The sequence below is a fragment of the Synchiropus splendidus genome, chromosome 11 (genome assembly GCF_027744825.2).
Source record: "Synchiropus splendidus isolate RoL2022-P1 chromosome 11, RoL_Sspl_1.0, whole genome shotgun sequence".
NCBI lineage: Eukaryota > Metazoa > Chordata > Actinopteri > Syngnathiformes > Callionymidae > Synchiropus > Synchiropus splendidus.
Window position 1 is genome coordinate 9868339 of NC_071344.1, and position 121896 is coordinate 9990234.

General features: G+C 41.1%; 2 protein-coding genes across 5 annotated transcripts; both read right to left on the reverse strand.

Annotated features, from left to right (window-relative positions):
- Positions 1–15030: 15030 nt before the first annotated feature.
- On the reverse strand, positions 15031–34416 carry LOC128767231 (solute carrier family 4 member 11-like). Of its 4 annotated transcripts, none has more exons than XM_053879134.1 (20): positions 34226–34416; positions 29219–29269; positions 27984–28070; positions 27489–27535; positions 27182–27401; positions 27031–27112; positions 26839–26962; positions 26506–26715; positions 24674–24758; positions 24455–24580; positions 24248–24361; positions 24039–24171; positions 21957–22030; positions 20629–20872; positions 20319–20425; positions 19680–19845; positions 19408–19581; positions 17841–18036; positions 17584–17753; positions 15031–16155 (listed from the first exon to the last, which is right to left on the reverse strand). In XM_053879134.1, exons 1-20 carry the CDS (start codon positions 34260–34262, stop codon positions 16089–16091), a joined length of 2514 nt encoding a protein of 837 aa, XP_053735109.1. In that variant the 5' UTR covers positions 34263–34416; the 3' UTR covers positions 15031–16088. The 4 variants fall into 4 exon arrangements, with proteins under 4 accessions (XP_053735109.1, XP_053735108.1, XP_053735107.1 ...); XM_053879133.1 differs by lacking the exon at positions 34226–34416 and adding an exon at positions 33237–33360; XM_053879132.1 differs by having other exon boundaries at positions 27031–27401.
- Positions 34417–58136: 23720 nt separating this feature from the next.
- On the reverse strand, positions 58137–117104 carry gfra4b (GDNF family receptor alpha 4b). Its single transcript, XM_053880056.1, has 8 exons — positions 116760–117104; positions 68978–69253; positions 68640–68720; positions 65646–65991; positions 63748–63857; positions 63300–63434; positions 61151–61317; positions 58137–59061 (listed from the first exon to the last, which is right to left on the reverse strand). Exons 1-8 carry the CDS (start codon positions 116800–116802, stop codon positions 58918–58920), a joined length of 1302 nt encoding a protein of 433 aa, XP_053736031.1. The 5' UTR covers positions 116803–117104; the 3' UTR covers positions 58137–58917.
- Between the last annotated feature and the right edge of the window lie 4792 nt (positions 117105–121896).

The following is a 121896-nucleotide window of genomic DNA, read 5'->3' on the forward strand; positions in this document are numbered from 1 at the left end:
GTCTTGCCCTGACTTGACGTTTCCCCTCATTTTTCTAATTAACTCCAGCAGGAGACGTTGAAACAAGGTGACAGCAGGGTGAAGCGGGCGCTTATCAAGTCTGTATATGAGAAGAAAAGAATGTTAGGCCTCCAAGTCCAGACGCTTAATGTTCATCGACGTGCCCTCTCACATATTTGACAGTCAGCTCTTCTGCTGACGTGACGTGTATTTACAGCGACTTGTCAATTAGCAAGCATTACGCAAAGTTCACGGCTACGCACTTGAGGACTCGGGGCTGTTGAACTCAAACCTTGCTGTCATTTCAGCCCTCCGTCAAATGCTTCGAAAGTAAAGAATCGATTACTTGTAGTTTTACTGCTTATTAAGTCAGCGTAGTTTCTCTCATCCATCGGTTGTCGGCTATTTGTTGATAACAAATTCAGATTCTTAAAATGTGTAATATTGTTGTTGCTATAAAATCATTATTATTATTATATTGTTATTATTTTTATTATCAGTAGTAGTAGAATTGTTACCAAATGTACTCAATACACAAATTTGTGTATTATAATCTTGAAAGCATTTCATTCCACAAAAAAAAAAAAAAAATCATAGGCTTATATGGGATGGCAAATAGCTTATTTTATTTTTATTTCTTTTTATTATTATTATTGTTATTATATTTCTAGAATGCATTTAGACTAATAGCATTAACTTCTGTCTCCTTACTTTACACTACATACAGTGATACTTTGCTTCAAGGTTGCCGCGCTAAAATAAAAAGCCGCATCAGGTGAATGAATCATGTCCTGTTTGTTTCCGAGCATATGCCCACAACATTTATCATGAGAAATAGTTTCCACAGCTCCCATACACAGATTGATCGCTGGCATTGTTAGTAGCATTCTCACACACTTGATTTGTTTGTTTGAAATATAGCTGCAGGCGTTGTCATTCGCCCCCATTTGCTGTTGTACTTTCCTCTGCTTTGCTTGGGAAATGTATGATGTTGACGTTGTTTTGCATTTATTAATAGTTAAGATGCAGGTTGTTGTATATCGAGTGCCTTAATTATATTTGGTTGCATCATTGCTCTAAAACTGAACATGATATTTACGAGTCTCCACAACAGCATGTAGCACAAGTGATAGTTCAGAAGCCATAATGACCATGTGACTCATGATGGCACACCACAGACTCGCCAGTGCTAGTAAGCTATTGTCTCTGTCAGAGTTCTCCATTTGTTTACTGACTAGCCCCATTGCGTTTTTTTTTCTTCAGTAATTGAATCTCAAATGTTTGTTTCAAGTTATATCCGGTTATGACGAGTCACCTCCCTCAATACATGCTGTTTTACATGGACTACAAAGTGGGGGCGACTACAAAAATGGCTGATGTGATATATCAATGGAGGTGTGTCACATCTATTGTATGAGCCTTTGCAGGTTCCATGAACGCACTCAGTCCCAATTACGTATGAAAATATCTAACCTGATCAAATCCGGTAAAAGGAGAGAATTGTGTCGGGTTATATTTTAAACTACTGCAAGTTACTCCGCGATGGTTGAACATCATTCCACCACCACCTTCAGTCTGTGGTCAGGTGACCTTTCATCTTGCTGTAGGTAACTCTTAGAATTTACTGTAAACTTTAAGGACCAACATAACAACTGAGATATACATATATATATATATTTAGATTATCATTATTTAGAACATTTTTTTCTACAAAGTTTAACAGCTCTGTATAGGTTTACTTTCCTCTGGACACCCTTGTGGCATGACCTCAGATAAGCGCAGGAAAATGATAGATGTTTACTCAAAGTCACATTCAAACTTTCATTATAGAAACAAACTAAATGATCAATGATTATGATCAAATTTCCTGGATGCTATATGTTTGCCATGCGCCATCCGGAGCTTATCTCTAGAGCTGATGCATCTGCGAGGGCTATAAGCTGTCAGCTTATCATTCAGGATGCAAACCTTGTGACGGACACACAAACTCTGCAGTCAAGCCTTTGTCGGAACACAATCTGCAGGATGTGGAGACTCTTGTCTTCGCATTTGTGAACACAAGCTGTGTGCTGTTCGTATCAGCACATCTTTTTTTTAATCTGAAAAATGATGTATTACTCAACATTTTCAGGAAACACTTTGATTCGCTTTCTCGCGGCATGTCAGATGAGGAGATAAATTTCACTCTCATGTCTGCCTCCTGCGCTCTTTCATATCCAAATGCAAATCCTCCACATTGTTAGATGACCAGATAGTCAGTGTGATCTCACGGGGGCAGGAAAATATTACATCTTGGTGGAGGAAATCCGTTGAAATTCCTGATTCTATCTCGAACTTTGACATTGGCTATGCTGTTATAAAACAGGAAAAGTCATGTCTTTATGCTCCAGTCAGTTTGTGGTAACCAACAGTCCTAAATGTCTATCTGTTTTTCCACATTATCTTGCGTTAACTATGAAGAACTTCCCCACAGCACTGTAGATACATTTCATTCTGGTTTATTCCAATTTGTTTCCTGCCAACCTTCAGAAGAAAATGAAAACAAAGGCTTGATTCCCTGCGTGAATAATCAGCCAATTTAGTTGAACTTTTGGTGCCAAGGTTGACAGCTGCTGCATCTCTAAGCCAACTAATATTGATCAATAGCAAAACTCCAGCTCTAAAAAGAGGGGGAAAGGCTTGCTTACTGTAGAGTTTAGGGAGTCACAGATGGCTTCTGTTCCAGTGTGGGAACTATAATCCGCACAAATGATGTCAAATCCCTGTGACTTTACTGTGACTTTCAAGGGTTCTTAGGCTTTCACTGGTCCACTGGTGTTGCTGTATTCTTGTAAGACTTTGATGCCAAGACGCAAATCTCCATTACATCCATTCCGTCGGGACAAATTTCTGAACAATCCAATGCTGTTAGTCAAAGCAAGGCATGTTTTAGTCCCATTATATCAGGTTTCACTGGACCAACCAACGTCAGTCACCCCAGTGGAACTCACACATTTCTCTCTTGTTCATGAGTGGAACATAAGAAACCATGATGCTACAAGGACGTTACAATTTCTATAAGGGCTGAAAGGAGGATTTTGGAAGGGGACATCAGTATGTTATAGTTTGTTTGTGCATGTGTCAGCGGTGTTCCAGTTGTCCTCCCACGCATACAGTGTCAGAGCGGTCACAGTCACGTCAGCAGCGCTGCTTCGTATGAAGCTAATGTTCCTCTAACTCGACCCTCTGAATACACTGTTGGTGAATTGGGAATAGTTTCAGGTGAGTGCGACCAGGGCAACACCTCGCTCTGCTTTGTGTCTTTGTTTTTTAATGAAAAAAAAAAAAATTCCATATTACATGGAGGAGGACGTTTTTGGCCACTAACTCAGTTGAACGTACAGACTCCGCACCAACAGTACTCTCCGCTCTGTATGTGTGAGTGTCTGTCTCACTCACCGGGCTCGATCCCAACTGGTTGTCACTGCCTTATTTCAGCTGTCAGTCAACTGCAAACTTTAAAGGAGGTTTGTGGTTGGCTGGTCGTAAACGCACATTGAAGGGTGGCGGAGTGGTGACTTTCATGGCTGCCTTGGCGTAACATTGCAGGAGAACCCGGGGAAGATATGATTCGATAACAATATATGGTTCAGCCCTACTCATGTGGAACCGGTGGGGAGTCTCTGTCCATAAACTCTTCTGCTGTAAAGTGCTACCAGGTCATCAGGTTCTAGGGTGCGGATTGGATCAATGCCTGGTGTCATGTGACTCATTAGCTGTGCTGTTCTGCTGAAGAGGCACTTTTGCCATTGCCCCACCAGCAGTTTGTATAGGAAGCCATTTCCTCCAAAATACAGTGGTGCCTCGGTTTTCGAACGTCTCGGAATTCGAACAAAAATTTCTACATTTTTTTGCTTCGGATTTTGAACGAAAATCCAGAACTCAACGCCCCCGAAAAAACCTGGAAAAAACATAACGTGCGCGGACCGATCAGCTGACCCACGACACGCTTTGTTATTGTGTATAACGCAGCCTCTGTATACAGACGTGTCCTGTTAGCTACATTTACTGACTGTTTTTTCTTCATATTGAGGTGTAAAACCTTTCCTGTCTCCACACTGGACCGTGGTAGAGTGTCACAGGGGAGGTGCTCGCTCTCCACACCTCCGAGGCTGGAGCGCTCACTCCAGGGTTTGATGTCCTGTTGTGGGCTGGAGCTGGGACAGGGATGAGGCGAGTCTGGGACAGAGCGTGACTTGGTTTATGACTTTGTCACAGCCAAACTGCACAGAAGCGCACATTCAGAGCTGGACACGCACCGGGCACCTCTTCACTTCTGGAGAGACGTCACTCACTCGGCAACCCCTCCCACATGCAGCGGCCACACACATAGAGGAACAGCGCACCTGCAGCACACACTCTACATTCACTCCTACAAAAGCCTGTTTTGATGCTTGGAACGCATTATTTCTTTTTCCATTCATTGTAATGGGAAAAATCGATTCAGATTTCGAACAATTCACTTCTCGAACGGCCGTCTGGAGCGGACTGTGGTCGAGAACCGAGGTTCCACTGTATACCATGATATTGAGCACACCTGAATATCAGTCACTCCTACTACATTTAAGAAGAAAAACGATTTGTACACATTCAAGCCGCAATCCTATGCCTTTGAAAAGTCAGAGATTACTATGTGCCGGCTGAAGGAGAATACATGACATCCCTTCTGAACAAGTTTATATCATGCATATGGTTAATACAGCTGTAACTTGGTCTTTGGTCTGATGCTTGCACGTTTGCCCATAAAAATCCATATATTAGCCAAAACTTTGTATGATTATTACGTGACGTAGCATACTCTGAAACAGTAATTAATAATGAGAGATGCACCAAAATGTTTGATCTGGTTGTTGTGCTTGGAGGGAGAAAGATTGTGAGGAGATCTGCAATTTGGTGTTTTTGTGGATTTGGACGGGTGAATAATAATAAAGCTATTTGCATGGAGCCCTTAGTAACTCTGCCAGCTCCCCTGTTTCCTCCACAATCTCTCTCTCCCTCTGTTAACCACGTACCACATACGCAGTATTAGCTCTTTATTGTGGAATGGAAGATGGATTTATTGATGGATTATTTGAAGACAGACAACCACTCACAAACCTTTGTGTCTGCAGAACTAGAGATATTGCACATTGCAAAGAAAACCATAAAGGTCTATGACTCTAGAAATAGTAATTACATGTCATTTAGCAAATTGTGTTGTAAAGATGGCATGTATGTTCTTCATGGATTTCTCAAAACCTCTGGAGAGATAGTCGGCGACTTAAATACATGTTTATAACATGCAGTAGCCTACATACCATTTGTCAAAGCGCAAGGTCAGAGTGGCAGTCTGCGAGGGTTCATGTGGACAGAGTGGGACTGTCACGACCCCCTACATCAGTCTTTTATTTTGTGCAGTCTTTTCGATTTCCTATTTGTTCTTCCTCTCTTGGCAGTGTCAGGTGTGATTGGCAGCTGCGCCTCATCCCCTTGACTGGGCCTCCGCAAACTTAAGGGGTGTTCAGTAATTGTGTTCATCCCAAGCTAAGTGTATGCTGATCATTCCCCGACAAATTGTGGCTTATTTTGTATGTGTTTTTCTAATTGTTGGTCCCAGTTCCTGTTCCTGACCTGTTGAGTGGTTTTCTTTTTGGACTTCTTGAACATTTATGACCTTATGTTTTCTCCATTGGTTCTTGTTTTGGACATTGGGCCGCATCCCATTTGTGTTGGCTTTGCCTTCTTTGATTAAATTGTGTATATTTGGACTTTGATCGTGCCAGTTCCTACTTCCTGCTCCGGGTCTCCAGCCTCCTCTGAGCCGCTATGCCTTCAGAAAAATGATCTCTTTGTAAGGATGAAATCTCGCATGATCAAATTAAAATGAAGTGGAAACGGAAATGAATGCACGTAACACATCATGGAGGTGGACATGAACACAACAATTTCCACTGTGTTTTTCACCAAAAGATCCCAAAACAAACATCATAATGACTGAAGTCAAGTCGTACATTCTGGTTGGACATTTGAAGAGACGAACCGCTGCAGATTGGAGAGCGATTTATTTGTCATAATTAAAAACTAGTGTATATAGTGTCACCAATTCAGTAACTGTTGAAACGTTCCCCTCTAGTTTAATGTTTCTCTATCGCTTCTTGTTTTGCTGCTTTCCGTTCCATTTTTTTGTTTGTTTGTTTTAGGGGGGTGAGGCTCTGCAACAGCTTCAAAAAATCCTGGCGGAAACCCTGCTTTATATCCCTTTTTCCATCCTGCTGCTCCTATTATGCCTTCCAATTCCCATTACTCAAAAGCCACATTTAAAAACAACTGAATAATCACTGCTGTAGCTGTTTGTTAAAATGATTCCTCAGTCTTGAGAACGACAATCCGCACCGCGGTGTCACGCTTGGATGCAAAGCTGCGCGGCGCTGAAGGTCACAAGCCTTCAGCAGATTCTGAACAAATACAATAAATGCATCATTCCAGAGCCAGACTCACACACGTGTTGTCGACTTCAGCGGGCGTAATTGTCTCACAGGTAGTTAAGTATTCAATGGCGCTTGTCCTCTGATCACGCCGGGCTGGCTGCCTGACTCTCTCGTGCTAGAAACAAATTTCTTGATGTCTTGTTTGAAACAAGAATTGAATACATGAATATATAAGGTTTAATCTTTCTGCCTCGACTCATACTTTACATGCTGGTGTTGCTTACTGAGGCTGCTTGTGTCAGATTGGTTTTATCCGTGCCCATTGAAAGTGTATGAAGAAAACCATCTGAGACACAAGGGCTGCTTACGGTGAAGCATTGTGATTCTGCATCTGTGCCTGATAATTTAATCTTTTATCTCCAGGCTATATTTTTTGCCTCAAATCCAGATTCAGACGACCTGCCATGGGTGTGGAGGTGTTGGCTTCATCTCTTTATCCCCGGAGCACCCAGAATAAGTGGACAGAAGCTGGATTTGTTTTACCAATAATGGTTAATAAAGCTTTTTATCCCCTAAAATCCCCTCACCTATCCAAATCCGGCCACCCATCCGTAACCGTTCACGTCTGCCCATTTCCTCTTAGCCGAGCTGCTTTCATTCACATAGCATAGACCTCCTCACGCTGGTCCCCCATGCCAGCGCTGTCCTTGTCCAGGGCCTCGTCCTTTCCTACCTCGATGACTGTAATTCATTTCAAAAGCCTTCAACCCAAGACGGGCAGCCAACTCCCAACCCGACCATTCTCAACCGTCACATTCTCACTTGTCCAATAGCAACGGTGGACTTTTCAGTTCCAGAGTGATGGACTTGACACAACGCAATGGTGTTTGGACTCAGGGTTAAGACATGGGGTGTCGCTCTTTTCACTCCCAACATCTGCCTGTTTCACTTCGTGTATATAGGACCTCAAATAATGATCCGTTTGTACCATGAGTAAAGCACAGTGCCATTTAAGAGGTGCTAAATCATGACCCGTCTCCTTCCTTCTGGAGCATCATACTCGAGAGGAATACTAGTTCCTACACCAGCTCCACCTTCACATACCCCTCGTCCGTCCATGTGTTTAAGCACCAAGGGACATTAACTCGATAATACTTCATGTGTTTTATTTTTTTTTAATGTGAATGTCAATTTGCCCAACCTTCAGATGCAGCCAAATCTAAACTTCTTATTCGCTCTTTTGTTCCTGTGAAAACTTTCGACACACAGCCGAGTCACGCTGACAGCATTTGATCCTCGCTCTGCACCTTTTGACTAACCTTTTAACGCTAAATGTCAAAACTAAAAAAACCTTATGCCTCCGAGTTGTGAAAGTTATTTGACATGTTTAGATCACATCACCCTCAAAGTTTCCTTTTGTCTCTTTCATCCCAGAGTTTTGGCTTCTGCCTGTGTCTTAGTCGGAAACAGGGAAAGTTTTGGTGCAGTTGCAAGTTGCTTTGATTACTGACTCAACATCAGAGGCTTTGTTAAACACTTGCTCTGCTCTGAATAATAGATGAACTATATACAAGAGCCTTTTAATCACACATGGAAATTGAAAGATGCCACTTGATTCCCTTTGCTGCAGTTGCTTTACCGCACTCTGTCACAGATGTTTGTATTCAACTCTTTTAGCAGTGAAATCTCAGCCAACATTTCATCCCTGCGGTGTTCTCACCTCTTTGTATGTTGCCTTTGTGTCCTGATGGCACTTTTTTCAAACCGGCGATGGCTCATGAATGCCAAACATGGTGCGCAGCTTGGGCCGGCTGTAGAGGATCTGGACATGACGTCACCTTTTAGTGTCCTTTATCAAAAGGTATCATTCCCTGATGGAATGTCAAAATAGTTTTGATGCAGCTTCACCGAAATCACATTATTTGGAGTCGACCCTACTGACCAATCATGGACGTGGTCTTGGACACTGAAGCAAAAAAAAAAAAGAATGTGCTTGATGCCCATTTTGGAATGTTATTTACGTCACACATGAAAGATAAAGGGAGCTCTGACAGAAGCATGAATTATCATATATCTTCTTTTCCTTTCGGCTTCTCCCTTCAGGGGTGGCCACAGCGGATCATCTTCCTCCATCTCCCCCTGTCCTCTGCTTCCTCTACAAACCTCATATGCACCTCCATCAATCTCCTCTCTGGCCTTCCTCTCCACCTTCTGCCTGGCAGTTCCAACCTCAACATCTTCCTACTAATGTACTGGCTCTCTCTCCTCTGTACATGTCCAAACCATCTCCGTCTAGCCTCTCTGACTTGGTCTCCTAAACACCTGACATGTGCTCTCTGATCTATTGCTTCCTGATCCTATCCATCCTGCTCACTCCCAGAGAGAAGCTCAGCATCTTCATCTCTGCTACCTCCAGCTCTGCCTCCTGTCTTTTCCTCAGTGCCACTGTTTCCAAACCATAGAACATTGCTGGTCTCACCACCCTTTTGGACACTTTCCCTTTCATCCTTGCCGACAGCCTTTTGTCAAACATGACACCTGACACTTCTCTTTGGTTTCATTACTGTTAATGGAACACACCTGGAGCCAAATCACGACAAATTCATATGGTGTTAAATGAAAAGACAAGCTGTCAAAAAGTTACAGACACTGGCTAAACAGACTGGGGACTAGGAGCCAACTCTGGATTCAACTGACTGGTCTGAACGCTGGTGTAAACAAACCCCAAAAAGCAGCAGTGTTGAAGCCATGTCATTGTCCATACACGCCTTTTCTTTTGTGTCTGCACATATCTTTCATGCTTTCTGTTTTTGCTCCTGATCTCATCGTTCTCAAGATTCAATAACTGAGAGAGACCTGGGCATCATAGGCACAGTGAGTTGGCACACACCCTCGAGAACACACAAACCTTTCGTTAATTCATGTATAAACATGGATCACAGTGCAGCGGATTCGGTTTCGGTTTCTGCTGGTTTGGTGATCTTATTTTCGGATTAAAGAGATGTACATCCATCCATCTCCCCCATGGCCAGTTCCTCACACCTCAATACTGCCAGCAAGTCTGTCAAGTCTGGCACATTTATTTCACAACTTCCTCTTTCACTGTGTTAAACTGGAGAGTGTGTATATCACACAACAAGTCACACACTCACACAATCGGCACAATAGGGCTCCTTTGTTGCATTTGATTTATTCAATAATGTGGTGGCTTTTGTTGTTCCCTCACTGTTGCGTTCCTAAGTGTGATAAAGCAAAACAGTCGCACAGTAAGCATCGCATAAAGAAGAGTTCCAGGACAAAGCAAAGTATTATGAGCAGATATGATCTCTTTGTCTTTCTATAGTTCGATCACATACAGTACTAATATAAGGTTAGTACTTATATTACTGTCTTACTGTCTTTTCTGTTTGGAATGGAGGAAGGTTCGAACGGTCCTCCTTGAATTTGTGTCATTGTTTACCATTTAAAACATATAATTGATAAGATTTTAAATACAGCACCTATAGCATCTTCATTCTTTATCATCTGAAAAACAAATTCATGTAAAAAAAAAAAAAAAACAGTCAAAGGACTCTTGAGTTACAAGTAGTTGAAGCACTTCACTGGGGCGAGAGCGCCTCTGGTGGTAGAACAGGCTGTCCAATTATCGGAGAATGGGCGATTCTAGACCTGTTCCACCCTGTTGCTGGCGCAGTGTCCTTGGGCAAGACACCCCCATGGTGGTGGACATTTCAGCTATGCTTCATTCAGTCTTTCAGTTGTTGAGGAAGAAGTACCTCGCCAGTGTGACTGTGGTATGATGGAAAAATATCTTCTCTAAAGAACTCTCGGTGCCATTTAAAGAACTTTATAAATGTTATTTTCATCAGGAAGACGGTCTGCCATGTTCACCGCTTTGTCTTGGAGCCACCACTCTCTTGTCCAGCTCATTTGGTACAACGTTCAGTTGGAGCAAATCAATCCATTTTCAGAGTCGATCTACAAAATAATTTGATAACATCTAACTTATTTCACGTTTTAAGCTTTTACTTCTTTACTAACGTTAGTTTGTTTTGTTCATTTGGGCTTTTCTGTCTGTTTTGTTATTGAAGTAAAACAGCAGTTTTCCGACTGCTTTTGCTGTCTGTGAAGGTAGCGTGAGTCCTACCTTGTAAAAGTGGACTTAAAGAAGCTCATGCCACGTTTTGTATTTATTACAGCTAAGACGCAATCTGTGAGTCCCGTCGTTCTGAGTGTGTATGTTTTGTGACGAGCGGAATGTAGAGTTTGAAGGGTGTGTTTTTTGTGTGTCTGTTTGAGTGGATAGAAAAACATTTTCCCCATGAAAGTGATGGAGCGATGGCATTGTTGAGCATAGATGTGGCTGATGTTAGCCGTGTCTGCAACTGCATGCCACTAGGGGGAGCAGACTTGTTGCTATGGTAACAATATTTATTGCGCTTTGGCAGTAAATGTTTCTTTGCGACTGAATATGTCGAGGTAATGTATTTTTAAAGAGATCATTTATTTTCCTGGATTCAAGGGCAAAGTATACCCCATATTTTATTTTGATGGATGCATAGCACTTGACTTTGAACTCGACTGAGCTCACATTGACTCTTCAACATACAGTAAGTGTATGGTATGCAATTTTTTTGTCCCATTCTTTCCATTTTTGAGAGCTCTTGAAATGGACCAGACTGGTTATGTACAGCGACCATGTCTTCTTCGCACCACGTTCGCTGCATCCATGTTCAACATACTGCTGTCTATGTAACTAACCAATACTTGTGTACACCCTTCATAAATCACTTGCACGTTGAGGTTACACACACTTTAAAACACTTAAACCTGCTAATGATTTGGGATTCTAAAGATTAAAAATGTCAGCTCGTGTTAGGTGTTTACACACATTTGCCTCTTTCACGACCACTTCTTTGCACCTTGTCTGTCAAGTCTGTCGAGCACATTTCTTTCACAACTTCATTGATTGTGTTGAACCGGTGAGTTGCGTGTGAAATCAGCACAATAGGACTCCTCTGTTGGATTCTGTTTATTCAGTAATGTGAGGTCATTCGTTGTGTTCCAAAGTGCGATTAAAACAGCGCCGCACCAAGAAGAGTTTGCCTGCCAGTTTAAGCTATTAAGAGCAGACCTCATGAAGCGCTGTCTCCGGTGAAGCATTATTTGAATCAATGTTTGTTAATATAAATGTGAAATGCGTTTACTACTTCACACCTGCAACCTTGTGTTCATAAATCTGGCCTTGAACCGGAAAACAATCTCACGTGGGACCGCTGGTGTCAGAGATTAAACTCATCTGCAGTGCAGACATATGGACCTGCCCCAACCCCCCTGCACACTGCCAAAGAGGAGTCATTTTTTTCTTTTGATTCATGAAAACAAACAGTGGCTTCACAAACATGTTGATATAAAGCAGCGCCTGTGTACCAAGTTGTTTGTCTCATTAACCCCATCAGAGGATTTTGTCTGTGTAAATAGGCATTTGTCACTAAAGCAGTGGAGCAGTCAGATAAGTCCCCCGGGTTCCAGCAGGTCTGCTGACCTTCCCTCAGGCTACCTCCTACTTTGTCTTCACCTTATAGGTGCCAGATTTTTCATAGTGACAGGGCTTTTTTTCCTGCAGCTTTGCAGCATTTGTTTTCTGTCTGCTACTGTCACTTAAAGCAACACTGTGTTACCAAAAAGCTCATGGTCTCCAGTGGAACTGCAGCTTAAAGTGCAACAGTGAGTCAAATCTCAGTGAATGTGTTTGATTCTGGACTAATACAGGACTGATTCGCTGCAATGTTATTATAGGTACATCAATATTCCTCAATATTTGTGATCATTTTTTATATGTAAAAGAATCACTTAATACAGAAAACATCCGTCCAAGTTTCACAGTCCAACAGAGGAGCATTTCCTTTAGTGTGAAATTACATACAAGAACTTGTGACGTGATATGTTCTATCATATATGTGCGGCACCAGAATTAAAGGTACATGACCAGTGGATCTTTCAATGGTGGATCGCAATATTTGAGCGTATTGATATTGTCTTACAATAACTGACGCTTCCATTCATTTGTGGGGAACATTTCTGCTTAGAGCGCTGTAGAACCTAAGCACAAGCTAGAAAATGTATTAGCGTCCTTTTCATTTCCAATAAGGATTGACTTTGTTGCATATAAAAACTATAAGGAAATTGTGTTGTTTATTCAAAAATTGATTATTTTTATATTAATTCAGAATGTTAAAAAGTAATTGCCAAAAGTCATTTTGTCATTTTATTTTATTTTATTTTATTTTATTTTATTTTATTTTATTTTATTTTATTTTATTTTATTTTCCAAGCGGTTGTCTGTTTAGTCAGTGTCTCCAACAGCAAGCATGGTTTCTTTCTACCCTCCTTCCCCACACAATCGGAGCCGTTTTGTTCAACAACACACCAGCACGTTGTCTTCGGGGCTTGAACGCATCCTGACACCAACACAGTGTTGGAGCAACCTTGTTATGAGTGTGAGGAGCTGTCAAGGTGTCTGCAGCAGCTCTCACGCTGGGTTCGCGTCTCTGCTGTTGCTTTTTTTGGGTCTCCAAATCCTCCCGACCACCCCAGGAGGGAGAAGGAACCCCACTGGGTTTCTGATGTTGTCTTTTGTGTGGAAGTGGATTGTTTGTGTAAGGAAAATGAGAGGAAGGAAGTTAAAGGAGAAGGTGAACATGTCTGAGATTGTGGAAATATTTGTTTGCTACAAGCGTAACTCTGATGCTGACCAGTTTTTTTTAGATAGCCATAGTAAAGAAAGTGTCATGCATGAAGTGTTTTTAAATATATTTCACCACCTCACAAGTATATAAAATACAACCTTAAACAAAAAATACTTTTAGCTTCTGCTTCATGTAAACCAGGGGTCTCAAACTGACCCACAAAGTGGGAGCATGACCCGTTCAGTCAGTTGGAATCTAAAATAAATGTGACTTAAATGCTTTTATCTGAAACTCTGGAGGACATTTGTCCCCTGACGTCTCTGAATGTGACGATTTTGGAGTATTACTTCCACTTTCAGAATCCAACACCAAAATTGTTCTCACTGAGGATTGAGAAAGGAAGATGTGGCTGATGTGCAGTGTCTGATAACAATGGACTCATGTGTAAATACATGTGATGTGAAATAAAACATCAGTTCTGTACAAAGAGACACTGTCACTGCAAACCATGTCTAAACGTATATCGTGATGGGTAGATGAGGTTTCACGACTCAGTATTGAAGGGTTGATGAGGTTTCATGAAACAGTGTCCTGATTTCCATAGGCCACCAGATGGCTCTGTCTGCAGACATGGAATTAATTCTTTCCGAAGCCAAATATTATGCAGCAGAAAGTGCAAAATCAGGACGCTGTTTCATGAAGCTTTGTTAGTTAACTCGGTTCTCGACCACAATCCGTTCCAGGCGGCCGTTCGAGAAGCGACTTGTTCGAAATCTGAATCGATTTTTCCCACTACAATGAATGGAAAAAGAAATAATGCGTTCCAAGCCTTAAAATAGTCTTTTGTAGGAGTGAATGTAGAGTGTGAGCGCCGTTCCTCTATGTGTGTGGCCGCTGCATGTGGGAGGGGTTGCCGAGTGAGTGACGTCTCTCCAGAAGTGAAGAGGTGCCCGGTGCGTGTCCAGCTCTGAATGTGCGCTTCTGTGCAGTTTGGCTGTGACAAAGTCATAAACCAAGTCACGCTCTGTCCCAGACTCGCCTCATCCCTCTCCTCAAGGCTTCATGAAATAGTCTTAATTTTCAGAGTCCACTAGATGGCACTCTCTCCTCTAAAATCTTTGGATTTTAACCATGTCAATGAAACCTCAGATCTGAATCCCAGGACAAAATGTCATGAAGACGTAAGATCACCTAAAGTGGTCAATCTGAAAACTGCTGTTGTACAGTCAAAGCCATATTTGTCCAGAAAACTGCTTAACAGTTCCGCTGTCAAACTTGTGGCAGATACTGGACTGGCTTAGTCGCTCAGTCATGCCCTTGCAGTCACACTGCGGCCAGCAAATACAGCTGTTGTCTGTCTGTCAATGTTAAAAGGCAGCATTCTGGACCAACAACATCCTTGTCTCATGTCAATATGATCTGTTGAACTGACTGATGGAGCAACTTCTTCCGAATGTTCGTGTCAAAGAACCCGACTCCTGGATCTGCCCGAACAGCGTTATGTGCAGTAGAGTATGTCACATTTCTGCGATCCCCATAGTTTTATTGGGGGATGAATTAAAAATGAAAGATCACTTATTTTGAAAATGAATGAACAGAGAGTTATTGCACTTCTGGTCGTAGAAGACGTTTAAAAACCACCATGGCGGTTTCTTCTGCTTACAAATAATGGCAGGGTAAAGTGAAGAAGGAACAGAGTATAAATTGTGGGAGACACGCTTAAAAGTCTATTCATCACTGTTCAAACTGCAGTTTGAAAAGCTTTACTGCTTCACGTCATGATTTAAACGTATGTAGCTGGTGAGCTTTTACAGCCATCTACTGGAGGAGTAGAACACTGCGAACTGCAGTGTGTTCAATAACAGCTTCATCGTCCATGTCATGTTGTGTTTCAATACTTTATTTATTTAACATCAGATTTAAGGACACACTTTCAACATACTCAAATGATTCTCTGCGCCATGTTTGATGCGACTTCTTTGTCTTGAGGACAGGAAAACTTATTTTTGATGGTGCAAAGGATTAAAATTGCACCATAAATGTACATATCATCGCAGCAGCTTGAGATCAAACTTTACAGTTAAACACAGGCAGGAGCAGTTTAAAAACAATGCTGGGACATGATGAAAAGAGTGATTCTAATTATGGATATTACAAACCATTGATCCACACACAACATGAAACATATTGCACACATTATTTTTTCTTTATAACAGCATTGCTTTTTATGTTGAGAATCCTCTACCTAAGTAGAGGAATTCTTTATTTGTCTATTAAGTTTCCCCTGGAAAGTTCCTGACATTCATTTGGAATGAAAACAGTTTCATTCAAATCCAAATATACATAATGAATTTAAATATATATGTTTTAATTCATTATAAATAAAGCATGTCATCTATTGACTAAATTGTTGACCCTTTTTCAAACAGTAAATAATATGCTTTAGGCGAATTGTTCACTTATCCACAGACATTTCTTCTGATGTTTTTTATGGCAAAAAAAATTAAAAAATGACAGAATTAGGAACAAACACAACTTTCTAAACAGAATGTTGGGTTTAAAAAAAAGAATACATTTTATACATTTTTCTTTTTATGATGATACTCCATTTGTCAAACAATATAGCTGAACTTTTGTTTGTTTTTTAAACGGAGACACTTGAACTACACATCTGCCAGCGGAGCTTACGATAAACAGCAAATGGAACACGCAGGAGACGAATCCTCCCCGCTGAAGAAAACATATGACATTGAAATGAAAATGAACCTGGCTAATGATAAACAAGGAAAATGCAAATAACGTGATGTGAATGGCATCACTTGGGCTGCCAGCTCCCGCTGAAATCGTTGGGTCCACGTGGCCTTCCCAACAGTCATTAGCCGTAATTGCATCGTGCATCTGTTCCCTCTGCACTCAGGATCATTATTTCTTCTTCTGATGCTTCTCCATTGTTCTACATGTGCTGGGCGTCCATGATGTCCAGATACTTGGCTTCAATTAGCCGAGGAAGTAGGCTGGTTCTGAGGAGCAGGAGAGGAAAAACAAACATGATTCAGACGGAACTTATTCCAAGCATGTAGAGCTTTGGCATGAGCAGGCTATTTTTGGATACTTGTCCCAGGTAGGCAGGGTCATGGGGTCATTATATTTGAACTACAAAAACCTACAAAGCTGAATTTGAATGAAAGCTTTTTACATTTTTATTTTATTTTATTTTATTTTATTTTATTTTATTTTATTTTATTTTATTTTATTTTATTTTATTATTCCGAAGCACCTTCCTATTTGGTGGGATCCCCACTGAACATGGCAATAAATGTGATTCTGATTCAGTATCTCATGGACGAAGCGCTATAAAGTAGAATCTTTCCTGTGAGAAATTTAAAGTGAGATTTCATCAGTTGTCCAGATGAGTTTTAGATTTATGCAGTCTGCAGAAAATATACACTGCTGGACGAAGCTGAGGCGTTTGATACGCACTATAAGGGATGAATGTGACCTGAGGTTTATCTGAGAGCCACGAGGCAGGGATCCTTTGTTGTTGACATGAAACAGCGCCCTCACTCGTGACCCCGAGTTCAGTCACATGACCACTCAGCCATAAGATTAAAACAGCAGCTGCAAAAAAGTGTCATCAGGAATGCAACTCAGTTTCAGACTTCTCTCTCAAGCCCTGCTCCTTTCACTACTTCTATCACGGCTGTGGTCACCCACCACCATTGCCACGATCGTCTGTGTTGCCGACGACTGACCTCCACTAAGACCACCACGTTCACCGTGGCAGCGCTGCTACATATCCAGCCATGGGATGAATAATAAATATCCTGTCTGTTCCGAGAGCATCACAGCCAGACACCTTGCAGTATTAATGTCCGTCTGGCATCCTGATGGAGGAAGGATCCCATATTTTGATGTCTCTGGTTTTCATCACCTATTGACTTGGTCACAACACAGAGCATTAGCAACAGTTGCAGTCGGCTTCATCTGCAAGATAGTTACGGTAGTTTGCTTCATGAATGCAAACAAGGATCAGCACGATGGAGAAATGTTGTCCAGTTTGGCTCAGAAGATTTTTTCTTGCTTTCACAGCAGAAACACCACAGAATAACAGCTCGAATGTTGTTTCATTTCAAACCTTTATTTATAGTAGCAGGGCTTCAAGGTGTGTTTAATAGTTGGCTTAAAATTGGTTAATAACTAAGTTATTCATCGTCGGCCATAAAGTCATCGCAACTATTTATTAAATTAATTATTAATTTATGAATTAAAATCAGTTCTGAAAGTTTTTTTGGATTTTTTTTTTACTTTTTATTGACTGTTTCACTCAGAGTCAACCATTGTGATTTTATGATGTGATTTACATCATGATTTTATAATGAAATTATAATACAAATAATACATTTTTTAAAAGCATATTCATAAGAAATATTCCTGTATATGTGTCTTACCTGATAGGGACGAGCAAGATCATGAGGAGCGGGAAAACCATCTTCATGTAGGGCAGCGGGTACATCCCAAAAGCACACAGGATCGTGAGCTGGACCATCTGCACGCCGGTGAAGAAGTGAACCTTCCGCTGAGGCACACGCCGGATGTAGTGTGTGGGCGGATAGGAGGTCTGGAAGAGGAAAATGATAGCGGTTCAATGCAGCAGATGCTGCACGCTTCTGCTCTCCGGACCTCTCTGGCCTGCAGAAGTGCTCACCTGTTCCTTCAGCAGGAGAGCCATTCGGTCCACCATCTGGTTCCCGTCTAGAGAGGTAGCCGCGATGTAGAGGAAGAGACCATAGAGGACGGGTTTGGGGATCCACTGCAGCGGGATGGGCAGCATGTAGGCCGACAGACCGATCAGGATGTTCGCCGCCAACGACGTCAGACGCGTTTCTTTCACGCTGACAATGCTGAACATGGAAACAGAACATGAGGCTTCACTGGGCTCAACTAGTTTTCAGTCATTTTCCTGATTTATTTTTAGTACTGACAGGCTTGTCAGTTAACAGGTGAGGCTCGATGATGTTTTGCTTTCAGTGACAATACAAAGGTCAATGCAATCGTCAGATGACGCCAAAAGAGGAACCATCATAGCACCGTTGCATTGAAAGCATTCTGTCTTGGTTGTTTTCCTTGAGCAATTTCACGCCACGTTTTCTCTGTGAGTGAATCTAAATCAGAATCTCACTCATAGTTCGTGAGGTTAATCGCAATTCATTTGCTGCCAAACCCTTCTTCATCAAGATAATGATACAGTGTTCTTCACTGGACAACAGCAGGTCCCTGCAACTTGTTTATCCCCCGAGAGAACGTGTGAAATGTTTCACAAATTGATTTGAACTGTGGATAAATTCATTTATTTAGACACAAGTGAGGTGAGATCAATTCAAATTTTGCTGCAAAAGTATTTTTTATTTTTATTTTTATTTTTATTTTTATTTTTATTTTTATTTTTATTTTTATTTTTATTTTTAGGCCTTTACTGTGTTTGTAAGTCATTGTTTGTTGAAGTGCATTTAAGTGAGGTGTTGAATTAAATGATATAACAGTGATCGCAGATGAAAAACCAGGGCTGTGACTTTAACAAGTCGATTTAAATCAATTACAGACAAGAATCCTGAATCAATCCAAATGACCAGTGCGAATTCCAGGTGCGCCACATTATACAACGTGATGTCACGACCAGAACATCCATGAAGAATCAGAGCAAATGGGAAAATGTTTTGTTGTCTCAATGACCATGATGAACTAACTTTATATTGTGTGTTGATCGCGGATCTGAGTCAAATTTGTTTGACTTTATTTTCCTGCCTCAACATTGAACACCTTTTGTGTTAAGGTGTCAATATCCTGCCAATGTCGCTCAAGTTTCTGCAGCTCGATCTAATAAAGCAAGGTCAGACAGTGCAGCTTCTGATATCATTTTTGCGACTTTCAAAATGACATTTGAAAATATGGTATTAGACAAATTGGAAGTCTCTCGTGTCTCCCCTAAAAGACAGGACGTTTGTAAGGGGCGGAGGGAGGGCTGCCACTAAGCAAGGCACCCGTATACGGACGATTTCAATTTCCATTTTCAGAAATTCTATGGGGTTTTCACACCTGAGTGCTTTTGAGGTAAATATAAATGAAAACAAGAACGATTCATAACATGCCAACCTCATGATGTGGCAGCGTGCAAATCATTTAGCAATTGAATTGAATAACATCATACACAAACACCACTGAGAAAGGTGGGTCCCTCAGTCATCATTTCTCCCTTCAGCTGGCTGTTCACTCACGTGGTGTATAGGTGTCCGTTCTCCACATGCTGCTCCGTCTTGGCCAGCTGACGGGCGTGCAGGGATGAATGTGGGAAGGCAGCATGCATCCAGGGCAAGCCCAGGCAGGACATGCAGATATTGATGAAACCTGTCAGCACCAAGTCCCAGTGGAAGGTGGTGCCTTTCAGCAGCCTGAAAAAAAAAGAATCACAAGTTAACATTCACCATGGATTTGTAACAAAGGGTTGTTGACGAAAAAAAGAAAAAAAAAAGAAAGAATGAAGTGGTACTTGTGTTCTGGCACATGAGTGAGCGAGATGACAATGTTCTGGTCAATGAAGATGAGCAAAGCGAGGAGGAAGCCCAGCCCTGCGCAGCTGAGGACGTTCATTCCCGACATCTTGTCGAAAACAGGGTAATTGAAAATTCTCCCGTCATGGACGCTGAACACGGGAACTGTCGAGAGCAAAACCATTCAGTCAAAAATGTCACAACGCATGGTGAAAATATTAAAAACTATATCTATCAGTCATTTATCCTGTCGATGTCGAAGCACATGGAATATAGAAACACATTTTTTTCCTACATTTCAAAACAGTTGAGCCAAAGGTTAAAATCAAATGACTTTACCAAATAACCCATGAAAAATTTCTCAAAATTCAATGGATGTATTTCAATGTTACATGTTCAGAGGTTCAGTGCAGGATGTGCAAATATTTCTGTGTTCATACATCAATTCAAAAGTGTAATATCATAATGAACTCGAAATTTCTGCAGCAAAAATTCCTCTTCCACTGTTGCACCAATGAGATACAGCACAGCCCTCGGCAGCTAGCGCAGGGTTTCCTACTTCATGTGTGAGTCTGTGCCAGTCTGTGTTGTCACTGAGTCTCTGGAGAACTTTTTTGACTTTGACAGATCACACTCACGCTGTATGTCAAGGAAGAGGTAGGAGCCGATGAAGGAGAATGTCACCACGGAGATCGGCAAGGCACAGTCTGACACCACCTCTCTGATTTTGCCGTTCAGATATGGGCTGTGGAGAAGGAAGCGGAGAAAGTTTTGACACGTGTCACATGAATGATTTAGAGATTAAGCATTCCACGGTAGTTATCGTGACATTATACACAAGTAAACTATGACATAAGATTTGCACCGATGAAATGGAAGTGTCTTGTATCTTTAATGTGTGCGAGTAGATTTCTATGTCACGTCAGAGCGTTTCAAACATCACTGCACCTTCTTTTGATGAGGTACAGTGCGTATCCGAACCACAGGGTCCCCAGCATGAGCAGCAAACACAGCACTGGTCTTTCTCTGGAGCACAACACCAGAGACTCGGGCAGGTAGATCGGAGGATGCTCTGTCGCTGGTCCTGTCAGGTTTGTCTGGTTCACTGTTTCCAGAAGCTGAGCAAACTCCTGCTGCAGAACTGTGATGTTTGTGGTCCCCAGTACTGGTCCATGGTAGTAGTGATTGAAAACTGAGAGGAGGGATAGAGAAGGAGTGATGAAGGCTGAGTAGAAATCTACTGAAATTTGTGTGTGTTTTTTTATATCATTGTCAGCGATTATCAGTCTGTTAGTGAAATATCATTTTTTCATCAATTTTAATGAAATTTCTGGAAACTGCAATGGGACAAGACGGGGTCATGTACCATATGTCCATTCAATTTTCACATTGAAACTGATATTTAAAAATGAAACTGTAAAAAATTAAGTGCTTTTTCATAGTTCATTTTCCAAACGAATTGCAAAAAACAACAATTTTCATCTGGTTCATTTTGCACTGGTCTGTCAGTAATGGCAAATTCTGACTAAGAGGACAAGCTCCTACATTGGTAGGGAGACAGAGTTCTTCTTCAGCTTCAGATTCAATTTTCTTCACTTAAGTTTCACATGTTCAAAGCCAGTGTCTAATAACTCAGAAGAAATACACATAAAATTGGATGAAAATTTGCAGTACCCTTGTAAATGTGTGGCGCATGTTAATATTTTACTTTATTGCTCAGAGTTGACACAAGAAAAATAATAGTCTGTAATGAAATGAGCAGTGAAATGACTTACAATACGTGCTGAAATATGTAATCTATAATAAGGGCACATCTACATTCAAATAAAATTAAAGGGAATTTCAAATACAATATGCCGGAGAAGGCCATTAAAGTAACAGGGTTGTCGCAAAGATTAAACACCTAAAGTAGAAGATAAGGAAATAACTGAAACACAAGATTTTAAGACCCAATTTTCATGAATAAAAGTGTAAAATTTAATCTCTGTACTTTCTGCTTGCGTGCCTCTATTTGATCGAATACATTTTTACTGTCTGAAATCTCTCATTTTTTTTTCGACAAGTCAGTTCCTATTTAAACAGAAAGAAAGTCAAAGCAGACTGAACATGCAGGAGTCGGACTGGGTGCTGGTCTGGTGTCCCAGTATCCTAAAGACTCCATGATGGATGTGTGCATTTGCTCGGCAACATTGACTCCAGCAAACACTCAGGAAGACAGAGCGAGAGTGACTCTGCAGGAGAAGCAGTCAAAGCCAGTTTAATGTCGTCTGACTCACTTTTGACGGTGCCTTTAACTGCGTCCCCGACAAACGCGATGGAGATGAAGAGCGCAATGACTTCTTCTGTTGAGCTGTGAGATAATGGGAATCAAAGAGGCGCGGCATGATCATTCATGTCAAAGCAGCTTCTCTGGAGACCAAACACATTCAAGGCAGCCGGATAACACCCGCGTACAATCAACAACATTAATGGTAATGGCTGAAAGGAGGAAGTGGCAACAGATGTGTGCTCCCTTATCAGCGACCTTCCCCACCTGCTCAGCCAAATTCCTTCTCTCTGCATAATGGTTCTCGTTGGCAGTGTGTGTTACGCTGCAAAACTACTGATGAAAATGCCGTAGCGGATTGTACTGTTGAATATTGTGAGGATACATAGATATCTCATCTGATTCATAAAATTAGGAATGGGACAGACAGAAATTATTTATCCAAAATTATGAAAAAAAAAACAGATTAAATCGCATTAAAGCCTTCTCTCAGAGGGAACATGTTTCAGTACATCAATTCCTGGTGCAGCACATTTTACAATGTCATAACCAAAACTTGGAAAATAATGGAGACTAAATCAGATCGCACTGAGGGACGGAAAGTCAAAGTTGAAAAAAATGTCAGGATAGAAGAATAAGAATTAAGTCACTCATTGTCAGTTATGTTAAATTGTATTTGTTATATTTGTTCTGTTGTATTCTTTCACTTTTATTTTGATAGTGTTGCTGCGTCTTCCTCTGCGCACCTATTCTATCTTGTCTCGTCTCCTAGTAATCCCCTTATTGTCTGCACCAGTGCGATTGCTTTGTTCCCCAAAAGTTCCTCTCCTGCCATGACATTTGTGAGTGCAGACCGCCCATGTGTCTCAAGTCAAGCCAAGTCCTGTCAAGTTTTGCCAAGTCCACGCCCATAGTTTTTGTTACCAAGTGGACCGTCCTTCCTTTGTGAATCGCGTTTTGTTGTAGTTTTTCGTGTCACTTGTGTCTGGACTCCTATTCTCCCTCCTATTGTGGTGCTCCTTTTGTTCTTCATTTTTTTCGAATAAAACTTTGTTGAACTTTGAACTTCTGCCTCATCTCCTGTGTTGTGTGCTCTCTTTACAGCTCATCGGTGAACTTATAATCATTATCAATAATTATTGGGGCTCAAACATGAACAGCTAACAGCCAATGTGATCCCCTCACCTGCAGTTAGCCTAACAAATCCATGTTTCTCTTTTAGAAATAAAGCTGCTGACCAAGCACCTGATGCAGAACTTTATGATAATCCAATATCGGAAACCTATGAAATGTGGCGTTTTAGGCAATGAAGTGGACTACACTTCGTATCGCTTCTGTCCATGAGTCTTAATGAAGATGACCACAATTTAACATGTTCTTTTTGTGGCATAGATTATTCAACAATCACTGGACAGAAGAACAGCCTCATTATTTTGCCCTGGAGAATGGATCCATGCTCTCATGAGTCTGAGAACTACTGTTTATTATCCGTTCATTCGCAATGAATGAGAGGCAAATTTTTACCTTTTTTGGAAAATACTTGTTTTGACTTCAGAGCCACTGAACTTCTATTTTGTTACTAGAACCCATTTCTGTTTAATAAACAAAACGCTATCGGCTTAGCATGTACCCAAATGTGCTTCAAACTTCATCTTGTCCTTCAGCATTTCTCATCGGCAGCTGCCACAGCAAGTCTCTCTCTTCCTCCACTTTGATGTCCCACATCATCTCTGGCCACACGTCTTGTCTTCACGTCGTCCTATATCATATCCACGAGCCTCATTTATTGCCTTCCCCTTCTTCTGTTTACATGTTCCCTGTCTCTCCTCTCTACATGTCCAAATGACCGCTCTGACTTTGTCTCCACTCCTCATGATAGTTTGACCAAACTTTTTTTTTTTTGGCCCAGGCAGACCTCTTTTTGAAGGTTTAAGCAGTACAACAATGAATATATAATAACAATAATTCAATGTGGGTGATTCTAACAAGGCGCCATGTCCAGTTTTACTTCGGTCTCTCATGTATGATCACTAGGATCAGTTAGTAGCCACACAAACATACAGAAAGTACTCAGGTACACGCAGGTTTTTACCGTTTAAAGAGCTTCATCACCAGACTGACGTTGAATAAACCTCCCAGGATGAGGAACAAACTGTTCCACAAACCGATGCAGGCGTAGAAGGCGTCAAAGTCGAGGTCGTAATCATCACAAATGCCCCTGATCACTGCCAGAAGAAGAGACACCAGTTATAGGAATGATCCGCATATGTCAGCAGCCCATTTGTTAGCATTGACACCTACCGCTTATGAAGATAGCCAGGGGGGCTGTAGTCAGTGGAATAACAAGTGGCGCGCCGGCAAATAAAGAATAGATGACACCTCCAATGCTCTGACCAATGATGGTCTTCTGCACGTCTGCCAAAATAAAGTTAAATATGTATGTGTTAGCTTGTTGTGCTTTAATAAGAGAGGGTTTTTTTCTGTGCAGAGGTCAGGCTCTTCACATACCGATCTCTCCTCTCGTGCTTTCATCATTCAGCGAACCAAAGGCGATAGCTGGCAGTAAAATGGCAATGTAGAGAAAAATGGCGGTCGTGGTGTACTTGAGCAGACAGCGGTCCTTCCCTGTCAATCCTGAATGAATCATTCAAAGGCTCATTAAACTTAATAAAGCCTCGTAAAATGCCTTCTATTTCTGTCAAATGTCTCGCTCGAAAGCTGAAATACCGTCTGTGAAGTCTGAAGGATAGAGAGGCAATCGGCGCCGAAGGTCGTCGTAAACGCCTTTGCCCACTTTCACAAAATCCTTGCACTGTTGGGGAAAACCAGTCAGTTAGTGAAGAGACAGTTGGAAGACAAGTGGATGGGCAGCTCAAGTAAGACCAGCCCATGAACTCTCCACTGTTATGTGGAGAGGAACAAATGTTCCTCAGACACATTGTCATGACAGAACCCAACAACTGTGCAAGTAACATGGTTGAAATGCCAAGCTATTTTTTTATGACAAACGGGAAGTCGATTTTGCTTTGTACAGCAAGAAAATTTTAGTCTAAAAGAACATTATCCATTTATGAGAAATTGACTTTTAAAAATAACAAATATGGCGACAACACAAGACGCTCCATCGATCCCCTCATTAGTCCAGACGTCAGGAACGCTTGTTCATGTAACGTACAAAGGATCATGGGATCAATAACGCACTACACGATAAACTGTGACGCTGACGGACTTTATTGAGCGGCTAACTATTGTTTTTAAAGATGAAGTAGTGTGTTATGTGGGTTATGTATGTGCTTTTTTGTTCATGATGGTTTTGTCCCGGTTTCATAGAGCCCTTGTGTGGTTTTCCTTTGCCTTTCAGCCACACACTTGATCAGTTAAGACAAGACTTTAGTTTAAAAACTAGCTAGGTGAAGTCCGTATGTGGCAGTGTTTACAACGACATCTACTTCTGCCGCAGCAAGCTTCCACCAACAAGGTTCATGTATCCTGAGATGAATGAACAATGTCCTTTCACACTCCAGTATATGTTGAGGTGATGCTTCATCTCTTTCCATATTGAAGACCATAATAGTTCTACTTTAGCATAACATGAACGTAGCAATGGAGAATGGGTCTCCTCACATGCAGCATGCGTCGATGTCGTTGCATGGATTCAGTGTTACATTAAACTTAGAGGTTGTAATGCAGCAGCTGAAGTCTCAGCAATGTGACATGTGAAACTGAAAATGGAAGCAGAAGCATGTGACATCATGTACCGGTCTCGAATATATGTTTCTCAAAAGCGTTATTTCTCAAATATACTGTTGTCACACCGCCTGGATCTGCATCTGTGAGAACTCCTTCAGTGAGAGAGTCTGGACTTCTCACATGTGTGGAACATCAAGAGAGCATGGATGCAGCTGGCCACAATAAAAGGCCACTTTGAAATGTGCAGGGTTTTTCTTAAAATTATTATTCGAGCATGCAACCAATACATAATTCCCTGTACTCTTAAGGAAACGATTTATTTGTTTATTTACTGATTTATGGTCAGTTTTGGTTCACCCTCCCCGATCTTCCCATGTCTACCTGCACAACATGCTTTATGGCTTTGCTCGTGCTATTTCATTTTAATAAGATGTCAGCACTTCGGATTGTAATAATCTCTAATGAATTTCAGCACCACAGCCATAAATCTAATGAAGCCAACCTGTCCACGGCCACAGTTATGGCGTCTTGGCTTCCCTTCCAAGCTCCTGCTGGGAGACCACATTTCCTCTTAATTTACAGGCTGCACATAATGAAGTATTTTGTCATGACACAAAGCGCTGCACATTTCTCTGCCAGGATCATGGTAGCCTTGGCAACGTTTTCACTCCGTTGCCCAGCGTTTTGTCATTCCTCCGATCCTGGCTAATGAAGTGCACTCCTCACCAAGTGCTGTGTTTCACTGCACCAGATCTTTACAAGACTGATGAACCTTGATGGTGGTCTCAACATGCGGCAGTACATCCTGGCACGTCTTAATAGCTGCCCATCCCTGTTATTGCTGGACTGCACACACACATCTGCCGCACCTCTAGTGGCTTGCCCTTGCGAGGGTCTGAGTTGTCCACTTCCTTCTCCGTTTGCTTCTCATCAACGATACAGAGCTGCTTTCGATGATTGACAAGCTCCTGTTTGAACTCCTCCTCTGTTTTGGTCTCCAGAAGCTTCTGCCTGAAGGTGATGTCCGAAAACATGGTGGCGAAGGTGCGACCGAGTTCAATGGCCGACTTTGTGCTTTTCTGCAAACCAAGATTTAATGCAAAATATTCAGAAAACACTACGCATTCACTATTAGCACATTGAGAATGTGGAAAACTATCTGTCAACAATGTGACTACATTAACGTTTCTATGGGTTAGTACCGTTCTGGGCGGGGTCAGAATGAGAATGACATAGCGTGCTTCCTGACAGTTGGCTCCCCAGTTTTGCGGTCGCTCCAGACGTGCAATACAAACATGGCGTTTCTGCAGTGACCTCACATTTGCGCTGAAAGAAATTTGAATAAGTGACTTTTTTTCAGGAAATAGAAATGAATCGACCTCAAACTAACTCACAGAATACAAAGCCAGGACTGCTGGTATCGGACGCCAGTCGACGTAGCAGTGACCCCCTGAATGGTTTCCGATAAAAGATGAACTGTGGAAGCAACAACACGGTAACTTGGCTTTTGCCTAAAAAAAATAGCCACACTAACTTTCTCATTACCATCACACTCCCTTCCTCCGGCATCGGTGAATAACGTGTTCATGACTTCTTCTGCGTCAAGATCGCCTTGGTTGTCGTCCACCACGTGAGTCAGCATGCGCTTGAGGACATCGTCCAGCGTCGCTGACCTTTCGTCCAGTAGAATGCTGGCCTGAGCCATGAAGCTGTCCAGGTCTCTGTGAGCACGTACCTCCTCCTGGAAGTTCATGGGCTTCACATACTGGTGGAGGAAAGAGGAAAGTTCGCATGAGGCAAACTGGTCATTTCTAGAAAGATAAGTGTCTTTCTACATAAGAATAACAACTACCTTTCTTGTTGTGTTGAGGAGGCCGTACCCAGGAATTCCGTCATCATCTGTGACCACAAAGCAACAAGTAAATTTGAAAACAGAGATACATACTGACTTTTATTCAACAGCATTCAGCGTGATGAGGTCGATGTCGGAGGCAACTGTATTGGTCTGGGATGCGTTCTTCTGACACAGGCCCTAGTCTGACCCTGCCTTTAAAATCTTTGTTGGGATCTTGTTTCCTCCCACAGGCCTGAAACTAACCAACCTGACTGATATAATAACATGGTAAAAAAAAAAGTCACATTTGAAGCCATTTATAATTTCAAATATGTGTTGTACTAATAACTGAAAGTGGCATTTAAAAAATTGGAAAAACACTGTTTGAACTACAGTTCTAAGTAAAAGTTACAGCAGTCTGAATCATTTAAAATGTTTAAAATTGATGCGATACATCTAACATGCTGCATTGTTTCAGTGTTTCTAACATAATAATTCACAGGTTTCACTCACCTGACAGACTGATCTGGACCTGACTCCCATTGATGATGGCAGCGTCTGACTGCTGCCCATTTTTCTCCACCTTTCCGTCCACTAGTTCTGTGAAGATATTGATCACGTTGTTGGCTCCGCAATTCATTTATGACTCACAGGATGAGAAACAAAATATTGCACTTTGTTCTTATGAGGTAATGAGGTGTGTTGGAACACACAGACACACCAGCCGCACCAGCCGCAGCATGAGGATGTTGAAAACTCCCTCCTTGCACTGTGGATGTCAGCATGGGAAGTGTACAGCTGTAGAGATCTTGAGGATTAACCTTGACCATTTGCTCGGAGTTGTGATTATTCCTGCTGCTCATCGCTGACTCACAGAGCATCTTTTCTCATTATTTACCTATTAAAGCGCTCGGCGCACCAGCGAGGGGACTGGCTGTGCTCCCCAGCTGTGAAATGCTTCATAAAGTGTGAAAAATCTCCCTTAAAAAACCCTGGCAATAAAATTCTGCGTGAAATCTGGCTGTTCTCAGCGATGTAAATTGAATTAAATATAAGATATGTGTGTTTACAAAGTAATAATATCCTCCGATCACCATATAGCGGGCATCGCATAAGATATTTCACACTTTTTTTTCATTGTCATAATTTCTGTCACTTATTCAGCTGTGAAATGTAACTGTAAATATTACACTGTCAGCCTTCCTTGACTGTCTTGAGACTTGGTGATGAAACTTTCAGGGCAGGTTGGAAATAGCTGCTGAGAAGTGATTTCATTTAGGTGCTGATCTATATAGGTTTGTATGAATTTACGAGCAGTTTCAACCCGTTGTTTTTCATAAGGTTGGACGCCTGATCATGTGATCAGCTACCGTAACAACAGGCAGAAACCGGACATTTTAACTTCATAAAACACAATGTCACACTGACAATATGTAGGTTCACTAGGTTCACTTGTGTCTCATGGGAACTCTGACACTACTGCCACCCACTGTCCCATTGAGTTCATAACACCCCGGATAGTATTGACATGAATCATGTTTCACACAAGTTGTTATTATCATTATTCTTTTTTGCTATTTTCACTGACAGCCGTACAGTTATTGGCCCACTTTAGCACTCTTCCCATGCGAGCGAGGGTTTCAGTTTGTGTATCATATAATGGTATTTCAATAAAGGAGAAGACTCAGATTTACGAGGGAGTAACCTCGCTTGTTTAACCATATTTTAGGAACAGATTGTGTACTAACCCATCTCTTGAAAAACATATCCATTCTTGGAACTCCCGGATGATGGTGCCTCTGTGAACAAAAATAAACAAACCATAGAGTGAGCAATTGTCAGTTGACTGCCAAAGACGTTAGCCTTGGTACGTTGCTTTTCTCCTGCCATTATAGAGGTATAGTGTATGCAGGTATATGTTTTTTGAACAGATGTCTGGAGGAGGCAGACAATACAGAAGCATCCTGAGAACACACTCGGTATCACCTCCCACCCCCGCCAGCACTTCTCCAGACATGATGTCTGCATTCATTCACATGGATTAGGCAAATGAAATGCCGCTTGAGAGACAGATCTGAAAATGCGGCTGAATAACAATGATGTAAGTACCAAGCAATCAGACGTTTGCGGTTTCAACACCTACATCTGTTCCACACACACACACGCATACATTTTAAAGTTGTTTGCCATGAACAGAAGGTGGTAGTTGGAGCAACTCAGTGGCGGTCTGTGTCTTTTTGAACAAAGGTTCAAGCTTGCCTTTTATGCTTAGTCATGTTTGCCAATGTAACAACAGGCCAAAGAGAAATTTCCTTTCATGAGCATTAATTCTAAGACTCACATATTGCATAAAAACAAAACCCGAGGGCATCGCGGTTTTGCAGCGGAGCGATTTCAAAGAAATATAAAGATGGGATTCGAACATGTTGGGGGTCTAATACACCTCTGAGTTTATCAGGATTCCTGAATCACCCACAATATTCACCTCAGAACAAAGAGAGAGGATGAGTTAAACACTCACTCACCAGCTTCACCAACATTTACAATGCATATAAGTGTGCAAGGAGATCATCACCCAAGCCTTTATTTGCCTCCATGTCACACAGAAACAATGGTTTGCTGTTTAAATATTTGTCACTGAATCTGCTCTGGAGATGAGAGGTATCAGTAAAAAACAGTTAACTCACAAATATTTTCCTGTTTGCATGGACTCTAGAAAAAATAATAGTTTCTTTTATTTTTCATTTATTAGGGCTGGGATTTTAGTGGATGAATTACGATTAATTTAAGACAAAAATGGCCAATCCTTTATACAATGTGATGTCGTAACCGAACGAACAATGATGGGGGAGCGTACATACAGTTAGGTCGCACTGATGGATAGAAAAACTTCCATCACTTCCACCCTGATACAGATTCAAATTTGATCTTCCTGGTGTCAAATGTGAGGATTTAATGTGACTAAATTACATTTTTCCCCACGCCTGGTTTAGATACTCCCTTTAGTTTCAGTTACATCAACATGAATGCAGAAGCTTTATATTGTGTCAATACCCAGTCGTTCTAAACATGTTGCAGATGGTTCTAATAAAACAAACTGTATATCAGTTAAAGTGATGTTGAAGTGAAGTTGCTGAAATTGTCTTCTTTGTCTTCACACATCTCATTCGTCGGACCTATATGATACCAAGACCACGACTGTGAGTGACCTTTGTGTCACTGGCTCATGTCTTTGCATGTGTGAAGCTAAATAATATTGTTTAAAAATTTCAATATGGGTGGAAATGTGCAACATTGGTTTGGAGTGAGATAAAGTGATGGAAACACGCAAGCATGCATCACATCCAGGGACACAAGCTTCATTCACCCAGTTTATCCAAGCAGCTCACTCTTTGCTTCTCAGTGACGCCTGCTTTATCATTTTCATATGTAATACCTTCCATGATCACTGACCTCTGCACTCAGAAATACCCAACACAGATGGAAGTTGAGGCTATGACTTGACCTATTTGTGCAACAGTTCTGTCGGATGCAGTCGAGCAGCGACATGTGCCGTGACCACCAGCTATTGATTTTTACTCTGACTGGTCATAATGTCGTGCATTTCTCTTATCAAAATGTTGAGCTGACATGTTGTTGGCTCCTTCAACTCCACTTATTTGCATTGTGGAAGATAAACAATCACTTGTTGCGTAACATGACTCTGGTGAGACTGCTGCATCTATGACATTCTCAAAAACAATGAAAAACAAAATGAAACCAACAGTAGGGAAAGTGTGTGTGGAACTCCTTGAGGACCGTGTGACCTCACTAGCCTTGAGGAATGATTTCCAAGATGTAGATTTCCAGCACGCAACCTTCTTAGATATGGATATGTGAGAAGAATGGGCCAAACAATGTTAAGAAAATACCGAACGAAAACACCAGCTGAGCCTGATGTTTGCACAGTCAGCCTTGTATTTCAGCACCTTGACTACAGCTGGGGAGATGAGCTTGTTTCCCTGCCTGCGGCTGAGTTTGGCTCCATGGTAAGTTAAGGCTGTATCTCAGAGCGGATTAGACACAACATTCCCAGGCCTCCTCCTCTTCACAGGTGTCAGTGCAGACCCCGGGGAGCCTGATATCTCCTTCAGTGAGCCTTCTGTGGCGGGTTCTGCCTCTGTGACGGAGACTTTTACACTCATGTCTCGTAGAGATAAAGGTCAAGATGAGAGTAAAAACACTCATCGCCAGTACATCTTATCAACACGATGGAGACAGACCATTCTGCCTGATGGTTTCCTTCTCTAGGGTCATCCTCTTTCAACACAATCACGGAAGCTGTTCATGTCGCGGTGATCAGCTGGACGTTTTCCAGAGGGAGACTACGCTGAGTCATCAAAACGACGTCTTAAAATAGTTTGCCCCACTAACCTGCTGGTGAACTTCACCACAACAGGTCAAACCTTCTCACGCGCTCATCTGCGGTGTCCAACTTCACACTGCAGTTTTGTTTCCCTTTGCACTCGGGATGTTATGTTATGTTAACATCATATGATATGAGCGCAAAACGATTAATATACGGGCTGCAACTTTCGAAGATTAATTCTGACCAGTTAAAAGCAGGTGAACATGATTCAACCATCCAGATAATCTCTTTCACATTTTTCACTGCATCAATTCCAGTTGCATTGCATTATACAAAGTGACATTCATAACCAAAACAGGACGAGGCTACAGTAAATGTCAAATATTCGACTGTCATTTAACTGTAATGAATACAATATATTTTTGTTATCAAGCCCCACTGATAATCAAAACCTACAGCTACTGCTATTTCCCGCGACACCTTCAAATGGTGAGGCTGTTCTGTTCAACTCTGGCTACCTTGCACAGGAACTCAACAATGGCAGCAGTTTCACTGTGAAACTGCCGCAGGTTTTTTGCAGCTGGTGCAAGCATGGCTTGGTTTTGCAGAAACTGCACGATAGGCGGTGATGGAAGGCTGCACACACACACAGACACGGTCATGTTCTTATGCTTTGTGGGGAACGCTTTCTCCAGCATCTCACTCTAAACATAACCATCCAAAACAAATGGGTCACCTTAACCAGGACCTAAACCAAACTTATATCAGGTGACCTTTATTAGTCCGACGGTGATACTGAAGTTTTAATCCTGAAATTGAGGCTTAACCTGGTGGGGACTTTCAAAAGGTCCCCACAAGTAGGTGTGTTTCCAAGAATTGGTCAGCACAAGTATAGCTATACAAGGACAACACACACACACTCATACATTTCTTGTGGGGATATTGTGAGGTTTCTCGTTGCTGTAATGCTTCCCGCAGCCTCTCGCCCTAAACCTAGCCATCCAAAACACATGGCTCACCTTAACCATGACTCCGAACCAAACTGAAACCTAATTATTATGACCCAATTATTTTGAAGTCTCCATCCTCAAATTGAGGCTTAACATGGTGGGGTCCAGCAAAATGTCCCCACAAAGTCATATGGTCCTCACAAGAACTGGTCCCCACAAAGTAGGAAACCCTAACCACACAGTTCAAAAGTCTTAATAGAAATTTAACTCCAATAACACAGTAGATTGTGGTCAGAACTGGTGAGCACTGTGCTCCTCCGTGTTTGAGTTGGCAGTGCTGTTCTGGTCAATAACATTAGATAGCATCCTTCCACCGAGTCTGGTTGGCATAGTAACTGTATTAGTCCTTGCTGCCTTATCGGTCGACCTCGAGACACTGAATTATTTGCTGCTCAGAAGACTACACACCAGGATTAGATGATTCAAGGCCAGTGCACTCAAAGCAAGCTTTGCTGGGCCCCATGTTGGCTGGACTTATTCCCACGGTTGACGCTTCATCAGGCCTTCTAGCCACAGTTGCAGGAATAACACTGAACGGTGGGTACACTCACGTGACAAAAGCACACAGCTCTGCATAGAAATACAGCAAATATGGGGAAGGAGGAATTACACCTCATTCCACTTCAACACCTCAAAGGCTGAAGATAAAAGCAGCAAATATTTGTCCAGGCAGCGAAACAGATATGGACACACGCTGGACCAACGGAAATCCCTGATGTGCTCATAAGAGTCAAGAGAAACATCAGGGGTTTAAAGGGTCCGACACAGTTTGAAAAAAATGTCTGTCAAGGTTAAGCCATTTACCATCTGAAAACAGAGCAAAGGCCTTGGAGACATTTTTTGGGATGTAATCTTCTTAGTCGCTGGGAAATTCTGTTTAACCCCTTCATGGCAATGAACAGGAATCCAATCTGTTTATGAATCAGTATCATAAAAAAGGTTCATATTTCAAAGGCGTAAGTCATGAAGGACAAACAACAGACAACAACAGCTCAAGTGGTGCTTGGCAGGATGTGTGTTTGCGAGCTTGTTTCCTTTTTTAGACTAATTCTAAAAGGTATGAATTGCTAGTGTGTTCAATAAAATTATTCCATGACACGCTCTGCTACCGTTTACCACTTTAATGTAAATATTGACTCGGATCATTACAGGTTCTCGCTGCGCTGGCAATAAAGTCATTTTACTTTGTGTCGCCAAGCACTGAACAACCGAGCAAAACCTGGAACCTGAAGACCAAGTGCGGCTCGTGTGTTTTCCTCACGTGTGTCTGGATGCTCCTGAAATGTTCACGAACGCCTCGAGCATAGCACCACGGAGGGGGGTTTCTTTCAGGAGTTTCCAGGAGTTTCAGGTTGCATCATAAAGGACCTTCTAACCCCCACCCCGGTCAAACTTACCAGAGGGCACAAAATGGAGGACCTTTCTGTCTTCCATGTTGGTGCGGTTTTCAGGTGAGCAGCCTTCCAGATGGTCAACCCATCCTCATGGTCTAGCTGAACTGTGATGTGTCCTGGAACTCCCTGGTGGTATCTTCTCAAGATCTCAAGACACACTCTCTGCTGAGGTATGATCACCTCCTCTAGCAGCACGTGGGTTTGGGGGAGGAAGTGGGAGGGCACCAGCGGAGTCATGACTAATGCGGGGGGTGGGAGGGGGGTTCTCTTCTCGTTCCTTGTTACTTTGAAAGTGAATTTTGACTTAACTCATGTAGATGAAGTCATAGATTTTAAAATGTTGTCATGCAAAGCAGGCGGCTCCATTCATCGCCTGATGCCAGTATTGATCATTTATTTAACTGGGAAAGCGGCTCATTGTTTCCCCTCCAATGACTGAATCATCTAATAAGAAAGTTCTGCTTCAGCATCTCAGTGAACACAGACAACCCATTTACAAACTGTCCAATTAAATCCATCTATAAAATATGTAACTATATATAACAGATGAATAGCTCCGTGCTGGAGACATCCACCTACTTTCCAACAAAGGCAGAGTTGCATTTTTGTTTGTGTTAAATCTAGTTTGAGACAAACAGAAAAAGTTGCATTGGCAAACAAGAGGTTCACATTGTGTATTGTGTAGTGTGCATGTTAGTATAGCATGTTTAGCATACACTATTTCCTGGGTTACTCTCTATCCTTTTCTCAACGTCTTCTCCCGAAACCTCTGACTCGTATTTGCTTGACTTTTTGAATACAATCCAGTCGTTGTCTGGTCACGTTCTTCTACTCAGGTGCTGGTGCAGCTGTTGCATGCGATGCTGCTTTCTTTTGTCGAGTGCCGAAAACGTTTTTATCATGAGCAACTTTTGAGCTGCGATCCATTGATGCTGCTCAGAACAATTCCAACATGGCCTTTTATGTTTCAATGTGCATGCTGTGTCCACCTGCAGAAAAGCCTGAGGTCACATCACAAACTAAATTTGAACTGTGCCCATCGTCTCTTGGACATGCTTGACAGTTTAAGCGGCTACAAGTTAGACAAAGGTTTACTACTTCCTTATAATTCAGCTCCACTGGGTTTATGAGGAACACAGTGAACCCTGGTGAATTTTCACACAGCACATGTTGCGTTCTGATGCACTGGCTCAAACAAATGTGCTCTTTAATGGGGCTTGAAATTCAATAATGGAGCTATTTTGCCAATTAAAAGGGACTTTGAACATGTCAAAGAAAAAATTGGTTCTTGTTGCCTTCTTTCTTTCGTTCTTTCTTTCTTTCTTTCCATTTATTTGTGTACTTTGGTCTTTTGTACATCCAAATGGGGTTTATTATTATTATTATTATTATTATTATTATTATGCACTGGATCGAACAAATGTGCTCTTTAATGGGGGTTGAAATTCAATAATGGAGCTATTATGCCAACTAAAATAGACTTTGAACATGTCAAAGTAAAAATTGGTTCTTGTTGCTTTCCTTCTTTCTTTCCATTTATTTGTGTACTTTGGTCTTTTGTACATCCAAACTGGGTTTATTATTATTATTATTATTATTATTATTATTATTATTATTATTATTATTATTATTATTATTATTATTATTATTATTATTATTATATTACAATGATGCACTGGGTCAAACAAATGTGCTCTTTAATGGGGGTTGAAATTCAATAATGGAGCTATTATGCCAACTAAAATGGACTTTGAACATGTCAAAGTAAAAATTGGTTCTTGTTGCTTTCTTTCTTTCTTTCCATTTATTTGTGTACTTTGGTCTTTTATACATCCAAACGGGTTTTTTTATTATTATTATTATTATTATTATTATTATTATTATTATTATTATTATTATTATTATTATTATTATATTACAATGATGCACTGGATCAAACAAATGTGCTCTTTAATGGAGAGTTGAAATTCAATAATGGAGCTATTTTGCCAACTAAAGTGGACTTTGAACATGTCAAAGTAAAAATTGGTTCTTTCTATTGCTTTCTTTCTTTTTTCTTTCTTTCTTTCTTTCTTTCTTTATATTTATTTGTATACTTTGGTCTTTTGTACATCCAAACTGGGTTTTTGTATTATTATTATTATTAATATTGTAGTTGTTGCTGTCTATTTATTTATTGGATGTCTCATTCATAATTATTCATTCATTACCTTCCATTGCATCAACATTGAATTTGTGTCTCCAGAATTGAAAGCAGTCTTGTTTTAAAATCTCCATTGAAATAAGAGGAAGGAATATATTTGTTTTATATTTCGTCACACCTTTTGGCCCACATTCCTGTATCTAACATTGTAATTGTTATACTTCACCACATGCTTGTCATCTAACTTTACTTTTTTCATTATTATGCTCTGTTATGTTTGTTCATTACTAGTGTAACTCGGATGACTTGTACAACAACTGCCACTGCTACCACCTGCCCCACTGTGATTTCCAAAGCAACCTCTTCCTTCATTTCACTGTTCTCGTGCAGGCATTCCCTGTTTCTTCTCCTGTTATTGTTGCCGTGTAACAGGAAAATCACACTCATCACCATGAATAATATTTTCAACTTCATTTTTGCGCTATAAATAGATAATGATCACAATTCATTTTACATCTTAAAAACCACCCAAAACTATTCTGATTTTATAATAATTGACTATTCAATGTTAAAATGAATCAGCCTCTTTCTTTTACCTTAAAAAAGGAAATGCACTTTTTACCTTGTATTTGACTCCACACAACTACAGAAGCGAACCAACAGTTTACTTGTGAACCACTAGATAGCGGCAGAGCACAATTTTAATGCGCAATTTGCCCAAACGCCGAACAGATTTGACTCCCGCCTTCTTTCTTCCACTTCATTTTTCTGTTTTATTTTCTCCTTTATATGTGCAATAAATGTCTATATGTATCTTGGATTGAAATCACTTCTTTGAACTGAGGCCTTCTGCTGTTAAACAATGACCAGTGCGTGACTAACACAGAAGCAATGAAAGGCTGCATTAATAAAGTAATGTCCTCATGCTCCACTGGGAAGCTACTTGTTTGTCGAATTTCAAGTGAATCATTAAGCCAGACAGAAACACCTGAGGGCTGCAGCTGGGGGGTTGGAGAGCTCTGAATATATTTGAGTGAGGCTCAACTTTTACAGCTCAATTGATACATCGCGGACTGGATGTGCTGCAGTATTGATACCATGAAGATAAATGAAGACCTTCTGATTCAGCCATTATTGGAATAAACAGCGGGAGTCAGCTGTGTGACAGCAAGTGAATGTGTGCAATATTTGACTTGCTGGAAGCCGTGAATTCTCAACTGAGTTTATGATTTATTTTTGGAGTCAAACATTAAATATCCGCCGGCACATGTGCAGTCCTGAACCAGCACAAGATTAAATCACAATCACAAAACAAAGTTTTCAAAATTCTTCTGAAAATTCTTTTTTTATTTACTTTTATTTAATAATTCCGATAATTTCTATTGATAGAATGGTCGACCGTTTCCACCCTTAAAGTTGTTTGGAACTCTCCATGTTTTAGTATGAGGTGATTATTAACAAACCACAGGAGTATTTTAAGTTACTTTATGGAGCTAGTTAGCTACAATATACGGTCATTATCATGTTATTACAACAGCCTTACCTTCGTTTCCAAGATTTTTTGTGGCTCCAGACAGATCATATGATTCCTTTTTCACCTTCATGCTGTCATCCAGATGTTCCAGCTCTCGTCGGCCGATGGTGAGGGACGGAGACTGCTCTTGAAATGTAGTCTGGATTTTCACGCAGGTAAAAAGGGGCGTACATCTCGCCAATGAATAACACCTTAATGTCCTCGCTGCCAATCGCATGCACGCACAAGGTATTGAGGAGGGTGAAGCCGAGGGGGAAGGAAAGGTGCGAAGAAAGTCCCTGCTGAGCTTCTTTGATATTCTAAGCTGAGCCGTTAACATCACTATAGTGCCACGCTAAAGCATGGCCTGAAACATCTCCTGAAGACTTCCATCAGCATAAGCAACAACTCCGCTTTAACTTCTGATGTGTCTGACGCCACTGTTTGATAGTTACAGCTGTTGATATCCAACACCATCGAGCAAACATTCTGTTTGAATGTAAATTGCCACCAAACTCCTGCATGTTTCACTTCATGGCCCCAGCACTCCCTGCTACCATGAACAGGACTATGCCGTGGTTAACTGAAGATGTGTGTATGTATTATCAGGTATAATCTGCTATTTTTTTGAAAGGAAATATCATCTCATTACTCTTGTTTTGAATTCAAATGGACACAGGAAAAAAAGGTAAAAGTGACCACCAAATAACTTGACGCTCGCATTGGCAATAAAGTTGACATTATTTGTATTATTTACTTATTTCAAAGAATGTTCTTTGATATGCCTTTTCATTGCAAAGCGGCAGTCACGCGAGAGATTGAACAGATAGAGCTGAAGTCACTCTCAGGTCACACAGGTCACTCAGACTCTCACTGTAATCATCTACCATAATCCCTCACCCAGTGTTTCCAGCTCCATGAAAATACATACACCACCCAGACGTCATTCTGCAGGTATGTTCAGCACTGAGGGAACTCATTCCATTTTCCCTGAAGAAAGGTTGATATTTACTGATCGTTTATGTTTGATCACTAGAAAAAAACCACACTGTTGACCACATTTTTTCATTTGTTTATTTTAGATTTTTTGAATTGATTTTTTCATTATTACTTTATTATTTTTCATTGAATTATTTCATTTATTATTAATGTATTCAGGTTGGATACCTTTTGAAATATCTATTTTTTTAGTGGTTTTAAAAATGTATCAACATTTTTTTTCCATACACTACGCCTGTCAACGGCCCATACAGTGCGTTCAGTTTAGACCTCCTCACTATGCATATTCATGTTTGAAAAAATTCTCCACCATTTGGTTGAGCAGGCAGTTTAAGGGTTTAAACCCTATTGGGATTTTTTGTTTGTTTGTTATTATTATCGTCTTTATTGAACATTATCTGTTTGACCTCCCTCCCACTCATGAGTCCATGTTCAGCCTCTATATTTGGGCCCTTCAATGTAGGTGGATAGTGTGTCTCCAGCGACCTTGGTGTCTTTACAACTGTGGCTATAAAAGGAAACGCAGCGTTTAATGAAAGGTCAAGGAAAGTTTTGCCCTCTATTTCCAATGTTTAGTCTGATCCGATCTAACCTGACAACGGTAATGAAGGTCTGTCTCGCTCAGTTACGAGAGCTGATGTGCGTCTGTGGATAACAAGCCTTCTTTATTAAAAATAATTGGCATGAACTCTTCCGACTCATTTAGTTTATGATTAAGCTGCGAGTTCACTTTTCAGCTCGCTGATGCATGAGAAACATCCTGGCACATATTACCGAGAATCCATGTTTAAACCGCTTATGTATGAAATTCTTCCCTCGTACTTGATTCTTAGTGAATACAAGCAGTCAGGCTTCTGTCGGAAAATATGAAGAACTATTTTCTCAGAAGACAGTATGTATCATGTTGACATCCAACATCATGTTGCCATGTAGCCCAAATGTGACAGAAAAACACAGAATTATATATTGAATGTACAATAAGTGACTACAATGAAGAGCAGAACGATTATTTAAGATCTTTCAATCCCACAATACTATTGCAATATTTAACTTTAGGATCGAGTTTCATGTGTTTTGACACGATAGCAGCGCCGTGTAATTTACCTTGTCCAGTTCAGGTTCTGAGGTTCGTAACATTTCTGCAATAACTGAGTTGAGTTGAGCGCAATGTGACGTCACTCTTGTCGCCTCTCGTTCGCTGAGACTTCCGACGCGCGAGAACTTCGTACTGGAGTAACTTCAGAATGGGGTCATCATCATTATGAGAGTTGGAAGAGAGACGAGAGAATGGGCATCACTTCAGTGTGAGCTCCAAGGACAGCACAAAAACAGAGACAGGAATTAAAACATTAAAAAATAAAGTTTCTTATTTAGTGCAGAATTTAGGAGTTGCTTCGTGTTTTTCACCAGATGATGTAGCTGAACGTCACCTTCAGGGGTCGCCACTGACGCGATATATATATATATATATATATATATATATATATATATATATATATATATATATATATATATATATATTCAATGTATAAATGCAATGCAAAAATGTGAAAATACAGTAAATGACATGGGAAAGAAAAAAGATAACGCAAATATACAGTATATATTGTAACATATAAATTGTGAGAGAGCAAAAATTCTCTTTTGAGTCACGGATTTTCATGGCTTTAAATTCTTCTAGGGATAATAGAGTATCATAATAAGCGGAACAATCAGTTGAAAAAAAATGATTTAGATTTTCCTTTTTGCACGCTTCATATGACGGACATAAAATGTACATAATATAGTTATAAATTTAAAATGTAAACATAATTGGGGAATCAAAGTGGGTTATTGAAGTGATCTAGTTGTCACTCCAACTACCAGATAATAAGATAAGAGTTGTGACCACCCTCACATGACAAAAAATAGACATCAGCCAGCCCCCATCTTCTGAATTGCACAAACACAAGAATACACAAGAGCCGCTCTGCTCTTGGTTGGCGCTCAGCATCTCCGTCTGCGCTGGTTTTATCCACCATGGTTTGGGTCAACGTCAGAATCAAGTAGTCACTTGATAAAAAATATCCACATTCTGAAGCAGAGACTTGTTAAATAATGAAGCAATTATTTGTTTTCTCTACTGAAAAAAAACCACTAGATTGTGTGTAAATGAAGTTGGACATTTGTTGTAGGCAAAGTACACAGGACTCCTTAAAATTTTTACTCCATAGTACCCTTTACTTCAATTGCCAAACTCCCCACAAGATTGCATGTTTTTTTAAAATAATTTAAATAAATCTAGCGTATAATTCAAGTGCTTCCAAAACGTTTGCAACCAAATGTTAGAACTGTCTAGTTACAATAAGAGTAGTGTGGCCAGAGGAAAACTCTCCATCTATTTATAAAAAGTCAACACCATAAATCATACAGGTTTAAGTTGTTTATTTGTTTGTTTGTTTTTTGACAGAAATGTGCACAGCAAACCAGCTGACCAAAATGTGCTGAGGCAGCACCGCAGCTGGAGCCATTCCCGTGCTGCCGCAACCAACTGTTCAGCATTAAGATGCCACCTTGTGTCGTCCAGCAGACAGAGAACAGACTGGCCTCCTCTGCAGCTTAACAAGTAAACACAGCATGATCTTTGGACTTTCTTTTTCTGCAGATTTATGTTCACCTTTTAAAGGAATGTCTGCTCTAAATGAGATGCAACAACCCATGTTGTTAAACCAACATGAAAAAAAAGGTCTTCCTTCTCTGTCACAACAATATGAGAATGAAATAGTTCAGGCTCACTTTTAACTTTGGGGAAAATCTAGGCCACTTTATTCAAGATATTCTGCTGGAAGGAGAGAGCAGGTCATCAGGACTTGTTAAATATTTGGAGACAAGCCATATAAGTTAAAGAGATGAGAAAAGATGAGAGCACAGCCAGGACCAATTTGTCATGGCTAAGTGCTGCCCGGACTCCATTAGTCGACCTTTAGGTCATTACAGTCCAACTTTGTTTGATATCAGCGAACACCCATGAGTAGAAATGCTTCGTTTTTACAGGAATAAAAATCAATAGTTATGATTAGAAAGACTTTTCAAGACTTCTTGAACCGAGAATCAGAGTCCAGTCTGCGCTATTTTAATCCCATGGTTCAACTCCTGACCTTCACAAGTGCATTCAGTAAAGTGGCATGGCATTTACACCCACCAATTTGAGTATGTTTATTCAATTCATAGCTGAATATTGAAGTCCATTTGGCAATTTTCTAATCTATCATCAGAGGATGAAGGGAGCAGCAACAATCGCCTTTGAAAGTTTAATGAAGTCAATTTTGGTATCAAGGTGTTCACATTCGAGAACACAGAAAGAGATTGTGGATGTTTTTCTCTCAATACTATTGCAACACTGAATATGGAGTTTTGCGATGTTTTCACAAGTAGTTCTCACTCGTGATGGATAGATGAAGCATCATGAATCAGTATTGCACGGTTGATGAAACAGCGTCCATACTTTCAGGCCACTAGATGGCGCTTTTGGTTTAGAATTGCTGTGAGGTTTCATTGAATTCATTGTTGAAGTGCAAAAATCTTAGAGCCGACAGTGCCATATGGTGGCTTCTGAAAATCAGGACACTGTTTCATGAAACCTCATCTACCCATCACTCGATCTCACTCCAAAGGCATCAAACTGCAGACTTTTGTTGGAATAGAACAGCGTCAAAGTCAGCCTTCCACGTAGCTTTCAAGTGGAGCACCATGACACCATGGCTAGTGCATCGCGTAAAATACGGACAGCGATCAGGATCAAGATCACAGAGCCACTTAAGGCGCTGGAGGAACCAACTGATATTTAAGTTGAAGAAGTGATGGGAGATCCATCGAAAGGCCTAGACGTCAGCATGCAGCGTGGAAGGTTGACTTCTGTGTCGACATTAGAAAATATCCAAATGAAAATGGCGCCATTTTGACACCTCATGAGTCACAATGTGTTGTCGTATCAACCTTGTTGTGAGGGTACGTGCAACCATTGTGTTGTGATGTGCTCATTATTTATTTGTTTTTTCAGAACTTTCACTTCCACTTGCATGTCTCCAAACATGGCAACCTTGAAAGCCACAAACTCTGTTTTGAATATATTGTGTTTGGTTTTGTTTTGCTTTGTGACATTTTTGGTCGCTGTTGACTTTATATATCAGTAGCTCTCATGGCCACTTTAAATTCTTTGGTGGGACCCCGGCTGTATTTGGCCCCCATATTGTTTTTAGCTGCTTCCTTTGTGACGATAGACAAACACGTGTTCCCACTGCTCTTCAATGCAACTTCATTCAACAGGGCTTCAAATATCGCTGGAAGGCTGTGTTGCAACTTATTCCAATGGAGTTTATCCTAACATCCAGGAAGGTTGGAACAGGAGCTGCCATATTTGCTACGGTTGTGTTCAAAGGTTGGCTCCACGTTGTTTCACTGTCACACAAATAAAAGTGTCCTGTTAAACCCAACTCCCGTGGCCCTAGTTCTCCCCCTCACCTTATTAGTGCGGCTTCACTTCCTCGGAGCTGCTGAAGCAGAAAATATGTCACCTGTGTGTGTCATTACGTCCACACTTTTTTTATGAAGCTCACAGTTCACGTCTCCCAGGTATCTATTATCCTGTTCAAACTGGAGCGCAGTAAAAACTCTGGCAGCACCCAAACAATCCAGGATCACTCATTACCTAATCGTCGCTCATTAACTCCAAACCATCTGGAGCCTGCGAGCGAACCCGAAACATCCTGTTGTTTAAAAGGAACGATAAAAGTGAAGTGAAATGAAATCCTCCATGTGGCGAATCTAGATTCCACACGTATTAAAATGTGTTCAATCCTGCTGGATCGTTGACTTTTCTATCAACTTTGCTCACTCGTCTCTTTAAGCCATTGAAAACACTCCACTTCCTTAAATGCTGTGAATAGAAAAGCTTTGCTGCCTATACGACCAAAACAGACATGGGGTGCCACAGGGCTCACTCCTTGGACAGTCACAGTTTACAGTTTACGTTGTGTCAGTCGCTCTGCAACACTTAGAAGCCCGTGAAATTGTGACTGCGATTTTAGATGTTATGATAATGCAGATAAATAACCACATCCAAGCTGTTTTTTTTATTGGATGGTTCTTAAATAGGCATCAACACAGCAGGTGTCCTCTGCCATCGCCTCTGAAATAAAAACAATTTGAGCAACCGTCACCTTTTATGCGCATTAGCAGCTCTTTGCGCTGTTAAACTTTAACACAACGCTAAATATGAAAATTATTTATCACTACTCTGCAACAATCTATATGACTCACTCATCAATGGCAGTTTAAGAAACTTTTTTTTTTCTTAACCTGGCTAGAACTTTAATATGTGTACCTTACAAGAGTTATTAACCTCTATTTATTTATCAATTTAAAGCTTTTTTTTTATATTTTCAAAGATGAAAATCAGTACATGAGCTACTATGAGCTATTTACTGCTATTATTATTATTATTATTATTATTATTATTATTATTATTATTATTATTATTATTATTATTATTTGTGTTTGAGCTTTGTCTTCAGCGCAGAGAGAGTCTGAAAAACACAGTCGAATAACCGAGAGCGCATGCGCTCAAATGCAGTTCCGGTTCTTACCAATAGGGGGAAGTGCAACTTCAGCTTGATTTTTTACATGCATAACTCAAATCCAAGTTTAGCAGATAAAAAAAAAAGAATAAAAATTGAGAAGCCCCCTCACTTTGTTAAGGAGCGTGCTTGCTAATGAGCTCGCTGGTGGAAATCTTTCTGAGCACATAATGGCCTGGTGTGGGCGGCTGCCCTCCACAGATGGCTCTGAAGTTGCCTTGTCGTCTCCTTCGAGCATCTCTAGGCCACTGTCACCTGACGCGCTGTGGTTTCAGTGGAGCAATTAAAATGCTAAGAGACGCTCAGAAGACGGGGTGATTGCTCGAACGAGATGCAGAACAGAGCTGTGACACCCGCGGAGAGTTATTCTGCTACAGTCCTGTCTGAGCTGCTGTTTCACCTGGCCTTATCAGCAACAGACCCACTCACACCCAGGTGTGTTCAATAAACAGTCCCGCTGTTAACTGTCTTCTTTACACTTCATCCGCTACAACTGCAACTATATTACAGAAAAACACCTATAACTGCTACATAAACTGTTATTTTTCATGTAATTCAGACAACATATGCACTACAACTGTAGTGCTACTTCCCCTCATATCAAAACGGACCACAATGTTTATGACCTCTGTCAATTGAATTGTTTAAATTGCAAACATTATTTTGCCAACTGACGCCAAATTTTTTCTAGCTAGCGACCAACAGCAACTATTACATTATTTTGGCGTATAACTATAAATATCATACTATTGCAAGTTATGGTATTTTTGGGGGCCAGGGTTGCTTGCTCTGATAAAGACCTGTTGAAGCTCAGGATCTGCTCCGTCTGTCAAGTGAGATGCCAAGGTAAACTGGTGTGCTGCTCGACTTCAAGCTCAGATCCCGACTTTGAGAAAGTGCTCAAGACATGTGTCTGCCTGTGGATGCTGGGCCACTGTTGCTCAACACGAGTCAGTCCTCCCGTGGTTGTGTTCATACCTGGACTCTCCCTCTCTAACCTCTTCTGATCACATGCCACCTGGTACTGTGGCGTAGCTCAGGGTTCTATCCTTGGCCCTCTTCTCTCTGTGCGGTGGCCTCCTTTTCAAACCTCTTGGTCGGGAATCTTGAAGTCACAAATCACAATGGACTTCTATTTGACATGCAGATAAAGAAGGCTTCTTCAGCACACTGATTTGACTCCATGCCAGATTACTGTGAAGTCTCACACCACCTCTGTTACGTTGGCACATCACTCCCTGTTCATTTTTGGGTTTGTTGGAACTTGTTGCACCTTTTTATTTCTCATTGGTTTTAACAGTTTGCGCCACACCACTCAGGATTAGTTCAAAGTCCTCATGACCTGATACAAACAGTTGGGCAACCACTTTTTTCGAATGGTCTTCAACACCACCTACTGTTGTACTTTGACTTCTTCGACACTAATGTATTATTTTAGAGCTTTTTATGGTGTGCCAGATTTGATCTCTTCACCTAATGTGCATGGGAAGCATCTTAAGCACCCGGTTATTGTTTTATTGGAACAGGCTTAACTAAGAACTGTTGACTGTCTGCAAACTGCAAAGACAACTCCTAATATAAATCCTGCATTTACAACTTCTACAATGACAAATTCATCCACCTCTTGTCCTTGACTTTAAAGACAGAAAAACAACTATTTTCTCCATTATCTATTATTAAAATGGTTTTGTTATTTAAAGCATGGATGCCACCTTATACATAACTACACTGCGCTGATTTAAGTGAGACGGTCATAGCCTTCAAAAGCGGAGCCAAAAAGGCGACTTTTTTTGTAAAAAATAAAAAATCTAATTTCATCGCAATTTTCATCCACTTGATAGAAAATGAAATGTGATTTAATTTTGTGGCGTGTTGCCATCGGGCAGGTGTTTGCTCACATCTGCAAGAGTTTGCAGTTGAAAAGTTGCGCAGCAGTTAGGCTGATGTCTGCAGGACAGAGGGGGACAGAAAGAGAGCATGCCAACCTTTGCCCATGTCGACACATTTCTTCAGGGCAAATCAGAGCCTGTTCTAGTCTGAATGGCTTTATTACATGGAGAGTGACTGAGTGAGGGCACGGCCGCAACGAGAGGTGGATGTGAACTGACATTCCCGTACAGTGGACCCACCAGCGTGTTCCCTTCAGGATGTCTCATTTAGCAGCCGAGCAGAAATACAGACAGGGAATTTTTAAAAAGATTACTGTCAACAAATCAGTCCAAGGACACAAAATGGAGATATTTTGGTGTGTGCAGAGAGTCGACGCCGTTGTTTGGTAGCATTGTTCACTTTAGTTTTGCGATCACAGACTACTGTTATCAAATACACCTGTCACATTTGAATAGCACAGATCTATTAGGTTTGCAGTTTTAAATTCAACATTTTAAATGGTGTTGAATTTAAATGTTTATGTGTTTATTTATACAGACATAACAGATGACAGGAAGCGGCTGCGTGGTAAGGAAATTGGATGGAATACTATTTTAGTGTCAAAATTAAATTTAAAATAAAAGCAATTTGAAACGCTCACGTGTTGCAATAAAAAACATTTGACCTGAAGCTTGATAGAATCGTGTGTCTTCACTTATAATGGAATATATTTTTATTTTTATTTATTTATTTTTTCCCCTTTTTATTTGAAAATGTTTTGCCTTCATGGTTTCCTATTCAGTAGCTGTTGCAAAAAAAAGAAAACATGACAGGGAGGTTAAGACAAGACACATTGTTATTACATTTTCTTTATATTCTATATTTTGATGAAAAACCATGTTGACCAGTCATGTTGATGACCACAAATGTGGAAACACACCAACACCACAACATATCATATCATCCCACCATCTCATCTACAGCTACATCCTCTTGTCGTGTCTTCTAACCAGGCCAACTTTCCATGAGTACTTTTCCCACTCTTTAATATTCCTTTCATTGCCTCTGTCTCTCATTACTATTTCGGACTCTAGCTTGACACTTGCTCATTCATGCCATGCCACTCACCAGAAGGTCATAGAGCTATGTATGTTTTGTGTATTCATATCTAGAGGTCACCAGCTGAACATGCAATCCTTGTACCAGCGACTCTGAGGGTGATGCTCTGCATACGCCCAGATTAGTATTTGCATATGTACTCTTTCTTATGTTCTTGTGTCCACTGTGTGTCCAGAGTCTACATTTCTGTCTGTAGCGTGCCGTTCAATTTTTCATCAAGAATCTGCTGTGCTTCAAGAAATTCCTCATGACTTTGCTCTCTTGTCAGTCAAATTTTGTTTCAATAGGATTTTAAGTATTTAGGTATTCTTCCTCTTATTATTATTATTATTATTATTATAGTAAATTATCTTGAGACTGAGTAGATTTGTGTTAAGGTTAGTGTGAATGTAAAGTGAAATTGAGTTGGGATGGTCAAGAGGGGCGATGAAATAATCTGAAGGAAGTAGTTATTAGTTTTATTATTGGCAGTTTACAATAGCCCTGACTTCTTGTAATTTTTTTTTATATATTTATATAGCAGCTAGGATGATAACAACAACAACAACAACAACAGCAACAACCAACATGGAGGAATCCCTGAATAAAAGCAAACAAAAGCATCTGTTTGCTTTTATTCAGTTCAGTTCAGTTCAAGTTTTTCACTACACAATGGCCAGGGTTTCCACTACTCTGAATGTACTTGAAATTCTGACACAAATATTTTCAAGACATTAAAAGTTTGATTCAGTAATATATATATATATATATATATATATATATATATATATATATATATATATATATATATATATATATATATATATATATATATATATATATATATATATATATATATATATATATATATATATATATATATATATAAATAAAGCAAACATATTCAACATTGACCCACATTTAAAATTGTTCTTTGTGTATATGCTTGAACCAAAACTAGAAATCGACTAAAAAAACAACAACTTTTATTTGGAAAGAATGGGTAGAATGAGGACTTGTATGAGGGAGACACACTTACCTTAGTTATTTCCTTGACTCAGCAATTTTACCTACTGCAGTGGCAGTTCTGGAGGTATTTACAGTTTCGACATCTATTGTAACAGACCTTTGCTTCTGCTGCAACAATACCACAAAAGTCAGAATTTCTTTCCATGGTGCTAAGAGTGTTTGGCACTGGACAGGCGCCTTCAAAATACTACTCTTTGTTGGTGGAGAAACAGATGCCTAAAGGCATAAATCTCGACAACATTTTAAAGACTTTTAAAAGAATTTGAAGAGATACCAAGACAAGACAATTTACAATGATAAGCAGGACCTGCTGGTCACCGTCAAGGCTACACAGACTGGGTTTGGGAGACAGCCCCCAATGTTGGACTCCGGTGTTGACACTTTGACTCACATGTTGTAGCTGCTTATGAATGTCTTTCATTTAGACTTATCAACTGATGTGAAAGATACGATGACAAATCTGATTTTTTTTATTTTTATTAATAACTCATGCCCTGATACTCTACACTATACTAAATATGACTGAATGATCTCAACATCTGCCTATTTCTGTCATTATTGTTGTTCTATACCTATATGTGTGTGTGTGTGTTGATGTGATTGCCTTTTTTGTTTTAGTGTGTTTGCCTTGATTTACTGTAATCCTTATTCCACTGAGATATATTATCGACCCAGGTGAATGAAAAAGCTCAAACCAAATGACAAACAACGCTAACAGCATGGATAACACCCGGACACAGACTGGACTTCATGGTCCTCAAAACTCACTGCATCATAGAAACAAAGGTTTTTCAATTCGATCTACGATTTGCTTTTGTTTCTTGCTGAAATTCTTTTGCACCGACTGACCACAAGGCAGGAAATAATATCTAGAATCAGGACATACTATCAGCAATCCCGCTTGAATTGCTATTGCAGTCAACCCATCGCTAAAGGGGGGTGGGGGGAGTTATGCACTGAAAATTACCTCCACAGGGAGTATTTCAAGTATCGAGCAATCTGGTCAGATCCCATGAGTCAGTTGGGGCCTATAGCAGTAAAGGCCAGTGAAGGATTGGCAGTCATTACAGTCCAGCTGCTGCCCCACACGTGCAGACATGAAGTCATCTTCTACTGTGCAGATGTTTCTCTTCAACTGCAACGGTGCAGGGCAAAGCCCCAGTAGAAAGCTGGGTTAATATTTCAGCGAATACTTTGAGCTGCGTTCCTTTGAGAAACAATGTTGCACCTTCACAATGTGTCCCCGTGCTGACTCGCAAGCGCGGATCTGCGTGGCCGCACGGATTACAGACACAAAAGCAGATGTCAGCAGACGCACGCCTACATGCCTCACACATATACGCATGAATTCACAGACCTCCATTCAAATGCAGATGGGAGCAGACAAGCGTGAGCATACATCCACATCTGGAGGAGTATCTCTGCAACAAAATTTGTTTTTGTAAATTCACTCATAGCGACATATAAAATATTCACAAATGTACAAAGAACAGTGAGTGGATGTGGAGTGCAGTGTGAACTCGTGGTTGAACATGGTCTCCCAAAAGGATACTGTAAATACTACTGCACTCTTTGCTGTTCAGTTCTCATCTGGATGGTTCTATAGAAAAGGGTTTTGATGTCATGTAATCCTGGTTTTCTGATGCACAGCTAACATTTCCCTCAGCTGAGCCAGTCAATAGTAATAACAGTAATATTAGTCTTTCCCGCACCAAACTCTTCTCGCTTCCCTGAGAGCAGCTTTGGTCCCCTATCCAAAACAATGGCTGCAGCTTTGACTCTTGACTTTCCTTTGGCTCCTCTCAAATCAAACTCATGCTCTCGCATCCCAACTTAGAAAAACTAATTCACACGTTCATATTCTCCTTCTTGGAAGACTGTCACTCACTCCTCACTGGCATCTACACGGAATGTCTCTCACGCTTCCTGCTGGTTCAGAACTCAGCAGTGAGTCTTCTAACTGGCTCTAACAGACCAGAGCACATCACTCCAGTGTTACCACTTTAGAATTGAAGTTTTTACTTATCACTTTTAAAGCCCGCCTTGACCTGGCTCCTGACCACATTGTACAGACAGATTCATGTGTCACGACCCACAGAACCTCCGTTGGATCTGTGCTAACCGTCCCTCAGTCTAGGACTTAAATTGAGAGGTGAGGTGTCGTCGACTCTGGAACAGTCTGCCAGAAGAGATCTAGAACTCAATGTGTTCCTCTACCTTCAAAGTAAAAGCCATTATTATAGGCTTGCATTTCCATAATGCTATCTAGCTTATTTCAATTTCACTGAGGCACCAGCTGACTGCTTTCTTGTCTCTGCGCATGCTGACAATCTGTTCTAATATGTTGTTGTCATAGTTTAGGACAGGGTTCCGAAAAGTGCTCTTTACATAAAGATTCATATAATTCATATTTATTATATACGGAGCCCTGGAAGTGACATGCATAACTTCATTTTTTTTATCCCGAGATAACAGTTATTGTGAGATAATTTGTATCTCGAGATAATTTTTATCTTGGGATAAAAAAAAATAAAGTCATGCACGTCGCATCCAGGGACGCGTAACACGTATAGCTTAGCCACACATGGTATTGTTTTGAGTAGAAGGCACTTGATCAGAGTGTTAAAAGCGCACTGACTTGCAGACAGTGAATAACAACGTTGACAAACAGTTATGAAGCCATGGGAGACATAGTGGTTACAAAAGGATGTATACAAAATGCTTTGCCAGACAGGCAGTTTCGCATGCGCTGACATTTATGATTATATCTTTAGATGAAAATTATCTCAAGATAACTTTGATCTCGAGATACGAATTATCACAAGATAAAAATTATTTCGAGATAATTGTTATCTCGGGCTAAAAATATAAAATAAAATCATGCATGTCACATCCAAAAAAATAAACCCTTGTCACTTCCAGGGCTCTGTAATTGTGCATTTTATATAGAATTACAATTATGACAAAAAAAAATAAACACTGAAACCAGCTGGATTGGATGAAAAATGCTTTTTTGATGTATAACTTCGCAAAGCTGTAAAAGTCATTGATGCACTTACCTCCTTTTACTAGGTCAACTTTGGAATAAGTGTGTGGTGGCCCAAAGTGATGCAGGTTCCAAGCAGCCCGGAATTAAGCACTCAGATAGGGATGGACTGAAAATGTGAAATAGTCCTGGAATGAGCTCCCTGCACTTAGTTGGCACTTAACAAGATGTCATATTTGACCGTCCAAAATATCCTGGGAAAATAGCTTGTTTTCCAGCTCACCTGAATACGTCCCTGCTTCTGCCGTTACATGACCATCAATATCTTCAAAATACACATCTGAAGCCTGAATTTTCTCTCACTACTCTTGCACACCATTTCATCAGGCAGATCAAAACAGCATACACCTAGCGGGTTTCTGTGACCCTAAAATCTCAGTCAGCCCGGAGACGGAGATGGCAACCTGAACAAGCCACTTATTTTTGTTTAGAATGTTTGAATGTTAATGATTTGAATCATTTTATTTTTTGTTCAGTGTTTAACGCTTTATAACAATCATATCATGGCACTCAACATCTCTGTTACTTATACACTGAATTAGCGCTGAAATATGAATGTTTTTTGAGCCGCCAAGGACCAGAAGGCATGAAGAGAAGCTGATGGGGGGGAAAGCAGGGGGAAGCAAGATTTGTGGTTGAATGTTGCAGGTGAGTTGCAGTAAAAGGTAAAAGGTTTTAACACCTCCAAGCTATGTTTGATTGCTTCTATTGATCCAAACTGCATTCAGAGGTAATGCGTTCGAGAAAGTGCGGCGAATGAGGGGACGACAGTGATGCATAAAATTATTTTGAAACAAAGAAAAGCAGAACACTTGAGCAGGAAATATTGAATTGCATCAATGTTATTTTCACTGACTCACTTGAGTGCTTATATAAACGGCGTGTCATCTCTTGTTTCCATTTGACACTGGCTGATTTAACGCGCTCATATTAAATCATATTAATTCTTAAAGAGGGTTCAGAGATGCTCATCAAAGTCACTGCAGGTTGCCAGCTTAAATATTTCAAATCAAACACCTCGCAACAGCAATTCGGTTGCATCATGTAGCGCTGCATGGTTTTAACAGGGAGTGGGAGGGTTTTACACCGGGGGTGCGTCACGCTGTCTTATTTGGTCTCAGCGCAAATTCCAGAACCGGTACATTGGCCAGTTTTACATACTGAACTTAAACGTTTCCTGCATCATTGAAGTGTTTTCGCACTTTTGTGTCATTGAGTTGTACCAAAACATAAATCATTGAACCATATATCAACAGTACTAGCTCTAAATATATCAACTAGTTACCTGTATAAAATTAAGAATTTCCAAACATATATTTTTCACGACAACTCCTCCACCACGGAGGTCATGCTAGTGATGGTCTGACCCTTCCTTTGTGTCTTTGTGTGCGGCTGAAAAAAATAGCGAGGCAAAATCTAATTTAACTTTGACAATGGGATAAGGAACCGAATACAACATTTTGGTGCTCCAGATCACCATCTGGACTCCAGAGTCTTTTGAAGGACTCGTGTGCTGTGCTCTAACCAAAAACAACCAGTGTTCAAAATATCGAAACACATGACTTTACAAAACACAAGAACTATGATGTGATCATGTTGCCGATATTGCTTAAAAAGATGACTCAGTATTGTTACTACGTATGGATTATGACCTAAAACCTAACCATTTTTGGTCTTTTGTCAAATGCATGATCACTCCCAAGTCTGTACACAGCAACAATTGCCACGAGGACTTTTGTGACACAAGATGTTGCAGAAGTCAGCCTCCTGTGTTGCGTGTCACATGACAATGTGTGTAGGTTTGGCTGATGAATATAAACACAGGGTTACCTGTGGTTCCCCCGGTTCAATGAATGTGTCCGACGTTCTCTAACAGCTCTGTCTTGGCGTAAAGAGATGCACCAAGTTTCATGCACTCACCAAAGCAGGGTACAGTGGGGCTGTCTCTGACAAAACTCAACGAAAGTGGACCAGCTGGAAGAAGAGTTGGAGGGAATTGCATGCATTCGTAGAACTGGGGTTGCCACGTAACCCTGGGTTTCTGTGTCAGGCATCCCTCTTACTAGTCTTCACAATGGGTTAAGCCAAGCAAAGACTTGCTGGATACATTTACACCCAGCTGGATTTGAGGTGGAGCTGCCTCAGCAAGCCACAGTCCTCGTATTTAACCTGTAAATGGAGGGCTCAGTTGCAGGAGCTCAGCATCTAATGGACGTGGACAAAAATGAGCCAGCCTCACTCCTATGGCTAATCCTCCGGTGTCAGGAAGTCACCGAGACTGAACTGCACTGCTGTTCTAGGGGTTTTTAATGGCAACATGTGGAACGGAAGGAGCGCCAACCCATGGGTTACCAAACCCCAAACGCAGGACATGCCACGGAACGTGGAACCTGCTTCAACTGAAAGCCTCATGCGTCGACACACAGCGCGGAAGACTGCCTTCAGGATGTAAATTTCCACTTTCCCAACATCAATACGTCATGGGAGTGAAGATGTCTTCCACCAAGTTTCTGCTTTTGTTCTAGTCTTCACATCCTCCATCATCTCCACTGACTGACTGGACCTTGTGCTGGTTGTGTTGAGTAGGTTGTCTGGCAGCCACACTGCAAAAAGGTTTCAGCACAGCTTGAGCAAACCACTTACAGGCAAACCTCTGTGTGGAGATTGTTCTCCTCTGCTTGTGAGGGAAATGTCCACAGTCCACATGTACTGGAGAATGGATGACTCTAAGTAACAACGCACATTTCTGTTTGGTGCCTCAGCGTTTTCTTTTCATTACCTCCAATGAATATTTTTGGCAAATCATTCTTCCTCAGTGGGATTCCAAGCCTCCCTTTTCCGATCTCATTTTGAAGGGAAGGCGATCGTCCCCCGGCAGAGAGGAGAAGTAATTTCCCTTAAGGACACGCTGGAAAACCCTCCAAAGGAATGTGATTTGGTCAAATCTTTAGTTTCCATAACGACCTGACTCCTTTTTATGAGGCAATCTTCTTTCTCTTGTGGTTGCACTTTTTCGGTTTACCACAGTGAGTGACCATTTTTTCATTGGATAGAGACAGAATCTTTGAATTTAGCAAAGAAAAAACACATTTTCACTCGACGCCTCTGATCACTTCATCGACATCTTCGGACCATTAACCTCCGACGGATGTCTTCCGTGACAGAGAAGTGTGTGAAGGACCTGGAAGCAGGTGGCACGTGTTGTGAATATCTCAGGACCGCAGGCTCAGGTGGAGGGAAGGGCTGCGGAGGAAAAGATTGAAAATCAGCTATTGAGTGTCATCTTGGCAAAAAGGCCTGTTGGAAACTAAATTCATTGGTTTTCCTCTACCAGCTCAATGGCAAAATAATCTTTTCTCGATGTGTATACATTTGGATGAAGCTGCGTTTCTCGGCAAAGGCGTACCTGAACACACGCTCAAGGAATGAGAACTCAGTAGAAGGCTTGTGTGATGGATGTTAATCTCCTCCACCTTATATTTTGTAACCAACAACACTTAAAATAAACATAAAATATTACTCCAGACCTGTTTCCGACGTACTTGTATATGACATCACTATTAACAAAATCAGGATCATTGCTTATTGCATTATTGCAGGTAACAATTTAGGCGTAATTCGAGGTTGCAGTGATGCGTGTCTGACCCAAACAGTCTCCACTTCCGATAAATTAAGACTTTATTTCGATGGCATGTTAGAAGACCTACCAAATTTTTTGTTTCTGAGTGAAGCATCTTCTTAAATTCCTGGTCGTCTTGTCTTCAGTTGGCTCCTTTGAGTTTTTTGTGGTGGGATTTTTCAGCCCCTCCTGCCTGCAGTGGGTTTAATTGGAGTGACAAGCGATAAAAAATGAGTCTGAAGTATGTTTGTTGGTTCCACAACGCTGCACAAATGAAAATACATCTCTTATTGACTGATGGGTCGAGTGTGAATCAACAGCGCCAACCTTCCACATTCATCACAACAATCCAATTCTCATCCTCACAGTTTATCAAGCAAGTTCTCTCCAGACGGCAAAGTGCCATTAAAAAAAAAGATGTGGATTGAATATTGTGATATTAGTTTCCCACTTTGTATCTGAAATGATCGGCCCAGTGGCGTGTCCATCTAACTCTTTTCATGTCAACAACAATCTTATTGTTGCTAATAAATCAATAACCACAATGAATCTGCCACTGTTTTTCTCTTGCATTAGTGGATTTGCATCACTAAATGTGTCAGGCAGATGTTTTACTAGTGTATAACTAGAGTTTTCAGCTTAGCTGACCGCAAAAGTACGTTCAGCTGCTTTAACAGTGTTCCAATTGAAATCATACATTGTTTACTATGTTCTAGTTTAGATAACATTTACTTTATTGACTTGCTTTTTGTTTCTGTTTTAACATTTTGGAATTTGTACTGGAAAATATGTACCTCTGTTACAGTAGACATCGATACTTTTGCAGAGTGTATGAGTACTGTATGAGTACTTTTGTCTTGTACAAATAGCTGACGTTGCAGTACAAACAGAAATTTTACAAAACTGTCATGAAATGATGTTCCAAAACCGCACTCTGCCATAAAGTGGTATCCGTTTCGTGGTATTGGTTGCTGTTCTATGGCATCATGGCGGTATGAGAACAAGTACTGAAGCCCGGTATCGAACCAATACCCGATACTGGTATATGCTGACCTGTGCCACATCAGTGAGTGATCTACATTGATGAAATGTCCAATGAACTGTCAACAACCACGCGACAACCAAACATGTATACTGCTATAACTCTCATAAGACTATTACTACGGCTGTAGTTACGATCCGTACCTCTGGCTAGATCATGTCTCTGACTGAGACAGAGGGGGGGAAAAGACCCTATGCATCCCATCGAGGTTTAGAAACACTCAACTTCAAGGGTGGAACAAAATATAGGAACCTATAGTTGAAAACATTGCATCGCATGTGTAGCCAAATAGACATAGCTTTAGAAATATATTCCGTTGCTCTCGCCTCTGGAGCTTATCATATTTTATACCTCATTGAGTTGCTAATATGATATGAGTAATTCAGTGGTGTGAAAATGATTTCTTTTTTTATTGCAGCTCTGTCGCACCTAAATGTTTCGGATCATCCAACAATTTTAGCGAGAGACAACAGGTGCACACGAAATGCTGTTGAATAGCACTGTTTCTATTAAGTCCAACGCTCCATGGGCCTGTGTGACCAGGTGATCGCCCTCTGAACTTAATCACTGGCTGGGCCAACAACTGCAATCCACTTACACATTGGAGGGTTTTCAAGCTTGACCTCCCATTCCAAGGTCATTCCACAGCATCGCAAGAGCATTCTAGTCTTCGATCTGGCAAATCCTGCAGAACTTTGGTTTGCTCCAGCTTGAGCTCACGACGGCCAGACATTATCCATCAGGGTTTCTTTTTTGTGTGACAGCAGGGGTCATGGTTCCATCTCCATCAGGTCCTGAAGCAGCCCCAGACCGACACACTTCCACCACCATGTTTTACGGTTGCTATGATGTTCCTTTTCTGAAGTGGGGTGGTGCTGCTGACAGCTCATGAAATAAGAGCCTAAATCTCTGACCCTTCCAGTCGGTCCGTGGGACTTCAGATCGGAAAAAAAGTGAATGAAAGTCTATGGGGGGATGAAACTTATTTTCTGGTCCACTCTGCCTCATGCCCTGGGTCACACATATGTTGTACCTCAAATCAAATGGTAAATAATGATATGAGTTTTGACTGTGTTTGTTGTGGTTGCTGACAGAGCCTGTCCCGCATGCTGCCTCTCACTCGACCGACTATCAAGTGCGACAAGCATTGTAGTTCGCTTCTACATATCAGACAAAACTGAAAGTAACTTTTGATGCCAGTTGAAAAACAGTGCTCTCACAGCTTAAGCTTGTAGCTTTCAAATTCACAGACATCACATGTGAGATCTATGTCATATTTCAAGCTAGATCGGAAAATGACTTTTATCTCTCCTACGACTCCAGTTCATATCATTTGTTAACTTAGGTCCCATGAGGCGGAAGTAGATGGATGTTAAGTAGAAGGTCAACACTTTTTCACACCAGATGACTGCTTAAGATGGAAGAAACAGCCTGTTTTAACAGTTTTTCTCCTTAAAAATCGACTTGAGAAGACAGGAAGAAGTGGGATAACACCATGGGGATTAATAAGGTCATGGTCTGTTGATAACTGGACAAAAAAGAGATCAGTGTGGTGGCTCCATCTTATGATCTTGATCCACTCAAATCCACAAAAAGTGTTTTACACACGGTGTACTTGTAGCATTTTTTTTTATAATACAGATAAAATAACGTTTGGGTAAAACAAATTGAGGGCCTGTTTAGTTTACCATGACATCTATTTTTCCTCCCGTTTCTGGTATTAATATTCCACCACACTAAATCCAGCCATGTGATGAAGCACAGTTTGAGCTGTATTCTGAAAATATGAAGGGAAAAATAAAGACATTGAGTGTATAGCAGACCATGGAACGTAAACCCAGATCCAAATAATGCATCTGTTCTAAACAAGAAAGCAGCTTTCGGTCATGAATTTCATTTTGTTTTTATAATGTTACAACTTTAATTTGTTGAACATCTGGTTCACTTCAGAATCCACTGGCACATTTCCTACAACAAAAAATAAAAATAAAAATACCATATCATTCATCTGTCTTTTCCTAGAATGGCTTCATACTGGTGTTGGCGATTTCTGAGAAGCCTTTCGTTTTCTTCATCCTGGCACAGAGTCAGAATAGCAATGTTCACATACACAATGAAAAATGAACAGAAATACATCCACATACACATAATACATCGGATACAGAGAAAGAGTCAAAGCTCAGTCCAGATATTTTGCTCTTCTGTTTCATGTAGGACCATGAACCTCTGTTCTGGGATAAAAACAAATAAAGACATAGTTTCCGAAACACTCTCTGCTGTACTGTTAATATTCTTAAAAAAACATCCCTCAAGTCATCTGTGGAGACCAGCATGTAAGTCCATCCTCCAGCCACTGACATAAAATTGATGCAAGGTCTTGACAATGGCGAGGCAGATCCAGACATAGGAGCATGTTTTTCTTCATACAGTGGCGGAATTTTCTCATATAATGGCTACTCCTATACGTCTGAGAAGCCAGTCTGTCCACAGCTGGCAACTTCACTTCATTTCAACTTAAACACAGCAACAATGTACAAATGTACAGACTCAAATTCAGTCCTCCACGGTGCGACAGAGAACACTGGTAGCTGTATACAGGACACTAATATCAGAATAAAAATAAAATGGCTGTACAATTTAGTCGAAGTACGTTGCACGGTTCATTTTCCTTGAACTGCACTGGTCCAGACATCTGCTCGGCACGAGGGGATCCCTGCAGTCATTACTGTCCATTGTTAAGCCAATGAAATGGCAGCAACAGAAGGGTGAAGGCAGCTTGGAGCATAGTGCTCGGAGATGAAGCCGAACTTGGGAGGCTGTTGGATGACAGAGTGGACTGGGCCACTAGTAGGTCATTTCCCATTGCCTGCAAGGAAACAGCAAGTTGTTAGTTTGATGGATTACGTTTAAACTGGGTATGTCACAAGTGATCCCCGATATGTCAGTCTTTCTACTAGACGGCTCATCTTGACTATCAACACGTTTGGTCACACAACTTTCCTAATTCCAAAACCATGTTATCCGCTCATGCACTCTTCTTTCACTCGCTCATACATCAACGTAATCCCTTGCACACAATGATAATTTCCGACACAGACACTGATGGGTTTCTCACTTTGTCGTCACACATGACTATACTCACCATCACTAACATACTCAAAACCTCTTCAGACTTTCACTGTTATGCTTCTATCCAGCCCTAAGGAGATTCATTATTTTTTAAAGTGCATCTGCACTTCTTTTTCAAATGCTACTGTCTTCACGCATCGCTATACACTCCTTATTGTTTTTAAGGTCCATATAGTAGGCAAAACTCCACCCACGCAAGTCATTCTGTGTTCTGCACAAGCTTTAAATATGTCTAGCTGCCTCAAGATGATGTGCACTGAAAACATCAGGCGGTGGTCGACATCCTATGTACGAAGATCACTTTTTGATGACTGTTTTTTGAGCTCACAATATGATAATAACTGGAAACTCCTCAAACAAGATGGAAGGGGATTCAATCCAAAGGGACATAAGTTAATGCCTCGAAGAGAAAAACAAGTCTCTTATTTCTAACATTAACAAACCCTGATGTTCGATACCTTTGATACCTAGGTTTAGAAATGCTGTGAGGCTTCATTGAATTTGTTGTTCAAGTACCATCAGTGCCATCTGGTGGCCACTGAAAATCAGGACACTGTTTCATGAAGCCTCACTACCCATCAACACCATATTGCATTATTATTTCTTCCTTTCCTTTCACACACATTTCATGGTAAATCATTGATATAATACATAAAGTTCGCCATCGAGGAGTTACTATTGCTCTCACTATTGGGACCGGCGAGAGTGTGTGTCAGGCATGGTGTGATTAAAGAAACACACAACACGCAACACAAACAGCTGCTCTTTCTTGAAGCAACCAAGTATATCACCACTATAGAGAATATTGCCTTTCAATGAGCAAAATATCTCTGAATCACAGGGCAATGTTGCCATGCACTAGACTGTTGCGGTTATTCATGCTTCCCTAATTGTTGCAACATGTCCTCCTTTCTGGCGTTGTGGAAATGGCTGCCCGATTTAAGGGGTCCCCGGGACACGCAGACTCCCAGCTAGTTTAAAGTCTGACTCAAATGCAGGTTCAGTCTCGCTCGTACACCTCCATATTCTGCTACACACGAACACAAAAGCGAGTATTAGTTAAACACACACAGTGACAAACTAACTTTGAACAATATAATGGCATCATACTACATCAATACTCGTGATGGGAAGATGAGGTCACATGACCTAGTATTGAAGAGTTGATGAGGTTTCATGAAACAGTGTCCTGACTTTCTGAGGCCACCAGATGGCACTGTCTGCTGTAAAATGTTTGGGTTTGAACAGCTTATTCTATGAATCCTCACATCATTTTTAAACCATCTAGTGGCCTCAGAAAATCAGGATACTGTTTCATCGAGCGTACAATACTGTCTTAAGGTACTTCATCTACTCATCACGAATCAATACAGTCCCATGCGCTTCCTTCCGAAAGCATGTCACAAAAAGACGTACTCCTCAGTGGCACAAAGACTTTCACAAGGCAATAATCCGACACTCACCATTCTGTCACACACTTCATCTCTGATACACACTTCTCCATATACTCTTATACTCCCATAGCTTTGAATCACCACTCATACAAACATACACCCACACAAACATTGATGTTTCACACACATTCAGCTCTACTCAAACAATTCTTCGAACTTTTATTTGACTATCCTCTCAGGCACAGTACTCATGAGACAAAACCATATTTTTTTGCGCACACTCTCCTCATCATCCGCCTCAAAAACTCAACCGACTTACTTGTGTTCCAATAGCGAAACACACGCCGAGGCTCTGAGAAAACACTGATGCATTTCATGTATTTTTTAATTAATCCCCTCTCATGATTTAGAGAGCACAGAGAAACCCCACACCTCTGTCGGTAATTTTGTTTCCAGGATGTTCCACATGTTCTCCTTGGTGTCCGGTGCAGTGGTGCCGTTCCGGTGTTTTCTCCTGTTGTGTCCAGGGTCTGCTGTACTGCTCTGGCTGATGGTTGGTTGCTGATGAGATTCACTTCCAAACGCAGCGAGCGCATTCCCTGATGCACAAAAAAAAAGTTTATCAAACTTGTACAGCATCAACTCCACGCATTTTTCAGTGTCCATACTTCATTGGATGCACCACTTCAGTATATTATACATTTTATCAGCGTTGGCTCTGCTCGTATCGATTTGACTATCAGAGTGAAAACAAGAATCTGACACAAACAGCATCTGTATTCTCCTCAAGTATCCCATCTGCACCTGCCGCTCCACATTCACTCTTGGAACGTTTGCAACTCTGAGGCTCCTCTGTTCCTCCTGCTCAGCATAAACCTCATAAGGCTGCTCTCTTTTAAGCCACACTCATACCTGAAGGTTAAAATCAGCATTTAGATGGCAGTGGTTCGGCCACATGATAGGGAATAAAAACCAGACTCATAGTCAATGAATTGACTCACTAACGGGAGAAACATCCAGATAGAAAATTACAATGATCACGATTTATTAAGAAATACAACTCTGAGATTTGAGTGTAAGCTCTGCATTACTAAGGGATGTAATTCTTGAAATTAGAACTCTAGAAACTTTATTACTTTGATGGAATATACAATGGTACTTTCTCATGAGACGACGGATTAGGAACTGACTTCAATGTAGGGCTGCAGCGACTAGTCAACTTAGTCGACCATAATGTTAAATGAGTCGCCGACAGTTTCATGAGTCGAATAGCCGTGAAGCCATCACTCACACTCTCTCACAGTACAATCCACTGTAAGAGAAATGGCTAAAGCGACACGAAATGTTGCAAGGATGGGATTATTTCACAATGGACACATCAAAGGACACGTATCTTTCACACCACATTTTGAGCATTTAAGTATAAAGTATCAATACAACATCGAACAACATACAATATTCACTGGTTTCCTCCCAAGACATGCTCACTAGGTCAATTGGACCCTCTGAAATTGCCCCTAGATGTGTGTGTGTGTGTGTGTGTGTGTGTGTGTGTGTGTGTGTGTGTGTGTGTGTGTGTGTGTGTGTGTGTGTGTGTGAATTGTGCGTGTGCCCTGTGATGGACTGGCGACCTGTCCCGAGTGTATTCCTGCCTCTCACCCAATGACCACTGGGATAGGCTCCTGCACTTCCCGCAACCCTGAACAGGACTAAGCGCTGGTTAACTGACAATGTATGTATGTATGTATGACAATATACAAGTGTTTCCAACACATGTATTTTTCTTCTTTCAATTACCATTCACAACATAACAATTAGACGTGTTACTCAATCAGTACACGTCATATCACGACAAGTCAGTGACGAGTCAACAGTCAAAATAGTCGCCAGATGTGGTCCTGCTTCAATGTCAGATTTAATTTCTTTAAAATAGAGGAGCTTGAAGTATTGATGCCCAGCACTAAAGGAATATAATGCACGAGGCAGAACGATGTCATTGATCACCGTTACATTTTTAACTACGCTTCAAGATTCCCAAAAGAACAATTCGCATTGATTCTGGTCATGATGAAATTCAACACTGAAATTTAAATGTCCCTGAGGAGGAAGACACGCTCCTGTGAAGCCATAAAACCATTTTGAAATGCTGCATTATTAAAAGATAAAAAAAAAACCATATATATATATATATGGTTTTTTTTTGGTTGTTTTGTTTTTTGTTGTTGTTTTGTTTGCGTGCAAATTTAATGTTAAGTTCAGAATGTAGGATTAGGACAAGCAAACCAATGTGGTTTTGAAGGTTATTTTGTGTGTGTGTATATATATATATATATATATATATATATATATATATATATATATATATATATATATATATATATTTCTGAACATCAGTTCAGCAAGATGTGAGATTGTGTTGAAAAAAATAAGAATAAAAGAGACTGAGCTACTCATTTAATATGTGGTAGTCTGCTTCAACTGGAAACTCAGCTCAGCTCAGTCCACTTTCAGAGATATAACCTTTTGGAAAGCCTTCCCATTCAGGTTTGTTGTTAGCACGACACTGTTACCAGACACTCACGGAGGCAGATGTTGTCAGTGAAGTATCCCAGGAAATCATAGCAGTCTTTCCTTTGGTTCCCAGCGCCAGAGCAGGAGCACCACGGAGCCACGCTGGACGTAGAGTTGTCCACATAGTTGGGCGTTATAATACTTCCTGTTGAACCAACCACATATGTTTGCATTAAATATTCATGTGCCTTGAAGTTGTAACAATATATTGATAGTGCTTCATTTAAAACATTAATGGAGGCTGCTCTGTGACCACAGCCCAAATAAAAATTTCTGTGTGAAGCTGCCGAACCTCTCGGACCTAACCAACACAATAAATAACTTTTTTTAAATTTTACATCCCAAAAGAAGGTTGTGAAAATAACGCAAAGTCCAATCACTTATTCACACCTGCATATAACCTCTGCGATGAACAATGAAAGGCAACTTGGAGTGGAAACATTTGGGTGCTGACTCACCTATGAGTCCTGTGTAGGCCAGCAAGCAGGTCCCATAGTTGTTCAGTTTGCATCCACTGTCTGAACTATGTGAGGGCTCACAGTCATACTGAAACTGAGCCAGACGGGACCTGCAGAGTCCCAGAAAACGACAAAAAAAGAGTTGAAGTTTCTGGTTCATTTCATTATCATTCCAAAAGCTTGGTCATTAAATTAACACTCTGCCCACCCAACATGAAGAAATATGAGTTGCCATGGTGAGGACTGAGAGCGTTGGACTCTAATGCGAAAGTGATAGAAAGAGTAATACATTTCATCCCGCAGACCTGGGATCATTAGTAAAGGCCTCTGAGTGTAATGGGCCCGTGAAAAATAATGGCCATGACCAGGGATTGCAGTGAGTGATAACTCTGATCCATCTGGCTCCTTATCTGTGCTAAATATTTAATGTGTTATTCCAATGGGCTCTCTGGGGTGTTCTAACTGGTGGTGGGAGAAAGCTTCGGGGGAGAGCACTAGATCATTTCGTTGATTGAATGGCTGTTTATTTTGGCCTTAAGATTCATAATGCAGAAGCTTAAACTTGTAGGGACTTGTACACACAATTGATGGGGAAACATTTGATGGATTAAAAATAGCTTTTTTCGATAGTGTTTTTAAGCCACATGTACTTTACTCTCCTGCTGTGTGGTCGTGAGCCACTACTGTTCAGTTCACGCTGAGGATTTTAACCATGTCCCCAATTCAGAAGAGAGACCAATCCAGTGCTCACATGAACTCTTGTTTTTTTTGTGACTTCCAATCCTTTCTGCTTGGAGTAGAACCATCATCAGCGTCCTTGAATCCCTCCAAGGTGACACACCAGGACAGGCTCCATGTCTTTCAGACTCCAGGTCCAAAGTTTTTTGCATGGACTCGCTGCGGTTTGGTTCGCTCTAATTTCATGACTAAGAGAAATGCCAACTAATGCCAGAGGAAACCATGAGCTCCATGTCATTCGTGACCGACGTTATTCAAAACAGCCGGCAAGAGCTTGAGCTGTCCTTTATTGGTTCTCTTTTTCTTATCCTTTTACAAGGACTCTGTCACTAACAATATTCGCCCTGCATCTGACCGATTCTCCACTGGCTGAGTTATATTATATTTGTAACCAATTCTTCACCCTAGTCACTCCCAGTATTGCACAATGATTGTCACTCGAGCCGTTGTTGTTTGTGGCCTATTTATTAGTTGTATTTGTTTATTTTATTACTTTTTATTATTACTATTATTATGTTTTTGACTGCACATTTTCCAAAGTACTTTCCTTGTTGGCGGCATCCCCACTGACCATGGCAACAAATCTGATTCTGATTCCGATTCTTTGTACTAGTCAAATATAAATATATCAAATGAAAACAAAATTTAACTGAATCAGTTGATTTTACCGGTTTTACGGTTGGCAACTCTCATCAAGGCTTGGTCAACTCTGTCACAGCCCCTAGATTGTTTTTGTTGAACTGAGGAGCAAACATTAAGAGCAGCAGAAACTTCAGCAATAAAGTGTTGGGTTTAGAAAGAATATTTATGAGTTGAAGAAGAAACAGCCCATGTTATATGTGCAGCACTGGGCTTTTTTTGTTGCTCAAGGTTATCAACTGAAAAAGACATTCTTCATTCTATTGAAGACTGTTTCAGTTATTAAGCCGCTCCGATGAGAAAAAACATATATATTTATTTGCATTTTTGGACAGTTTCCTTCCATCCAAATATAATTTTAAACATCTTTCCTGTGATTTACAAATCAGTCAAGGCTGGAGTAACACAGTCCTGCTGGCTGCAGTCATGTATTCCCCCGCCATGATCTAAATGATTGACCAGATGTTGGTGAGCAGGAATTGGTGAGCAAGAACCTGGATATAAAGAGCATGTTTCCTTACTTGCAGACATAGTCCGCTTCACAGATCTTCTTCTGTGTGATGCAGCTGGGCTTATCACCACTTTCATAGGAACAGCTGGGCACAATAGTCTGCCTTCTTCGCTCAGCGCAGGCCGTGTCCGTACAGGGGCAGAAGAGCAGCTCATGCGTGTAGTCTGCAGGAATCCGATCAAAGAAGCGGCGCAGCGCCTTATTGCATTTCGGTTTGTTGCAAAGGCCCGACTTGGCGGTGGGTTTGATGCATGCCGAGACGTATTCTGTGCGGAGCTTCTGGCACAAGTCGTCCACGTTGCATGCCTTTGCAGCATCCAGGCAACGATTCACCGTTGTCATGCCAACATCAGAGTCTGAGAATGGAAGTGAGGTCAGACAAACATTAATGTCGGTGGGAAAATAACAGCACTGCAGCAAGACAGTATGCCGAGATCTTTTATTGTATATGCCGACACTTGCCAGCGAGTTTCATGAGTCGAGAGGCAGCTTAAATAGCTTCAGTTTCCAAGATGAAAGTGAACTCAGGGAGTGGGGAAAAAAAATATAATTTTCCTTGTGAAAACAGAACAATTATTTGTTCCAAAAGTCGATTGTTATGGCTGAGCTCAGATCTGGTTGCTTGTTCAGCTTCATTACAGCGATAGAAGTTAGGGGAACTTATGCAGAGCACTGTGGAACACCAACAATAATAATTAGGATTTTTCTGAACACTGGATCTCTTAATGGCCAAGAGCGTAGTGAAATACAAAGCATAGAATATAATTGATATTTCAAGATGGAAAACTCACATATATGAGAGACAGACCAAAATGTGCAGTGCATGTAGGTTGTGAGATCAATCTCCTAATAGCCAGGAGCTCAAATTTGGAGAAAATAACTGTAAGGTAGAAAGGCTACCCTGACACACTGTATCTACACAAGTGTCTCTATTCACTCTATAAATCAATCTGAACAAAAAAACATGACTATTAAGTATCGATCTGAGACCAGACAGATCGATCGGCAAAAACCACTGCTCTGGCAAGTGGCTCAAAAAGTGTGTATTTACATGTTGGACTGTGTATTGACACGTATATTTATATATTTATATATATATATATATATATATATATATATATATATGCAGGAAAACGAGTTTATTGTTATGTCAGTGCAGTTACAAATATATATATATATATATATATGCAGGAAAACGAGTTTATTGTTATGTCAGTGCAGTTACAAATTCAGTTTCAGTTTCAGTTTCATTTCTCGTGCTGCAGAGGAATGAATCGCTCCCTTAATCAAGAATAAAGTGTGCCAAAAGAAATGTTAGTATGAAACACATCACAATGCAGCAAATGCAGCAGCATATCTATATGTTAAACATAAATACAGACAACATAAAAAAAATCGCAAAATCAATTGTGATGTTACGATATTTCAGCAAAAATAATGAGACAATGACACGCAAAATCAAGTATCGTAATATTTGAGCATATCAATATTTTCTACACCCCGGTTTACATGTTTTCAACTTCATATTTAAATCTTAAGCCCTTATTGGGAGAGAAGTCGCTATACCACAGACTACGTGAAATTCACATATCGAGGTATAACGTCATAAGGTGTTTCATTTTATTCCATTCTCTGCGATCACCGTGACAGTCTGTTTGTAACCTCACAGATGTTCTGCCAGTTCTGTTTCTGGGCTAAATTGTGGCTTGAGACAACAAGTGCTACAAGATGCTTGTATCTTCATGGCAGCTAGCGAAAGACCTGTCGTCGTCCTGACCCACCAGTGTCGAGTGTCACGCCGCGTAGCCGTACCACACCGCGCAAAATCACAGTCTGGTCACATGTGTTTGCGAATTGGCAAAGAGTGCATAACATGCGAGTCTAATGCAGCGAGTACACCCCTGACATATGTGAAATTCTAACTGTGGGAATAGTTTTGAGCTGTACCATAATTTATACCCAATTCCTAAGAGTCGTTTACGATGACAGAGTAAAAGGTCCCGGCTATCAGGGAAATGGCCTCACTCTTTACACTTCATATATCAAATATTCCGCATGTGTATTATGTCTGAGGGGGTCATCGTGAGTTAACTATCCTATAAAAATCCATTAGCAACTTCCTCCCTACTAGAACATATCCTGTTTCACCAGCCTCCGGGCCCTGTGCCGCAAGGGTCAACTTTGTAATCCAGGATGGCAGATAGAAGCTTCCCGATCAGCCACATCACATTTGACGATGAAATCTCTCAGAAACACGTCTATAACAGAGTCAGCATGTGTGCTGTATTATTATTTTAATTTAATTTTTTTTTTTTTTCCCTAGAAAATCAAGAATAACAGCTCGACAGAGTGAGGAACCCCTCGATAAATGGCTTGTGGACCTTGAGGTGCAACTGGATGCCCAGCGACATGTCATGAATCCCAGAGCAAATGTTGACCTCCAGATCTGGTAAGGATATTGTAACCTCGTGTTGAACGGTCTTGATGAACTGTAGCTAACTGATGGACACATTTCGCAGATCTGTTTCTTCCACTTTCACACACAAAAAAAGCCAGCATGCGATGGTTTGTGGTGATGAGTAGATGAGGTATCATGAAACAGTAATGCGGAGTTCATGAAACAGTGTCCTATTTTTCATGGTGTGTAATTGATGTGAGGAGCAGACAGTGCCATCTGGAGGCCTCTGAAAAATCGGACACTGTTTCATGAAACATCTGCCCTTCAATACTGCGTCATGAAACCTCATCTATAGACCACTTGTTTGCAGCGAGCACAACGCTTCACTGTTTGCGGCAGGTAGAATGCAATTTGGGATTTTACACGCTATAGTCTACTAGGAGGAGAATATATTATTTATATATTTAGGACCCTGCCACAATTTTGCGTGTAGAAATGACATCTTTTGAAGTGTGTATGTGTAATTCACTCATGGCTGTGAAGTCTGCATCAGTGACACAAATCTATTCTCCAGCACAAGCTTGAAGTAGCAGTAGCTGAACTCACCAGCTGAGATAGATGCCAGGCGGACGTAGTCATAATCCCGCTGCACCATCTCATAGGGATAACTCTCCACAAGTTTGAGTCCTAAAAGAAAAAGGGGCATCATTGTGATTGATCTGGATACATAATAGCAGAACAATGTTTGTCTAATTTAGTCACAGAGATGGCAAATTGACCGAGCCATCAATAAGACGCAAGTGAATGTCTTGCCATTATTCATGTGTCAGACTTATGTAATTACTTTTAATGAACCATTAATCATGTGCCACTGCAACCGAGAGAAGGAGTAAGACTTTTCACAGAGATTTTTGGACACACTGCTGGCGGTGGTGACCACTGACCGTGGATGATGGACTGGTGTAGGCTCCAGTAGATGCTCAGGCAGTTCTTCTCCTTCTTCATGCCTCGTTTGCACTGGCACCCGTGCAGTGGACTGGCCAGCAGCGCGGACATGGCGTTGGCACACTGGCTCCTGGCTCCCGGGCCCAGCTTCATGCTGCCGTTACCGGCCACACACTGGCGCAAAGTCCGAAGACGTGGACTGCAGGTCTCATCGCTGGAGCAGGCGTCGCCGGCGACTAGACAGTCTCTGCCGCCTTGTATGACCTCCACCAAAGCTGCGGAAGAATGAGACACTTTTTAGGAACACATCCATTGTCCATCCATTTTGCACTTTCCCACCAGTAGGACAACTAAACACTAAAGACAACTGAAGACAAACAAATAACATAAGTTTCCGTTTCTGTTTCAGTCTTCCAACTTTGAATTCATCAGTTGGTTAATGGAGTCGAAATGACAATATCCATGGACCCATCCACTTCAAACACATACAGTATAGAGTTATGGTTTATCATGAAACAATAGTTTATAGGTGATGGACAAATTTGCAACTGAAAACATGGCGCTGTGGTCTGAGCACCATAGCGAAGCTTGAGTGACTGTCATAATTTCATCAAAACATTGGGTTCATTGTTATGTTTTGGTCTGTCGTGTACTTTTATTTTGTTATTTCCTGTGTTCCGGTTTGTTTTTTCCTTTTCTCACCCCCTCGCTTCTAGCTTTTGATGGCAGCGCAGCTGGATCTCATTCCGCTGGTCAGTCTACACAGATTTCTACACCTGGGTTACATTCTGCGTTGCCAGATGGTCACTTCGTGTTCCGACAGTAACGTTCTCTCTCTACCCTCCCCTCTGTTTTCCGCATGCACGTTAGTCTCCTTTTACCACCTGTTTATTTGACCTCCTCGCCTGCTTTCTTCTAGCTTCCTCGATCGCGTGGAAGTGTTATTGTTTAAACTCGGCTTTTCTGTTTCTCCAAGTCATAGTTAATCCTTGTTTGTGTGTGTGTGTTTAACCACCTCATCAGTTTTATTTCCGAGTGCGTCTCTGTTGTCCCATTTTTCAGGTTCGAACTCAATTCACCTGCTATTCTGTTTTCAGGTTTTCACCCCTTCCCTACGTGTTCTCCTCGCACCACTTCTGGTGTCGACGTCCTCAGTTATTCCTTCTTGTTTGTGTATTATTTGTGTTCATTGTATTAATACTCATTGTTAACTCTTACTCCTATCATTCGAGTTTTCTGTTTACTGGTAACAATTCTGCACTTGGGTCAGACTCCCTGAGCGGTCATGACATTCATAGCGTAGTCTATTGAAATAAAAAAAAATAAAGCTGTAGTTGGAGTTGAGCTGTAAATGTACTGGTACAGGAATTACTTGAATGACTATCAACAATGCTCGATAAAAATATGTGTGGATGAGCAACAGTACTATGAGTATGATGATTCAGTGACTGTATTCAATAGAGTGTATTCACACATCACCGGTCTCATGAAGTCTTGTTTTTCAGTTGACACTCCAAATGATAGCAAATGATGAAACAAGCTTCATGTCACACAGAAAATCTGTGTTTCATCGATTGCATGGTTGATATGTTTTGAATGAGTTATGCTGTGTCTATCCTGATGCACTGCACAACTTGCCACTGACGTCCACTTTCAATGACAAACCGGCAAGAGTTTGCTGTGGACCAGGACTCAAGGCCACTGAGGGAATCTTAGCAGCCCCAACAATCAAAGCTCATATCACCTATGGAATCTATAGTGTTCAGATAACGTTCCAATGTTGCTTTGGCTCGCAGATGTTTTCGCCATTGCTATCGATTCATGGTTTGCTGTGATGCAAGGACAAGTTGGAAAAGAAAACTGTTCACACTGTTATGCAATAAAAGTGAAGTGCAACCCCAAATGCAACATTAGCAGCTGCAATATCTTTATGGATTAGCCATTAAAAATGATCATTTCGATGATGAAGTGGGGGCTTTTTAGCCCGAGGACTCCTCCAAGCTGCCGGTCCTCGAGCTGACACATTTCCTCAGCTTGCCAGATGGCAGCAGGGTGGACGAACAGTGGACGAATGAGGGCTTTCTGGGCAGGTCATTTGGGGCTGCCGAGGCTCCAGATTTGCACCACAAGAATGCATCCGGGGGAAAAAAAAGAATGTACTGGCTCGCAATTTTCTTTACTGATATTCCATTTAAATGTGTTGAATCTTTTAGCACCTTGTTTCTAAGAAAAGCGATGGAAAAACTGGTAATTTGGTGCCATATTGGTGTCATACTTATATTAACAGTTCTATTCCCATGACACCAAAGTGAAGCAGCGGTTGTTGTCAAGTTAACTGAAGTTATGCTTATTATCATTTAGTGTTGTTATGAATTAATGGAAGGGTCGACGCACCTCCAGAGCTGCACATCTCAGGTCTGTGAGAATAATAATACTAATAACAATTATTGTTATTACTTGTGGTAGATGTGTGTGTGATACTTCAAACACTGCTTCTGACTAAATGGTTGCTAACACCTTTTCTATTAAATCCACTACCATAATTTCTTCACCAAATATTGTCATATTATGTCATTATTCTACATGACTGATGACAGAGTTTCATTTTTTCTCTCCCACACTGTTTCATGAGATAAAATGTGAGGCTTATTTTACACCTCACACAACACATATTGTCCAGTGTTAATCATTATTGAACACCATGAGTCACAACCAACGTGTGTTTTGCAAAAAAGAAATGTTCAAAATTGACTTGCCCCCAGTCACCGTACTGCACAGCTGGTCGTCCTTTAGCTCAACTGGACTTGTTAGAAAAGCATTCACCTCAAACAATGCAACACAGATGGACACATGCCTGTGCATGTGTGGCGAGCTGCCAGCCGTGTGCCAGTGTTGACCACTGAGTCCACATGACAGCAGCTGCTGTTTCATGTCAGTCAATGAAAGACCCCCAAAATGCTTTCATTCTTCCGCTACTTAAGGCCCTTAAACGGCCATATTGTCTGAACCTTATCTGATGAATTGCTGATCTTCAATTTCACTCCTCATCATTTGTCGTCAAAGTCTTCTTCACTTGCTTTGAAAGAACAGAACTTTACTTTACTTTTAGTTATCTGGCACCTGATGACCCTCCGCACATCAGGCTAGTCTTTTGGTTGATCTTGTTGGAGCCCTACAAAATGTAATTGGGTGATTAGCTGGAAAAACCACCAATTAGCGGCTGAGGAAAGGAACAGGTTACGAGCGTGACAGCCTTCATGTCAATTCAGAGAGTGGGCAGGTGTGTTGGGGTATTTCAGGATCTATCTATCATTTTTATAAATCTGTTAATCCTGGCTTGTTATCTGACTTGCCTTCACCATATTAGCCCTGTGTGCTTAGCAACACCTGCCGGCCCGAGCGTGACATTCGGAACCCTAAGCTAAGGTGTCGTTTGTGCGGAGACCAAATGTGTCCACTTACCAATTGTGTCCTACCGGCCACGGAGTGATGACGTCACATCTGGCATATACGATATCTTTTTTTTTTTAATGTTTTCATGAGCCAGAGGAAATTGAAATAAAGGATTTCAGGGCGATTCCTACCACATGCGTAGCATTAATTTCCACAAAATGCGATGTTTGTCATCGAATCGTTTGCGAAGTTTATGTCCGTTCTTCTCCGTAGTCTGCGAAACAACGTGTTGTGATTGTCTGACATGTACGGAGCTTTGTTTTTCTTTAATATTGCGCAAGAAATCACAATGGTCTCCACACTTAAACACATCCAGATACATTTTTATTCATTTACCAGGGAAAATATGCATATATGAAGGAGTTTTCAACCCTGCCAAATCGGTCCTACCACTTCCACGTTAGCCAAAAGATGCGTTGTGATTGGCTGACGTGTACGGGGCATTGTTTTTATTTTATATCGCACAAAAATCAAAATAGACTCCACAGCAGATAATTATGTGCATCTGAAGGTATTTTTAGTCGTTTAGTCGTAAAAACAATAACTCTTTTAGCTAACGCGGATGTGGTAAGACCGATTTGGCAGTGCTGAATACTACTTCATAGATGCATATTTTCCCTGGTAAATGAATACAAATATATCTGGGGGTGTATAAGTGACTACTATGGGGTCTATTGTGATTTTTGTGAGACATAAAATAAAGACAATATCCCGTACATGTCAGCCAATCACAACGCGTCTGTGGTAGGACCGATTTGGTAGCAGTGAAAACTCCGTCATATACGCATATTTTCCCTGGTAAATGAATAAAAATTTATCTGGATGAGTTAAAGTGCTTAATGTGGAGACTATTGTGATTTCTTGCGCGATATTAAAGAAAAACAACACGTTGTTGCGCAGACTGCAGAGAAGAACGGACATGAACTTCGCAAACAATTCGATGACAAACATCGCATTTTGTGGAAATAAATGCTACGCATGTGGTAGAAATCACCTTGAAATCCTTTGTTTCAATTTTCTCTGGCTCATTAACACATAAAAAAAAAAAAAAAAAAGATATCGTATATGCCGGATGTGACGTCATCACTCTGCGACAGGTAGTACACATTTGGTAAGCGGACACATTTGGTACCTATACCGGATTTGTCGCCGTATTCGCAGCATTCGTCGGCCACCTGAGTCTGAAACTTTTGAAAACATCCAGAGTGGAAACTTTCACAAATGCAGTGCTCTTTTTCTCGGAGTCCCACGACAAGTGGCCAGTATGTAAATATTTCACAGACACACAAAAGTCACCAGAGAATTCTGTCTCCAATGGAATCTCTGATACATAATGAATTTCACCCCACTATTCCCCGGAGAGGGCTCCAGGCAAGTATCGATTTCTTTCATCTTCAAACACAAACAAAAGACAGAAATAAAACATTCTATTTCCAGACTGCCAAAGACTTTCCATCAATTAAACCCACTTTCAGTGTGAGACCTTTATATAAACCCTGAGGTATATCTGAGCTGTGCAAACACAGACAGACATGGGCCGGTGGCTGAATTTCATTTCACCTGATTCCCATGTCAGAATGGCCAGATGGTCGGCAGCGAAATCACAGCAGACTTCCCAAACTCTTCCTCTACATCTGTGCGTGCCGGTTTATGCAGGCCAGGCAAGAGCCGGAAGAGATGCTATACATCACTGATGCAAATGAGCCGCTTGATTTGACATTTCCAATAAGCCCGTCTCAATGTACCAGTGGGTTTAGCCAATTAACCATGTCAGTAATCAATGTGTTCTGAGGCTGGGTGAAGTCTTCAGTTTCCCTGCCACATAAATCACAGGAAGATTAGCTGATCGGTTACCCTTGCATTCCCACTTAATGGTCCTCTTCAGGAGAGATAAAATGGAAAATGAAACTTAATGAAGTCAGCTGCACACTTGGACACTGACGCCTCTGAGCAAAGAGGAGAAAAATGGAACGTATCGGAATACCATCAGTGCTTCCATGAGCTTGCTTGAAACGTCCCTGCCAAACCACAACATAAAAGTTACTGTTGCAGTCAGTGCTGTAAATTCAGGTACATTAAGCGTCCAGAAAATCTCTTTTCTGGTCATCACTTTTGTATTTCTGTCTCCTTTAACATCATGTACAATTCGAAATTATGTTTTGGCAGGACAGTTGTTCCAACTGCTTGTCACGCAGCATAAAACTTTATTTTTATTTAGGGCAGAAATTTCATTATTTCTGACATCACAGGACAGAAGATTGAATTTGCTGAACAGGAAAAAAAGACAAGAAGCAATTCAATGACCCTAAAAATAAAGCAAAGTCAGCTACGGTGACACTCCCTGTTAGTCATCAAACAAAGCTGGGTGGACTCCGAAGAGCAAAATAATTCAGTTTGGCAAGTATTTTCCTCGAAATATACAGCATGCTCTTGAAAGGTCAAGCAGGTGAACTACTGTTTAGATGAGATGATATAAAGACTGTGCAAATAGCATTATTATAATTATTTTACATTTCGAATAGACATCAATTCATAATCCAGAATTCAAAAATAGGTATATTATCCATTTTGCCAACATAATAATAATCCTCTCAAATGAATCTTACATGTTCAGAGTTCAGTCTGCCTGCTATTGTTTTGTCCTTCTCCTGTATGAAAGAAATAACTCAGTTTTGAAGGACTTTACTGTTGTAAGTGGTTAAACTCATTCATAGCAGAGTTGTATGAAAGGAAGATCATAATCTCAATCAGAAGGCAATGAAGACACATTGTAAGACATAATAATAGCAAACTTTCACTTGATATCAAGAGCCATCTGCCACCGGTCGGGACACAGGTATATCATATTAAAACCAGAAAACCACTCCAAATTTGACCTTCTGTAACAGCCCAACATGTTCAACTGTATTGAAATTAGTAGAGATGATTTTAATCTGACTGCATGTGGCAGTAATGTCACTGGATTCCTAGAACATATGAGGCAAATGAAGAAGAGCTTGGGCAGCAACTGGTGGTAGCCATCTTCAGTCTTTAGGTGGAGGTAGAGGTTGACCACGGTAGTGGTTTGGACGATTTTTCACGTACTGGTCCATATCACTATCGGCCCCATTATATCCCTGGCGATATACAGTGGTACCTCGGTTCTCGAACGCCCCGGAATTAGAACAAATCAGAGTTCAAACTAAAATGTTGCGAGCGTAACGCATCATTTCTTTTTCCATTAATTGTAATGAAAAAAATCCATTCAGATTTTGAACAAATTGCTTCTTCGTACTGCCGACTGGAACGGATTGCGGTCGAGAACCAAGGTACCACTCTAGGTCAAATTGCATCCTCATGTGTTAAGAATATAGCCTGTCACTCATTTGTGTCTTTGGCAAAGTGCAAGTAGAAGAATACTGCCTACTACTGAAGCAATAAAACCATTCAACATGAAAATGTAGATTTTTTCTTATGGTCGGTTTGCAAACAAATTAATATCTCCACCATGTACAATAGCAAAGGCAAATCTGATCAATATCGGCCCACAACATTGACCTAATATCGGTTATCGGTATTCCTAAGCCACCACATTAAAGTATCTTCAGGTCCAAGAAAACATAGCTATTAAGTGCCATCCAAAGCTGACTTGTGTTTGATGCATGTTGAGAACCCTTGGGACGATCAAACCACCATGTGAAGGACCAACAAGACTGAAGCAGTGGAGTGAGGAACCTGTAATGGGGACACGTGGATGGAGCAGGTTGAAGCACCACTTATTGAGGGGAACCCAAGGGAACACTTCCTGGAGATCTTGAGAAAATGATCCGGCGAAACAGCACAATGTTAAGCGAACACAATGATCAGCATACAAATCAGTAGGCTAGTTGGTGCTGAAGAACGTGTACACTTTTCCCCACAGAGAATAGGGCTTGAGGACCAAGTGTTTTTCACTCTTTGAGTGAGCCCAATGGTGAAAGATGAAAGCATAATCTTTGCACCTTTCTTGTTATTTTATTATTAATCTTTTTGTTAAAAATAGTATTTTTTCAGCGGTTTGAATATTTAGCTTATGTTTTGTGCCTCTGCCGCCGAATTGTAGCCTACCAGGAAATAATTTGGTAATTTCATGATGGCAGAGATGATGTGGCCTTGAAATGAATAGCATATATTGGCTGTTATCAGTATTGGGACAAGTGTTGTATACTATATCGGAAATTGGCGATACGTCAATATAGTCAACACGCAATTGCGTATTGTGAAGCTTTGAAAATGAGAACACATTTGGGTTGTTTATTTTACATATACAGTGGTACCTCGGTTTTCGAACGTCCCGGACTTCGAACAAATCGGAATTCGAACAAATATTTCTAGATTTTTTTGCTTCGGATTTCGAACGAAAATCCAGAACTCGAACGCACCTGAAAAAAGCCAGTACAGACATAACGTGCTCGGACCGATCAGCTGACCCACGACGCGCTTTTTATTGCGTATCACACAGCCTCTGTATGCAGACGTGTCCCGTTAGCTACATTTACTGACTGTTTTTTCTTCATATTGAGGTGTAAAACCTTTCCTGTCTCCGCACTGGACCGTGGTAGAGTGTCACAGGGGAGGTGCTCCTGGAGCGCGCACTCCAGGGTTTGATGTCCTGTTGTGGGCTGGAGCTGGGACAGGGATGAGGCGAGTCTGGGACAGAGCGTGACTTGGTTTATGACTTTGTCACAGCCAAACTGCACGGAAGCGCACATTCAGAGCTGGACACGCACCGGGCACCTCTTCACTTCTGGAGAGACGTCACTCACTCGGCAACCCCTCCCACATGCAGCGGCCACACACATAGAGGAACAGCGCACCTGCAGCAGACACTCTACATTCACTCCTACAAAAGACTATTTTAAGGCTTGGAACGCATTATTTCTTTTTCCATTCATTGTAATGGGAAAAATCGATTCAGATTTCGAACAATTCGCTTCTCAAACGGCCGTCTGGAACGGATTGTGGTGGAGAACCGAGGTACCACTGTATCTACTGGTGAGAAAGCGTTTATTTTTTATTTTTATTTTTTTTCCCTTGTTTACTTATTTTATTATATTTTACTTTTAAGCATTTTTTTTATCCTGGTGTATCCAATTCAATTACAATTACAAGTATCAAATATATCTAAAAAAAACCCTCATAATTAACCTGTTGCAATTAAGTCTGGACAACTACAGACGTCGATTTCACTGGTTACACTGAGGAGGAGCTTGCAGCAAATAAACAGGCGCCGGGTGTTCGAGGACGCCCCGCTATGACGCTTAAGCAACAACCTGAAGTGAAATAAAATGAAAATTATTTTTATATTGGTAATCTTAACGCCGCTCTCATCTGAGACACACTACAATCGTCCAAAAAAAAATAAAAAAATCACTGACAAACACAAGCTAGATTAAAACCAGCACCGAGCACGCACTGTTCATTGAATAGCCCAGACACTAATGCGCTGTTTTGAAGTTGACATATTGTGAGATGAGAGTAGCGCTCAAAGCCCACCGGAGAGCCTCGACAAACACAGCTAAAAACAATCTCAAGCTGCTCTCTGTGAATATCACAACTTGCACGAAAGCCTTTGTCTGGCAAAAAAGGAGCCGACACCTGAATGAGAAGCTCGCACTCTGTTTTCCAAGCTACCGATACAGAAATGCACTGTGCCTCAAAACAAACCCAATACTGAGCATTCTGTGCAAATACTGTTCGATAATAATGAGCGCGTCACATGCTTGGCTCCATCAGTAGCCTGCTTAATTATGCAGTGTGGGCCCTTGTATCTCCCCCGGGGGCGAACACTGACAAATATCCTTATTATTAATCATGCTACATGATGTTGATGCCTTCCTTTATTCCTCTCCTCCCTTCAATATCAAGGTTTATTAAACCGATCTGTCCTCAAATGTAAACAAGCCCATTTCAGCTGTCTTGGTAAAGTCAGCCATGAACACAGATTAAATATGAATGGCACGTCCGCGAAGGTGCGATGAACAAAAACAGACAAAACTCTGCGGTATTTAATTGAAGCCACTGGTGACTACATCACTGTCAGTGTTCTTGACGCCCCAAGGTTAGGCCAGCGCCTCACGTCAGACAGCCACCACAACAACCTCAGTCTTTTCACTGTAATTCTGTGTCTGTGTGCAGTTTTGCTGTGAAAAGACAGAATTCAGCATTTCTGCACTGATGCGCTCTGAGCAGTTTACAACATTTCAGCTTTTGTTCACTGACGTGCGGGTTGGCTACACCTGCAGACAGCTGCCATTGTCAGTGAGCGTTCAGCCGCTCTGCAAACTTTCTTTAGACAAATTTTGCAAACTCACCTTCACCACGTCAATTCATACACTACCTGGCACTTGTTTCAACAAGCCACTATTGGGGAACATGGAATGAGCTCAGAAAATAAAGAAGGGAGGATGTCAGATCACAACAAGGGATTTTAAAGGTACAATTTATACATTATGTGGAATATGAGATTGAAAAACAGTAGTAAAACCAAAGCTACTTTGTTTGTTTTTTCAACATAAATGGCCACCACAGATCTTCAACGGGAAACGGTGTGGAGACAACAGTTTCCTGCTACAGCTTTGAGAATGAGTGATGGTGATAGGTTTCATGACACAGTATAGATGACACAGTATATGATGAGGTTTCATGAAACAGTGTCCTGATTTTCAGAGGCCACCAAATGTTTGGACTTGAACAACAAATTCAATGAAATCTGACATTGTTCTAAACCATAGTGACCAATGAAAATTAGGACACTGTTTCATGATACCTCATCTACCCATCAATAGCAATATCAGACCGCAGTTGTAGATCGGAAGAAGCTGTATTTGCCGCCTGGAAATACCAGCACGGCAAGTTATGCTCATAGAGCACGACTATGCGTCTAGCATGACGCGCTCTCACACCTAAGAGGCGGCAGATGGTTGTCACGTTTTGTCCCAGGTTGATGCAGAGGTCAGCCACCCACATTGCCTGTCAGGGTATTACAGTCCAATCCAGTCAAATGTTTCCTCCTCTCACAGCATTCATTTACTGAGGCTGGAGGCAGCGCCTCAACAGATTCTACTGTGTATTTTTCTTTCCTCAGTTATCACATCTCAAATACTAAAGGAGTAATTTTGCCTCCAAAAAAATGAATTTTGAAACTGAGTATACGTGAAAAGTGTAGTTGAAAGTTCACACAAGCCTTCATTAAATTCTTTATCAAATTGAAAATAAACCTGACACACTCATTAACCTAAGATATTTCTTGCTGGATGGCTACACTTAAGTTAGTATATCAGCACAACCATGTGACGAATCAAATTCCAGACTAGCGAATCATTCTCTTCAATATTGCAGTGTGACACTTCTTCAGTAAACTTTACAGATGTTTACTAAAACATGCCAATGTGAATCTTTGCTGTTATGAAAAAAAGTTGTATGACATACTGCTATAGCAGTGTATTACACACTGTGCTGTACACACAGAGAAGAACCTAACTTGTACTCACACCAGGATTGGATTTAAGTCCAGACTTGACTCAGACTCTGATGGATGGAATCATTCTACCATTTAGACTTCGAGCCATTCTCACTCTTGAATGTGCCTATCTCCTCCGCGGGTGTCCATGTGACTCATGCCCAAAGTCAACTTTCAACCCAAACTATTGACTGGGTCTAGCTTCCATCGCACAATGGCCCAACAGAGCATAAACTGAAAGTGAATCACCGAATTCCTTGTGACATATGAAGGCAAAGACGCTGACTAGTATTCTTCCACTTCACTGTACCTTCAGTCAAGTAATCGGGAAAGAATCACTTTCGAATACTACATTATCATGAAATCATTTCCCTAAATATCAGCAGCCAAAACACAGAAATTATTATTTGGTCTAACCCCAACTATACATGATACCGGATCACCAAAAACTGGCTCATTATTTCCTGGACAGAAACAGAACTCAGCACTGGCAGAAAACTTTTTTGAGCCGATCTGGAATTATTCAGTGGAATGGAACCCAAAAGTAAGGTGGCAACACTTCATAGCACTTAAAATGGTGACTGGAGCGGTAACAGAAAATAATAACATGCTTCGTGTTTCGCTCAGTCAAAGCCCCAAAACTGTGGATGCCAACACAAAAACCTGTTTCATCAGTAAACTGGCCGCATATTTGCATCTCTAATCAAGAATGAGGTTGTCGAGTTCAGGTCCAAAAGTCGCAGTGTTTTTGGATAATAAATCAAGATGTGAGGTTTTACTGAGAAGACGGAGTCATCAATCTAAGATAGTAAGATAGAAAATTGTTGTTTTTAAAATGGAAGCGTGTGGAGGACTTCTCCCACAAGCAGCAAAAACCTCTGAGAAGTCAGGTCAGGCCATGAAAAAAATCCGACTCGTGGATGACGAAAGCCTTGATGGAGAAGAGTGTGTAAACAAGGTGTTGCCGAGCCATTTAGAACAATAAGAAAGCTGAAAAAGAGTCCCATACTAAACCCACAATTAGTAACATTATGACCACCCTGTTAATACATTTGAAAGTCACAACAAAATACTGGTATCATAATTCTTTTTTCGTTGTCTTCACCAGGGCTAGACATCCGATGTCTAGATTCCAACAAGAGTGTGGCCAGTTCCCCTCACCTCAGTCCAGTTTCTCCTTCAGTTATGGATGCTACAAATGACACTGAGCAGCATGTGATCTACCATCACTCTCAACAATAAGCTCAGTATACTAGAATGTGGAACTTCACTGGCAAACAAGCTTCACACTGCAAAGATTGTCATAACAACTTGTTTTCTTGGACATAATATTATACTACATTATGTGATTTCCCCCTGCAAGTAATGGTCCTTCTTACAGGACCATTATCACAATATATAACCATTCCTGTATCCAATACAGATTGTATTGCAAGATACCTGCCAATACACAGCTGTAATCTTTGAAGTTGTAAACAACCTGTTGTCATTGTCTCTCGCCTACACTCCGCACTGCTGGGTCAGACGAGCAGTTAAAGTGCACTTTACGCGGCGTTTAATATGTTCTCAGATATATTTAGATTGAACAGTAATAAATAGATGGTGTGCCAAAACAATAGATTGACACAAGGACCACGATTCTCATTTGCCACGATTCAGAATTGATTTAAAATGTATAAAATTGAAAATAATAAAATGCTGACCGTCCGCCATTCTGTAACTACATGCAACACAGCTGTTTCAGATGCGCTCACGCACGGAAAGGATCATACTAGCTCTGTCGTCACTAAAGGCAGGAGTTCAGTTGCTCAGTTATTTTCATCATGTGTGGTTAAAAAGCATAAAAACCATGGGGGCTTTGTCAATTCACAAATAAGAGTCACTGCTGTTTGATATTTGGTTTTGCTGCCCGTGCATATTTCGCTTTTGAGAACTTAAAAATGTCTGCAGGTGATCACAGCGATGCAACATCCAGACGTAAACGTTGGACTGTCTAAATAAGAAAAACTGGACTTCATATTCTGACAGCTCGGTGAGGATGTCAGCAAGGTGAGGGAAGAATAACAAAACATGCCAGACATCTTCACCCGGCTGTCAAAACAGAAATGCATCCTTTTGAATAATGGTGAAATCTCTGCAGTTTCCAAGTTGGATTCAATGATGCTTTTTCATCATTATTGGAAAAAACTTCAATTGGAGAAAGATTCTTTTTTTTCCAGCTGGGGAGACAGCTCTGGCTTCTCTTCCACCTCATCCAATGATGTCCTCATGCTCTAAGTTGAAATGAGTGGGATTACATATAGCGTATAGCATACTTTAAGCAGCCTATCAAAAACTGACCTCTACAAATCTGTTCACTCCCTGTGATGGGCAGATGAGGCTCCAGTGACACAGTATTAAAAGGATGATGGGGTTTCATGAAACAGTGCCCTGATTTTCAGAGGCCACCAGGTGGCACTGTCTGCTTTAACATACAGTGTTACCTCGGTTTTCCACCACAATCTGCTCCAGACGGCCGTTCGAGAAGCGATTTGTTCCAAATCTGAATCGATTTTTCGCATTACAATGAATGGAAAAAGAAATAATGCGTTCCAAGCCTTAAAATAGTCTTTTGTAGGAGTGAATGTAGAGTGTCTGCTGCAGGTGCGCTGTTCCTCTATGTGTGTGGCCGCTGCATGTGGGAGGGGTTGCTGAGTGAGTGACGTCTCTCCAGAAGTGAAGAGGTGCCCGGTGCGTGTCCAGCTCTGAATGTGCGCTTCTGTGCAGTTTGGCTGTGACAAAGTCATAAACCAAGTAACGCTCTGTCCCAGACTCGCCTCATCCCTGTCCCAGCTCCAGCCCACAACAGGACATCAAACCCTGGAGTGAGCGCTCCAGCCTCGGAGGTGTGGAGAGCGAGCACCTCCCCTGTGACACTCTACCACGGTCCAGTGCAGAGACAGGAAAGGTTTTACACCTCAATATGAAGAAAAAACAGTCAGTAAATGTAACGGGACACGTCTGCATACAGAGGCTGCGTTATACACAATAACAAAACGTGGGTCAGCTGATCAGGCCGCACACGTTCGAGTTCTGGATTTTTGTTCAAAATCCCATGTCAAAATTTTTGTTCAAACTCTGATTTGTTTGAAGTCCGGGACGTTCGAAAACCGACGTACCACTGTATTTGGACTTGAACGAGTAGTTCAATGAAACCTCACATCATTTCTAAATCAAGAGCGCCATCTAGTGGCCTCTCAAAAATGGCATACTGTTTCATTAACCATGCAATACTGTCTCATGAGGCCTCATCTACCCAGCACAAGGCTCTCCTATCGAGCTTGAAAAATCTCTCACGGTCAGGAAATGTCAAACCAATCAAGAGTTTCTGCTACATTTAAACAGGCGTGGTGCTCGACAATCTCTTTTTAATGGTGAAATCTCACGTGAGATTACGTATTAAAAATGGAAACATCAACAAATCACACATAACACATCCTGAAGGCGGTCTTGAACGTGACTGTTATTTGTGGTAAAATCCCAAAAGAAACATGAAAAAATGGAGCAGCTTGAATTGGAGGGAGATTTGTTTGTCATCAGAATCAGAATCACATTTATTGCCATGGTCAGTGGGGTTCCCACCAACTAGGAAAATGCTTTGGAATAAAGTGCTGTCAACAAAATAAATAAAATAAAATATGATGAGAAACGTTTTTACTGTCACCAAATGAGTAAATGACAAAAAGCCCTTTCTGTTTCTCTATGACTTTGTTTTATGCAACTTGAACTTGACTCATTCTAACATGTTGGAGGAAAAAAAAACAGGTTTCAGCGTCAGTCTGACTCTGGTCTGATACCCACCCCACGTGGGAGTCAAAACAACTGAAGGCTGCGTTTGTGTCATCAGCATCCTCGCATAATAAGAAAGCAATGCTTTTGCAGCAGTAGGTCTGTCTATTTGAAAGAAAGTTATGAACAGACTTCAGGTAACGTAGGGACAAGGACCAGCTGATTCAATTCTGGTTGTGTTGAAGGCTGCAGCCATTAAAATGGAAAGTGCATAAAGATTCAGTAATTCAGTCAACTGTATACGTGTGTCTGGAATGGTGTCCTGTCCAGGGTGACCTCTGCTTCTCGCCCTCTGTGGTCAGGGTGGACTTGAGCGCCCTGTTATTCCTTATACGCAGATGACTATTGAATGAGATTATGTTTATGATTATGTTTATTATTTCATCTAATAACAAGATTCACAAAATGCAGCTGCACACTTAATCTTTTTTACAACAAGTTTTAAAACCATAAAGCAAATGCTACCGAAAACACCAAACTGACTGAAGCACCAATATTCACACAAAAGCTAATTACTCTGGGGAAATAAATGGCTGCGTCAAACAAATGGGGAAAAAAAACCCCGTCAACAATAAGACTGTAATTGTACCGTCTGAAGGGTTTGATTTGCCATGCAAAAGCTCTCGAACAATTTGATCCAGTTTCTCAGCAAATGGAGCTAAACATTTGTCCTCAACAGCGCTAATGCATTAAAAATAAAGATTGTATTTATGACCCGACTCTGCGGAAACTAAAAGCTGTCTGCGTGGCTTTGACTCATTAGCTCTCATCTCAATGTCACAACAAATTAATTTCAACTTCTGGTGACTGGTGAGTGCAGGATGATTGGAATGTCATGGTTGCAATTATTATATCTGCACATCGCCCTCCGCTGCGGGTGAGAGCGTGACTTATCTGCCGAGCCACAGCTCAGATACAGTTAGTCACTTAAGCATACAAATTTGGACCCACTAAAATATACATAGCGGCTGCACACTCTGGTTTGCTCGCCTTCCTCAAACTAAGTATATTCAAGATCTCTGCTGTGACATCAATGTGAGCTTGTGTTGACATTTGCTTCAATTCCCTTTTTATTTACTATACTAAGCAGTAAACATCTGAATATTTGAGACAAGAATTGCACAACAATGATTTCAATGCAGACTATTATGAAGTTTTATATATATATATATATTATCGTACACAATATACCAGTAAACACAATCTCCACAATGACTATTCTGCATCTCACGATAAATTCGATAAACACATAGAATACTCGCTGCATTGGACTTGCATATGTGAACGCATTTTTGGACTTTGGTTCATGATCATAGTTTTAAACTTATTTTTAATCCAGGGGACCTTTGATAATGACACTGATCGAGTCTCTGCATCTGTGTTTATTTTATTAGATGGAGTGGTCCTCATCAGTTTTCTGACGCGGCCGTCTGTTTTGGTTCACATCAACACATGCAGGGTTCCCACTGCGCTGGCGCCTCAGCCAAACACCGTGGTGAAAATAGTTGGATATTGGACGGAGCTCCGCGCCGGTATTGGCGGCGGCGTCCTCTTCCGCGTCCCCATTAGGGTTCTCTGATCGCGGACACACTCACACAGGCAGCGCTAATGCTACGAGCCGGCATCAGTTAGGGACCATCAACAAATTCGAAAGCGTTCAAAGTAATAGTGAAATCTTCAATAAGGCAATGGAAAACAATCATTTTAGGAGAGAGAATTGTGAAAAGGTTTTTCATCACACAAGACAAAAGACTGACAGTTTGTATCATGATTTGGAGAATAGAATATAACTAAATGATCATTTATTCACATGATTTCAAATCATGTGACATCCTCTTCTTCAATAGCATCTAGCAACTGTGGCCGGTCTGGATAGTTAAAGTCAACTGTTGAGAGACATGAGATACAGCAGACAGACGGCTCAATTTAACCCCTAAATAAAGCTGGCAGAGCAGTGTGTCAGACACCAGCGGCTTCTACCAGAGACGTGCAACACTGAATTTCTCATCTATACACTTACGTTAACTATTGTATTGAAACATAAACAAATGATGCTGGAGACAAACTCATAAAACACTTTCAAGAGAGACTGTAGTGTCCAACACATGAATGAAAATGAAGATTTATCGTGATAATTATCATTATCACCGAAAAAACATGCAATGAGTGTGTCACGTGTTGATCAAATTTATATTATTTATGTATATTCTGCCTCATTTTGGAGTAAACTCTGCAGGCTCGACAGTGACCTTAATAAGCCACGTGATCTTACAGGCACAGAACATGACCAAAAAAGTCTTGTCTTTTAAGTGAAGTGCTTGGATGGCCTGATTGACTCGCTGCAGCATGAGAGGCTTTTACAGCAGCACAGAATGAAAGTGTTTTTTTTTTTTTTTATTTCATTACGAAAGGATGAGAAGCTTCACTATTGCGCCACTTACCTGATTGCTCATCTTCTAATGTAACACAAGACGCCACCCCACCATTTTAAGCATTTCCAGTCCAACCCTCAGTTGAGTTGTGAACGTCGTGCTTGTTTTATGAATGAAGACTGTTGTAACGGACGTCAGAATGTGTGAAAATATTTACAACGGTCATGGCTGCCGTCACTTCGTAACGATGAATTATGAAGCGTCTGGCGGCTCCGATGTTGCAGCGGAGCTTTAATACCCAGCAGCTGCGGCTGTCACTCAAAGTTCATTACTGGAAAGGGAGCGGGGTCACATTCCGATGCGGTGATTGATGGACACTTTTACTGATTTACCCTTTTACAACTGAGCGCTACAGTGGCTCAAGGGAGACGTCTTTTTCAGTTTCCTTTTAGAACTGAGGAAGCAAAATGTTGCTCTCAGACGTTCAAAATCGTGGACAGACTGTCATGATTCCGCTTTTATTTTGGTCCCTTGAGTTCAGTTTTGCTTTCTCCCTCCTTTCTTCCTGTTTCCTGTGGCACACAGCTGGAGCCAATAAAGCCCTGATCACCCATGTCTAAGAACAAATGGACTCCAGCAACGTGGGCCAGATCGACTCCGTTGTTCCTGTGGTAAATTGGTTCTCCTTGTTTGTTCTCTCTCTGTGCTCTAGTTTGGTCATTTTTGACTACACTCTCTGAAACCCTGGTGCCTGAGTTGGTTTAGTTCCTTCCTCTGTTTCCGCGTGTTTCCTGGTTTGTTCTGTGATTTTACTATTTCTGTTCATTGTGTATTTGTCTCTCTGTTTGCAGATTTAAGTTTGTTTGACTCTCCCGGTTCGGGGACGCTTTCTGTTTGGACTCTTGCTCGTGCTTGTGGACTTCTGCCGGTTTGATGACGGCCTCATTTTGGAAATTCTGACTTCGCTTTGTTTCTCCCGGTTCGGTGATGCTTCTTTTCTTCTTGTTGTTGACTAAAATATTGTTTTTTGACTCGCTCCTGGCTCCTGTGACTCTTTCATCACTGCACTTGGGTCCCGCTCCACATCTTGACTCATAACACAGACAATGTTCCAGTACCACTCAGCACACGGTTTCACTCATGCTTGACAATAAATGGTACGGTTCATTCAAATCACTCAATTACTCCATTTATTGTATTTTCCATATGACTGAATGTGATCTTCTTTGACGGAAGAATACAGCAGAATTGAATTGCTGTTGCTGCCATTAACGCGGTTGACATGTGATTCACATTTGTAACGCCCCACTCTGGACTCAGATTCAAAGCAGAGCAGACGCCGTACAAACACTGTATTTGACACTGAATTACTTTAAATTGTATTATTTATCTGGCTCCTTACATTGTCAGGTCCCCAGAGATCAGGCTTCTTAACTTGATCATCCGAATGTGCAATACAACTGTAATGAAGTAGCGTAATGCTGTTAAGTCTTGTAATAACACACTTGTTAGTGAGTTAAACTCAGTCGCAGCCCAAAGCTCACTTCCATGAACACTTCAATACGTTCTCCATCGCTGTCTCTTTTAGGGTATGCTTTTAAGAATGAGCCCACAAAACATTCATTTGAAGATAAAAAGTATTTTAAAAAGTGATCGTAACTGCAGGATGTGGCGTCATCACTCGGCACAGGAACACCTGCCCATGACAGTGAAGTGCTCTAGTCAGTAGATCCAAGTGGCTGAGAAAATCCTTGAAAGAATATGAAATCGAAATGGAGGTTTTTACATTTCAATCAATGCTTGCATTTACTTCTCCGATCCATGACTCGTGTGACTCAAAAAGTGTTTACCGTGTCAACATGACTCGACAGCTCATGAACAATCTTGAAGGGATTGAAATACGGATGACTGGATTTTTCACTTTTCATTCAACTCATGATGAATAGCTGCGATTGAATGACTGTTTTTGGCCCTCTTTTTATATAGATCAGTTTTATTCACCAAGTTGCCATTCTGAAAACGTTGCCCGAAATTTAACACATTTTCATCACAGCAGTTGTGACTCTCAGTATGGTGCATTTGCAGGCTTTTTGACACTTGTTCTGGAGCCCAGTAGTTATTTTAGCTTCCACAATGGACAAAACCGAACCATTTGCCTCTGATCAATCACGATTATTATTATGGTCTCAGATTTTTGTCTTTAAGTCATATATCATGGACCAACATGATAATTTGCAACGCAACGTGTTCGATAAATGAAATAAAGAAACAAGGAACTGGAAATGGTCATTTTGATTCTTGAATTCCACCAGCTCCAAACAGACCTTGATACCCACAATAAAAGCTCGCAACGCATTCATCTTGGTGAGATGCTGCTCACTGATAAAGAGTTGCAACATGGCAAAATCCATAGAGTGTAGTTTATTACGCATTAAATCTACTGGGCATCTTCTGTTTCTCACAGTTTTATAGATCCAGATTGCGCACAGGACTCTTAATGCGAACCAATCTTGTCTGTTTTAGCTGTATGTTATTTTAATGTGCAACACAACCTTTCCAGAGCTCCACTGCTTTATATCCTGGTTTGATTTTGTGCCTGCGTTCAGGATATATGTTGGGTAATGAACGCACTGAACGTGCTCTGAAGGAGATTTTCACTGCAGGCAAATGAATTTCCAGGAGACCAGACTGAGCCAAAAAAGAGAAATGTGGCTCAGCGTGACCAGATGTTAACTGTTGTGTTAGCTGCCAGTGCAGAGGGCTTTGTCAATCACGGGGGACCTGTGGGACGACAGCAGTCATCTGCACAAGCGCGGCTATGTCTCTTTTGGGGGTCCTTTATGAGTCAACTGCGGATGAAAGGTGACAAATTCGGAGGCGTCAAGATAAAAAGGAACATAAGCTTCTAATCAACGCAGGCTTAATTAGGGTGACACAGCGGGACTCCAGCCGCACAGAGCATATCCCTCAAGTGCCAGTCCGCATCCACTTGCTTAAAAATTAATGATGTCAAGTCAGAGAAGCGTCGCCTTGGTCTGCGCTCTTTCCTGACAAGAAATCTTTTATGCCCCCAACGTCATTTAAATAAGGGAAATGAGAAATGTTTTCGCGATGTGACAACATGAAGGACAACAAAGCCACCGGCGCACCGACAAAGCGTTGAATATTTTATCACATATAACGCTTGGAATCCTTCTTCGAGTTGTCTACAGAACAGGCCCCCCTCCGCAGACACCACCCAGCATCTAAAAACAACCTACACATTCAATATATATAAGCATGTGAGCTGGAATCATCACCGGATCCTTTCCAATGAATTGGTGCACTGATCCACACGAACTTGTAACGTTGACAGCTGGTGACAACCGAGCAGGACCTGTCTCTGCTTGACATCATTAGTAACGGAGCTTTCTATCTGTGGCATGAGCCGATACTTTGGTCTGAGATCCACTGGGGTCTGATACACCCAAGTGATGCTGCGCTTCATAAGGCTTAGTGTGGAGTGATAGCATTTCAGTGATAACACTTCTATGAAAGAATTTCTCACTAGCAGCTTCAACTCCCTGATCCCCAAGACTCCTGTTCCAACACAGACTCTTCTCCTGTCCTGTTTTGTACTAAGAGTATTCACAGCGTTTGCGTAGTCTCGACGGGACCAGTGACCTCTGATCCCTGATCGACTTGGATATATGACACACGAGGACCCACGTAATTGTTCAAGGTCAGGTTGCATGTATGAATCTACGTTCCCTGATCCACTGAAGTCTGGGACACTCACAGTTCCATGAGAGTCTGACCTGTTTCCTGCTTAAGATCCATTGAGCTGCTGAGGCCGTTTCCTGATCCGACTTAGGTCAATATTCGATAACCCAAGTGCTGTGTGCGATCTTCAATTTAATGCAAAAATGTGCAACAGTTCAATTACACTTATTGCATGTAATATAAATAATAATAACATACTATTATAATTATGTATAATAACAACAACAATAATAATAACAATAATAGCATATTATAACCGTGTATAATAATAATAATAATAATAATAATAATAATAATAATAATAAAACCTATAATAGTGGTATCAATGATGTCTGAAGCCGATTCCTGTAACGCTGCGCGACAAACAACTGCTGTTGTAGTAGTTTTTATGATCAGTGACTCCAAAATGGTTCGTGGTTCACAGATTTTTTTTTTTTGTTGGTGAAACAAAACCTTTATTCAGAGTGCCGAGGTACGTAATGAGGACTTACTAAAATTGTCAACTTATGCCCTCAACACTGCCCTGGAAACGTGGTTCAGCTAATTCAATAGCATTCAAAATTCACGCTAACAAAAAGACAAAACTGACAGTAGTGTAACATTGCTGACATTTTCTATAATTACCGTAGTATTTTTAAGTTTTACGTCCAACAAACCCAAGCAATAATATCTTCGACATTCCATCAGACCAGCATCCTGGATTACGGCTAGCAGGCCCACGCCTGTCTGAAATATAATTTAATAAGTGGCTTCATTAACCCTGTTTGCTGTGATTTTCTGGAAGGTAATAAAGGAAAAATGAAAAATGCTCAGAGAGCACACTAACAAGCCGCATGTTTGCAGTGGAGAACAACACAGCGGTTATTAAAACCTGGACGTGAGCAGAAAGCGCGTGATGGATGCAGTCATTGTAACAACTTCCATCCGCGGCCTGGCGGAGCCCACTTTTACGGATGCTGAACCGCAGGACACATTCCCCGCGTCTTTGTTGCAGGTGCATTAATAGTTCATCCAATTTGCATAAACACAGCAGCTGCCAAAAACGAACGGCTCAGCTCACAGCTGTCACGTGAATTGAACCTGATTGAGAAGTGGGCCGTTAATCAACTAGACTCCGGCTCATGACGCTTACAGGCTGTGATTAAAGCACATTCATTGAGATTAAAATGCTGTTTGTAAGATCAACTTAGGTGTCCAACACAGCCGTAATAATGCTTTGACCTGACTGCCTACGGATGGGCTTCCTCTGAAGGGTCATATGGCGGCCAGTGAATGTGGTGACTTCACGTTTGGATGATGAACAGCCTGTTGTTCTGTCAACACCACATTCACTGTCTGACGTTTGGCAACCTGCTGAGGCAGCTACACAGTGTGATCCCCTGACTAGTCAGTCTTCCTCGGAGACTCAGGCTCACGGTGGTGTGAATAAACCTCTGGATCGTAGTAGGATTTGACAGTGCTGAATGATCTCCGCCTATTATTGCTGGTTAAAAGCCAAAGACAATTCATCTCAGCAAAGCTTCTCAAATATAGATCCCAAAATTGACATGCAAGACAATTTATAGACATATTTTTAGTAGAAGTACAAGTTAGTACAAGTACAAACAGGTTTAGAGTAGGATTCAGGGTCAGGCAAATTTTGAGAGGAAAAATAAACTGGTTTTTTTTTCCCTCAGGTCAAGATTATGTAAGGCTTTCCCATGAAAAGTGGTATTTCTGAACAATTAAAAAAAAAAATAGTAATGCACTGCCAGAAAAAAACTTTTTTTTTTACTTTTTCCTGTTGCTGCTTCAGATTTTGCATGGCCTTTTAATGCATCACCCCTTAGTTGTGAAATTACGACTATTTTCAAGCAGACTTTTGCTTCCCTGAGTGATGCTGACGTCAGTCTTCTATGTTGCATGGTGCATTAGGCTTTCAACTAAAGTACATAGTGACATCCTAGGCAGCGCTTCACGTAAAAGAAAGAGGGAGGTTGGGGTGGGGGTGTGGTGGTTGCAAGGTTTTGTTCCACCAATCAGGTGTCTTAGGGTGCTTTCACACTAGGGGTTCGGTCTCGAGACAAAGCTCTTTCGTCTCAGAAGTCCGAGATGTGAACACAAGCGAGTCGGGTTTTGGCCGCGGACCTGATCCCCGCGGACCTGCACTTTGTCTCGTGAAACTCTCAGCGGGTGGCGAGCTTCATACCTCTGGCGACTCAGCGCTAGATGCCGGAAACTACGTGTCCAGCACGACTCCACACAAACCTGATAAATCCCGGGCAGTGAAGGGTCTGATCGCTGTTTGGGCTTATAGTAGGAGTGTAATCTGTCAGTCTGGTGTTGCTTGTTTCAACTGAAACCTCATTGGTTAATATGTATGTACCTTGGGTTAAGCCAGGGTCAGCATGCAATGTGGAAGGCTGGTTTCAGCGTCAACATTGGACATAATGCTGCACTTGAAAACAGTTGCTATGCTAAATGTGTTGGACAATCTGGATTTAAAAAAATGTCCTCTCACATTGTTGCTATCTTTTGATAAACACTCTCCTTGTTCCATAACAACTCAAAACTTGAACTATTAGAGCATGTTTCTGATGTCGCACCCCTCAAAGTGGTCTTTCACTTTGGGTCATAACTGAAAGGAAAAGAAGACAAATAACTGGCAACATCACTCCGTAAGACTGCACTTCAGTTCCTGCCTTCGATTCGACTTCCTTTCTGTTCTGATTATAATGCAGTTGGAGGAGCTTCAGGGCAATAGGTCACTAAGCGTAAAAAAATAAAATAAATAAGATAAAAATAATAGCAAAACTGCACAAACTTGAGCGCACACGCTTTACTCCACTGGCTGCGGGAGATTTTCCATCCAGCATTAATGAGCAGGTCATTTGGTCAAAGCAGCGTCCACCCGCGAGATCACAGCCCCAGACTGTTAATGAACGCCTTTATAGTCGGCACAGCTTGCCATATTGATACATCCTGGACTGATCAGTAGGCAGCCGATGAATTTGTTCACCTACAGATAGGAAATCCATAACTTAACATTTCAGTTTCATTTAGTGCATACTTACCTGGAATATAGATCGAACAATAACAATTCACACACACTGTAAAGGACTGAACATGGGATTTAAAGGTTGCGTTCAGTCCGAAAAAGTATGTCAATAAAATAAAAAAAAGAAAATTTATTATCGTCGCCATGAACACTGCAGTCAAGTCTTTAATGTTCAGTCTTTAGGGTCCAGTGAGCGTTTTAGATATTGGAAAAATCAAACATTTCACTGGCCATCACATTCACAAAATGATTTTTTGAAAGGTTTTTGCTGAAAAGAAAATTTCATGACACCACTGTATTATAGCTGCAGTGTCCCTCATTTAGAAGGACAGGAAACTCATCCGCTCAGAATGGACAGTCACTTATTTCACTGACAGACAGAGTAAATGGCACACAACCACACACTACCATTACACGATCACAACGGATTCACAGCTTGATTCCAGAAGAGCAGGCAGCAGCAGGAACAAAGATTATCTACATCTATAGGTGATCATTTGAGCAGCGACTTTCTATGTCGCGCATTGGGCAGGTCAAACAATATTCCAAGCTCCCGAGACGGTTCTGTGCCTGCACAGGTGCAGGAACGTGCTAAATGTCAAAGCTATAATTTTCTGGCAACGCTTAATATGACTCAGTTTGTTTCTGTTGCTGACATTTACAGAAGCAACCCTACACATCCAAAGTGAGACACAGGGTAGAATTAATCATGATTGAAATGACGGCACACACGACCTTTGTCTTTTGAGACATAAAAGCTTTTGTGCCATCAAAATTGCGTTTATCTGGCATAATCTACAGCACCTAGGATCTAACTGTATACTTAAGCGTATGTGTGTGCTTCATTTTTGGTTGCAAAAGCATCAGAAACCTCAGAGGTTTTCTCTTTCTCTTTTCGAAGGTTGTGTGGAAGCGTGAACTGGATTCACCAGACACAATTTAGTATTTGTTGCAGACTGTTACAAATCGCTCATGTTACTTTTTAGTATGCGTAACCTGAAAACAACAACTCTCCTTTCAAACGTCTTTCCAGATTTTATCAGCATTAGAAACGCTATCGTTGGCAAAAAACAATTCTGGCAGGTGGCTGAACTTCCATTTCCTCTGAGAAAACTATCGTGATTGTCACTTGATAAGACAATATTAGGTCATGAAGGCTTAGAAGTGCTAGAAAGCACAACTTTGGTCTTAAACCTGATGCACCTCCAACTTGTCCACACACCTTCACGGCATAATACTGGAGTGTTCTCTGTCCGATCTGTGATGCCAAAAGCTTTTCTAACAGAGCAGAAGCTTCAAAGCCTTGTTTACACTCATGGAGCATCTGGATTTACTTCATTGTTTAAAAGCTGGCCATAAAACCTGACAAATGAATCCTATCCAAAATGTAAACACATAAAGAATGACAAATGTAATGGTGCAAGCGGTAGAAATTAATGTTATTTATTGAATCTATTCATTTATCTGGAAACTATCTAAAGCGTACTGAATATACTTTATGATAATAAAATGTTTGGTTGCACTTATCAAAAAAAGTAGTATTTACTCTCATAAATACATGTATTATATCATGATTTAAAATGAAAAAAACATGATGTATGATTGGTTTCTCTGTTGGATTGCATCTGGATTGGCTTTTTCTGTATGTATATTAAGTTAGCATTGGATGATCCTAGCGGCATCGCTCAGAATTTTTTCGTCTTGTATTATAAATCATCGCAGAATAGAACAGCCGCTCCATATCTGCTCATGTAAGAGGCTTTATGAGGGAACAAAAGCCAATCTATCACTCCAGTTTTGCAGCAGAGAACCCTGTTGAACAAGCAAAGATACTGTATTGTGGCTGGTTTCTTGTGGACCATTAACCCTCAAACAGAAACCCCTCTCCTCTTGTCAGAGTAGAGACTCCCTCCATTTGGCTCGAGTGTTGAATCCCCCAGGATGAACACAAAGTGGCAGAGAGTCAATGGACCTAATATGGAATGATTCCCGTCCAGGGGCAAATCCACGAGACTGTTGCTCTGGTTTCACAGTTATCGCTCACACAGAGCTGTCAACTGGGATTCCCAGTCCAATTAATTAAGGCTTAACAAGGCATGTAGAGGGACGGACGCGCGGGGTGGTGACACAGTCAAAAGGGCTCCGCGAACCAGGCTAAATAGACATCACATGCTCGGTATTATTGACGTGTGTGCGGCATCTGGAATCACAAATGGAGAATTGCTAGTGTTCAGAACATATCTGCTTTAACAACAACAACAATTTCACGAGAAAAAGTACAAATACTTTGACTTGAAAGAAATTGTTCTGCAGACAAAATTATGACTGGTTCTTATCATATATAGGGGAGCGAAAGAAGGTGGGTTAGGATCCCCAAAAACAAGCAAGCAAGAAGCCAAACCTTTAAACACAGACAGCATTACGGGCTGAGAACTATAGTTACAGAACTCGCCTCAACTAGCTCTCCCTCAACAGAAAATATGCTATGCGATCTTCACAGTTTTGCTAGCTAAATCCATGTAGTTATGCCTATGTTTCTCCAAAATACATATCTCAGTTCCTTAGGTTTAACACAAGCAAGTTCATAGGTTATCAGGCTTGTTGCAAGGATTTTTTTTTTCCATTTTAGTTTAGGTGAAATTCTATTTCATAAAATATTTTACATTTATGAAATTCTTTTTTTTGCACATGCCATGTTGTTACGCACTTCGAACACACATTAAAAATCAATAGTCGAAAAGAAAAAAAATGTTCCTTGAAAAAAATTAGTTAATTATATGGCTTAATGCAGGTACGATGAGGTGAGGCAACGCACACATTTGTGACGGTACCTTCAAAAGTCTAACCCGATCTCAAAAAACATGGCCTGGATTTGACTCAGGTGCCATGCCAGTTACTTCTCAAAAAAGTCAGAATGTTCCGCCCATTAGTCAGGAAAGAACCAGAGACTTGTGATCTATGTTATGTGTTTCGATGTACAGTGGTACCTTGGTTTCGGAATTCGAACAAAAAATTTCGAGATCTTTTTGCTTTTGATTTCGAACGAAAATCCAGAACTCGAACACCCCCGATAAAAGTCGGAAAAACATAACGTGCACAAACCGATGAGCTGACCCACGACGCACTTTGTTATTGTGTATTGTGTTGTCCTGTTAGCTACATTTACTGACAGTTTTTTCTTCATATTGAGGTGTGAAACCTTTCCTGTCTCCACACTGGACCGTGGTAGAGTGTCACAGGGGAGGTGCTCGCTCTCCACACCTCCGAGGCTGGAGCTCACTCCAGGGTTTGATGTCCTGTTGTGGGCTGGAGCTGGGACAGGGATGAGGCGAGTCTGGGACAGAGCGTGACTGGGTTTATGACTTTGTCACAGCCAAACTGCACAGAAGCGCACATTCAGAGCTGGACACGCACCGGGCACCTCTTCACTTCTGGAGAGACGTCACTCACTCGGCAACCCCTCCCACATGCAGCGGCCACACACATAGAGGAACAGCGCACCTGCAGCAGACACTCTACATTCACTCCTACAAAAGACTATTTTAAGGCTTGGAACCCATTATTTCTTTTCCCATTCATTGTAATGGGAAAAATCGATTCAGATTTCAAACAATTTGCTTCTCGAACGGCCATCTGGAACGGATTGTGGTCGAGAACCGAGGTACCACTGTATTTTTATTGCATGAAACAGGGAGTGATAATATTTGTAGATGTTTTATCCAACTCATTCACTTGTCTCATTCCACAACCACTCATCATCCAGGACCCTTTTTAGTGGAAAACTGCTCGTATATTCAACATCTCATCAACTAGCTATCAAGTTCCTGCTAACTCGAGCAGAGACACTCTCACCTTTAAACAAAGAGAATAATTACCACTTTCTTAACTTCTAACGACACAACCAACAATGTGTCCAAGAAATATGTCGCTAAACAAACAGCAGCGTTCCGCCTCCGGGTGTCCGCACTACCACCAGGCCTGTTCTGCGAACGATAAAATGCCGGAATTTGGAAGCTGAAGTCTTGTGTGAAATTCGTTAACTGAACCAGTGATGTAATTAATCAAGCAGCAGTAAATGAAGGTGGCATCTTCTCCAGCACGCAGCAGATGTTGTAAATCCTCCGCAGAGACAGGTGCCCTCCAGCCAGTTCCTGTCTGCTGCTTTTGTAATGGTGTGTTTCCATTCCTGGATCACCAAAGGAACCCAGCAGCTTTCCATCCTCGGTCTGTCATCCCAATACAAGGCCATACAGTGGAGCTTGGACTGATGTCACCCCTCACCGTCGCGTTCAGCAGAGGAGAAATGACAGGCAAAACGCCTTCAACAACATTTTGATGAAACTGGACTAGTGGGGTTAAGAATAGACCAACGGAAGTAAATAGTATATACAGTGCTTTCATACTCGCCAGACCCGTGACTTATATTGAAATGCAAGGTGTCATGCAGTCAATATATTCTGGGATCGCAATCCATCTTAATATCCTCTCCACCAACTTGAGGTGGATTTATGTACCTGCAAATGAATTTGGAAAGCATAATAATGAAGTTATGTTTGACGAAATAAACTCATGTCATTTTCCACAAGTAGATTTGATTCCCTGTTAATTTTAGCTTCAATACATTTTCCAGTACATTAACAAAACTGAACTGTTAAAAACAAGGGGGGAAATATTATTATCTACAAGACAGTTATTGCCATTCCCAGCTGTAGCAGTGGTGGTTTGCACTTACTGCAAGCGCTCCAAAGAAGGAGCACCACGGATTCAGTGACGCATTCATGTGCGTCACATGGTCATTTATAGATACTTCAAAGAAGAAGTCATTATGACTAATACAGCCTTGTTCTGTCCACTGTCTACTGTACTTTGTTTATCTGGATGACATTCACTCACTGTTATCATCAATGTGAAAGAAAATGCACAGATGGAATAAGCTTTCTTGTATTTTCATTTATTGACTTTTTACAAGGATTACTAAAGGTGTATTTGAGGTATTGATTTTATTTTATTTATTTTTGCAGTTTGTCCAAGTGAGTACGCTGAGGCACCCTCATTTAACTGCATTAATCGATAACTCTGTCGTGTTAAATGGTGCCCTTTCTCTAATACAATAATATACATGAGGGAAGCGTGCAACGTCCCACGGGGAAAAAAAAAATCATCCTTACAGAGCTTCTCTCCTGTGCGTGTGCGTTTTCTGCCATTCACCAATGAGTCTCCTCTTCAGATGTGAGCACAGAAATGCAGCGTCTCTGGCATAAATCATAACTTAACTGGAACTTGGTGATTCATATTCCAGTCCAAATGTCCAAGCCTGGCCTTTGCTTTACTTCATCCGAGTCACCTCGTCCCACTGGCAATAAACGCTACCCACTACTGTGCTGCTCCCATCCGAATCTGCGTCATGGACACTGAGCTAAAAAACAACAGTGTAGCTTGCCAGTCATCAAATTCCACATCTATAAAGTAAAGGCTAGCATATTTTTTTTTATTCAAACCCGGGGGAAATTCAGTTTCCAGGTCACTTGCTCCGCGGATTTTTGGGTTCATTGTTGGAGGAAACAGAAAAGGAAAAAGGGACAGAGACCACAGAGAGCACAGACGAAAATACTGTTTTCATATATTCCTGTTACCAAGTAGGAGTTCAAAACTTTATTGAACTAATAATTAATATATGAAAATGACCACAAACCTTTTTTTTTTTCACGTGACATAGAAAAAAAAGATTTGAGAGACCACAATGAACGTAGCTGGTGGGGCCCAGTGCTGCTGAAGCCAACACATCCTCATTCCCATGGCGTAATTGACATTGGGAAAGTGGCATCCTATACTGACTGAAACACATTAGCGGCAGCGTGACACAAAATATACGGTGGTTGGGGTTAGGCAAGCCATGGAATGGTGATCCATCCATTCTGTGTTAATATTTAAAGCTTGTCAAACAGCCGTGCATTTTAGTCAGGGTGACTTTCGGTACCGTCAATAGGCCAGAACTATGTTTTCAATTCAAATTTACATGCAACATTGGAAGCGCAAAGGCTGGGTTTTGAAAAACAATAACAGCACCGTCTGATGACCGAGCAGGAGCGGTTCAACCAAAGTCAAAGATCATTGGACTGCGCGACCGGTATATCACGTTTGCTCCTTATTTGATCGCTTTCCTTGTTGTCCATGGTGTCAACTTTGAAGTGAGATCACTTCGCTTTCCATTGAGCGACTCCCCGCCAAAGCAATTCTACAAGGGGAAAGAATTTTAGGTGTGAGGTGCCCCTCAACACGGTGACCAGGTTTGGGTCTATAGTATTTTTTTTCCAAGTGCTGCAGTGCTTTTTATGATTTTAAAGTTAACAATAAGTATAGTACATCTTTATAAGGCCAACTACACACTATAGTGATTAAAAGTTTTTCATTTTACACTTCAATTGTTAAATACATCACCTCAGTCTATGCATCATTTCATCTTCTTTCATCATAATGTGTAGGTCTGCCGTGCAGAGGACAAGTGTTTACATGTTGATGCAATATTGTCGAAATAAATCCGTGATTCAATTTCTCTCCAAAATCACTGAGAAAAAAAAAATGTTTTGAACATCATGTCGAGTCACATGACCTGCGCCCAACCCAAGAAATGTGACTCGGCCCATTCCTGTACCTCCCTGATCAGACAATATCTTGCTATTTATTACCACTAACAAGCATTCCCAGACGCTCCTTCTTACTGTGCCTGTACGATAACTGATTCCAGTGATTTGATTAACCGAAAAGCTCAGCCAAGGCATAAAATACACAAAATTAATTCAGATGAGAAACAATTCGCAGTAGCTCCGCTGGGACACGGTCCGGTCTGGGAACGCTGATAAGGAACTATTCCATTTACTGGTTGAACTGCAGTGTAATTCACTTCCTGGTGCTTGTAAACAAACAAACACAACGGTAATTAAATAGCATAAAGTTTGGGGCCACACTATTTCTAATTGAATCATATCAGTGCTACAGAATAAGAGCACAGAGGAGCAGCCACAAATTTAAAAAAGACGGCAGAAGGTGCACACTCATCCTAAGATGGGAATTTAGTGACAACATAGCAGCTGAGTGGTCTCTTCTTTATTCATTTTAAGATTGGGAGGTTGTTTTATTAGTGGTTTGAATAGTGTATTGAAAGCTACACTGTTGAGTACTAACATCTAGGGATGCATCATATCACCAAGGACACCAACAACCGTCTAAAAAATGATATCAACATCGATATTATTTTTTGTTGAGTACATAAGGAGTTGGCTGTCTGTTAAAACAACCAAATAAACCAAAACACAATAGTAATTCCCTGTGTGTCTGGAACAGAAATCAAGCTTTTGCTGACATATTGTTGCCTTGTTACTTGGAGTTGGCGGAGATGTATTATATTATATTATATTATATTGAAATGATAAACAACTGAATATGAAATGTAAAAAATATAAAATTTAAAACAAAGCTAAATAAATCAATTTGAAATAAAATATGCCATGAAGAAAAATCTCATTTTACCTGACTGCTCCGATCTGGGGGAGGAGGTCTCATTAAATCATTTTAATTCAGACATGGTTTACTATACTATATATAAGAAGGCGACGGCAGAAGGCAGCAACTATGTCAAAAAGACAACTGAAAAACATTTAATTGTATGTGAGACGTTGCAGTTTGGTGAATCTCTTGAGACGCTGCTATGTCCATGAAATACTGACAAACTGGCTGCTTGTAGCGGGACACAGAGACAGAGAGCACTGCATTTATGAAAGTTTCCACTACGGATATTTTCAAAAGTTTCAGATTCATTTTGATGACAAACGTTGCAAACGTCTCCAAAACAGCCAGAGACTCTGTCGTTTCCGTCTCTGCATAAACGACACCTGAGACAGGCTGGTCACCTAGCTTGGTGAAATTCATGATTATTTCTTCAGCATTTTGCTTAGCGTTCTGTATGTCACACTCGGACCGGCGGGTGTTGCTAAGCCTTAGCTGCTGCAGAGGAACCAGCCGCTCACTTTCATGAGCCCGGAAAACTCTGTGCTCCGTCAAGTGTTGGCGCTTTAAATGGCGTGTTAAATGAAGGCGCTTCCCTGCATAGCATTGTCCCGTGCATGTGCTGCAGGATGGAAACTTTACATGACAGATTGCAAGAACTTTCACGGCAGACAGGCTGCTGCCCAATGAGCAGCGAGTGGGGAGGAGCGGACGCATCACAGCCAGTGGGTCTTCATCAGTGCGCCGACTGTCACACGTGATCGGCAATGACAGGTAGTGGTCTGCATTCACCTATCACGCTGAAATCGATGACCTATAGTTGAACACAATAATTCCACAAAAATATCTATATATACGGTACCTCAAGTGACCTGAGAAAAATTAATAAATAAATTAAAAAATGGATTTGCGAAAATAAAAATTTAATTAAATAAAAAAAACACTGTTTTCAAGCTTTAGAAAATTGGTGCAACTGGGTGTGGTTACGGTAGAGGCTGTTTTTTTTATTTAGTTTATGATCAAATGTGTGATCAAGTGTGTTTTTCTTTCAACTCTGATCAACCAGTACAGAAGTGAAGTAAACAGCTCCAAAGGTAACCTGAAACACAGGTACTGAAACTGCAGAGAAAAGTGCTCCAAACAAGCAGACACAAGCACATTGTTTTTGAGTTAAACTCCTCGGTTGCTTTGGAAGACACCGCTAAATGAAGCTTTATATTGATAGATGGAAGGTCTGAGTCGGTTCAAAAGAGTCCATGGGCATTTGTTTCTCTCCTTCCTCCAGTAAGCAGGGTGTGAAATGAGAATTTTCATGGCATGTCTGATCCACATAATGGTCACTGCGTGGGCAGAAATGTCAGATTTGTAGTTTTCGTCGCAGATTTCTGTGCCATCGACTAAAGACAATTCCTATATCATCAGTTTGCAGTGCAACCTTTGTCATGAAGAGGAAAGGGGAAGTCACAAGATGCATATCTGTGCTCAGCCAAGGACTAGAGGACGCGCAAGCCAGGCAACTGCTTGGAACCCCAGCCACTAGGGGGTCCACCAAGGGATACCAAAACGTTCATCGACTACTACACTGAGCAATTTGCAGGACCTCACTTTGAGAACTTATATGATCTATAGTTTCAGTATTCTTCACAAATGTCCTAGAAATTGTGCAAGGTGAGGCATGGGTGAGGCGGGGCCTACAGGGACTTCTTGCTTGGAGGCCTAAGAGACCATGGCAACCTGACCGTGCCAGCTAGCCAAGGACCAATTGTGTGGCTCCTCTAACTGTAATACTGACACATGACTGTTGAACAATACATAAGGGGCGTGATCAGTCCATTCGATGGTGATTTTTCAGTGGTACATATCCATTCACGAAGACCAGCACACTGCTGGGGTAATGGGATAGATAGATAGGTACACTCAATGGCCCATAGAAATGGATGGTGACAACCTGCTGAGCCAGCCAGGAGGGACTCCTGGAGCCTACTGGCCCACATGAATGGGTGACACGTATGACTGAAAAACAGCCCTTCAGTGGGAAAATGTGAACTTTGTATTGCTGCTAATAGATTGAATTGATAGAATCCAGTCAACTCTTCAGGTAAAACCAAATAAACTTGAAGGTATGCTGATGAATCAGTTTCCTTTAAGAATATATTAAAAGAAAACACACTACATTATGGGAAACAATAGCAAAACGCTGACAACTTTCTGTTCAAATTAGAAGCGGCCATCTGCTGAACAGGAGATCAAGCGACCAAGAGATAGTGAGAACAGGTTTTTATGAAGGGGAAATCAAAGAAAGGATATTGGCAAGGACGTTTTTTACAGCAATTTAAAAATCTGTACTGTGGCTTCTTGTCAATATCAGAAGTGATTTATCTAGTCTTCATGGGCTTTAAAGGCGGTTTAATGGCCATGTTCCCACCAGATAAGCTTTTACCCTTTGAACCACCTAGGAAAAAAAAAAAACTGGCTCATGTTAGCTGCACTTATGCTAAAATAAAAATATTGATATTTCGACTCTGAGTGGGTTTGGCTCTTAGTTCTGATAGATATACTGTCAGTGCCCAACAATGTTGGATTTTAACACACTTTACTTTTTTTAAACTGTTCTTTGAAGTTGAAGTCACAGAGACTGCTGAAGCCCTCTCGCTCAGGGAACTGTGTCGCAGCAAGGAAGCATGTGTCCCTCATCATCGTTCTTATGTTCTCCTATGTAACTAAAAAAAAAACCTTTAAGACATACATTTGAATTATAAATATAGCATCCATATGACTTCGCATCTGCCACCAGATGGAAATGCAAACAGTTTTTATCCTCTTACCACAGCTGATTTACCAGATGTGTTAGTCTCAGCCCCACTAATATTGTGGTTATTCAGAGCTTCATATCAAACTGTTGGGAATATTCACTTACAAACTCACAGATTGTTTTCTTGCAGAAAAAAATCATTTAAGCGCAGAGAGAGAGAGAGTTTCTCTTTATTCACAGTCACTGGTTCAGAGTCGCTGGGCTTTTTAACATGAAGAATAATCAATGCCACTGTATTCAAACTTTTCATTTTAAAAAGATAATGTGTTTTCTTTGGTTTGGAATAAACAGAAATCGAAAGGCTCAAAGCACAACAGTGGATTTCATCATTTAAATCAGCATTTGACAAATTTTAACAATTGTTTCATGACTCAAGCCAGAGATGGTCACAAGTCATTTTATGCAAGTCGAAGTCAAGTCACAAGTCTTTTGATTAGGATAAGAAATTGATGAATATTCAGTCCACATGCAAACACAGCACTGTTAGATCTAAGGAAAACAAAGCATGAACTGTGACATCATCATCAGGGGCATTAAATATATAAATATTTTTTTAAATATTATAGTGTTTAGCATGAAATGATGATGCGACCCACTCTGTCTTTATGTATCCCGCTACATGACTGACATGTCAGAATGCATTTTGAGACGTCTGTTAAAACTTGACATGGACCATCGGGCATCTTTGACGCTACTCTATAGCCACAGACATAGCAGTTGGCCACTGTTATTCGGCACTAGGTTATAGCTGCTGATGAAGGGAACCGCAGCAACTGCCGGCACAGCTGGGTGCATATGTTTGCACATACCTATGTATTGGCAGGTATCTAGATACAGGAGTGGTGATGCGATACATTGCAAGACAATATATACGATAAATTGTTTCAACAATATATTGCTATTAAAGCCTTCATTTAAGGGGAGAAATCTACAGTACAATATTATGTGCAAGAAAATCTGTTCATTTTTATGTCAGTCCAGTTAGACCTTCAGTTAAATTTCACACTTCAATAGTGGAATAAATCGCTCTCTTAATCACCAAAAGAACAGAAAGACTCCAAAAAGTCCAAAAAGAAAATGTTCACATTAAACACATCACAAATGCAGCAGATATCCAAATATCTTAGTATTAAATATTGGAATAGCCGCCTTAAATATCAAGACAATATCACACAATGAAGTATTGTGATATCTCAGCAAAAATATTGATACAATATCGCTGAACCAGTATCGCGATATTTGAGCGCATCAATAGTTTTTTACACTCGTATCAGGTCAAGTCCTGTCTCGAATCCTTTACCCTCAAGTCCAAGTCAAATCTGAAAAATCAAAATTTGATTTTCCATTGGAGAAGTTTGGAGGCCAGATTCAGATAGTTGGGATACGGGGAGAGGAGAGACAGGGAACAAAATGGATGAGTAAGTAACAGGAAAAACGAAAATGAGAAAGGCAACCACTGAAGTTTCTTTTCTTTCTTCTTCATCTTTTGTTACAAGTCCAAGATTAAATCATCATCAAATAATTTAAAAGCATACAAAAATGCATGGCACAGTGTGAAAAAGAAAACATCTCAAGGAACTATTGCAGAAGCAGCTTTGTAAATTGTCTGGTTTCATTTTCACAGAACTGTAATCTTCAAGGTTAAGACAAGTCAGCAGCAGTGTTTAGGAGGAGTAGTTTCAGTATTCTTGACTACTTTGTTTTTACTCATGATGCATTCAATCTTTCATCCTGCACAAGCGCATCGGTAGATAGTCATTTTCCTGCTTGTGTGAGAGCCATGAGAGCAATTTTGTTTTATTGCTGTTCATTACTGAGAAAATGTGTTCGCATATGTAGGTAGGCCCAAACACGTAGATAAGCGAGATGGGATTTATGGCGCTTTGAGGGGAGCCGGATCTCCTTTCAAAGAGCTGTTCAATACCGTGGCTTGTTCCAGAACAGGCGAACATTTGGGGTTCATGATTAAAAGAAATATTTCTTTCCCTGGCTTCTGTCATCTTTGCTAACTTACTCTGCGTGAAGCAGATACACGTGTGTGAGAAGATGAATAACAAAAACAGTAATATCCTTTTTGGATATGCAAAATAAGTTAAGACATTCATAGACATAGATTTGTCCTCAAATGCAGATGGAAAACAATAAGATGATGAGAGCTCCCACGCCATGGAACAACTCCTGCCAATTCTATTTGAGCTACAGAGTTGTATGCATCTTGTGGGATTTAAGATTATTGTTATTATTACTAAGATTAAGATTACTACTATTATTACGAAGATTATTTCTAAAATACCACCCTGTTGAAGACTAATACTAGTATACTAATATCTCTTCCTCTGCGACACAGTTCTGAATCCAGTCTAGTCAGACTCATTCTCTCTCTGCTTCATCTCCTCCCACTGATGCAGTATTCACGTATTCTTAACTCAATGGAGCTCTCACAATGGAACAGCTCTCATTTGAGAATCAGTGGTTATTGTTCACTTGATAAGAATGTTCAGAGTTTCAGAGATACTGATGACTTTTGTCCTTTGAGTCAAATTTGATTCATTTTTTTCCCAAGGAGAACTGGTGAGGGAAGAGTGCTGAACTGCCAGTTCTGTCTTTCCAGTTCTTCATAGACCCCAAACGTACGTCAAACTCCCACCAATGTGTCAGACGTTTCCATGTCAGCATTAGTTGTGGTAGCATAGCATGTACATGACACGGAAAATTAGCCGTCTAGCCACCGGTGTCTCCCACAAGTCGTGTGTCTGCTCTGACACAAGGTCGTTTCAGAGATTTTAAATTCCATCACTTTTCTTCCATTTATTCTGCCATGGGTTGCCAACTTGGTGCCTTTATTGGTAAATTTAGTGACCTTCCGAACGCTCTTGGTGATTCTTATTTTGAAAAGCAACATATTTAGCGACTTGGTTGAAGTTTCTATTTAAAAGCTCGTGTTTGCTGCTATCTTCAGCTTGCAGCGGCTCCGTTGCGGAGTCACGGTCATCGAAGTGTCCAGCGTCAAATGACCAGTGAATATGGTTCCACTCACAGGCGGCAAATGTCTTGTGCATATGCAGTCACTATCCAATCACGCGATGGCGTCATTTAGCGTCGTGTAGCAACAGGGAGTACCACTGCCTGAGCTGGTCTGTTTGTCCAATGTGGTGCGGAAATTGGATCCGGAAGTTAGTAATGCCCATGTTCTACCAACTGGCATTTACATTATATCACGCAAGTTCGTAAATGAGTACTTAAACTGACCGACACGCACACTAACACAGTCCTGCTACATTTTGTGCCTCAGAGAAACTGGAGTCCCCATCACTTCCCAGAGCTTTCAAGTGCCAACACTGTCTGATTCAGGAAGTTAGTAGTACTACTTTGAAATCTAAAGCCAACTTTTTATACATAGCTTAGTCATTGTACTTCTTTTCAAGGCAACTACACAATACTCTGATTCCTGGATGTGTGAAAGCAAGGGGATATATTAAGGTAATTTCCGGGGGACAAATCCTTAGGTTGTCAAACCCACATGGAATTTTAAGAGGCAAGAATTAAAGTACTTCCGACAGAAAGTAATCCCGCTCTTGTTCTGCAAACTGAGCTGTTGTAAATGATTGCAGGGTTGCACGTGTGCCACCCGGTTAACGTCAGTGTAACTGACTGATAAGTGACAGCTGAACCCAAAGTGTTTGACGGACCACTTCTTACAGCTACTACTTTATTTTTCACTTTTGTGAGAACAGTGAAAGGCTGCAAGAGAAAGGAATCAGTCGTTGTGTCTCAGAAGCTTTTAACCTCCATCAGGAGGCCAGTGATTGAATATGACTCAAATATGGATCGATGGAAAACTCAAATCAGAGTCAGATTTCCTGTATGAGACTCAAGAGACGCAACGCCGAGCCACGAGGTCTAATAATCACTTAAGGCTCTTGAGATCCAAGAAGTAATGGCTGCATTAAGGTCACAAGTGTGCAGGCCCTCACAACTGCATTAACTGAATGGAACTTTTTTTTACCATGTTATAAAAGCAAAACCCACCCTTCCTCGACAGAGACTCATAATTAATACATAGCATTAATGAAAGCCATTGTCAGCCTTGTGGAAATGTACTGCTTTAATATAAGAGCTGAATTCTTCTTTTAATATTACCCTGGAAACAGAAGAAAATATAGGTGTGTGCTTCATGCGGACTAGGCCGGTTTGAATATCATAAAATTTACATGAGTCACTTTAGTGCGGCACATATATATTGTGTCAAGGCTTTATTAAAAAAATAGAAAAAGTTGATTTTGATTAACAGGCTTTACTGAGAGTGTGATAATGTTTCTTTCTCACCGCAGAGACTTACACCGCGGTGTGCTCAACAATGCATACAAACTTTATATACCTTTGGAAGGCGCTAAATACAGACACAATTGGAAGGTGCTAAAGCTTCATGATTCAAGTAGCGGGAAGTAAATATATATTTCGGAACCGCAAAGTTGCATATTCATTGCTGCTAAACTGGCGAACACACAATATATTGCTCCTTTTAAAGAAGCAAACAAGTGGTGCTGGGCTTGCAACGGAGTTGAATTATCAGTCGAGGGTTAAGTGTCTTGCTTGACACGAGCGCAAAAGATGAGTTCAACCACTCTGTCACAGGGCAACCACTTGACTGTACCTACCCTAGAAATGGCAGAAAAGGTTGTGCTTCCTGTGTCAACTCAAGATTTCCCCTCAAACACCGGACGGCTTCGCACGTGAGGAGTGCATCGTCCTATTCATCGTCACAATATGTTATTGTGCTGCAACGACTGTAATGACCTCTCAGTCAGAAGTGAAGTGATACTGGCTTCTGCTATGAAGTGAACATGACTCTGAACAGCGATCGCTTAAGCTCAACTGTGCTGTGGTGGATGAATCAAGCACATTCACAGCTCTGCCTCGAACACGAGAAACCGCCAATAGAGAAAGAAAGTGGAAGCAATTATACAGCTAGGTGTGATTTCTCTGACGTGAAACCGTGGTCTAAACCCGGACTGACTCACTCCCAATGCAGTCAGAATTTGGAGCAGCTCCATGCAAAGCGGTGACTGAAACTAGGTAGCATTTATTCATCAGAGCTGTTCATTCAGTCACACGACAAGAGTGACAATGCTAGATTGTCGACAGCTTTGGAGACCAATGTGCCAGGAAAAGGTAAGTTGAGCTTGTTTTGTATTTGTATGTTTATTTTGTCGGTTTCTTTTTATTTTAAAATGATTTACATTAAATAACTCAATGAGTAGTTTTCCCATGTATATTCCTGGCATAGCAGTAACCTGCAAACTACATCTTCATACGTGTATTATATTATATTATATTATATTATATTATATTATATTATATTATATTATATTATATTATATTATATTATATTATATTATATTATATTATATTATATTATATTATATTATTTTAAAGTACTGATGACCGTTTGGTTGAGCCTGACTATCTTTTACCCTGGAATGGTACTCAAAATGTCACTCTAAATAACACCATCATTACAGAGTATTAACCATAAATATGCCAGTAATTACTTTACAAATAGCTGGTATGTGGTCAAAACTGAAGCTTGGTGCCTGCACTGCTGACGCCACCGCAATGTTACTTTAATAGACTGATTTCCAGCATGGACTATCCTCTCATTCTACCCGGGTGGCTGGAGCGCGCAGTGAAAAGCACCACTTTAACCTACCACAAAACAGGCATTCGGTGTGGTGTGGTGTGGTGTGGTGTGGTGTGGTGTGGTGTGGTGCGGTCTTCACCCAAGTCAACTGACATGTGGATTGGCCCCTCAAGCAAGTGGGTCTCTTGTAGCTTTCATCCAAAGTCTTAAAGTCCTAAAAAGCTTATCCCCCTCAGCTGCCCTCCGTGTGTCGTACCCTAACACACATTTGACATTAGAACAGTTAAATCAGCTTTACTTTTGTTTGAACTACATTCACTATGCAAAATATATATATATATATATATATATATATATATATATATATATATATATATATATATATATATATATATATATATATATATATATATATATTTTGCATAGTGAATGTATATATATATATATATATATATATATATATATAGGGAAGCCTTTCAGCATGACTGAATCACTGAACATCAACGTGAGGTTCAAAGATGTTGCGGGTTGTGAGGAAGCCAAGCAGGAGATTCTGGAGCTGGTGAACTTCCTAAAAAACCCTCAGCAATACCAAACACTCGGGGCCAAGATTCCAAAAGGCGCTGTGCTCTCTGGTCCACCTGGCACTGGGAAGACCCTGCTAGCGAAGGCCACCACTGGAGATAATGGTGGCCTTCGCTAGCAGGGTTTTTTAGGAAGTTCACCAGCTCCAGAATCTCCTGCTTGGCTTCCTCACAACCTGCAACATCTTTGAACTTCACGTTGATGTTTTCTTTCAGTGATTCAGTCATGCTGAAACTTCACTCTTGTAGTACACTAAAGTAGACCAAACCCAACTACTGATTCCCTATCCCTGTCTCTTTATATGCAGTGTTTGCATGTCTATGTCTGGACTGGGGAGCTGTCCCCTGTCTTTTATCGTAGGGAGCTAAGAAAAGCTACCTCACCTTCACCCTCCTATAGGCACAAGCAAAACACATTAACTGACTCTACCTAGCTGTGATGACAAATCCATTGTAGGCCGACGAACTCAAAGCTGACTGACCATCAGAAATGTAGCTGACTGTGTTCATTCGTCTCCCTCCAGGCTTTGATGGACCAGAAAATGAAATTCACGGAACACTCCATCCATCTGGATATCTACAAATATATAACATTGATTACTTGCTGCCTTCGATCCTCAGCTGTTGAGGCAAAACCCATTGTCAAAATGTATTCAGCTTCCACTCTGAATATCATAGATCCTTCCTTGACCCATGACCAGCTGCATCACTGACCTCCAGTTGGATCAGGTTTTTAAAAAAAATCAATGCATCGCATCTCTCATGACCTCTCATTACATGAGAGATTTGGTCAGAGATTGTGTAAAGAACTGGCAACTGACATTTATTCCTGCCAACTCATGAGGCCCTATGAGGAGCGCAGGGGCTTCTGATGGGATCTTCACCTGCTTCTAATGAAATTCATCACGAATGCCACCCAAGAGGCCATCATGCTAGATAATAGCATGATCCCCTCCACTGATCTATCTCCATTAAACGCACAGGTCAGGTCCCGGAATGTCAAAGCTGCTAAATCAAAAAATATCGCCTGGACACAGCTTTGTGCTTGATATATTGCTTATATTCCATAGAAATAAACCCGCTATAAAGGACAAACAAAAAGGATAATAGCAATGATTCAAATTATCAGCGCTGGGCTCAGATGGTGCAGTTTCAGCAGTGTACTTCATCATAGCTACGCAAAGAAGCGCATGTTAAATATTCATAGATGAGCACTGAATTATGTTGTTCACTTAGTTTGCACAGACAGAAGAAACCAGTGATGAAACAACAGAGTGGCCCAACATTGTATTCCGTTTCAGAGATGTTAATGAACAAGGAAGAATCACTGCCATGTCAAACACTTTTTAAATGCTGAGGGTTTAAGCTTCTATTTTTTTCTAAAGTGTGATTGTATCATAGAAGAGTTCATCATCAGCGAACACGTCGTTGAAGTTACTTTCTGTTGCAAAAGCTCAGAACATTTTGGCCTCATTTCACTTGCACAGCTATCATTACTGGGATCATTATTATGAAACAAAAACTGTAAACCATGTGAAGTCTGCGCTGCAACTTCTCACCATTCTGGGAACCTTCTGGGGTTTCTAATCTAACCTCTAATAATTACTTACACTGCACATTTGTGCTTAATTCTATATAATTTCCAGCTTCTGTGTGGAAGTGTCAGCGCCAGACCCCGAGCACATTTATCACACAGATTAGATCCAGGCCGGACACCTAGTTTGCCAAGATCCATTTCATTTTTCATTCCATTTCATAGGACTAGATGCAACAGCAGCTGAGTTTGAACCCTCGCCTTCTTGGAACGTACAAACCGACCCCCATCCTGGAGATGAATGTCTTGCTCAGGACCTTAAGCCCCGGATTGAACATCCTCTTGCCTCAGGACTCACGTTTTGGACCAACATGCCAGGGAACCGATGAGTTCGTGCTTGCTTGCTTGATCTTATTTTGCTGCTTGTCAGGCGCTTGGTGTGAGACCCAATAACATAGAGTACCACAGCACATTTGGCATAAATGTTAACGCCTGAATCAAAAAGCTTTGACACAAACCATTGTGCGGAATTTAAGGAAAAAATGCGTCAGAGATGTCAAACAAAAAAAGCTATCAAGGTCATGTTCCGTCTGCATGTACTGACTCACGAACAGTCCTCAACCGCGCACCTCGGTCAGAAAAGGAGGAAATCAAACTAGGAGAAATCATCGCTGATTCATTTTAAAATATTTGTCACATATTAAGGAGCACAAGACATTCAGTGTTGGCAACCCTGAAAATTATTTACGGATTGCCCCATCAAACACAGAGTCCGGGGTACTGCATTGAACCAAGTTAAACTTCAGGCACTGCCTTTGGTAGGTGACTGACATTCTTAGGAGCTCCACTTATCTATTGTAGTATTCAAACCAGGGGTGGTCCTACACTCAACCACCATAAAGGCTAGGCTCTACAGCTGAGGACAGGTTTGCCCACACCTGTTGCAGATGAACTGTATGTGTGTTTTTAAGGGTATTATTCAGTGTCATATAACTCTGTCAAAACTGGCATTAGACTAGGGGGGTCTTGGGGCACCGAGAATCCTTTTCCTTCTTCTGCCTCGCAACTTTTATCTTATCTTGTTGACTGGACAATTGAATCACGGATGCAGATGGCTTCCAAAAAATTCCTATATAGACTCCTTCATTCACATGTCTTGGTGACTCACTGACAGGACACTAGTGGGACTGGCTTCCACCATCCAAGACAGGCTACCCATTTCAAGAAAGTAGGTTTTGGACACTCATTCTCCTTGAAAGTGTCCATTTACTTCCAGGAATGTTGGAACACTTTAATATGGTCAAAGCACGAAAATCCCCCAAAATGCTGTTCAAGGAAATTTTCAGAACAGTATTTTCTGCAAAGTATCAAACCTTAGATGAAAGAATGATTTCTGAAGTTCCTGCTGAACGGCGATCAAAGAAAAAAGATGTGAGGGAAGAAGTGGATCAAACTTAGCTACCGAAGCCCTGACTGAATTTCAGTCGGTGGGTGAGATGCTGAAATTGGCTTTTTTAATATGAAAGGTTGTAGACCCCTGACCCGAGCGGTCCAAGCAAGAGAAAACCTCAGCTTAGCCTGTCGAAATTTAATGTAACTGTCTGTTATCAAGCTCCAATAAAAAACTGCAGTGAAGAGTTCCAGAGCTGAAGGTTCCGAAAAAGAAAACTAGTACCAATAACGTGGGAGGTTTTCACTGCTAATCTATTCAGAATGAACATATTAAAGACCGATTCTTTCCTTGACAGCATCATCGGGTGTAGGGCCCATCCCAGCTGCCACAAGGAAAGGCTTAAATGAAACACACTAAAAATTCAGATGCCCGTGGAGGAAGTTTCCTCATGGTTTATATATTTATTATTTGAACTTCTCACTTATTTAAGTCGAGTGTGGGTGAGTTTTGCATCAAACTGCCTGCCTCTGGCAACGTGGAGACAACCATGAATTCCGAAGGACAACAGTTTTTTCTGACGTTCAGTATTTTTTTTCTTCTTTTTTTTCAATGCTGTATTTTCTTTCGAGAATACTCTCATTGACCTGGTGCTAGGCTATCGTTGGCTAATTATATTTACCCATTTTCTATTCCTCCCAAAGATCACCATCTAATTTCTATGGTGTCTAAACATTCAAAACTGTGAATACTTGAGGCATCACTGAAGAAAAACAGATTTTTGGACGTGGGCACTTTTCGTGGGTGGTGGGTTGTAAACAAGCCCCGCTATGTACTGGAGATAGAAGTGGTTGCTAAAACCATAATATTGTAGAAAGTTGAAGTACCAGTTTTACAACTATATTGTAAGGTTGTCAAAAATATTGAGACGTTGAAAAGCAATGATCCTCAAATATGAAAGTATGGATTTTCAGGTACTAATTTGTCATTGCGTTGTTACTGTACAGCCCCCGCTGCGCGCACTGAGGAGACACCGGCACCCTGGTCTTCATGACTGTGCCTGCCAACATCAGACAATCAAAAGCGTTGGAGATGAGTTCCAGTAATGCAGCATTATTGTTGTCTGGTTTCATGTGTCAGCGCATGTGAAGTTGCCACCACTGCTCTTCAGTCCAAGTAAACACTCACTGAACTCGACACACGCTCCTCTGAACTATTTCACTAAAATCATAAAAATTTCAATGTGAAGTCTTTATTTTGACTCTCGGTTGCAGAGAAAGCAACGGTGTGTCAACCTCCCCCACACACAACAGTCCAGTCTTCATAGTGCACAGTACAGTGGTACCTCGGTTTTCAAACGTCACGGACTTCGAACAAATCGGCGTTTGACCAAAAATTTCGTGATTTTATTGCTTCTGATTTCGAACGAAATGAGGCGAGTCTCGGACAGAGCGTGACTTGGTTTATGACTTTGTCACAGCCAAACTGCACAGAAGCGCACATTCAGAGCTGGACACGCACCGGGCACCTCTTCACTTCTGGAGAGACGTCACTCACTCGGCAACCCCTCCCACATGCAGCGGCCACACACATAGAGGAACAGCGCACCTGCAGCAGACACTCTACATTCACTCCTACAAAAGACTATTTTAAGGCTTGGAACACATTATTTCCTTTTCCATTCATTGTAATGGGAAAAATCGATTCAGATTTCCGAGGTACCACTGTAACTGGTTCTATTAAAAATATTGTTGCTACAAATCATCGTCTTAGATCTCTTTATTTTTAGTTAGCACTTAACCGTTACCTTAAGTCAATGATGGTTAAGTAAGAGGAGCCGCACGCTGGTGTGATCAGCTGCCATTTACATTTGATGGTTAGTTGTCATCGCAAAAGTAATCGGTGATACCTCGATTAGGAAAATAATAGTCAAGCTATATTCACAATGACTTCCTACAGGTTAGTAACGCTTTGTCATGTACCTCACTGAATGTTGGCGAGTTGAGCTCGCTAGCGTGAATTATTGTTCTACTGTAAAGATGCAGTTGACCTGCAACTAACCTTACAGTAAAGATATGACAGAAAACTCTACCAGTGTTGTTTGAAAAGCAACGAAAATGTGATCTCAATTCTCCTTATTTTGCATTTATTTGCATTAAGTGAAAGCATGATTGTGTTGTTTTTTTCTTTTGTTTTTAACTTTTATTTATTTTCATTATTTCAGTCAACTCTGTACATGCAGAAATTAAAAGTGTGACGCTCATGTCCATCTTTATCTTTTATTATTATTATTATTTTAAGTAAATCAGTGATATCCTCTTCATGTACTGTTGGTTTTCAGGAGTCTATTTTGAATGAAGGCTGGAAACTGCAGCCGGATGCCATTTATTTGAGCTTCCTTCACACTCAGACACATCAACTCAAAAGTGCCGTAGATGTTATATGAATGTGTTCCAACCAAATCACATTCAAATCACACATGCCAGTGGAATATTTTAAATTTGAGGCTGGGAAATTTTGAAGCGCGAATGTCTGTAGAAAAGCAGTGAAACGCCCTGAAAACATGCTTCGTATTGAGCACAAAGAACAATTTTCCAGTTATGTTGCAACAGCGTTTCACCAAACAAAGAAATAATCACAGTGGCAGCCCCTAATGGAAACTCTCCCCAACACCAAGGCACTGCTCCCAGTGTTTGCCTTAAGAGCTCTTTCAGGAAAATGGTGGTGATTTTGAGCTCCCTATGTGTGAGCCTGCAGGTATCTGGGGCAATCAGCAAGCGCCGGATAATAGGTGAGCCCGGATTTATTGTCTCAAGTCCAGTGTGAAACTGCCCACAATGTCACCGAAATGGGCTGAATCATCCCGACGACTCGTCGTCTCTGACCTTATTCCCAGTGTTTTCTTGGCTAATTGACTTGAGCAGATGGCCCGACAGCCTCATTATCTCAATTTAATAAATAAACAAAAAGTATCTCCTCAGCAACTTTTTTTCAAAACCGAGGGAGAAAGTCAAATCCGCAAGTTTGGAGTCTTATTACACTGTTCAGCCATTGTGATGAAATTGAATAGTGCTGCAGTTTTCACGTGAAAATATCCCAAAAAAAAGAGAAGCGGTGAATGCAGACCGCCATGTTAGCACGAAGGGTCTCATTCCGGAGGCAAGCTGCCATTAGAGGTGAATAAAAAAATTCGGAGTCAGAAATATTTTCACACAAGGCGCACTTGGGCCAACTCAAAGTGATCGACTGTATGGAGGCATGTTAGCAGCTGTGGATGTGATTTGTCACCTATGAGGGCTATTTCAGAATTCATCTGCTGGATCGACTCATTCTGTTTTCGACTGCTGTTGACCACAGTGTTGCACAAGAGCGTTAGTAGAAACACCACCAGACCTTGCCATTATGTTTTTTTTTTACAGTGTTAGCTATGAAAACTGTAACCTTCAGTGTGTGAAAAAATATTAGAAACAAAAACTGACATTGTGTTAAATGATGCAGCCCTTAAAGCATACACCAAACATTGACTACTGTGTTTTAGTGTCTTTTTCCAACCTTTTTGACTCGAATTTGCATGTTGTCAGGTTGGTAGCGCAGCCTGCTATTGTTTCCATGCAAAACTAGAAGGCTGACACAAACTTCATTCACATCTTTCTAAAGATATTTTTATTTCTAGTAACCGTAATGAGAGCCAACCACCACTGAAACCTCACATTACTCAATCAATGAACGTAACACGATATTTTTAACAAACCCAGCACCGACCTGTCTCCTTGACTGTAGCTGGTCATTTTACACATTGCAACTTTAATGGCCCCATTTCAACCAACAATAAGGATTGTGATTCAGATGTAGGGCCCTGAAAGAGGGCGATTATCTGAGGGCCACGACCAGCCCTATCTATGTCACTGAGTGAGATTGACACATAGTGACAAAAAGACTTGGCAGGGGGAAAATAGCAGCTTCTCTTTAGACCACAGAAATCAATAATCCAGCTTCATTCAATTACATGGAGAGCAGGTAGCTCAATGACACGCGCTGCACTCATTGTTGCGCTGCTGGGAATGTTCACTTGCTCAGTAGAATAAACATTTAAGTCCATCTGTGGAGTGAAACCAGTAATGTAAAAGGTAATTTATGCGTGTCACAAATTGCATCGGCGGCTCCTTCGGAGACGTGCCTCGACCACAAAGTGTATTAAACCAGCTTCGGTGGGGTCGATTTTTAATCAACCGTCAGGGTGTCTGTATTTTCCATCCAAAAAAAAAAAAAAATCACCTCAGTTGAGTGGGAGCTTCCACCGTAAAAAAACGGACTGTTCCAGCGGAACACATGAATGTGCCATTTTTGAGAATTGAAATGTGAACTTTCGGTTCGTGGTTACTCACCCAAAGTTGTGAGTTGGAGCAGATAAACTCCCCACAGATCCATGTTCGCGCAATACGACGGAGAAGTCGGTTCCTCAGCTGCTGACGCGTAATTTACTCGTGAACACCGCGGAATCCTCTTCCACGGGAGAAGGTCATTATCGGCTCATTAATTTCCCGAAAATCCTTTTTTGTTTTATAAATATTTCATTCGTTAAAGTCTCCAGTTGAACGTGTTTAAATCCGTTTCCTCCAAGATGCTGCTGCCGCTGCGGATCTCCGGCTGGAGAGCAAGTGAAAGTTGTCCGGTGCGCACTGCTCCCGCTGTGTGTTTGCGCGTCGAGGTGGTCGCGCGACTATCCGCTGCTGGAGAGAGTGTGTGCGCTGCCACGAGCCCCCACAGTCGTCCGCAGGCGCGCGCGCGAGTGTGTGCGTGTGCGCGCGGGACGTAAACGCGTGAGGCGCCATAAAGAACGACCGATCTGTGTAGTGGGTCCGTGGGGAGTCGTGTGGCGGTGGGAGGTCATTTATTGGAATATTCTCTTGTGCTGGACAGATACGTGTTATTAATGCGAGCTAATATTTACGCTAATGAGAATCAACTTTGCGATCCTATACAGTAATGTTATAAAATACGTCTTGTCATACGCATTTTTTCATTTTTAAACTTTAAAGTGGTCATCCAAGTACATCTTTTTTTTTTTAAATTCCATCCATCCAATGACAGCCCTTGAACATTTCTCCATCTCCTCCTCCTCAGCGACTGTCCTTTCATCTCATCTCTATTCATCCATCGTCCAGTATCCTTGCACGTCTCCATCACTCTGTCTGCTGTCGTTGCCTCACCCAAAGTTTAAATATCTGTTGATCTGTTTAACACCTGTTTTGTGTTATCAATCCATCAGTTTCCCTCTGTGCAAATCTATCCGATCCAGCTATTTTACAACCTTTCTTTTAGCCGTAAATCTTCAGTCCTCTTCTCTCATCCCTCTGTTCATTATTTGTCTTCTCATCTTTTGACCTCATCCATCCATCCATCATCTCTCCCACCCTCTCTCCCATCTTTTCTTTTGGTATTGTATCCCGCATCAAACCCATCAAACTGTCCATCAGTTTTCATCTTTCCTTCGATCTGAAGTCTATCCATCCACCCCTCCACCCACCCACAGTCGTGTTCAGAATCAGACCTGTCTGTCCATCTATTCTTTGCCATTCAACTGTCACTGTTCATCCATACATCACCTCCTCTATCCCTCAATCTGACGCTCCTCAGTCCTCATCAACCATCAGTTTTATGATGGTTCATTCATTCATATCATGTCATCCACCTCCCCTTCCTTCCATTCCTCTATCAATCTGTCTTCACTCATTGATCCAACCCCTCTTACCTATCTGTCCACTCAACCTGTTTATCGCTGATCAAGAATCACTCCTGTCTCTTCACCATCAATTTTTTCCTTTTTCCTCTTTCCTCTTACGTCCATCCATCCATGCGTTCCTTCTATCCCTGCATTCATTCCTTGACTCATCTTCACTCATCTGCCATCTGTCTGCCCCCGTCCCTCTATTTATCCATCTGTGTATTCATCCAGCCATCCATTTCCTTTATCCCTCAATTCTACTCATTTTTGATTTCCATTTCTCAGTCTGTCATCTATCATCCTGCCTTCCTTCCCTATCCATCTTTCCCTTTTCCATCTCTCCATTCATCCTCCACTAATATGTCCATACTTTTTTTTTTCATCTTACATCCATTGAGGAGAAAAACATCTTAAAAGCGTTTTTATTTAACTAAATTTTTGCTCCATTATACAAATGTGGTAACGTCCACAATGGCTTTAGAATAAAAAGGAGAACTCGCCTCTTGACGCAGCAAAACTATATGAATTAAATTGAAAATGTAAAGACTTCATTGTAAGGATAGATCCTTCAGCTTCAAAATCGTGGGGGGAAAAAATGCTGGACTGTTTGCAAGGCACATGTGTCACAATAAATATAGCAACGTAATAACCACATAAGTTCAAGATTGAGATGATTTCTTGAAGGAGACAGATTTGGGTCGCTCAGACTGAGAAACTCATTTAACTTGTGGAAGTGGAAGGCCTTGCGGTTACCGTTGTGCTGACGGTGCAACTCTAATTGGTTACAGAGTTGAATATGAGAAGACAAATGGTGTATTGCTGTGAGGAGAAAATTACCGTAGTTACCTCGCTTGAGGGGGGTCAGTCAAACAAGGGCCACTGTCACCGGGACAGTCTCTGTTGTTAAACGCTTCTCCTGCTGCGGTCTAAGTCAAACCGCTCCCCACACAGCAAGAGAGATCTGTCTCACTGAGCTGCTTCATTTCTCCCCGTGCTGCTCACTGTTTTGAATCCGACACTTATTGATTCTTCAGTGTTAAGAATTCTTGTTCATGCTCCATCTGTTCATTTTATGGTTCAGAAAGCCCTTTTCCCCACCGTTTAGCCAGGATGTGCATTTCAAGTTGTTGACTTTTCCGTTCAGTGTGTCTTCAAAATGGCAACGGCCAATGGGGTTTCCAGATGATCCATGCAAACAAAGCTGCCGAGACGGAGATAACAGAGGGTCACAATGGGTGAGCCAGGCGGTCACAGTGCATGTGTGTTTTTACAGTACGTGTGTGTTTGGTAAGCCACTCCGGGGTCCTAAAGGATGATCCAGCTGTGGCAAAGACGGAATGAAGAACCTCCGAAGAGACATTTTGTCCTGCAGCTCTTATCTTTACTTCCGCAGCAGGTTTCCAAGAGAGAGGAACATCTTTTTCGTTTTTTTTCTTCTTGAACCTGAAAAATTTGAAAGAACAGGTAAAGTGTTTCTGACTTCCCTTAAGAACCTGGTACAAATGCTCAATGTTTGTATTTTTTTTTGGTGGTGTGTGCTCCAGGATTTCAGACAGGCAGGATGGGATCTGTGACTCCATCTTCCTCTGGAGCTGCTGTCAGTAAAGTGAATACATGATTCACCATGTGATATAACACCAACAAAACAGGAACCTTGCTGTTCTCCATGAGACGAATGAGAGAACATGTCAACAGAAACAGTGGGCTCTTCAAATCAGAGTCTCTGTAGGGATCAAGTGTGATGTCACTGACGCTAGCAGCTGCATATTTGTTTTAGCTGCTCTGCGATACTTCTGATCAGTTTGTGACCATCAGCATTTTACACTCACTACGATGCAGGGAGGACGTGCTGCTCCTACGGAAGACTCTGGATCAGGTGCCACCGAACCACGGGTCTGAACAAACACAAGCTCCGCCAGCAGTCCTTTGGACCACTGTGAACAACTGGTCATCGTCAGCTGTGGTGACTGCTGTTATAGATAATAAGTGTATAAAACAATATATATATATATATATATATAAGTGCAGGAGTTCCTGGTCCACTGACCACACTGATGCACAAGACACGTGGCAGCTAGGATGATAACAACAACAACAAACATGGAGGAATCCCGGAACAAAAGCAAACAAAAGCATCTGTTTGCTTTTGTTCAGGGATGTTTTCTGCTACACAATGTCCAGGGTTTCGACTACTCTGAATGTACTTGAAATTCTTATAAAACTGAAGTTCTTATACAAATATTTTCAAGACATTAAAAGAGCTTTAGTTTAAATAAGGTGATATAAAAACTTGAATTTAGCCACCATCGTGATTTATTGTGCTAATGTCAAACTGATGCAGACCACATTTTTCATTTATATATATATATATATATATATATATATATATGTGTGTGTGTGTGTGTGTGTCGTATGTGTCTGAAATAAATTTGCACTGAATGATTATCACAACTTAACTTATGTAGCAACGCCCCAAATCACAGTCACCAATTAACACCCGCTCACTGGAATCATTCTTCATGTCATGTTGCCCTCCAGGCTTCACAGGTTGGTGGTTTTCAGAGCTCACTGGTTCGTGTCAGTGAGTGCATCAGTGTGCCACAGGAACACCCAGTCCAGGCAGTTCTGCCCCATATCAGGACATTATGGGACAAAAGAGTCATTTGCTGAGGTTGCTGTTGTTGCTGTGATGGAGAATTATGATGACTTTTTTTTTTGTACACACAACTAATCTTGCAAATTGATCTTCATCGCTTCAAGCTTGCTAGTCAGTGGGCCGTGAAGCCAGGTTCCCATCAGCCACTGCTTTAACTTTTAGTTCAAATCACAAACTTTTCAATAAAAAAAAGACTATTTGCCCAAAAATTCAACAGTTTCACTACCGGTCACCTGACTGTCTGACACAGAAATGCATTCTATTCTCATCTTTTTGTCCTAACTGTGATGGCATTATGAGGGAACAGAGACATGTTCATGAAATCTTTAGTTTTGACCAAAGATGGCCGACACTCAGAGAAGTTCCTCTGATGAACAGGAAACTCTGGGGTCGTCTCGCATCAGTGAATCTCATTTTGACTTCCTAACAACATGCAATGAGAAAGCATGGAACAATACATTCGTGTCCCAGGAGCGTCGACCAACATTTGTGCAAGATGAGCTTGAAAAAGGTTTTTAAAAAGCCTCTCTGTGCCACGGGAACGTTTTCATAAAGTACGTATTTGCGAGCGCACCTCTGTTGTAATTCAAATTCACACACTGCCTATGAATTTTGCAATGAAGATTAGTGGTAACACAGCTTTGTGTTTCTGTGATAAAAATCTCTGCCTCCCTAAAACTAACTCAGACTACCGAGTGATCCAGAAGTCTGCTATAATGAGTGCCAGGTTGACATGCAGGAAGGACAACGTTCATCTCTAGCTCCAGGTGAAACAACATAGATCTCCAATCCATCTGGGCTGACTCTTCATTGATTTTAAAATTAATTTATATATCTTTTTTCATTTTAAACTAGGCAAATAGAAGCACCAGAACAGATAGCAAAGAGTAGCTTCGGACATATTTGTTTTTAGCATTATTTACTTGCTACTACGACACAAAACTGACTAACCAGTACAGTTAAAGACACTGGTTTTCAGATTTCACAGCTCTTTGTTTCGTACTGTTTTCACTTCCTCCACCTTCAACCCTTGGCGAATAGTAAGCTTGCATCTGCTTCTCTTCAGATTTCTGCTGGGAAAACATAGATACCTCCTTACTGTATGTTGTGATAAAAAGATATACCCAGAGATATTTATAAT

Bases quoted from the DNA above. Each gene is read 5' to 3' on its own strand.
- LOC128767231 (XM_053879131.1), bottom strand. From the start codon at position 33,291: ATGGGGCCCAGCAAAGCTTGCTTTGAGTGCACTGGCCTTGAATCATCT. The intron at 26,716-26,838 runs GTACTAACCCAT...CTTGGTTTGCAG, and splicing joins TTCTGACCCCGCCCAGAACG to AAAAGCACAAAGTCGGCCAT. The intron at 16,156-17,583 runs GTAAGACACATA...CCTGCTCCTCAG, and splicing joins ATCTTGCTCGTCCCTATCAG to AACCAGCCTACTTCCTCGGC.
- gfra4b (XM_053880056.1), bottom strand. From the start codon at position 116,802: ATGGATCTGTGGGGAGTTTATCTGCTCCAACTCACAACTTTGG. The intron at 69,254-116,759 runs GTGAGTAACCAC...ATTCTTCCGCAG, and splicing joins GCTCCAACTCACAACTTTGG to CTTTGGTGGAGGTCATACAA. The intron at 63,858-65,645 runs GTAAGGAAACAT...GGGACTCTGCAG, and splicing joins GAAGCGGACTATGTCTGCAA to GTCCCGTCTGGCTCAGTTTC.